The 142,595-nt window shown below is 46.0% G+C and overlaps 9 protein-coding genes across 13 annotated transcripts in view; 4 read left to right on the forward strand and 5 right to left on the reverse strand.

The window, feature by feature from the left end:
• The first annotated feature begins 2,142 nt into the window (after positions 1 to 2,142).
• Positions 2,143 to 2,616, forward strand: LOC119466615 (group XIIA secretory phospholipase A2). The gene has a single exon (XM_037727134.1). It carries the CDS (start codon positions 2,143 to 2,145, stop codon positions 2,614 to 2,616), a length of 474 nt encoding a protein of 157 aa, XP_037583062.1.
• A 12,597-nt stretch (positions 2,617 to 15,213) lies between these two features.
• LOC119431156 (uncharacterized) lies at positions 15,214 to 36,096 on the reverse strand. 3 transcript variants are annotated; one of them, XM_037698627.2, is made up of 7 exons: positions 35,756 to 36,096; positions 28,805 to 28,938; positions 27,272 to 27,587; positions 23,233 to 23,339; positions 20,580 to 22,059; positions 17,177 to 17,428; positions 15,214 to 15,427 (listed from the first exon to the last, which is right to left on the reverse strand). In XM_037698627.2, the coding sequence occupies exons 2-6, from the start codon at positions 28,912 to 28,914 to the stop codon at positions 17,201 to 17,203; spliced, it is 2,241 nt and encodes a 746-aa protein (XP_037554555.1). In that variant the 5' UTR covers positions 28,915 to 28,938; positions 35,756 to 36,096; the 3' UTR covers positions 15,214 to 15,427; positions 17,177 to 17,200. The 3 variants fall into 3 exon arrangements, with proteins under 3 accessions (XP_037554555.1, XP_049512735.1, XP_049512736.1); XM_049656778.1 differs by lacking the exon at positions 35,756 to 36,096 and adding an exon at positions 35,017 to 35,666 and having other exon boundaries at positions 17,177 to 17,432; XM_049656779.1 differs by lacking the exon at positions 35,756 to 36,096 and adding an exon at positions 30,298 to 34,936.
• A 213-nt stretch (positions 36,097 to 36,309) lies between these two features.
• LOC119431322 (uncharacterized) lies at positions 36,310 to 49,478 on the forward strand. Its single transcript, XM_037698801.2, has 3 exons — positions 36,310 to 36,550; positions 41,565 to 42,141; positions 43,850 to 49,478. Exons 2-3 carry the CDS (start codon positions 41,761 to 41,763, stop codon positions 44,690 to 44,692), a joined length of 1,224 nt encoding a protein of 407 aa, XP_037554729.1. The 5' UTR covers positions 36,310 to 36,550; positions 41,565 to 41,760; the 3' UTR covers positions 44,693 to 49,478.
• Positions 49,479 to 54,855: 5,377 nt separating this feature from the next.
• On the forward strand, positions 54,856 to 67,588 carry LOC119432023 (regucalcin). Its single transcript, XM_037699472.2, has 5 exons — positions 54,856 to 55,235; positions 59,457 to 59,645; positions 60,529 to 60,747; positions 65,485 to 65,631; positions 67,289 to 67,588. Exons 1-5 carry the CDS (start codon positions 55,082 to 55,084, stop codon positions 67,492 to 67,494), a joined length of 915 nt encoding a protein of 304 aa, XP_037555400.1. The 5' UTR covers positions 54,856 to 55,081; the 3' UTR covers positions 67,495 to 67,588.
• A 953-nt stretch (positions 67,589 to 68,541) lies between these two features.
• On the reverse strand, positions 68,542 to 74,141 carry LOC119431051 (regucalcin). Of its 2 annotated transcripts, XM_037698515.2 has the most exons (5): positions 73,801 to 74,141; positions 73,237 to 73,425; positions 72,103 to 72,315; positions 69,502 to 69,645; positions 68,547 to 68,932 (listed from the first exon to the last, which is right to left on the reverse strand). In XM_037698515.2, the coding sequence occupies exons 1-5, from the start codon at positions 73,967 to 73,969 to the stop codon at positions 68,724 to 68,726; spliced, it is 924 nt and encodes a 307-aa protein (XP_037554443.1). In that variant the 5' UTR covers positions 73,970 to 74,141; the 3' UTR covers positions 68,547 to 68,723. The 2 variants fall into 2 exon arrangements, with proteins under 2 accessions (XP_037554444.1, XP_037554443.1); XM_037698516.2 differs by lacking the exon at positions 69,502 to 69,645 and having other exon boundaries at positions 68,542 to 68,932.
• A 5,336-nt stretch (positions 74,142 to 79,477) lies between these two features.
• On the reverse strand, positions 79,478 to 100,638 carry LOC119431050 (reticulocalbin-2). 2 transcript variants are annotated; one of them, XM_049657857.1, is made up of 7 exons: positions 100,212 to 100,638; positions 99,764 to 99,911; positions 95,527 to 95,674; positions 93,293 to 93,376; positions 91,310 to 91,426; positions 88,611 to 88,819; positions 79,478 to 79,926 (listed from the first exon to the last, which is right to left on the reverse strand). In XM_049657857.1, exons 1-7 carry the CDS (start codon positions 100,417 to 100,419, stop codon positions 79,755 to 79,757), a joined length of 1,086 nt encoding a protein of 361 aa, XP_049513814.1. In that variant the 5' UTR covers positions 100,420 to 100,638; the 3' UTR covers positions 79,478 to 79,754. The 2 variants fall into 2 exon arrangements, with proteins under 2 accessions (XP_049513814.1, XP_037554442.1); XM_037698514.2 differs by lacking the exon at positions 93,293 to 93,376 and having other exon boundaries at positions 100,212 to 100,614.
• A 3,443-nt stretch (positions 100,639 to 104,081) lies between these two features.
• On the reverse strand, positions 104,082 to 105,456 carry LOC119432015 (omega-amidase NIT2). The gene has a single exon (XM_037699463.2). The coding sequence runs from the start codon at positions 105,034 to 105,036 to the stop codon at positions 104,185 to 104,187; it is 852 nt and encodes a 283-aa protein (XP_037555391.1). The 5' UTR covers positions 105,037 to 105,456; the 3' UTR covers positions 104,082 to 104,184.
• Positions 105,457 to 113,347: 7,891 nt separating this feature from the next.
• On the forward strand, positions 113,348 to 116,488 carry LOC119466616 (aminopeptidase Q). Its single transcript, XM_037727135.2, has one exon. It carries the CDS (start codon positions 113,348 to 113,350, stop codon positions 116,267 to 116,269), a length of 2,922 nt encoding a protein of 973 aa, XP_037583063.2. The 3' UTR covers positions 116,270 to 116,488.
• Positions 116,489 to 139,198: 22,710 nt separating this feature from the next.
• Positions 139,199 to 142,595, reverse strand: part of LOC119466050 (uncharacterized) — a 15,391-nt gene continuing 11,994 nt past the window's right edge. The window contains exon 3 of the mRNA XM_037726545.2: positions 139,199 to 139,332. Within this exon, the coding sequence (XP_037582473.1) occupies positions 139,297 to 139,332 (36 nt within the window). The 3' untranslated portion in view covers positions 139,199 to 139,296. The remainder of the gene's footprint in view (positions 139,333 to 142,595) is intronic.

Genomic DNA, 142,595 nt, shown 5'->3' on the forward strand with positions numbered 1-142,595 from the left:
TCCATAAGTACGGTCATTGCGACAGACGCCTCACAGTGTGAAGAAAATCTGGAATTGGCATTTTCTCTCCTGCTCTAAATTGGTCATTCGCAATCAGGATTCCGGACTTCTTTTCCGTATTTCTGGCTGAATTTCTAGCTGTAGTTCTAGCCCTACGCAAACTAAGTTCATCAATATCAGCGGTAGTAATAATAACAGATTCTTTATCTTTATGTTCCTCGCTCACAGCAAATAGTGTCACTAACCTTTTACTTACATTTCATTTTCTAGTGCCTGCCCACATAAATTTAATTAGATTGCTTTGGGTGCCTGGACATAAAGGATTAGTCATGAACGAAATGGCTGACAGTCTCGCGAGAGCGGCCCTCAGTGGCCCTGTATTACGATTACTTCTTACAATAGCTTACCTAGCGGCTACTAGATTCAGGAGATATTCAATTATTCAAGACTTCTTGAACCCGGCTGTAGCTAATTTCTCAGAATATCGACACCTCCTATTCCCTTGGCCCAAAAATTCCTTTCACACCAGAAAAACTGAAGTCATCTTTACCCGATTACGTTGTCGGGTACCAATATTAAACTTCTATCGTCACAGGGCTGGTCTGGTGCCCTCCCCTCTGTGCCCATTCTGTGGAGAAGATGAAACAATAGATCATTTTTTCATATTCTGCCGACGTTTTTCTTCCTTAAGGAAAAATATTCTAGAATCAAAATTTACACAGCTTGGTTTAAGCTTTTCTATTCTGAATATCCTTTCTTTAGGAGCCTCCTCTCTTGGAAAGTGCCACGGGGATATTTGCTCAGCCGTGGAGGAATTTATAAATGCTTCAAATAGATTTTCTTGAATTCTTAAATATTTTATTTTTGTTCATTTTCTCCATTTAGCTTTACCGATTTTAGTATTAAAAAAGATTGCCTAATCCCACCCAAATCTTGGCCAATCCCCCGCAGTGGGTATGCGCCATCAGATAAGGCATACCATACCATACCATACCAAGCGAAGGCGTGTCATCCTTTGTGACATTGTTTCTCATTTTGCATAGCAGCTTTTATTATTATCGACTCATGGCTTCTTAGATTTGTGGATTGATATCCCAACATGGTGGAATACAGTGCTTTAGATTAGATTCTGGGTATTTACGACCAAAACCACGATTTCATTTTGAGGCACGCCGTAGTGAATAAATTTTGACCTCGGTGTTTCTTTAACGTGCAGCCAATACACGGTAAACAGGCGTTTTTGCATTCCGCCTCCATCTAAATGCAGCCGCCGTGGCCGGGAACCAACCTGCGACCTTGAGTTCAACAGCGCAACGCCATAGCCACTAGGCTACCGCGGCTGGTACGCAACGCTTTGCTTCCTTAAAAAGTGAGAAATTCAATACACAACACAAGGAAGAAAATCGGAAACAGCGGCAACTAAATGAAACAAATCATGTAATAATAAAAACATGCGGTGCCTTCGTAAGCATTCTAAGCATTTATAGGCATCCTACACATTCCCTAGATTTGGTAAAGCTAACGAAGAGTTTCTAGCGTATTTGAAATATGCGAATAGTGTCTATATCTGTCTGTGTAAAAGCACTTGTAGATGAGAAAATATTGCCTCTGAAAGATACGTTAAACAAACACCGGCTCCTCAAATGGGCGGGGCCAAAACATTTACTGATAAAATGAGCCTTCAACTTTAAATGTTACTTCAGACGCTGCTGTAAGTGATAGCTTGAATGTAGGCAACGTTACTAGAAACAAGTTGTTCTAGTAACATTAATTGAAACTCGCTTTGTCGGACATGTTCGCACACCTACGTTTTCGTGTCTTGCCAGTCACAACAGTTTCGCGCAATGAGCACATTGTGAACAGACGTGGCGTAATTTAACGATCAGTGTGAAGCGGTTAAAAGTCGGTTAAAAGAATTTTAAAAAACGTTGACGATCTGACTGTGCTTGACGAACGCGAAACGCTACGCACGAAAAAGGGAACACGCTTACCAAGTAGCAATTAACGTGTCGTAATACAGATCTTTGCCATCATCATCATCATCATCCTCATCATCGTCGTCGTCATCATAACTGCGCGCGCTCCAGAGGCAAACTGCGAAGAAGAAGCGTCATCGTAAAACTATAAGGTAGTCACGCTGGCATGTCTTCTTTCCACGCCGCACTCGTCTCGGGTCTCCTGCTGCTGTGTATCGTCTTGGAGCCTTCCTCGATGGCTCGAGGTCGCGAAGACGATGCCGCCGGTGGCCTCGGCTGCAAGTTCAGCTGCCCGCGGTCCCTGAAGCCCTCGCCTCGCGCCCTGTACAAGAGCTCTTCGAACGGCTGCGGCACCGAGGCCTTCCGGCTGCCGGCGTCGGCACTGCCGCACCCGGACTTCGAGGCGTGCTGCAACGAGCACGACATTTGCTACGACACGTGCCTAGCGGACAAGGGCCAATGCGACGCGGCCTTCGACGCGTGCATGCAGCGCATCTGCGACACCAAGGTGGTGGCCGGCAAGGACTCGTGCGTCTCGACGGCCAACCTGTTCATGAGCTTGACCAAGAACCTGGGCTGCGACCCGTTCATCAAGTCTCAGAAGCAGGCGTGTGTGTGCACATCCGATGACGAACTTTAAAACGCCATCATGATCTGTGAAACCAGCCTTATGTGTTGTGGTGTACTGACTTATATCCAGTACACGGGATATCTGAAAGGCTCGCCACATGCGGACTCGATGCCGGTTTGTCTGCACACATTATGAAGCACCTCGGTATAATCTGCGTGCCGTTTTCACATTTTAAACCGAAATAAATGAGTGTGTCTGTTTTCGGTTTTTAATGCGTTAGCATTCTTAGGGTACTTCACTTACTTTCCCGGCCTATCTATCTATCTATCTATCTATCTATCTATCTATCTATCTATCTATCTATCTATCTATCTATCTATCTATCTATCTATCTATCTATCTATCTATCTATCTATCTATCTATCTATCTATCTATCTATTTTATATCTAACCGTCTTCCCGCCTACCTTGATCACTGGGCAGTCTGCGGTTGAATCGTTGGCGCATTAGGCTCCTGTGCTGAGGTAACAAGGTTCGCAACCAACCATCGCATCAACTTGGATCACTGAGTATTTGCCAAAGTGTACTGAGTATGTGCGAACGAAGCTTTTCGACGCCGACATGGGTCACTGTTGATGCGAGACTGGATAGGCACCACTGTTCAAAGAAACTCTTTAACGCCAAGTTGGAGCACTGCGTATGTGCCACTTAGTCTGTGCTGGTCTTCAATGAACCTTTTCGATGCCAAATTCGGTCACTGTGTCAATAGGTGTGGGCTGCCCTTCAATGAACAGGTTTATTGCTAATTTGGGTGACTAGGTATGTGCCACAAGGAATGTGCCACTCTACAATGTCGAAAAATATTGTGACGTAGATAGAGAGTAGGTAAGATTATATTTACAAAATATATGTAGTAAAGTCACAGCCGAGATAGCAGAATAACAACAGCTTCTTCAATCGTCATCTTGGTCGTCCTGCTGAGCTCCTTCTTCAGAATGCGGGAATGGCCTGTAACATATGACCCCCAGCGGTCGGAGCGCCCTCTCGGCGCTTACACAAGGAATAGGCTGTAGGCGAAAACGTACGGCTTGAAACGGGACACATGCGCGATGTCGGTGGGGGGCACTGAAGATGATGAGCGACCATCCAACGGGGTGACCTCGGTGAGCTGGCGTAAAATCTTGTAGGGCCCAGAGTAGCGGGAAAGAAGTTTCGAAGACAGGCCGACGTGGCGGCATGGAGTCCAAAGAAGGACCAAGGAGCCTGGTTCGAAGTTAACGGTTCTGTGGTGGCTATCGTAACGAGCCTTTTGAGTCAGCTGCGATCGAGGCAGAGAGAGGCTCCCGTGCCATGTGACGAGCCGTTTGAGCACTAGTAGCAGCGTCGCGGACATATTCTGTACACGCGTGCGTAGCTGATGGAAGTAGTCTCTCGAAGGGCAACGTGGGGTGACGGCCAAACAAGAGATAAATGGGGGGAAAGCCGGCTATGTCGTGGCGGGACAAGTTATAGGCGAATGTGACATAAGGCAAACTTTTGTCCCAGACACGGTGATTTTCCGAAACGTACATGGATAACGTGATCAGCGTGCGGTTGAGATGTTCGGAAAGTCCGTTAGTCTGCGAGTGGTAGGCAGTGGTTAGCTAGTGACGTGTGGGACACGAACGAAGAATGTCAGCGAATTTGTGAAACAAAAGAGCGACCACGATCTGTCAGCAGCGGCCGTGGAGCGCCGTAGTGGAGGATGACGTCATTAAGCAGGAAGTCTGGAACGTCAGTTGCGCAACTGGTCGGCAGGGCCCATGTGATGGCGCATCGTGTGGCGTAATCAGTAGCTACGGCGATGCACTTGTTCCGCGAAAAGGAAGTCGGGAATGGTCCAACGAGATCGAGGCCGATGCGGTGAAACGGACTAGGTGGAATGTCTATAGGCTGAAGCGGGCCGGCAGGCTGCAAGGACGAACGCTTGCGGCGTTGGCAGGGCTCACAACCAGCAACGTACCGGCGCACAGAATGGTAAAGACCTGGCCTAAAGAACCGACCCCGCACGCGGTCGTATGTGCGGGATACTCCGAGGTGGCCGGCTGTTGGGGCATCGTTGAGCTGGGGGAGAAGAGTAGAACGGAGGGTCGTAGGAACTACGAGCTACAGCTCGGGACTGTCGGAGTGAGTGCTGCGACGGTAAAGAATATTGTCACGGAGCACGAACAGGTGGAGGGACGGGTCGGAGTGATTATAGCGTAGACGATCGATGATGGACCACAAGTTAGCATCACTGAGCTGTTAATAGCGTATATCACTCAAGTCGGAGATGGCGAGAACAGAGGTGTAGGAATCGTGGGCGGTGACGTCGGGAGGGTCTACGGGATGACGTGATATAGGCAGTCCGTGATGCTGACCGGAATCGAACCCACGTCACAAAAGTTCCTCAAGGACAGCAACCCTACGCATTTGCAGGCTGTGTCACAAATGCACTGGTTAGGTGCCGCTTTTCCATGAACGCCTTTCCCAAGAACCCTTAAACGAGCTGCGCCATGAATGCACTGGGTATTTACTCTTCAATGAATGGCTTGCCAACTTGGGTGATTGAGTACGTGCCACTGAGTGTGCGGCAAGCGAGGGAACAATTCTCATAGTTCGCAGGCCTGCCAGGTTTCTCGTCTCGGATTCCACGCGCGGACTTCGCGGCAGTGCCACTAGATGGCGTAGCGTGTCCAGAAAGAAGTGCGAGAGAGGAGTCCGGTTGCCGCATGACGCGGTTCTCTGAGTTCGCACGAACCGTCACGCCATGCATTTCGGAGGTCACGCACAGGCTTCACGGCGGCGGCGGCGCTAGATGTCCCGGAGTGTTGCTAGGGAAGCGCGAAAGAGAAATCCCACTGCAGTACACGCCTCATACATAACTCGTTTGCACGGTGGCAATACGTTGTGTCCATGTATAGATTCAGTGCTAACGCACTACCATCGACAGTCATCTTGACGTGGGTTCTGACGTTTCTTTTGTTTTTGTTGTTTTTTTTTTTTCATTAGAGCTTTCTTTCCTACTATGTGCAGCTCGCTTGCGTCGACCTTGACGTGTACAGCATGCGTGCGAGTTCATTCGTCCTCTTCTCTCAGTTCTCCTCTCCACCGTCTCCGCGCCTGCCGCTCACCGTGTTCGAATCGCTAACGGCGCTCACATGTTTGTAGACGGCGCGAACACTACAGCGGATAATGCGATCGAAAGTTGACGGGAATATGACTTACCTGTCTCCTCTGTCACGAGAACAGATTCAAAAATACGTTGTACATCTAAAGCAGGAGAGTCAGGTGCTCAGAACAGAGTTATAAACGTACAGACTTCGAACGTAAGCACTGCAGGAGGAGGACCATGCGTTGCGGCAGGTCAGCGTCAACATACAAGCGAAAGCCGTGCAGAAGGAATTCATCAGCAACACACTGTCGAAGAAGAACAAACTAGGAACAAGAGAAGGGCTACCTTAATAACGATCTTTCACGTGAGCTCAGCCAGATTCGTCGGGAGACTGTTCAGCTGGTGACGTTTGGAGCAAGTACAACAGACTATTGTGAGCCTGCGCCCCCCCCCCCCCCCCCCGGCGAATTGCCGGCTTTGACAGTATGACCGCCGTTGTTGCGCACGCCGGTCCGCACGCTTTGGTAGCCAAACGGTTTTAAATCACACACACACAGCGCTCGTGCTTGTATGACTTAATGTTCGTCTATGCATCAACAACCGATAATGGCCAAACAACTAGCCCACCAATCCTCCTGAGCAAGTTCATATATGCTTTAGGTATATACGAGTATCACGAATTTTTAGGGCCCTTTAGAGTGACATCACACTTCTTCATTGTACATGTCATATTCATATCATCATGCCATCAAACAATTAAATATATTGTTGTTAAAAATCACAACAATACACTGAAAAAGATATCCGGTGATAACATTCACACAACTTTACATGACAGTCTATCGCCTGATATGCCGTTTTGCCATATTACACACGCACACTCAAACACATACACGCACGCATACTTGTACACACACGCGCGCGCGCATGCACGCACGCACGCACGCACGCACCACGTGATAACTATATATTTCCTCAACTGACACCGAATTGGATTCCCTAGTGGCACGCTGCCACATTTTCTAGAAGTGGATGAGAATTTTTATTTGCATGAAGCATCTTCTAGCGTGTGGATTTCCTCAGAACCTATCTAGGTATTTGCTTTACACACGCTTTACACAAAACAGCCAGTGCATCAAAAACATTGCCGAATGCAATGAACTGAGGAGGTTACTGTGGCAATGGTAATTATAGTGCGCAGTGCGTAGGCCACCTGCTGAATACTGATGTTGAAGCAGCAGCCGGTGAGCAGTGTGAAAAGTGGAACCCATCGGGGCGTAAGGTGACGCGAAGGCTAGTTCGGACATTGTCGGGAGCTTAAACACAAAGCTAGGACATACATAATGTCATTAGAAGGTTGCGAAAGATTTCCCAAACACAAGGAGATTTCATTTGGAGAAAGATAAAGAAAGAATTGAAGAAAGTCAAATCAGATGCATTTCTTAACTATACAGGTACATGAGCATCGAGCGTTATCAAAGTTACTGGTAAGCTAAACTAAAGCGATAATTACTATGCAAACATATTATTTTGTCTTGTGGTCTTTTAGTCTCTTTTGCAAGGCAAATGTCTGTAGAGCTTAGATACGCGCTTCTATCCCACTGCTCACACTTGCAAACAGAAGCAGAGAAACCACAGAGACAAAAGAACAGGAAGAACCAGTTCAGGCAGTGAAGACAAGAACTTGCACGCGAGTAAAATAAAAAGAAAAGCCGTGCGACAAGATTAAGGAACGGCTGAGAAAATGCGGTACAACGCACACGAGTTCGTTTCAGGGCACACAATTCAATCGTCAGCAGTATAATAAAGCTCTATCTGCTCGCATAATGTACTACTGGGTCTGGCTGGCTTCGAGGTCAGTGGACAGCCCCCTTCGGTCATAAAGCAATGTAATATCGGAGCTTCGACTCCGTGCCCCACCGCAATAAAGGGGAGCATATTTCGCCTTCAGTGTTCGGGGAGGGTCGGCTCACCGAAAAGTGGCCGCCGACCTGATTCCATTGCAATCGATGACCTCAAAGCGCACGCGGCGCGGAGCACGACGGCTGTCGAGGCAGCGCGCGCTGACGACGGCGTTTATTGAAATTGATCCTCATTGAGCCCTTCGTCAGCTGCCACACGTGAACTCTCTTTCTCCCACACGCACACACACATACTTCTAAACAGCCGCACTATTTGGGTCACGGAATTTCCTACAAAAATTACTAAAAGAAACTCCGGCGCTGTAGTGTCAACGGGAACTGCAAGTATAGCAGCTCATCCACCATAGGGATGATTGGAGGTACGTGGATTTGCCTTGACTTCGTCCTTTTTGCTTCCGACGGCTTTGCAACTCGGCGGATTGATCAGTTTCAACAATTATTGCGTTATAAGTTCAACAATTCACAATGATTAATGTAAGCAGATACTTATAGGCTTGTCGTGTCCATAAAATTATGACTTACTCGAAAATTTAGAAAAGATTGTTGAGAGTCACTTTAGCATAAGCTAAAGAGGATGAAGGCGATAGCCTGCGCGCTCACGAGACATTCATTAAATTACTTGACATTCGCATTCGAATGCGTTGTTACTTCCTGTTACTTGCTTTCGCCCACCAAAGGTCGTGGGTTCAAGTGCATTAACTCTACCTCAATTAACTGCGTCGTAATTAACTCCGCCTTAATTTACCCCGAAAGTAGTGGGTTCGACTCCCACCAAAGGTCGTGAGTTCGACCATCAATGCTGGCACCGTCAATTTTGGTGGCATCGAATTTTGCTGCCATAACGACGGGCGGTCATATTTTCGACCCATGAACCACCTAAGGCTTTCGCCTTAATAAAGCGTAAAATGTGACGCCACAGGAACTTCAGAAGCCACAAGCACCAAGATTAGACGAATCCATTCACTGTCCATTGTTCCCAGGGTACCTGGGCGATCGCAGAGCCTGTGTTTCCTGTAGTAATTTTTGTAGGGAACACCACAGTTTTGGTCACGGGTTAAAACAATCCATAGGGTGCCAACGTACGTAAGTTCTCAAAGTCATGCGAAGCCACAAACGGCCTCGCTTTTGTATGCAGTCGTCGCTTGCGATAGCGTAGTGTTATCTATGGCCCTCTTAAGGTGCGTTATACTCAAGCTTGTACGTCTCTTAATTTGCTAGTTCCTCTATTTTGCCTCGTGTTTTTCCAGCCAGTCTATCGCGTTCAATGCTTGTCAGTCACTGTCTCCGACCATGCCAGGCAGCTCCGAGCAGCGCTGGCAGAACCACGAGAGAAAATGCAGGATTTGTGTCCATTCGGGACGCTTAATTCGCTCTGGGCTCTTCTGGATTTCGAAATTCCGGTAGTTATAATTGAGTACTGTTACCCTTTCTTGGATTTGTAACCACCGAAAACACATTTGATGTGCGCGCTGCTGCAGACCACAAGTTTCCTGAAGCTTTTTTTTTTTTTTTAGTACTGAAAACAACTCAAGATCAAGAGTAGTCTCGTATAGGTTACATAGAATGTGTTATTGAAACGTTTATTTAGTACAGTTTTTCTTTTTCCATGTTTTCCTTTCTCTCGATTACCACTGTATATTTTCTTTCGAACGAATTACTAGTTGAATTCGCCGGATACCATCATCTGGGATGCCCTGTCTGTCTTCATTCTCTGTTTGCTTAATGTGGCAGCAACAGACAAAAAATCGAGTCCATTGATTGCCTTTTTTTTCTCGCTCATTACATGGCGAGGGTATTCATCATCATCAGCCAATTTTCTTTTTGTCTACTGCAGGATGAAGGCTTCTCCCTGCGATCTCCAATTACCCCTGGCGAGGAGCAGAGGTAGAACACCGGACTTCTAATCCGAACGCCGTAGATTCCAATCCTCCTACAGTCCACTGCATTTTCAGGCTTGAAATGGGCGCCTGACACCGACAAAAAAATTGCCGAGAGCCAGTGGGGTCTAGTGGATCCGCTAGTCCAGGTGCAACCAAATTAGGAAGACCCATTAAGCCTCAACTAAGGCACTCCCTCACCAGAACAGGAATTGACCTCCCTGTTGCAGTATTCGGCCACTACCTCCCTCATGACCCCTTATAATTAACCCATGGAGAGGGTTTTGAATTATATCAAAACCTTGGACTCATGAGTAAGCGTAAGGGCTTATTGGCCAGTTACCGGCTTTTACCTTCCCCTGACCTGTATTGTGTCGGAAACAATAACAATGAAACGAAACGAAATGAAAGTTCGGGAACAGTGCGGAGCTGCTGAACGTCAAAATAAATAACAATGCATGCTGCATGCTTCAATCGCATGTGAACGATGCCTGGCGTCAACAATCTGCGGCACTCAGACCAAAGCTACGGATCCAAAGCCACGCGTGCGCGTGTAAGAGCCATTATAAACTTCTAGGTATTTCTAAAGTATGCAATTTTTAAAAAAAACGTCTTTATTGATGTACGGACATGTAGACATTTAAATGCTGTTCGTCCCTGTTAATATCCTCAATGCATGGTCGCAGCTGGTCTATTTTTGCCTAGAGACCGACGCTCTTGCGTTACTTGTTTCATTTCGTCTTCCATGAACAAGTGTCACGAAGAAATTTCTTCTAATAAAACACGATCTACTTTGCGGCAACCGCCCGATTTCTGGTCAATGCCCCATAAAAAGTATGTGCCACGATTTTCGGGGAAGCTACAACAGCGTGAGTAGAACGCCGCCATCAGATGCGGTTGCGGCTGTAAATGACAGTCGTTTGCATTTCCACCACATGCACTAAGCAGGTAGCAATGCTGACTATGCTCTTGTAAGAATAGTGTGGATATACCATAAAGCACATCCTTTGCGTACGATTATCAACGTCAACCACCCACCAGTAAATCAGCAGGGTTTGTGCGTGCGTGCGTGCGTGTGTGCGTGTGTGTGCGTGTGTGTGTGTGTGTGTGTGTGTGTGTGTGTGTGTGTGTGTGTGTGTGTGTGTGGTGTGTGTGTGTGTGTGTGTGTGTGTGTGTGTGTGTGTGTGTGTGTGTGTGTGTGTGTGTGTGTGTGTGTGTGTGTGTGTGTGTGTGTGTGTGTGTGTGTGTGTGTGTGTGTGTGTTTGTGTGTGTTTACAACAACAGGCTATTGCCAACTCACCCACACCTTGCCCGGTTCTGCTGTCTCTCCTATCTTCCATGTGTGCAGGTGCGACTACTCGTCGTGGTGGCGTAGTGGCTTTGGTGTTTCGCTGCTAAGCCCAGGCGCGGATCCAGGGGGGATGTCCGGATGTCCTGACCCCCCCCCCCCCCCTCAGATTTCTGCATCGCCACCTTGCTGACAAGGGGATGGCCCTGCCGCAAAAAAAATCTGGCCACCAGCATTCTTGAAAAGTATTTTTCGCGAGTACCAGTGGTATCAGCCATGTAAAAGTAAAGCTAGCTCGTTCACAAGCTTAGTTGTATTCCGTAAGAGTGTGGTGTCGCGAAGTTGCCGTAGTTATTTTTTCTCATGAACACCTTGGACCTCCTGCCGCCTGCCGTGCCTTACTCGTCCCGTCGGTGCCGTCGAATGAACGAGGGGACGTCCCTTTTGCCAAATACGCCGAGGTCCGCTCGAGCGCCTTCGCGCCTGATTAACTTAGTTTCCCCTTGGGGTGTCAACGGTTGCCTCACTGGCTGTCATCGGTTCCGCGACCAACCTGCTTAATGAAAGAGATCTCTTGCTGAAGTGTTCATATATAAATAATAACAACTAACAGCTAAACTAAGAACTACGCATAGGCAACTTTTTTTAACTGTAGCACTCATTGTGATCATAGTTACACGTTGACAATATCCAGTACGAGCACAGTACCGTTCGTACGCTACAAGTTTTTCACTGTAACTTCGCAGTTTTATTGTCGTACATTAAGCATAGGAGGCTCAAGCCCACCCGATCCGTTTATCTGAGTTGGCGTTCTCGCGGAGCGGCGCGAAGCCTCGAGCCGCGGCTGCGAAGTGGGGGAGCGTGACGTCAGCGGCCAACGCGAGCGCGCGGGCCTAGGATGGCGTCGCGTGGTTAGAGAAACGGAAGCAGATGCGCGCCTTGTGTAAAAAGATGACGTCGCGCGGGAAACAAAACATGAAGACGCTGGCTCGCGCTCTCGCCTACTACGCCACATCGTTATTCTTGTAGGTGGCGTCGTGAGTCTTCATACGCGGTGATTCGCATATCGTAAACAACCAGCGTAGTGGTTGCTGCGTTGGAGCGGAGCGTTACGCCCGTATTCAAGAACGTTCCTCTAGTCAACACACCACCACGACTCAAGAGCGAAGATGGCATCGCCATCCCTCTACAGAAGTGGTCACTGAGCTTCATGATCATTCACGGGCATTCATGAGAATTGTCGCGTCTTTATTCTCGATTATTCGGCGCAGTACAACAATTGAAATTTGGAGTCTGATATCTCGGAGCACGGACACCCTAGAATAATTCTTCCGACTGATACTGTGTAGAAACGCGAGTGTCTCTAAGTTTTCAATACAAACATATTCACTTACTGCAGTCAACAAAAAATAATTGTTCAATTTTAGTTAATTGGGCTGCTCACAGCGATAATTATCATATCACTTTGCGCCCCCTAGCCACATAACTTATTTGCACAGGTGGTCTTCGCGTGCCTCCCAGTGCCTAACTTTAGGAAAACCCTAAAGCTTAGTTTTGAACACCCTGTATTATCAGGCGCAGCCGCCAAGCACATGGCTGTATTGGGTAACGTCCTTTTCCTACAAGCTCGGAGAAATCAATACCTGGCTTCGCTACAGGTCTTCTTCCTCTTTCTGGAGTTTTACGTGCCAAAACCAGTTCTGATTATGAGGCACGCCGTAGTGGAAGGCTCCGGATTAATTTTGACCACCTGGGGTTCTTTAACCTGCACTACAACGCAAGAACACGGGCGTTTTTGCATTTTTCCTCCATCGAAATGCGGCCGCCGCGGCCGGGATTTGATACCGCGATCTCGTGCTCAACGCCTGAGCTAACTGAGCCACCACGGAGGGCCACAGGTGTTGCTTTAGCCGTATAAAACGCGGGTTTGTCGTGAGGAAAAACGGTAAATTTCGGTAAATAAGAAAGGCTACTATCATCATCATCATCATCATCATCATCATCATTGACAGAAGCTGACCCGCCACCCTCAGAAAAAACCTGGATCCGCCCCTGGCTAAGCCCGAGGGCGCGGGCTCAAATCCCGGTCGCGGCGGATATCATTATAGGGCGAAATGCAAGCACACCCGTGTACCGTTCATTGGGTGCACGTTCAAGAAGCCCCGGCAGACAAAATTAATCCAGATTCCCCACTACGGTGTGCCTCATGATCATAGCATGGTTTTGGCACGTAAAACCCCTGAATTTAATTTTAAAGGGAAGATTTTTAAGAATTCACGCAAATAGATGTAGCTATTTGCAATTCTGCAGAGAGTGAGTACAGCAAGCAAGGCACTTAAATAGTGTCTGGTAAAATCAGGATCCGTAATTACAAAGTCGCAATAAACCTTGAAAACGCGGGCAGGCGCACTGTCCTTATGCGGTCTGCGTTGTGTGCAGAGGCATTTTTTTTTAAATCCGCACCATCGGCACATGGAAATACACAAGCTCGCTGAAGCTCTCCACAAGGTGAGTAGAGCAAGCGAGTCATTTGAACTGTGTTCTCGTAAATTCTTTAAAGTTGCGACGAACCTCAGAATCGCGTGCGGACAAACTATACCCTTTTGGTCTTCGGTGTACGCAGGGATAATTTTCAGGGTATATCCGCACATACATATGCGAATGGATATATGCAGCTGTTTGAAACTCCATATATTGAGTACAGGAGAAGTGAGTCAAAGAGTGCCCGGCAGAATTATGAGGCCCGTAATTAACACAGCGGCCCGAAGCCCTGGAAAGACGGAAGGCCGCACTATCATTTGCAGTCTTCGGTGTACGCAGCAACTATTTAGAATACGCATACATGAGCTGGCTTAAACTCAGAAAGTCGGGAGACCATATAGATCCTTTGAACTGCGGTAGAATATTGAAGATGACCATTAGCATAGTTGCAAGGAAACTTGGAAGCGCAGAATGCTGCTTGAGCGAACACAGCCTTGACGACCCATTTTATCCGTGCATAGCAATCAGTTGTGTTCGTAAATAAGTTTACAAAAAAAAACTCCCAAGTAGGAGAGTAGAGGTATATAAAGGCGAAATGTTCTATAAGGGTTAACAAATTTGCAATAAAGCGCGTCAGAGCGGGCCAATCCAATACTCGCGTTGGAGGGAGAGAGCGTGAGGCGCGCCAATTAATGGCGGTGTACGAAAAAAGTAGGTCAAGGGAGGAGTGGGGCGTGAGAGGAGTTCGCGTTTGCGTTGGTTGTATATACGGCAGCTTTGATCAAGGACCCTTGCCTGGGAACGTCGTGGAAAAGCGTGAGGAACGCGCTAGGAACGCCGTCGCCCGTGGACACCGAGCCAGTTCTTTCAGAGCCGGGCATTCTATAGTCATCGTGTAAGTGGTAAAAATACCCATTGTGCTACTCGGAGCCGGCACCGAAGCCTCTTTCCCGAATACGTAGCGAATGGATCGGTTTACCATTTTATAGCCAAATTCAACTTAACAAATCCCCAATATAGCTAAACCCCAACATAGCAAATCCCACTAGAACGCAAGCTTCGCTGGACTTCCCTCTTCACAGGGTGGAATGGCTCTGACTTTTTTACGCCTTAAGCAAATACTGCAGAATTTACTACATTTGCGTATTGCTTTTGCAAGAGAGTTTGTTTTCTTTTTTTTTTTTCATACATATGTGTTCTTGTATTTTTTTTTTTTTCAAGTTGCTCGCTTTTTTGTCGTTCTTTCATTATTTCCTATCTTGTATTTCTATGTTATGTTTCACCCTAATTACGAGAAGTATTTCTCTCTCTCCCCGATTATAAATTCCCACAGTCAGTCGACGATTTGCTTCAAGAGATTTAGGGGAAAGCAACGTCTATTGGCCGTGCCACTGACAGTACATCTGGGTAGCAATTCGGACGAGAGTGCCTGGAACAACGGTATTATGCTCGTCATCAGGCTATTGTTCTAATTTCACTGAACCTGTATGGTGTTGCCCTACCTGGAGTAGAATACCAGGCGTTTTGCTACGCTTACATCCCCCGCAGAGTGAACCTGCTGGTGACCCAACAGTTATCAGTATACAGGAGCTTGTTTGTAGGCTAGTTGGTTTTGGGTCATGATGAACATGTAGCAATGCGAAATGACGATGGATAATACAAGAAGGAAACACACACACGCGTTGATATGTGTCAGTTCATCAGTGATGACACTTGGCAGAGCTGGTATAGAGGTATGGCGGCAAAAGTGCAACTTCACACGGACGAAGAAAGGATAGAGACACGTCCGCGCAAAGTACTGCTGTTTTTCGGCCATGATGTGTGTCAGCGCCCGCATCTGTCGCCTTCTTGTCGTCCTTCGTCTTTCTGCACTGATAGACGTCCACTATAAGAAAAGTGATTTTCGTTTCGGTACAACTAATTCTTTTAAAAACAAGGAGAAGAAAACAAAACTCAAGCTCAAGTTGGATTATGAGTTCATTCTTGAAAAAAAAAAAAAAAGAGCTGCACGTCGTCCTTGTGAGCGATCTGGTCTTTCCGCAGACACTTGGAGTGCGACGAGATTCTCTAATGCCTCGAACTTCCAGCGATGGGCCGTACTACGCCGCATATTGCGCTTTAGGATCGACCTCCGCCTTCGTCGATGCAGCAAGCATATGGGCTGACTGCGGGAGCAAGCCTGCAGAAAAAAAAATATGCGCTTACTCAGCAGAAAAGCACGCACTGTCGACGGCAAAATATTACTAAACGTGATTCCCGCGAGCAACGTCCATTCCAGTAAAATTCCGGCATGCGTCCTCTAAATGGGTGGAATATTATTCATTGGTCAGCACCTGCTATAGCACACTGCAAATCTGAACTCTAGGCAACATAACCGCGGCTTCAAGAAAAATCAACTTTCTGGTAAGTCTATGGTGTGCTCCAGAGACTTGTGACGCCTATAGTAAACAATTTTAACGTAAATACCCGTGGCCTTTGAGCGACAAGAATCATTAACGCTTTCCTTGGCTTCATCGTATGCAGCCTTTGTATGGTTGCGAGTCGTAACTAACAAAAACTTGCCATTTTCTTGTTTAGTGCACAGCGAGCGTATCGACTTTGGTAGCCTCGTTGCCTTCAGGTAACATGTGAGCGCCTATTGGCCAGTTCCTCTCCTCGTCAGTTCCTAGCTCGATAGTTTTCGCTCCTCAGTTTGCGTACTACGTGACACTTGCGGTTGAGAGGTTGCTTCACATTCACCACCATGATCATGAGTGGCGCTGGCTAACACTCCCAGGAACAGATCTAGTACGCATGCACAAACGCCAAAGAAAGTGGTAGGAAGATAGAGAAAACACAGTAACCCTATAATCCAGGTCGCTCACTTTATAGAAGGTTACTTGTGTCCTTCTGTCATGGAAAGGCCAGGTGGTAGGCCCTGACAGTGGCCAATGTGTGCCACGAGGAGGATCCATAGCGTCGGGCGCAGGCCCTGGGGAGGAGTGGCCCAACTGACTCACGTGTGGAGGAAGGAAGGGGGAAGGTGATGGCGCGTGAGCATATAGGAGGATGAAAGCGCCCTGTGGCAGTCTTAGTATACGTGTGGAGGGTGTTCGGATGTTTCCCACAGACCTGGAATGTGGAATGACCTGCTCTGTGTTCGGCGTGATGAATGATAGCATCAATTGGCAATGTTTGTGTCTGAGGATCCCGTCGGATAAGAGCGTCATCTGCCCGCGAGAACGAATGCAGTGGAGAAGAATGAAGTGTAGGGACATCCATGTACCATCGCCGTACCTGAGTTAGTCATATTCACACACGTAATATGAAAGATGCGAGTTCGGCTCCCAGCGGCGGCAAATTGTATTTTGCACATTCGTTTCCCTATTCTTTACTACTTCTATATTTACTTTTCCGACATTTTTTTATACTTCATTGTCTGTAGGCTTCAGGTTCTTAATAACGCCTCTTGCGGAAGCTGAACGTTATGACCGTATTACTTGTCTCGTTGAGCTAATTAATTCCAGGGATAATCGTGTCTCGAAACAAAACGTTGTATTTAATTTTTTTTAAACACTCATAGACGCAATTCGGCGAACAAAGCGCGGGAGATGCTACCGCAACTGCCACGTAAAACCTTATCACTCTGCCTTGATGTACCCATTAAAGAGCGGCTCTAGAGCAGTCCCTGCGATCCTCATAAGTTCTACCCGGGACACAGCGAACTCCGCAGGCAAGATGAGCAGGGGCCGCATAAAAAAAAACACATTTTAAAAGCGTCCCTGTGCTTTCTCTCTGGCAGTCTGCAGCCTGCAGTTTCTTTCTGGCAGTCTGCAGCGCGCCAGGGCCTTCCGAATTCGCGGCGCCATGAGCCGCCACAGACGCAAGCCATGCTGATCCCCGAGGGGTGTCAGCAGGCCTCAGAACCGCTGATTGAAGTGAGGCTAACCTTTGGCCGATCGTCAGGGTTCCATTATACTAACGCAGCCACACTCCCGGACGAAGGTCGACGGCAACCAGAGCTCTCGTCACGGAGATTTTCGCTCAGGGAGGCTTGATGAATGAGCTGCCTGCATGCGCACGGTGCTGGTGGGCGCGCTGTTGGTCTCTTGCGCGATGGGCGTGATGATGCAGACGATCTGCAGTTGACACATCCGCTGGCCGCCACGCTGAGGAGACGACGCCAGCCGCAGGTGGGCTGCTTTCTAGCCCGGCCCCGTCGGTAGGCACACGGCGAGCACACGAGAGAGGATGAAGAGAGCAGGAGCAATGAGTTAACCCCGTATTCTCATACTGATGTCACAGCGAGCATGTTCGATCGTGACCGAGTCAACGCACAGCTGGCACTGTGACGCCTCGCTTTCAAGCCTAATTGAACGCGCCCACCTCGCTTGACAAGTTTGATGCTGAGGGCAAGTTTGCTGAAGATAGAAGCTGCTTGTGCCATAGGGGATGACCATAGCTAGGCGTTATAATAACCGTCCTGCACACTGGCATCTGCATCTGCAGTTAAGTTCACCTTTAGTTCATAACATTTTCACCCCTGAAGTTTTTAATCGCGCCCGATTCTAAGACATCCATTTTGTCGCTGTCTGGCCACATGTGCTCTTGCGCACTTGACAGCCGAACATCGTGAACATCGCCACCACCACTATATCACGAAGTAAACGGACTGTGTCAAGTTAAGGCAATGCTCAGCTGTCCACGTACATAAAATCAATTGCAGATGTATATTTGTTGATGGAATATAAAACGCTTTAAGGTGGAAACACATCAAACTACGATGCGTCCGGTACAACGTGTATGAAATATGGCTACTCCGGAAGTTGCAACCTAGTTGTAAATGTGTGGGATGCGGGCAAGTCCTACATCGGGTAGCGTGCGGAATCGTACCAAGCGTGTCTCCTGCTTAGAGTGCAGAAGGGTACAAATTAATACTCAGAGAGACGAAGTAGAGTGGACGAGCGCCGAAATGTCTACTACGTCTACGACCCACCGTGACGGCTTAGCCGCTATGGCCTTACGCTGCTAAGCAGGAGATCGCGGGGTCAAATCCCGACTGTGGGGGTCGCATTTCGATGAGGACGAAATGCAAATACGCCCGTGTACCATGCATTAGGATGTACCGTAATGATCCTCAAGTGGTCAACATTAATCCGAGGTACTCCACTACGGCGTGCCTCATAATCAGATCGCGGTTTTGGCACGTATAAAACCCCAGATTTCTTTTTACCCCTTTGTCTCATCATCGTCAGCCTATATTTATGTCCACTACAGGACGAAGGCCTCTCCCTGTGATCTCCAATTACCCCTGTCTGGCGCTAGCTGATTCCAACTTGCGCCTGCAAATTTCCTAACTTCATCACCCCACCTAGTTTTCTGCCGTCCTCGTCTACGCTTCCCTTCTCTTCGCACCCATTCTGTAACTATAATGGTCCACCGGTTATCCATCCTACGCATTACGTGGCCTGCCCCAGCTCCATTTTTTTCTCTTAATGTCAACTAGAACATCGGCTATCCCCGTTTGTTCTCTGATCCACACCGCTCTCCTCCTGTCTCTTAACGTTAGGCCTAACATTTTTCGTTCCATCGCTCTCTGTGCGGTCCTTAATTTGTTCTCGAGCTTCTTTGTTAACCTCCAAGTTTCTGCCCCATATGTTAGCACCAGTAGAGTGCAATGATTGTACACTTTTCTTTTCAACGACAGTGGGGAAGCTTCCAGTCAGGATTTGGTAATGCCTGCCCTATGCACTCCAACCTAATTTTATTCTTCTGGAAATTTCTTTCTCATGATCAGGGTCCCCTGTGAGTAATTGACCTAGATTAACGTACTCCTTTACAGACTCTAGAGGCTGACTGGCGATCCTGAATTCTTGTTCCCTTGCCAGGCTATTGAACATTATCTTTGTCTTCTGCCTATTAATCTTCAACCCCACTCTTACACTTTCTCGGTTAAGGTCCTCAATCATTTGCTGTAATTCGTCCCCATTGTTGCTGAATAGGACAATGTCATCTGCAAACCGAAGGTTGCTGAGTTATTCGCCGTTCATCCTCACTCCTAAACCTTCCCAGTCTAAGAGCTTGAATACTTTTTCTAAGCATGCAGTGAATAGCATTGGAGAGATTGTGTCTCCTTGCCTGGCCCCTTTCTTGATAAGTATATTTCTCATTTTCTTGTGGAGAACCAAGGTTGCTGCGCAATAATTGTAGATATTTGCCAAGATATTCACGTATGCCTCCTGTACTCCTTTATTACGCAACGCCTCTATGACTGCTGGTATCTCTACAGAATCAAATGCTTTTTTTCATAATCTATGAAAGCTATATAGAGAGGTTGATTGTACTCCGCAGATTTCTCTATTACCTGTTTGATGACATGGATATGATCCATCGTAGAACATCCCTTCCTGAAGCCAGCCTGTTCTCTTGGTTGGCTGAAGTCAAGTGTTGCCCTGATTCTATTGGAAATTATCTTGGTGAATATTTTATACCACACTGAAAGCAAGATAATAGGTCTATAATTCTTCAATTTTTTAACGTCTCCCTTCTTATGGATTAGTATAATGTTGGCGTTCTTCCAGCTTTCTGGTACACTTGAAGTCGTGAGGCATTGCATATGAAGAGCCACAAGTTTTTCAAGCATGATATCTCCTCCATCTTTGATTAAATCCACTGTTATTGCATCTTCTGCAGCAGCTTTTTTCCCTGGTCATGTCTTTCAAGGTCATGTCCTTCTAACTTTATCGCTAGTTATAGAAGGAGCCTCTGCATCCTGTTCATCACTACTTCGAATGAAAGTAGCTTGGCTGTTCTGGGTACTGTACAGGTCAGTATAGAATTCTTTCACTGCTTTTACTATGTCATCGAAATTGCTGATGATATTACCCTGCTTATCTTTCAGTGCATACATTTTGCCTTGTCCTATGCCAAGTTTACCTTTGTATATGTGTGTGTTAATTTTCGCCTCTCTTCTAATAGCTATATGTTTCACCCAACTAGTCCGACAAGAAGTACTCCTACCATTACGAAGGATCACTGCTTGGACTTAAAATCTGCTGCGAACTTCTCAAGTTTGATTGCTGATACGACTATCTATATGCTTCAAAAGGGCGTTACGTTGGGCACGTTGGTAATCCATACTGAAAACTATGGACAGCGCGAAACGACACGATCGACACAGAAAAGATACAATAAAGTTGTCTGTTGAAAGTCAGCGCTTGTCTGTGTATCTTTTCTGCGTCGTTCGTGTCGTTTCGCGCTGTCAATAGTTCTCAGACTATAGATAGTCGCACGACGAATTCGACGGTTTTTACACACGTGTATCGCGTTTTAAAGGCGAAATTAATCCATACCATGTGAGGCGGCTGGCCATCGATATTCCCGCCGTAAGTAGTCTTGTACAGCTCGAGCCTCCGCATGGCACTCTCGTCCATAACGCGGTCGCTGTCGCTCTTGGCCCAGCGCCAGATGTGTTGAGAAGGGTATTCCTCTCTGGCGCCCTGCTCCAGCGGTATCCCTCCGTGCGGCAAGCGGTCATCGCCACGACAACGTACAGGACGCAGGCCGCCGCCATTGTCGTCGATGTTCTCGGTGTTGAACAGCTCGGTCCCGAAACGGCCAGGATCAGACAAGCATGCACCCCTGGCGATGCCTCTGAAATCTCGTTCCTGTCCTCGATCTTGCGTCTGAAAAACCGGGAACGTCGGCTCGGAAAGAGACTCCGCGCCTCCAGAGTCCAGCTGGATTTCGCCGGGACTCAAGCGGCCGGCGTCGTCCACCTGGAGCGAAGCTGCCTCGAAGGCTCCGTGGTCACCTGGTAGCTCGTCGTCGGGAAGGAACGGCGGGTGTTGAAAGAACAGTCCCGGAGACCGCGCCTCCGCCGAGAGAAGCGGTCGCTCGTCGTCGGGAATAACCGACAATGGCCGACATAACGCCTCCGGAGAGCGATTCTCCGCGGACGCAAAGGCGACGACGCATTGACCTTCGACATCGCTCTCCACATTCTGAGGAATGGAGAGCTCGGAGTCGCTTCCGCTTCTCGAGCAACAACTAGACTCGTCGTGTGTACTGCTAGCGGAGGCGAAATCGGACGGCGCGTCGAAATTCGTCGCTGAATTGCTCCGAGTGACGACGTCCTGAACAATGGCTTTTCTGCAGACAGGCGCAGCATACGTCTCGGGTGTGAAGCGGTACTGTTGATGTCGTTGCGGCTTCGGGTCCTTCCCTTTCTTGCGACGAGACTGGTAACCCTCTTCATCCTTGGAAGGCGGGAAGAAGGCAAAGTCCCGGGAAGAGACACTTCCGGAAGGACGGCTCGCTCTCTGAACTGCCAGCGTGTCGAGAGGCGACGGACTCGCGCTCGCCGACCGTTCACGCGAGGGGTGCGCGTGGTGTCGGCTGATGCTCCGGGCCCGCGTCGAGCTCCTCATCGCCGCCGGACTCGAAGGCCTCCGACGAAGTTCCTCACCCCGAATCTCGCTCTGCACCGTGCTCACACTGATCAGCAGCGCCATCTCGCTTATAATCTTTGTTAACCTGTCCAGCGACGCATGAATTTCTTCGAGCGTCCCCGCGGCCCTCGCGCGCTCCGCGGACTCTTCGTATTCCTGTATCTCCGGCTGTTCTTCCTGCTCCTGCTCAAAATTATCATAGTGATGGTGGCGGTGGCGATGCGCTGCTTCTCCATTCGTCGCTTCAGGTTCTCGCTGTCGAGCCGGCGACTGGCTCTTCGACTCCGATTCGTAGGTAAAGGTAGGCGACTGTACCAGGCGCTTTCGCTTGACCGCTTTCACCTTTTCCTTAAAGCCGATAACGCCGACTCTGGTTTTAGGGCTGCAGAAAGGTCGGACAGGTCGACAGGGTTTCGGTTCATTTGATTAAAATGTGAATCGGCTGATTAACAGTTCGGATCAACCAATTGTGTTCTTGCCCTAAGCTATAGCGAGTAAGCTCAGATGTTTATGTGTATTCTACAACACTGCGTGTTATGGTTCTTTCGGCTCGCGATGCCCTCTGCAACTGAGTCATCTAGCATAAAACAGAATTTGTAAGGTTTCGAGAAGGGCAACGTAATATTTTGGACTGATCTATTTTTTTTATTGTCCTTTTAAGAGAGCTGCAGCAGTCAATGGGAGGTCTGCTAACTTTATTTAACTGAGCACTGAGGCTTATCAGACGCTGCGGTGAAGCACGTGAGCTCGAAAGCCCGCACAATGTTGCTTGCACATACGGTGGTGGCTTAGTGGTTACGGTAATGCTGCCGCTGAGCCCAAAGTCGCTGCTCAACCCTTAGCTGCCGTGCTTACCGTCACCGGGAATCGAACCAGCGACCCTCTCACTGTGGCGGAATTTCTCGCTAACGAAGCTTTGCGCACACGTTAAAGAACTAGAGTTGTTCGAAATGAAGCGGGAGCCATCCGCTATACCCTGCTGAGACCCGAAAACAACTATGGAACATAATCGGTCTTCAAGATGGTTTTTATTTTCTACTGTTATGTTACGAACTTGAAAAACTAATTTTAATATTTTTATGCCACGGTTAGATGCAAAAGGCTGCGTCTCTATGTACGTGAAAAAATAACTATCTCCATCACCTCCCATAGTGTTTGCTATGGTAAAAACTTATTTAATTGCTTAAACGCACAGATGAAGATGGAACTACGTATAGTAAGTACGTTGCCATGTTGCTGCCGCGTCCGGTATTTTCACGCAATCTCAGTAATTTCGAAACACACCTCAAAGTTGCTTTCGGCCGACTGGGAGGACACAGAGGTATAGATCAATTGAGTGCCAAATTTCTTGAAAGCGGATGACAAAAAAAGAATAAATCATTTCTTTACAGTTACATATGCACCGTATACTTCATACCGGGAATGAATATTTTGCGTAATCACTTGCGAGTGAACTGCGCAAAAATGTTGAAGGCAATGTCCAGTGTATTGTACAAGAGGTTTTAGGAAGATACTTCGCCTGTCAGTCGTCTTTGCGTGATATCAGTCAGCCCACCTATGGTCTGGACTCCTCCACCGTTTCACGAGGCCATAGTGAGACGACGAGGGAATAGCGCTCTGTCGCACCGCAGCGACAGACGAAGTGCCAGCTTCAGTCAAAGACTGTAAGAAGAGAGAGGCAAGGGACAGACACTCGCTTTTCGGGATGTAAATCACCTGTCAAACTTTTTTCCGCTATATATACGCGACGCAAACCGAACGAAGGCATACAATTTAAACGACAATTTACGCTTTTTGGGGCGTATCCTGTCCCTAAACAATGATCATCATCTATCCTATCTTGTTTGCTCCCGCTTCCTTCCTTGCCAACTCGCTACTTTCCTGTCAAGAATGAAATGTCACGCTGATAACGCGCATGCCGTTCGTGACCTCAAAGTATACCTGGCGCGCAGTGTTTCAGAAAGGAAAGGCATGCACGCATCATGGATGACAATTATTGTTGGGGACAAGATAAGCACCAAAGGGTGCAAACATTTCTTAAAAGTTTACCGGGTTTGCAATGACGTTGTTGCGGCAGCCATGTTGCCGTGCACAAGCCACGGTGAAAACACGCGTCCGCTAGTAAAACAGTTTTCCGAATCCCTACACTGCCAAAGAAAGTTGCGTTTTCTTATTCTGTCTTTTTTTATGCAAAAGCGTCAAATGGCGCATTGAGCGAAAAACCCTGCACCTGTCATCTGTAGCAGCGAAACGGCAGGTAAATTCCCATTGGCTACGACGCCAAGCCACGAGCGCGCCTCGACGGAGGTGAGCGGGCGAAAGTTCCCTGCTGCCGCACTAGCGCGCCAGGTGTTGCGCGAGGGGAGAGGGCATCGCCGCGACACCCTCGCTCTCGGAAGTCTGTGTTGTCCGCGCACTCTCTCGCCTGCGTTCTAACTGCGCCTCGGTAAGGGCGAATCGGAACGCGCCAAGTGTCTCAACACGCTCACTGCATTAATGCTTTCGCTTTCACAACTCATAAGAAGTGCTTTTGTGCCCTTTTTACCAATAAATTTGATTTACAAGACGACCATTGACCAAATATTACACGAAAAGCAGCCAGTGTGAGCTTGAGGGTGCTTGCGAACATCCACAATGTAGCACGCAAGTACGTGTTTTTCTTCAGTTGAGAAGGCTTCTCACCCACATCGCCACCCTTGTGAACCTTATTTCTCTGTAGCTCTTATTTCAAAGTGAACTGAAACAGTTCCCCTCTGTCACACTGTTAATCAAACTGCTGCAAGCATTGTATAAACTACCAAACAATGAAAGCATGAAGTATACAGTGTAGATGAGAAAATTGTGATGGGAGCAAAGGTGCGACTGGTGAAATAACATTGAGGCAGGAAATAGTCGAACCTCGATATAACGAAGTTGTACTTGCAGCGAAAAACTTCGTTAAATCGCGAAGTTTGTTAATTCGATGTTTTAAAGTTACAGCATTAAAAACAACTTCACAAATTCCTAGAGTATTCCTGGGGGATAGTATCTTGTTATACTCGTGGACAACTTTCTGTGGCAATGAAGGGAAAGGTACGGCGGCAAAGCGCGCACAAGTGAGAGCGCTTCTGAAAAGAATCCCTCGCTTAAATCCAGGTTTGTTTAGGCTGGGGAAGAGAAAGCAGAAACATGTTATTAGCAACAGATAAATGAGACAGAACACACCACTGAGTGTAAAAGTTTGCTTATTTTGTGGCTTTCCCTTCCGCGTCTGAGCAAACGTGAAACCGTCGCACGTGGAAGCTGCGTCGATTAAGCGTCTGTTCCTAGCAACCAAAAGCACTGTCAAACGCTGCCGGACTATTTGGCGCTGTAACACATGTACAGCAGCCACGCGCCCGCAGCTTTCCCTTCATTGCCACAGAAAGTCGTCCGCGAGTATAGTAAGCATTTATAAACAAATCGCAAGAAGGTCGGGTCATACTAGCCCGGTAATGAGCGCCAGCGCGTGCCGTGCAGATTGCGCCGAAAGCAATGCATTGACGTGGCTCACGGCGTCCGAGATTTGCATGTGTTGCTTCACGCGGCGCCGTAAATCTTCAACGCCATAGCTGACCGCGCTTAGTGCCCGCAGCGGGCGCCCACAAATTAAAAAACAAAAGTGTAAAAATATACGGATATTGATCCTGAACCCAAAAAAAGTCAGTTTTGCCAGAAAGGCGGAGCATTGATGCCGAAGCGAATAGATAACTACACGAAGTAAGGCTCGTTGTTTTATCGTTGTCACGCGCGCTCAGGCAAACATTAACAAATCTCACTCGATAACCACGAACTCGCAGTCACAACGCGAGCGAGCGCTTCGCACCGTGTCTCGGAAACTTGAAATTACCTGACCGCCAACACTAGACGCGCGGGAACAACAAAATGCACGTGAAAGCACCAACCATTTCGGCACCGGGCTTTCCACTTGCAGCGGAAAGATTACCTCCAAGATACGGCGCGTGGCCCGCGCACGAACGCGCGCTAGGAGGATAAGGCAGATAGGCATGCGTTTTCATGCAGAAGGATACTGGAAATAACTTTTGCCTCTGCCGATATAGTTTTTGAATAGATTTGTTGCCATGCAGGCTCCAAGCACATGCTTGAAATGGTCGAAAACTTCGTTAAATCGAAACCGTGTCACGAAGTTACTTTGTTAAATCGTGAAGAAAAATACACGTTTTTCAATGCAACTAAGATCGGGAAATGAAAATAGTTCGTTACATCACGAATTTCGTTAAATCGAGGTTCGTTATATCGAGGTTTGACTTATAACTGGGAAAATTGGACCGAAACGCTAAGAGAAATATGTTGCCACCACAAGCACGACCACGCACCTATGTCGACGAGAGAAAGGCGTCCGTGAGCTGTGTTTTCGAGAGTAAGCAACCGAGAGAAAAAATTAAAAACTCCCGTGATTCTCTCATTCCCTTAACCCATCGTACTACTCAGGCAGTCTGAAACTCGCAGTACGTGTGGATACTGGATAAACAGTAATCAACCGCGTACTCGAGCAAGCCCTCAACTATCAGCACTGCAAGAAATGCCCAAACACAATTCGCAACTGCCGTTTCTTTTCAAGCTTTTGCGACGGCACCATTTTCTGCCCGCAATTTTTTAAAGCATTCATCCGCTTCTGGGCTGCTCCTGGTAACCTCACGCACACCGTGCCTTAGCTGCTTCCCTCATTTGGCTACTGTACATCATTCTGCTCGGCCCAGGTAATGCCCCCCGCAGCTCCGAGCAGCGCGCCTTTGACTTCGCGGGTAGAAAACAGGGCTTGCATATAGGCTCCCTACTCGCGGGTCTCGGAGCGGCCGCAGTTGGTGTTGACTGCAGCGAATCGACAAACGAACGAAACGTTCAGTCCACTTTACCTAACGGCTGCTCGCATAGTTAAGATACAATCCTTTTTTTTTTTTTTTTAGCTTGTATTGAAGTCGGCGCTTCCTTGCTGGAATCAGTATAGGAACAAAAGTGGACGCCGACCCAGTGCAGTGCTGTTTGTGTTTACTGATTTTGCAAAGAATGGGCCAATGAGAGCTTTTCGCTCACTTGTTTAAATTTTAGAGCAGACGCCCGTTCCTGCGGCGAGCGTCGGCGTTGTCACTCGTAACCGAGCGAACGAGGGCAGCAAAGGATGAAAGAGCGAACGCGGAGTGCCGCGGGGGATAAAAGACGCGAGGAGGAAAGCGGAGGGGAATGTGCAGCGGGAATATGATGCGGAAAGCGGAGAAGGGTATGGCGAAAGCGTGAGAAGAAAAGAGTAGTGCGGCGACGATGGTTACGACAGCACGCCAGAGTAGCGCGCGTCGTCTGGGAGCTCTGTTGGCGCCGGCTGCTGTGAATCGCACCCACGCGGCACCCATGCGCTGGTTCTCGCGATCTCCATATTAGCGAGGCAATCGCGCCACACTTCGCTCCGTTTGCAACTTGCTGCACGAGACAGATTGTCCGCGGCAGCCAATATATCGCGAAATGAGAAGACGTATAGAGTCGCGCTCAAATTTCGCATTAGGGAGTATCGTAATCATCGGTGAAGTTTTTCCCCTGTGACGAACTGCAGCCGAGCTCACCTTCAGCGACTGGGGCGAACCATATCCCGAGGCGGGAGTCTTAAACCCCTCGTCGGTCTCGTCATCGGGGGGCCTCACGAGGTCCTCCGGGAACACGATACGGGCGTCACTGAAGGAGGACCGCTGGTCCACCACGCCCTGATCGGCGCTCTCTGTGAACAGCACGATCTGTCTGATCTGCTCCAGGTTAGAAAGACTGTAGGAGAATGCGCCGCCCAGCTGAGCGTCGAGGATGGTGCGCTTCAGTTGCTCCCAGTGCTTCTGCGCCCACCTGGTGTCGTACTGCTTCTTACGTCCAGAACGGTCCGCTTCGAGTCTAGGGAGCGAAATAAAACTGCTGAAGCGGCAGCCAAAGGCAGGGAAGGAATAACGTAGCTGCCTCCGACACCATGATTTCCTCGATCATCGCAATCAATGAGGCACCGCGTGTTCAACGCCACGCTTTATTTTCTTTTATTAATTTTTTTTATTACCGAGCACGTTAGAAATGGTCGAAAACGTTATACGCAATGAGTACATTTCTGGTGATCCCTCACGGCGTTCATATATCAAGAGCATGAGCGGCATGTTAGGGGTGATGTGTGAAAAAAAATGTCGACTGAGTGAATTCATTCTAGCATTTCTCATTCGCTTTATGCGGGTGAAAATGCACAGACAAAATGGTATGGATGAGGTGCACCAAATTAGGGGCTATATAAATGAAAGTTACACTCGTTTTTTTTTCCTGTTTCAATTGAATTTCAAGAGCGTCGTTCAATATAGGCTTCGCTTACAAAAGAGCCCTTGGGCAAGTGCTCGAAAGCGTTATGCGGCCGCTGTGCGCACCACGCGATGTTTCTCAGTGTCTTTGGAGAACTACATGGGACACAGAGGTTACATTTAGTTTTCGTAACTATAATATTTGGAAATAATTACTCCCTATTATAAGGCTTTATACAAAGCACATAAAAGTGTTAACACGCTTTCCCCCGAGAACTGAAAGTTGCACCCACTCCATGTTTGATGGAAAGTGGGGACACGTTGTGTCTGATGTGCGTGCAATGTTGAATGTGTACGTGCGTAAGTTAACTACGGCGTCATACAAGCGTTATACGCATGTTTTCCCGGTGCCCTAAGAGAACGAAATGTAACAATGAATTTATGTTTGCACGAACTGGAGTACAAAATTTGTCATATGCGGACAACGTGTTAAAGTGTGTGATTTATTAAAATGACATTCATAATGCGACTGCTCGAACTAAATAGCTTCGCTAGAAATTAGACTGCGATTCTGTAAGAGCATACAAATATCCTGTGTTTTTCTAACCGGAAAAAGAAGGCACTAATTATTCCAAGTAACAGGAATGAACAACATTTTATCCGTGTGTCTGTTCACTTCCCAATGAGTGGTGTTATTACATAGCTTTTCAATTTACAGGCATAAATGCAAGACTTAATTGTTACAGCAGTTACAAACATTTCAAGTACTGGAAGCATGCCACCAGGCTACCACTCAAATATAGCAGTACTGTGCCAATACACCAATAAGCTCACCTGATGGTGGGCAGAACGATTTCTCGTCGGAGCTTCTTTTCATGCTGGTCTAAGAGCGGTGTAATGTCGAAGAAGTTTCCTTTTGACTGCTCCTTGACATATGATTCCATGCCATTCGGATCAGCATCACAAGCCTGGTAGATAGCAAGCCCTTTACTATTCACGAATTCCCATGGACGCTGCTTATAGTATAAAATGCAAAGTGACCATAATAACTCCACTTTGCTAAAATAAACTTCAGTTACACTAGAATCACGCTTGCAATTGGCTAAGATGTTCGCATTAAAGAATCCTCACTGGCAATGGTTCGGTGCAGAAAGTTGGTGTGATGAAAGGTAACACGAAAATTGCGTTCGTAGAATTTCCTACTCGAACAGCCGAGGTAATAAACCCCTCATAGCTGATGATGATGCAATATTATTGCCTTCTTTGTCGTTAAGCGAAGGTGTTGGACATCAATACCCTAGAAAAAAGTTGTATGCAGATCCAATTCATATTTTATTGCGATAGCAATTATATGGACACTCCAAGCGCAGTTCTGCCATGGACATCGCTGTGAGGTTCCGTATAAAGTCCAAACACGTTAACATTGTCGCCGCGCGCCGTACGCTGTATGTGCGAGTGAAAGCTTGCGAGGGTCAGCCGACGATTGCGGCTCAATCTCGCGCTCGAGGGAAAAAGGCGGGGCGAAAGCGTGCTTCTTCTGTCGCGCGCTAGACACAGGGCAACATTACTAGACTAGCTTGTGCTTAGAGAGTTCAATAGCTCAGAATAGACCTTTATGGATAGCATTTTTATATATTAAGGGAGCCTACGCCAACATAAACAGGGAATTCTTATGGGATATTCTCAAGTATGATGGGCATAGATGGTGATTTCGTGGAGCTGCTGAGGGAGAGATATACTCGTAGAGACAATTACCAAGACATAGAGACAAAGACCCTACTCAAAAGAGCCCAGTAATAGTCTGTGCATAAACAACTGCAGGCTTGAGTGATTGATCTCTATGGAGACTCAAGCATTGACTAAGGATTGACATTGGAAATCTTTGCAGGTATTTAGGAGGTTGGTGACAGTTGATGTTGTTCTTGATATTTGCCTATTAACTCTGCCCAAATATGCTAGCTTGTATTGCGTGTGTGTTTATGTGTGTGTGACCCTGCTCAATTTCAGAGACAAAGCTTGAGAAGCATGCCATGTATTATTCATCACAATGTCTTGAACCTCGCAGCTGCTGTGGTACTGCTCATTCTTTCCCTGCGGTGACAATACACTAGTGCTCTAGACAGAAGTGTGGACATACTTGCAACAAACCCGATGAAATAATATATGCTAAAAGCTACACAAGCACTATTAAACAATATGCATTATATCAAGCCTGCACACACTAATGCTCCCTATGGGTGCCGATTAATTCCATCAGTGAAAGTATTCTAATGAAGCAGTCAGCAGCATCACAAGTGCACACCATTGGTCTCAAAAATTTTGCTCACAATTGTCCCATGACGTTTTCCTTCACTTTTTCCCAGACTGCTGAATCTGCCAGAACCATTATGAAAAAACAACCACAGATATCATCATCATCGATTAGACCTCCTCATGCAAAGCAAATGATGGTGTTAATGCTCTTACTTCCAGATAGAGTTGCTAGTCTGAATAAATTTTTCTATGTAGGCCACCTGTAAATCTGACATGAAAGGATCAGCAAATGTGACAATATAGATAAAATTACCAAATCATGGCTATTTGGATTGAAAAAAAGAAAAAGGTCACATAGAGCCAGCAAGCAAAAAAGGGCATTGCAAACAAAATAAGATTTTCACAAGCCACTACGTGAAAGCAGTGAGCCCAAATGCATTTATAATAGGCATAAAAAGTAACTGTGAATCGCAATGCAGTTGAACCTCATTATAACAAACACACTTATGTGCCAAAAAACAATTCAATACATTCAGTAACTTGCGTACAACAAAGTTAAACCTTTGTGATGTGTTTGTTATGTATAAATTAGTTATTTTTAGGGGAGAAAGAAAGCAAGGAAGGAATTAATTTATTGAAAACAAAAATAATGACACATAGTAGGCAGCAATTTTTGCCAGTGTCTTGACCGTTTCTCAACATTGTTAAGAATGCCATTCTCAATGCACAAGATTGAGTAGGCCTGCTACAGTCCACTCCCTTCAACATCGACACAGTCACGGCCCCACAATCACAGCAGAAAGGGCTTAACAAAACAAGAAACATGACAAAAAGATAAATAAATAAAAACTCCCCTGATCACTGTGTTCATGGCATCCAACTAGCTTTGGTGCACTGGTCATGGTCGTCCTCTGTATAGTATATCCAACATTCAACTCATTATGATGAACCTATTCTACACGAATATCAGTAAGTTTTGCATGCTCAGTATAAAGAATAATTCACTTTATCTGGGTTCATTATATTGGACTATATGTTTAACACTCCTCTAACATGTTCCACGTTCTTAAACTTAGCAGAACGAAAAAAGATAAGACATTAGCACCGATTTCCCTACCTTGCAATGCAATTGGTCTGTCCGAGTATACTCCATTTAACACATAACAGGCAATGACACAGAAGCTACACAAGAAGTGCGGTCATACTAGCCTCACTCCATGCATTTCTCAGTGCCATCCTTGATTGGCAGCATTATCTACGAAATAACTGTACAGCCGACATACATTAATTCAACCTTGACTGGGCAGACGAAATTAACTGAATTATTCGGCGGGTCTAATTAAACAAGATGCAGGAAAAAAAGGCAGAACACTGTTGATTCACTCGCCAGTATTCGCCCGATTGTAACACGCCTACGAATCAAACGTGCACCCCCTTTCTATGTGTCCAAAGTAGAAAACAAACAAACAAATGGCATTAAAGCTCCTAAAAATGTTGAAATCTAATGCTCACGCAATTTTTTAGCAAGAAAAATGGACAAGGGTCTAACATGTGTTGAGCAATGGCTTCGTCACACAGTTTCTTAAAGTCAGCTTCGTCGCAATAAACCATGTTATGCGGCAAAGCATACGAATGCGCAAATGCAGTTTTGGTTTTGTATTCGAGTGCACGGCGCAGGCATTCTCGGCGCAGGCCATTCTCTGCGCAATTGTTTTGGAAAGACAGGCACCATAGGGGTTAAGTGCATGCATGATGACTGGTCAAGTTCAAATTATTCAATGAAGGCCAATTTTAGGATCGAACTAAAGAGAGTTTGGGCCCATAGAAATGCATGGGCACCAGCCAGGACCTTTGGTCGAGATCTAAATGATTGAAAAATCGAATTAACCGGAGTCGAATTAACAACTGCATTACAACTTGTGGGCATAAGGGTAAGTCAAACAACATCGTATTAGTTGAGTACCTTCGCGGCTTCAGTATACAACATAATATGTTTTGGACTCGAGTACAAGTGTTGTACTGTGCCCACTGCTCACTGGCTGAAGAAACATGTCACTGCACTTATTCAATGGTTAAAAGGTACACATCTGCGACGCCTTCCAAGTTAACAATTACATCATATCTTGCAACGCAAAAATACGAGACTTGATGCTGCATCAAATTACATGATGCCGACCTATATCTTCCTTTCATTTGTGACGCACTATTTTTGGTTGTGAATTTTAGCAGTGCGAGAAATTTCTCCAGGCTTTGCAGTTCCTCTAGCCATGCATGAAATACAGTATAATGTCCCTTCGAAGTGCTGTGCCTAGTTTTCTACAGTATTCCCTTCCAACCTTCACCTCTTCTTTGTGCCCTTTGTAATGTACTCTATCCCCTTTCTCCACAAGCTGTTAGCAGTAAATGTGTCCACACCACAACAGACTAACAGTGTTCAGAACCCAGTCAGATCGTGCCAGTATATCAAAACCCGGCAGTAACCAGCATTAGCTAAATTGTGGCAGCTCATTATCTGCAGCTAAAAAAAGTGCAGGAGGCTCATTGCAGCATGAAAGCTAGGGGTGTTGTCAATGTTACAAGGGAACACAGATGCCATGCTGTTGCTACCATTAATACTAAATTTTATTGCCACCTATGTGCTGCCCCATGAATCTCGAATTGGCAGGACATTAGTTGGCAAGGCAAGTTGCATTACCAGGCAAGTTGGCACTCCTGTCTATCTTACCTGTGCTCAAAAATATGAGGAGCATAGACCCTATTAATCTCTGGAGTAATAAAAGGTAAAAGAGGACCCCAATGAAGTGCCCCAAAGGGAGGTAGTAACTGCAGGCTATTTCAAGCGAGGAAGAGATGTACTGGTTTTAATGACAACTTTGTCTGTGACAAAGTCATCTCGTCCCATAAAACAAATGCTGCAAGGTTTTCAGAAGCCTCACATGCCATTCTAGCAAGACTTCATATTTGATTTTAGTGTTCTTAAAAGCCTCAGTATCAAGAACCTTTAGCTTGTTTACCATTAAAAAGTGCAACAAAAAAGTGTGATCTTTACAGATAGGATGTGTTTTATGCATGGTAGCCCATAAGCTTTGGTTTGATGCGACAGAGCTTGGATTCAACTATTAAATTTCCCAAAGCAACACAAGGGTTATGAGAGGTGCAATAGATGAGGACTCCAGAATAATTTTGACCACCTTGAGTCCATTAGCGTGCACCTAAAGCAAGGTCTGCATACATTTTTGGATTCTGCCCCTATCAAATAGCAGCCACCCCAGCTATTATAAGAACTTCAAACCTGATACAAAGCAGCAGAATGGCTGAGCCACTGAGCCACTTTGGTAGGTCTCGTTACTGAATGTTAATTTTAGATGCAAGCACAGGGCACATGTACGATCAATCAGCCACTGCCATGTTACCATCCTTGATCAGGAAGACATGCAGCTTCGAGTTGCTAGTCCTGACAATGAGTCTAGTCTCAGTTAGTTTGGTAGGCAAACCACTTGATGCTTCAAGTGGCCAAACTTGCTGGGTGACTGTGAGTGCTGGCAGAAGCATCAGAAGTTCCTAAATGCCAAATGCAGGCTTTTAATTTGTTGAACACTGTCACTACTGACAACAAAAAATTTACAAATTACTATAAAGGACTGTGCGCATGTCATTTGCTTACAAAGTGCGCCCTCTGTAATTCTTAATTAATCCAATCACAATGTGCCCAGGCATCACATTAAAGCAAATCAGGCACAATGAATGCAGTAACAGGTCGTTTTCATCACTGGCAGTCACAGTAGTTGAACAACATTTAACTTTGTATCATTCAACAAATGTTGCTCTGCACTAAAGTTGAGAGGCTGATAAAATCTTGTCAGGTCGGGAACAATCATGAAGAAAACAAAACAGCTGCCAAACAAGACGACATGAGCACGGGAGCCTTGTGAACAAAACTCCTGTGTGGGGACTGAAAGGTCGAGTTCTTAATCATTTCTTCATCTTGGTCAGCATCTGTGTTGTGGCTCTTCATTATGCCCACTATAATTGCGACTATATGTTATAAATTACAACTGACTACTGTGACAAACAGAACTGAGTACTGTGACAAACGCATGCACCAACTTCATTGACGAGAGAAATGCACGTGTGCAACCCAGAATGCATATGTAGTTCAGTATGTCAGTCATGACTGCACCGATCAACAGTATGTAGATTCTGGATAGCACTAAAACTTGCAGGAAATGACACGCAGCAATCGAAATTCTGAAAACACACGCAACGCTACAGACAGAAACAAATATAAGAAAGAGCACGCTGATTACACGGATGACAGGAACGCTCACAGTACACATTCAACACTCAGGAGTACACCAAACAGCTATCAATCATCATATACTGAATGGGTTTTGGACGGCAACGATAACGACCAAACTATAACCATCGAAATGTACGCTGTTGTGTTTACTGTCTAGACTGTCACATCTCTCGGAACATATCTGCTCAACCAGAAAGGTGATTTGTGCGAAAAGCTTCGTGCGGCGCTATGCCCATTGCAACGTATTTACGTGTGAATATCCAGACAGCACTGACAACAAAAGCACTGTGTACAAGGCACCACGTAACAGGCAATTCTGGCATCTGCTGTTGATCACAGCAGAACGGGCATAAACGAGCGAAGCCGACGAACGTTGAGCGGCAAACGAGACGTGATGCGCTCAATGCCCAGCCTGCGGCCGCATTCCTCAAGAGCATCTCCACAGGCACACCGCGAACTTTGAGCAACAGATGAGGTAAAGAATGTGCCGCACTTCGTGTGTCACTTCGAGGCCGAACGAAGCACCAACGACAACGTGCCAGGACGATCCGTGGCGCCTATCCATTGTCTGCTTGATCCGTTTTGCGGCCTTCTCGTGACTGTCCGGGTATTTCTTGCATGCAGCTGTGCACACAGAGAGGCTGTCGCGCAGAAGCGCGCCGCTCATCTCCGTGTAATGAAGCACCAGTTCATCATCCATGTCAGCAGCCGACGCGTCCGCCGCGAATACATCGAAGGCCGAGACGTCGACGACCATTACATAGCCACGAGTTGCACAGCCGTTTTACGCTGTTCTTGTATGCATATTCGAGTGCGCCGCTACAATCGCGGATCTGGATCAACGACATCAACGACTTCAAAACAGCCAACACACCCCCACGTCAAGACCGCCGCGCCTTGAGACATAACCGACGACGTTATCCGGAACACCTGAGAGTGGGCGATGGGAGCCCCGACAACTTTTCTGCATACGTCAAAAACGAAACTCAGCGGTAGCAAGAGTTACGGACTTCCGCTGTACTGCTGTTTATGAATAGCGAAACGCGCATACAAGCATTCCGAATGATACAGCGTTTGTTAAATCAATCTGCCGAACAGATTTGCATAGAGCAGATAACGTCACCATAACTACACACGTTCACACTCAGTGCAGCATAATAAAAAAAATTCATGGTTGTGCGTCTTTGGTGTACAAGACGTTCATTAGGTTATGATTGTTAAAACGAACGTACCGAGCGTTTCAGATGTTTTCATGCTCGGGAATTAGATGCATATTGCATCCCAGTGCGCCGTCCTGCGACATCTATCTTTTACTGTTTTGAAAACATTGAACCTCTCGCGCCTGTAACACAGCATGTTATCTCTGTGTAGTGTTTCCATGGAATAGATGCCAATCACCAGCTGCTAAGTGGTTTTGCTTTGTCATTCAACAGTTAAGAACATAATCGTTTAAAATATTAGTGCACCGCGGCTTTATTTTTAATCTGTCGTCTTCGTTATACTCTGTTGAAAGAAGATGAAATCAAAGAAAATAACTAAATTACGTTGGTTCAATGGACGCAAAGAGGTAGAGGCGATGTTTAGGGCTTACATACGTCAGTTTTTACAAGCAGAGCGTGGTAAAAGATTTGTTTTAGCAAGAGGGCAACTCCCCTTTCCTGGCTTTTGAGGCACACAAGTATGTTTCGGTTTCGCTTTCGATTTTTGGCTTTACTTACAAGGCAAGATTAGACTAAATTACAGTCGCTACCTGACCGCTACTACACCGCTACTTCCGCTACTGGGTGGTTCTGGAAGCTTGTTTGTACTGCTTGTCAAGTGCTCGTACTGCTCGTACACCTGTGCTTGTACTGTGCTCGTTGCGTCTACCATAGCCTCCTATATAATTGTGGCTTGACGAACAGCTCGTCGACTCGGCTGTCATTTAATACTTGAACCGGTGTGCAAGTGAAACGCGGGAAACCGATAGCTGCTCAAAACAAGTCGGCTGTGCAAAACGTTACGTCATACTCGACATGATTTCCAGGGTAAATTGGTTTCCATACTATTGTGATCGCGTAGCTTAATGATATGTCTCAACTTGTGGCTCAACTTGTTCGTTTCTTGTGTTTTCCCGCGCTGCCCGACATGCTTAATTTTAGAGCACAGTATATCGTTTTGGCTAACATTTGTGCTAGCTGTGCGCAACAAAGCATGTAAAAAGCTCTGTCGCCCGATGTATGCAGCGCAGTTTTTTCCGACGCTGCGTGAATGGAGTGGCTGTCGGTGAAGTCGCAGAACGCATGACCGTTTTGCAGGTCGTACGTTTGTTAGCGGTACTACTTGCTTTAAGTTAATTGTAACATGTATGTGTAAGTATCAAAGGCTGGTTGCCAGGTTTAAAGTCTATCAGTATCGCACTTTTCGAATGCGATCGAAGGACGAGGCATGATTCAGCTTGGCAGGTTCGAATTCGAGCGTGTCTGTAGATGTGTAGAAGGACTGTATATGTATAGATTTAAGTGCGCTCGAAAGTGCTCGTATTATAGGGGGACTTTCGTTTTGCAGCTACAACTCCATTTTGCTCGACTTGTTCACCCAGAACCAGCCAGTACTGTTATTGGTTTAAACATTTTCATAAAAAACTAAATCTACCCCAGCCCTCTAAAAGCTGGTCTTCCATATGTATGGCTTTGACAAATGGCAGACAGCTGATGAACTCTCCTACCAGAATTTTGCTCACCAAATGCTGCCTACCAGCTAGCACGTGTATGGCCACATTTCCGCTGCCAAATGTACGGAACAAGTTCTCTACATTAAGCGGCAGTAAACTATTGACAAGTATCAAAGCTAAAAGGTGTGGACAGTCAAGCTTTAGCTGCTTCTTTACTGCTGCCAAAAGAGTATCACAGTTTTCATTGCTTTTTCCTGAGGTGCCCTGTTCTTATACATGTCCAGCGTACCCGCATATGCAGTCCATGCATTAACCAACCACTGCAGCCCAGTGACTGCGGTGTTGCGCTGCTGAGCCTGAGGTCGCAAGTTCAATCACGGCTGCAGTGGCTGCATTTTGATGGAGGCTAAATGCAAACACACTCATGTATTTGGGTGCACATTAAAAACTCCAGATGGTCAAAATTAATTCGGAGTACCCCACGACAAGGGGCCTCATAATCAGATTGTAGTTTTGCCACAAAACCCCAGAACTTTTTATTAGTCCATGTATCTTCTTTGCTGACCTATGAAACTGCACAGTGGTTGTGGTATTCTGCTGCCAACAAGTTCGTGGGTTTGATGAGCAGTAGTAGCACCTGCATTCTGACAACAGAGTAAGGTAAAAAAGTTTCCTGATGCTGAGATATTGCTGCATGTGAAATGATCCCAGGCTGTCAAAATGAACTTCAGAACCCTCCCTCCATCACAGTTGGTATTGTAGTTCAGCTGCAATGTTAGGGTGTAACCCACTGTAAGCTATTACTTAATCTGCCTCTTAAATCTGCCATTGGTTAGGTGAATCGGGTTTAACGGGGCAGTGTCAAAATAGGCCATGCTGCATCAGCCAGAAAGTGTTGGAAAGTCAATAGTAAAAGGAGCAGAAGCTGCATAGCTCAAAAGCCTACTCAAAAACCCAATTTTCTCTAGGCAGTTCAAGATTTCTGTTAGGGGCACAAGTGAACCATCTCCCAAAACTAAACTTGAGTGTAGCGCTCGCTACATGTAGTTTGTTTTATTCAATGAAGTATTTTCATCTTTGTGTTGTGATATGTGGACATGTAATTAAAATGTGCATTGCTGGTAGTGGTGCATGGCATTTATTGCATGTTGGTTGGTCTTTTATTTTAAAAAAATTGTGTGTGGGGTTAATCTGCCATTAGAAGCCACAAGCTAACTACCCACAAAACACATTAAAAAAAAAAGAATTAAAGTCGAAATGAGACAAAGTAAAGGCAGAATATTCTTAGAGAAAATGGTTAAAGTTTTCAGACAAGGCTATATTGGAAACCAACAGGAATTCATGTAAAGTGTCACATTTATCAAGTTTTCTTTTTTCCCCTAAATGTTGAGAGCTTCAACAATTATCCAGTCTCAGATTTTTGTGCTGTGCCATCGCCTCTGTTTTATCAAAGATAGGGTTCACTCGCAACATGTTAGTTAAAAGAAGTTGCATCATTGGAAATCTGAAAGCACATTGCAAGCTTTGCAGGAGAAAGGATGCCTGCAGAAATTCTGAAAGTTCAGACAGCTGTGCTTTGCCGTACAAAGTTGTAAAATATGTTCTCTGCAGTATGAAGGTATAGGTGCTGTAATGCAGTGTGCACTCTTTTGGCTAAAACCTGACATGAAACAGCTGTAGTGCACATGACAAGAGCTTGTTCTTGCATTTCGGATTAGAACAATGGATGCTCACAAAGTGCAAGTTGCCTATCTGGGTAGATAATATGGAAATCTGCACCTCAACATCTCGGAAATGTTGCCATTTGTGATTTTGGAAAACAGTGACCACGGTTTTGCTGGCACAATTTCGTCAGCCATGTCACTTTTCTATGATTGGCATTAGCCATATGAGGGACTACTATGCACACCTATCAAGTTAGACTTTAGCTCCTTTATAACATCGCCTAATGCAGTACCAATAAGAGGCACTGGTGGATCCTGAGGACAGGATCCTGTACTTTAATGCTGTACTTTAATGCTGACAAAGCTTGGCGTGCAGTGAGACCCTCAGTAAGAAACAGGACAGGTAAAATGCATGTGTGTCTCAGGAAGTGCACTTTTTCCACCGACATTTACCCCCTGATAGGCTTTACAACCTATCTAAAATCTCCCCAAAGGAATGTCAATTTCTTTTCCGATAACACAACATATGGTGAGCTGATACATCACATGCCCAGCCTGTCAGTCATTTTGGCCTCAGTAATTTCTCTTACTAGCTTGTCTTTAAACCTTTTGAAATTGTGGCTGACATCCGCACGTGCTGCAATGAGTAGCAAGAAGACCGTCCTTTGATTTGTGTATGTTAATCCTGCACTCCCTGAAGCGATCATTTGAGCATCTAGTGAACCGCCTGACGCAGTATTTGCTACAGCTCAAAAGAATATACCACGTGCCCGACACTATCAACATACCTGCATTTATGCTTCAGCAACCATTGTGACATCCTTTTCTAGGCATGCTTCTCTTGTCCAGGCTGACAAGCTTTTTAGAAGCAGAAAACATTGCTAATACTTGTGCATTACCTGCTATCGTTTGAAATTTATGGGTAATATTGTGAATGCATGGGGGGGTGCTATGGCTACATTATGTGTCTGACCGGTGTGCTCATCAGTATGGGCGGTTAGTTTTGGAAGAAAGCTTTCTGAAACAACAATCTTCACATTAATGGGATACCTCGCTTTCAACAGATGAGCTGATTTGTGCACAAGCACTTATTCCATCAAATAAAGGCGGCGTTTTAGCACAACATTTTAAAAAGTCAGGTTAACGATAATACTTTTCACTCAAGTCAGATGGAAATAATAGAATGGCAGAAAAGGCTTTCTTCCTCGAGTTTCATAACACAAAAGGTGTGGTCACTTCTAAAATGAAACGTAATGTCCAGAAATCTCCCCCCCCCCCCCCCTAAATGGGGAGCTGACACATTAATTCGAGGGGAGCAGAATACTTGCAAATAATAGTTGGAATAGCGGTGGCATGCTAGTAAATTAAGCTCATAGTTAAGAAAAATAAGGAAGTTGTCCAGGAATCTAAAAAAAAATTACGCAGATCGAATGAACATTTTGGAATATATGTGAAGCGAAGCTTTTGTCGAGTGTATAATGAAATGCTATAAATTTGCCCATTTCATTCCTACGCCTCTTGTGTAAAGAAAACTGGTGTGTGCACACGTGCTCTCCTGCATTCATGCTATGCCATGTGACAATTCTTATATTGCCTTCTATTTGTTCATTTCTTCATATTTATTTTAAATGCACCACCTGCTTCTTGGTCGACCCCCCGTTGGTATGTGCTGTAGTATGGAAACATCAACAACATGTAGTGATCATCTCAAACAGGTAGTTGGCGTTGACGCAATAGAAATACAGGGTAAACGTTTCACTTAACTTGAGCCGAACCTTAAAATTATGCAAATGATACATAGATGGACAGAACCAAGGTAATTTTCTTTGCCGTCGCTGATACTCAGATTATTTTTTGCATTCCTCCTAATTACAGAATTAGTCTTAATTAATTAATAAGCTTCTCAAATATTATAATAAGATGAAAAGTGTCAATGAGAAAATTGTAGAGCAACATGAGAAACCCCCCATACAGCTTTCTTTTGCTCGATACGTGGTACATAAAAGTGTTTTTCCGAGCGTGAAAGATGCCCACGAATACACGCAAAGTGCCTCGAACGGCCAGTTGCGCTGCTCAAGTTACGTGAAACACCCTGTATATTTGCGATTGTGGCCTAATAAGTAAGGAAAGTGGGGATAGAAAGGTCAAAACGGTTTGCGTTATTAAAGGCATTGTACTCTTGATGACACATATTAGTTGCAATGAGGACGTTTGGGTATCATTTGTTTATCACTGAGTAATTTCGTAGAAAACGAAGCTGGCAGCGTAGACACCTATAAGGGCAGTAAGGATGTCAGTGCTGTCCTGGAGGCTAGCTATTCATCAAAACAGCAGCAGCACCCACCCAGCCACAGTAGGAAAAGTCTGGGAGGGTTTGCAAAGAAAGCTTCGCTTTAAAGTTCGTAAAACATTGGTGTTTTCAAGTCGAATACGAAGTGAACTCCCTAGTTGGGCTCGAAAAAGATCATAAGATCTGGGGCAACAGGAGAACCAATACTGATTGCCTTGCTCTTGCAAATGTGGTTGACTTTTCGAATCGTTAAACGTCCATCTAAGGTATTAGTAGACCAAGGAAGTTGGTAACTTGCATGCCAGCTGCCTTCTGGAAGGTGAGAATGCAGACACGTGGTAGACACGGTGCTGTTGCACCCTGGCTGCTGCCAGGCTTCTTTATTCACGGCAACGCTGCTAAGCATGGCATAATTTTTTTTTTTTTTTTTGCAGCTCAGCGCTGTACCATATCAGTGCACAACATGCAACAAGAGCTTCACAGGACCAGCAAGCTATGCAGAGCACAGGGACAGCGACAGGCATCGCATGCTTTGTTCCACCAAAGTTATTCCAGGCAGCACAAAGGACCATTATATTAAATGTGAGGTTTGTAATACCGAGATATCTGGGGCCGTAAACCTCAGTCAACATGACAGCGGTAAGAAGCACAAAAATGCCATGGCGGCTCAGCTTAAGCGTGAGCAAGCCATTGCAAGACAACCTCTCACTAACACGTCCCCTTCCATTTCTCTCACTGTTTCCCCTGATGGGACTTCCCGGCTTAGTGTTAGCACAACCCATGGTTCGAGGCCATTACCGTATCCTGTCAAGCTCCCCAAATCTGTCCCAGTCACTAAAAGCCAGCATTGATTCCTTGGACAAGCATCAAGAAACCAGAGCCCTGGATGCACCTTCTAGTCTCAGTGACTTCGCCAGCCCTACTGCCTCCATGTCAAGCATGGCTGTGCAACTCTACAAAACTGACAACGGGCCAGATGGGAATCTTTCATACTCCGACTTCATGCTACAGGTCAGTGCAAAGTGCATGTTGATTTTGTTCTTGTTGCAGTTCCACTGCTATCAGGCTAGTGTAATTTTTCTAATAGTTAGCCTGACTTAACTAGAGGAAAATATTGTCCCGGTGAGATTTATTTACGAGGTGTGTTCAAAAAGAAACTGAACATGCTATAACACCTTTACTGCTTATGGTTCAACATTTTAAGTGCTGTCCCCTTCAAAGTAGTCCCCTCTACTGGCAATGAACTCTTCCCATCTTTTCTTCCATTTTTGGAAAGCCTCCTGGAACACACTTTCTGAAAGGGCGCGCAGGTCTCTTCTCGCATTGTCTGCGCCATGGGCTTTTCATGTGCCCGAAAGCACAATGCAGCTAAATAGCTAGCCACAGCACAACTAATGTTGTTGAAGCGCACTGAATCAATGCAGCGTGATCCAGCAGGATATGGTGATGACGATGATGCCATCATTGGCAGAACAGCCACTTGTGCCATATAGTCGCTGCTTGTCCAAATTAACACGTTCGTTGCGACGTGAGTCACAGATGGGTCACGCCAGTTATTCCCTTTGTGCAGCTGTGCGGGGCTTTCCTGCAGTGTGCAAGCAAAATCTTTGGTAGAAAACAGCTGACTGCAAAATTCTTGCTGCTTCTGATCTGACGTGTCGTGATGCCATCTCTTTGCACATTGAGGATACTTAAAAGCACAACTCCCTGGTGACTCACTGGTGGGCCACGACACACCAGAGGAATAAGACAAGTGACCCACCGGTAGGCCATCGCGCACAGGAATCGAAACTTCAAGAAATGCTGGCACAGTAACTATGTTAACAGCGTGCAAGTACACTCACGACACTCAGTGAAACATTTCTTCAAATTTACGTGCTCCAATGTATGGGCATAGGCCTTATGCAAGGGTGGGCTTTATACGAGCAAATAAGGTATTTGGCTTGAAATAAAAGAATTTCACACGTAATTGCCACGCTGCAATCCTTGATTTCTTTTGAAACACTGCATAACATCTTCAGTGTTTTTTTTTTCAGAGGACAACATTGTAACTTCTCTATTCTCAGGCTGCTGTTTAGGACAATTCTTTTTTTTTCCGCTATCTTCTACACTTCCGAAAATTTCCGGTGCACAAGACGCTGCATGGCTCTTGTGGGGCAACAGGGCAGAGCTACTGCTGTCTTGAATTAAGAGTTACAATATAGTGCAGTGAAAAATTGTGCAGATATATTTGCAAGGAAGGAATGCTTGTAGGTCTAAGAGAACAAGCTGTGAAATGGTGGTTAATCACCGTGCTACAAGAAAAGGTTTCAGTTCCCTCACTGAACCTTTTGAATTTCTTTGATAAATGTCGATGCTGCCACAGCTGTTGATCGAAAGCAACAGTGCATAGATTAATCACAGCAGTGCATGCTTGGAAAGGCATATTGTTATTTTGTTCTCACTTGGTCATGGCAAGCCTCTGCTTCAATCTCGTTTGTTTGCTTTTCATTGGATAGAATGCATGCAGATCTTCTCACCAAGTTTGTTTTAACGTAAGGCATACACAAGCCTTGCACAAAGATTTTCACAAGTACTTATTGCATTCATAAAAAAAAAGATTCTTCTTGCATAATCACTTAGAGGTACATGTGTTGAACGTCATTACAGTCTTGATAGAGTGTAGTGGTGCCCACTCACACTGGTCTTTCACATCAGTCCTATTTCATTTTCTTCGCAGCCAAACATTGGACCATACGAGTGCAGGACATGCCAAAAGAAATTCACAGGGCCAGCAAGCTATGCAAGCCATGGCGTACAATGCTTCTCTAGGACAGACTCTTCGTCTGCAGCCAACAATTACGTTTGGTGTGACATTTGCAGGACGCAGATTTCCGGTGTCATGAACATGGAGGCGCATGACAGTGGGAAAAAGCACAGAAGGGCTATGTCTATTTTTCAGCGTGCTTTAGCTACTGGGAACAAGCAGGAGACCACAAACATGTGCATCAAGAGTTCTTCCTCTACATTTGTCACAGCAATATCAGTTCCTGCAGGCAGAACTTCTTCGCTAACTATTACACAATGTGAGAATGTGCCGTCCGCTGCACCGATGTTGTGCTCTCCATCTTCTCAGCCAGCAGCAGACGATACCGATTCCTTGCATACATCGCAGCAGTTGACAGCTCTAGATTCGAGCATTCGCAACTCAGGCCAGCACAACGTGCCCCCTTGCTCCACATCATATGCTGCTGCTTCTGGAACTGCAATCACAAACCAAGCTAGTATTCAGGATCGTTCCGCTGACAATGAGAGGAAGCACGAGGAACCGGTGGAGCCTACGAAAGACGAAGACCAGGAACAAAGTGCAAGCTTCACAAGCACTGAGGCAACAGAAAAAATGTTTCTTGTCACGCACAGTGCTGTCGATGTGGCATATAGCGATGATGGAATGAAATGCAGAATGGGTGACATCGAAGGTTATGGTTGCAGGAAATGTGGCATCGTCTTGTTTCAAAACGTTGAGGCCGCACAGCGCCACTACAGAACAGACGGCCACAGGGCTGTTGCTGACCCACTGTAGCGGGGCTGCCTCAGTACAGTTTGTAGTGCAGTGCAGGGCCAAGCTCGTACAGTGTAGACCGCTTATAACATAAGTCGCCGGAGTCTCGAATAACCAAAACAACTATTTTATTGCGATAATGGACACTCCAGGTGCATTTCTGCTGTCGCTGTCACCGTGCTCTAGGTTCTGTATCCGCTTATTAAATAAATTAACAAGCCCGGTGTCAGGCGCACACAAGCAAACATGAACACATCTCGCTCGTTGACCGCAGAAACGAACTGTCAAAACGCTCGAGTGACGAAGCACGGCAAAGTGAATCGACCTTCGTGCTTTCATGCCTCTCGCTTCAACGTGACCTATAAGTGGCGAAAACACGGCGCACGGCCTGACTTTTCCCATTGCAGATTACTTTCACGATAGGGCCAAGGCGATCGTATCGCCGAAGTGGATCGTCGCAGATTATGACCTGCTTCGGTCCACTAAAATCGTTCCGCATTGCTTTGCTGGCGAAAATCCTCTCCTTCTGTTTGCGCCAGTCCCGAACGTAAGTTTCGGATTCTCCGAACGCCCGTGATGCGGACCGATTACCGTCCGTCTCCGCACACATGATCACTTTCCTTTTAAATGAGGCATGACCTCGGTACTTCATGCTGATAGAGCAGACGCAGAGAATGTGAAGACAGACGGTAAACTATTGCCTTAGCACGTGTACTGCAGCACATTGAGGAAGCTACGGTAGCTAGGCTCGAGAGTAGCTAGGCTCGACGCACGTGCGAGGCGGCCATTTTGAAATGCCGACGGCTATATGGTAACGCAGATTTAGGGTCGTACTCGATTCTAACGCGCACGCAATTTTTGGACCTGTTTTATCGGAAAAAAAAGTGCGCGTTAGATTCGAGTAAATACGGTATTTGTGGCTTGAGGGGAGTGTTTGCTGTCTAGGTTGACTGCTGAACTTCCAGGCAGCCGCACTGTAACCGGTATTTCGTGTCTTGCAACTGCACTATAAGCGATATGCATATACATAGAGTGCTATGGGAAAATTAACTGGAGTCTGAAAAGACCGTATTATATCCGGTCCTGCACCATAAGCGGTTAAGTTATAAGTGGTCTATACTGTATTTAGTTGTGAGGTACAATTTCGTGGTCATTTTATGACCTCAGCTGCTCACTTTGTTCCTTTTGCATGGCACCACAGCAATCTGCAGCAGCAACTGTTACAGGTACTATACAGACTGTACTAGTTGGTATGTCATTATTGGGACAATGAAGTAATGTGATGATGTCACACGAGAAAGAAAGTGGACACATACAAGTGCTCCCTCGCTACAGAACCTTTACTGCACACCAAAAGAAAGCGAGTAAATCAAGAAACAAGCAAAACGAAAAACAAAGCTCCCCTAAATGGCAGCTAAGCTGCAGTTCCTCAAATGCTTTCTAAACTGACAGTGGTCCTGTATTTTACATGTATGGCTTTACTACACTGAACCAACTATAAATGTTATGGTGTGATTGCTTGTTTCTTTATTTTTTTAGGTCCTTTTTAGGCACTAAATATATATTTGCATGATGCACTGTTCCTATGTTGTTAAAGTCCTTGTCCTTTACCACACTTTTATGCTGTGCTTAAGCCTTATGTGATGCTCTTTACATTATAGATTCTGTGAAAGCACATCTTAAAGTTTTCTCACATTTATAATACTTTTGATCAGCAATTAAAGTGCTGAAAGCATAAATTGCAAGATTCCATGCCCTGGAAATACCCATGTCATACTTTTTAGTGAGAGTCATTAGAATATCTTCTTTGTTGCAAGTTCAATGAAGCAAATGAGTGCAGAAATGCACAAGCTGTGGGAAGCTCTGCACAAAACAATTGGTCATCTTCTTGGGCAGTGCAGTTTTGTAAACAAAGCTGATCTTTTAATATAAATTTGTCCCTGTGCAAAAACCAAAAGCAATGCTATCAACTCACCAGGGCCTAGTTGGTGAATTGAATTAGTTTTGAATTATCGAAGTCTAAACTAACATGAGGCTAAATGTTTTCATGTTTTTGTATTTTTTCTCTTTTGGAAGGGTTTGTTGCAAGGCACATTGGGGATAAATGACCATCTCACAATGTATAAGTTTATTTGTGTTCTGTGCCAATCCTATGTTTTAACAGCGATGTGAGCAGTATAAATATATTGCAGACCATTTTCACTGCCTCGGCAGCAAGTCATGTATATGAGTTGTTCCTACTTCTGTATTGCAGCTCCTACCACAGTCAACTTGGATTCAATCTAACTCACAGGGACTAATTATGTTTCTTTAAATTATCAGAAATTTGTATGATCTGGTGTTGAATAGAATATCATTGAAGTCATTATGTCTCATGAGCACAAATTTGCAGACCTGGTCGCGTTTGAACAGTTAAAGCTGCAGCACACAAATGCGTAGATGTAAAGGAGCATACAGCACTGTCCTTCTCTTTGTGTACTGTCAGTTCAACGTGTGTTTCTAAGTAGGCAAGACCCACCCAAACCTTAACATTTGAACAGCTCTACAGCCAGACATATATATTGTGAGCACTACACTGTTCACTTCGCCAGTTAATTATCGTGTCACACCCGTTGTTACGCCTTTGGACGGCCGCTGCCGTACCACAGAGATTGTGCATGTTTCACGTTTAATGCCTTTCATACGGCGTTCGCCGCCATAGCCAGCGGCCAGGTTGGCCGCTTCCATGCGCGGGGGTAATTCTGTGAGCATTATATTACCCCTTCATCTTCTTCATCTGTATATACTCATCATCATGGCCATCAAAATTCGCTTCTGCGCATAGCCTGCACAATAAACCGTCGAGGTTGAACAGCTGTCTCGCAATATATATATATATATATGTATATATATTGTAGCGAAGAATACGAACGCCATAGCGGGTCACGCTCTCCAGCCCTTTCTAGTGGGTCGATCCCTCCAGCGATTTCCTCGAGAAACGCCGCTCGTGCTGAGAGCTCGGACCTTCAAACAACGGACGGCCCAAACAGCTAGTGTCTAATAAACACCTTTACATTATATATATATCATAAGAAGCCAACAAGGACACCAAGGACAACATAGACAAAATTACTTTTACTTACTCATTGAATTAAAGAAATGATAAATTAATAGAAATGAAAGTGGATGAAAAAACAACTTCCCGCAGTTGGGGAATGGTCCCACGTCTTTGATTTACGCGTGCGATGCTCTTACCAATTGAGCTACCGCGGCGCCGTTCTCCCATCCACTTTCTGGGGTATTTATGTTTTTCTACTTAAACTAACACCTTCGGAGTGTTAGCCAGTGCCACCACGGACAAACCTTGGCGGCGGATGTAGAACATCCTTTCTGCCGCAGGCCTCACGAATACGTGATCTTTTTAGGTGAAGGCAACTAGTCAATAAGCCCACGCATGCTAACTAAAGGCATCAGTGTTGCCCGGATTCGAGACCCTCGTTATGTAATGAATGAGAAGAAAGGGGATAAACACCCAGTATATGTATGTATGTATATACATACATACATACACTGGGTCTTTCAGCGAACACTTTCAAAAATTTGTAAAGGTTGCCTGTGGCAGATAGCCCAATTCTAGTTCATGAGCTGGTCTACTCGAGGAGGTGGACATTACTTGCACAAAAAATTGAAATGCATAATCGACTAATTCACCAAAATGCACTACTTATGTTTTAACTAATTACCTTATGGCCTATATTGCGATTTACAAATTCTAACCATAGAGTTCGCAAGGCGGATCCACTTGGAACGAATTCTCACGATGACACCAGTTTCGAAATAATAATTCCCGAACTTTGCTGAGAAATGCATTGGCGTTCCAGTTACTTTCTTAACAAAACGTAGTTTTATGCATTGAATTACAAAAGTAACTGTATTGGTGGTGCCATTTTGTGGTGTCACCCATCAACACACACAGCACCTTGAGTAGCAAAAATTTTCTTTGACTATTCATACTTTATCAGCACAATCTAACCACCTCATTCCATCAACCTGAAAAGCACAAAATTGATAGAAAAAATTTGTTTGGCTTGCCTCATTTCAGAATGCATTGAAAACATGGCAAGGAAGCAGGGTTTTGAGATCTGTTTGAATTAACCAAAATTTTTATTTGTCTGAGTTTGATGTCTACTGGTATGCTTAAGTATAATTATCGTTCAAGTTTTCTAATTGCACAATGGTTTTCGTCAATGTAAACATGTTTTTGAGCGGCAAAAGTTCATGTTATCTTAGTGCGTGTAGAGAGAGAAAAAGGTAAAGGAAAGACAGGGAGGTTAACCAGACATTATCTCCGGTTGGCTACCCTGTACTGGGGGAGGGTTAAAGGGATTCGACAGGAGAGAGAGAGAAAAAAAATAAGTATAAAAAAGGGGGAAAAAGGAAAAAGAAAATCGCACACACACACAAAACAGAACTGTTTCTGTGGGCATAGTCACGCAGTCTGAGAAGGCGTTCTAGTGTTGCACAGTGTCAACATCCCATCCTACGTCACACAGTGTAGAGTCACAATTTGTCACACAGTGTAGAGTCACACAGTGTAGAGAAATGACATACTTTTGTGGTGCCATTGGAGCAGTTGTGTGCATCAGGCTGCAGGCATACTGGCAACAGCTCAGCATTGGAACAGTTGCTTTCTAGTCCTGCCCTACGGCATGCGCTGAGACTGGACGACGGCATTACAGTGTAATTTTCACTTAAGCACGTACACTTCAGTGTTGTAACTGTTTCTAGGCCATGGATAAATAAAGACAGTACACTTCTTATGTGAGAACAGTGTACCTTGATGTCACATTTCCACAATACCATGCATTATGGTTTCATGGTACAGTAGTCGTCCGTTAATTTGATTTTTTGGTTAATTCGTTGCTGACCGAAGGTCACGGCCAGCGCCTATACATATCTATGGGCCCAAACTTTCGTTATTTTAATTCTAAGGTTGGCCTTCGCCGGATAATTCGAACTTGAACAGCCAGCACGAACGCGCCTGACTACTTTAAGGCTCATTCACACTAGGCCGACACGACACCGATTGTGGTCTGCCGACTGTTGGCGACAGCAGTTTACAGGACGGAAAAGGCTGTGGCCAACGGTTTAAAGGAAGGAAAACGCTGTTGCCAACAGTCGGCAGACCAAAATCTGTGTCGTGTCGGCCTAGTGTGAATGAGCCTTTGGTGGCAGTGTTTGTCTCGGCGGAGCTTAGGGGACAGTGAATGACGCATTGAACACGTCATCTCTCGTCGAAAACGTCTATTTTTCGCCCGCCCTAGGAAGATTGATGACCGTAGCTCACAGTGTCTGATTATGGTATTTACCCAATTTTAACGCGCGCCTTTCTTTAAAAAATAAATGGACCGAAAATTGCCTGCGTGGTGCTATCAAACACGAAAACAAAACCGCATTTGCAACGGCCGTATGCTTTACCGCATAACACGGATGTTTTTTGCAGAGCTGACTTTAAAACAACGGTGTGGCGAAGCTGACTTTAGGAAACTGGCCGCCATTGTGCAACATTTTTTGTTGCTAAAAATAGGGTGCGCCTTTGATTTCTACTTCGTTTAAGAGCTTTAATGTCATTCCTACATTATTCTTCTACATTGGACGGAAAACGGGCGCGTGTTTGATTCATGGGCGTGTTAATGCAAATACTGACAAATCAATGAACGGTTTGTTTGGGCGTTTTTCTGCATTTTATTTAATTCGGATCGCCGGATAATTCGATCAATTTCGTCGGTCCCGTCAGGGTCGAATTGACGTAAGTCTACCGCATAGCGAATTTGCATAAAGCCGACAACCTTGTGCTGCGGTCAGGCAACACTGGTTTTTGGCCGCCATTGTGAGGGATAGACGAGCGCAGCCTCTCGAAGCCAGTCGCTTGCCTCACGGCATGTTCGTAATTCGTGCTTTATCGACAGCGTTCCTTTGCTGAAATTCGACGTGCAGACTTTTTTCTATGTGCCACTATGCTAGAAGTGTACGTGGACTAGAACACTGCACGGGAGGTGCAGGGCTCGGGCTTACCCGAAAGCCTGGGCCCGGCCCGGCCCGTGGGCCGGGCCGGGCCGGGTAGAACAGTTTTTTCACGGGCTCGGGCACAGCGTGTGCTTTTTTACCCGGGCCGGGCTCGGGCTTTCTGGTGGTGTGCATGTAACGTGCAGCGAGTTATCCTCGGGCGTCTCAACTCTGAAAAACATTATTTTTCGGTCTCGGGCCGGGTTCGGGCCGGTTTCAAGTCGGGCTCGGGCCGGGCTCGGGCCTAAGGTAAAGGGGTGGCGGGCCGGGCCGGGCGGGTAACGTAGATTATTTCGAGGCCCGGGCCGGGCCCGGGTCTCACCATAAAAGTTTTGATCGGGCTCGGGCGGGCCGCCCAACGTAAAAACGGGCCCGGGCCGGGCCCGGGCTGATAAAATCGGCCCGTGCAGTGCTCTAACGTGGACTGCTCCCGCCGTAAGGTACATGACAAGTGCGCAACGCTCAATATGCGTTCACTGCACCTACATAACCTGAAAGCTTGTCTGCTGCGTAGTTATACAGACCGTTCACCCTTATTTCACATTCATTGTAACAGTTAAGTCCAGAGGCATCGACTGATCCACCAGTCATTTAGTATATTTGAAGAACTGTACAGTGCACACATGGCTGGCTGCTTGTCCATTTTTCGCACTCATATGCTACAGCACTGTCATGATGAGCTGTATCAGTTACCCCCGTATTAAAAAATGCATCTTAAGTTAAAGATCATGCTTGACTTGATCTCGTAAGTGGTCTCGTTAGTGACACCTGGCGTGAACGTGCCCACGATGCTCACTCCTCCGGTGCGTTAACGACAGGTGTCATTTAAATCAAGTCAAGCACTTGCTTCTTCTTCCTTGGCGTACCTCGCTTTTTAAGTTCACGTTTTAAGGCATCCTGATCTCGCTTCGAAAAGTAAAGAGCTTTCCTTTGAGTTGTCATAAACTGTATCTTTCCTGATTTCGTTTTTTTCCTCTTAGGTAGTTACTCATAGCAGGTTTCCTTAATTTTCATTGCCGTCATCCATGAGATTGTCTCAGCCTCTCTGACTTTGCGTTTGACGTTCTTTGTTTCCACGTTACTTACTATACCGGTCGCATTGGTAAGCTGGTAAGCTTCGTAGTTCTGCTGGTAAGCTTATTAGTTCTTTTCCTCCACTGTGAATGAATGTTTTTCCTTTACAAATATCTGTAAACTCACGCGACCCATTTACTTTCTTCCATATTTCTCAGTCGTTCTACAAAAATCAATTTTGCTCTGCCCTCACTTGAAACTTGTCCAACCCATATCACCCTGCACAGCTTAATTTGTAGTCTTCTCGTGAGCGCCCAATGCGAGGCGTCCCACTGACCTTTGGTTGACATCGAGTCCTGATTGTACCCCTGACTTCGAGCAAACAACCGCATTTCCAAATGTAAGCACCAGTAGCGCAACCAGGATCTCTGCCAGGGGGGGCTTGACAGTTTGCCAATACCATCTAAACAGCACTAATTTCAATTTCTTCACGGGAAATTGTAAAAAAAAAAAATTCGCTTTTTGCGTACTCGCAGACGATTACGTCTCTTACATATTAGTTGCAGTACTCAAAGGTGCAAGGAAAGAAAAGGGGTTATACAAAAGGGTGGGTTAACCCGGCCTCAGGGGGGGGGTCACAACCTCCGAACCTACCTCCCCCCCGTCGGTGCGCCACTGGTAAGCCCATTGCACCTTTCCACATATCCTGGAGCACCTCTTACCTATTGTATCCCAATAGCACTCTATGTTTCATTATGGCCGCATTTCTCTTCCCCTTTGCTGTTTTTTTTCCCTGTATTTTGATATATCTATTGGATGCGCGGAGGCGAGCGCCATCTGCTGGTGCTGCAATTAACCCAGCGGAGCATGCGGTGCGCGCCTCCCGCTGATTGGTTGAGATTTTGCCTACGGACACGACAGACCCATTGGGAGATAGAGCTACACAGATTCGCTGTAAAATAGTGCAGAAACCATTAACGTTGGTAGTCAATGTGAGCGAATAGATGAAAGCTTCAAGAACTATCTGGTTTATAAAAGAGGGTGTGCTTGACGACATACAGCGTGTTCCAGAAAACACTTTCAAAAATGTTTAAAGGTTGCCTGTGGCAGATAGCAAAATTCTAGTTCGTGAGCTGGTCTACTCGAAGAGGCGGACACTACTTGGACAAAAGATTGAAATGCATAATCGACTAATTAACAAAATGCACTAATAAAGTTTTCAACTAATTACCTTATGGCGCAAACTGCAATTTACAAATTCTAGCCGTGAAGTTCGCAAGGCGGATCCACTTGGAACGAATTCTCAGGATGACACCAGTTGTGAGATATTAACAATATTAATTCCCGAACTTTGCGGTAAACAAGCGCAGTCGTTCCACTTTCTTAAAACGTTGTTTTACGCATTGAATCACAAAAGTAACTGGAACGCCAATGCATTTTTCCGCAAAGTTCGGGAATTGATATCTCGAAACGTGTCATTCTGAGAATTCGTTCCAAGTGGATCCGCCTTGCGAACTCCACGGCTAGAATTTATAAATTGCAATTTGCGCCATAAGGTAATTAGTTGAAAACTTAATTAGTCCATTTTTGTTCATTAGTCGATTATGCATTTCAATTTCTTGTGCAAGTAACGTCCGCCTCTTCGAGTAGACCGGCTCATGAACTAGAATTGTGCGATCGGCCACAGGCAACCTTTAAGAATTTTTGAAAGTGTTCGCTGAAACACCCTGTATATTTGTCGCAGTGAGGATATTTAGGTAGCGTTTGGTGGTTCATTGCGTAATTGCGTTGAGAACAGCTAGAGCCGTTTACCAGCATATCTCTAGCGGTAGTACAGGTGGAAAGCACGTTCCTCCCAAAGAGCGACGGGGGGCATTCGGTAACGAATGCGCCCCGGAACGCGAGCGCCCTTTGCTTCGGCGCCTTTGCTCCAACCTTGGACCAGCAAACCCCAACCGCCAGCCTCCGACCACGAAAAAGGGCCGTAAGAGCCAAGGAAATCTATTCGCTCGAAAAAGCTGCTTTTAGGCAGCTTGATGAAATCCCCCCCCCCCCCCCCCCCCCAGTAACTTGTGCAGAGATCAGCATTATAGGTTACCGACTAATCGAGCGCGATACCACACGTGGCAAAATTCACAGAATTCGCTCGCATTGAGAAACGTGAAAGATACAATTGCATTGAAAACAGCAACGAAAAATTAAATTTATAAATAATACCTGATCATATAGTTCGCATGATTCATTCCACAGTACACAAATTACAAGATTAAGACAGTTCTCCACAACGTAAACCCTGCACACACAAATAACAAATAAGATACAGTATAAAATGTTCGACATCTAACACTCTAAGCCAGGTCAGTGTTAAATGCTCTATGTTTTCTGCGCTGCTGAGCACGAGGTCGCGGGATCGAATCCCGGCCGCGGCGGCCGCATTTCGATGGAGGCGAAATGCAAAAATGCCCGCGTGCTTACGTTGTTGTGCACGTCAAAAACCCCAGGTGCTCAAAATTAATTCGGAGCCCTCCAATACGGCGTGCCTCATAATCAGAACTGGTTTTGGCACGTAAAACCCCAAAAAGAAGATGTTGAATTACTGTTCACAGAAATTATTCAATATAGAGATGATGCGGCAGAACCGATCTGCACCGTATAGAGTTCTGGGATGCTGGCATCCTTATTATTATTATTTTTTTTTTTTTGCTTTCTAAAAATACTAAAGCTATTGTTATATGATACGCCAGTATCAATGCACTTAAGAGCCAAATCGAAAAGGCGGGCTGAAGTTTTGTTGTTTATAATAGGGACAAACAAATGGGGCGTTTTCCGCGTTTGATTTCGTCTTTGATAAGAAAGCAGCCAAGACGGCCAAGACGTGATCGAAGCATCCCCTTTCACGTCACGCTTACGTGTCATGCGCGTGGACGACGCGCGTCGCATAGGCCGTCGCAACCGTTGCCTAGCTCGCGTTAATATGCATAATGTGTAACTATAGCTATTTCATGAAGCTCTCCAGACGAAACCGTTGCCTGCACTGATAAGCGAGTATCGACGTGGACGAAAGATAAAAGCGGTGCTCTTCCGATAGCGACGTCGCTGCGTGCCCGAAGTCGCGCAGCGTTCTCGCTTGGCCCATTTATCGCGACGGCCGACCTTCCTGCTGCTGCTGTTTTCGTACTTGTTTTTGGCGCTCATCTCCACTCCCCGCATTCGGAGCGGCTCTATAGTGCATACTTGTACAACAGCTGGCGGCAGTCGCACAGAGCAGCCCGACAGGTTTTGCGCTTATACGGCCTGAAATCCGCCTGCTCCAAATCGCGCGTAGCTGCGCTTCGCCGTCGAAGAGCGAAGATGTCGGTGTCGGCAGCCTCCATCCGGCGCTCCAACCTGGGCGAGGGACCTCACTGGGACCCTGCATCCAAGACGCTCCTCCACGTTGACGCTCCCGTGGGAGACCTGTGCCGGCTGGATGTCGTCACGCGGGATACGTCGGGCATCCACTTCGGTACGTCTCTCAAGAGCGGTGATCGTATACACGCATTGCGCCAGCGCTGTCGCACTGAGCGTGGGTGCGCGCTTGTTTGTTCCACAATGCCAAGAGATCTATGAGGTAAAAAGACATGCAAACTAAGTTTGACCTAGCTTGAAACACGTACGGCATCACCGGCCTGTGCAATAAACAGTGAACGTTTGTACCACAGTTCATTCGCTGTCGGGCTTCGCGAGTGCCATTTCAAGACGGACGTTTTCGCGTTTTTCGTTTAAGTGCATGACCGGAATGCATAAGCCGCTGTTGAAGGTTAACCGTCAGTTTACTTGGTGAACGCACACGCTCGCACGCACGCAGAGAGAGAGAGAGACAACACACAGACAGACCGAGAGAGATATAGTCGGCAGACGGCAACGCCCCGTAAAGAAGGGCGGGTCGAAGCTTGAATCATAGCATGTCGCGGCAAATCCTGACCCGGGGCTAAGGAAGTTAATATACTTCAGTTTTATATAACCTCCTTGTCCGATATGCTCAGGATATAATCAACTGTCTCCAAGGCGCTAGTAAACAGTTCAGTTAATAAACTTTTGTTATACACTTCTGAAGCTCGCGTCATTAGCGGCAAAGAATAGCCACCTCGCCTATAGGAACTCCTCTGCTAAACGCCACGTTAGCTGCGCTTATAGCCATTTTATAAAAAGATCAGTGTAGTTTCCATATGTCTCCATATGGAGACATAAAGAGAGATAAGCAATTGATTCGTTTAAATAGAAGCTGGAAATAGGGTCGGCGTTTGACGTTTCACCGACACCGACGTTCGACCTTCGCGTCACGTGTTCCATGAGTGCGCGCAGCGTAGCGATATATATGTATATATACATATATGTCAATATTTACTCGATGTAAGCTGCACGCTCAATAGTCAGTGCTTGCATGTGTCGGGGGAGAGGAGGAGTAGCCCTCCTCCCTTTGGATCCACTAGTGGGAGTAGCTTAAACATTATTTGCATTGAAAAACAAAAGTCTTATCTTTGAGCAACATTGAGCACGCGTGGTCACGCACCGCACACATGAACACCCAAAATCTCTTAAGTGAAGGGACGAACACGGTTCACCGCAAAAACGGGTTGTTTGAAAAGTGCATTGATTTTGGCCTTTAATTTGCTCAAGTATTGGCCTTTTCAATTTGCACACACTTGGTCCCCTCACCGACCTATCACTCACATCTGATGCACAGAAAAAAAAAAAAAAACACAGCAGATTTGGGCTACTGTGCTGGATCACAACGCACTTTCCAGAGAAGCTGTTGCTTTAGAGCTGTTGCGATAACCGCTTCATTTGCCTGTAATTAAATGGCACACTGAAAATGTCGCTCGTATATCACTTGTCCGTTTGAAACCTTGCCAGCATATAACGCTTTCGAGCACTTGTTAAGGAATTTTTACAAAGGCAGCAATTTACGCATTTTACTTCGCCAGAACATTAACCATATGTAGCCCCCCGCCTTTCTGTTTTTCTTTCTCTCTAAATTTGATCTCGGTTGCATTCAAGGTTCTCCCAGGGCAACGCGATAAAGTATGAGTTCTTTATTTACACATAAAGCTCCGGATCGTTTACCGCAACGGCCAGATTAGTTCGCACACTTTGAACTTTTCCTACATATTGTCGAGGTATTGTTGGTCTGTTGAGTTGATCTAGTCTAATATGGGAACTATAGTAGTGCGTAAAAGGGAGAGTTCGGCGCCAATTATCCATGAAACAACTTTCTGGTACTGTTTTCGACCTCCGCAACAGGCGCTCAGAAAAAAGCGTTGTTGATGAAGCGTTGGTATGACATGCGTATGACTACATGTCATATATAATTTATACTTCACGAATAACGCGACAGCAATCGCCTCAAATTAACTCGGAGCCAAGTTTGATTTTCCTCTTCGAATTCATCCAAAATGCAGAAATTGTTTCATAAGAAAACCGGTGCACATATATTGAATGGTACTTGTGATTTCTTGGAATAAAGTTTTGATTTAGGGTCTTACCGATCTTTGGCAATTTCTTTAAAAACGTTACGTTAAGGAAATCATATCAACATGTTAGAATATTACACGAAGTGTAAGGCTTCTATTTAGTTGTAGTGGCAGTATGAATTGCAGTACGTAAGCTAACTAAGCACGCGTGGTGTGGCGCGTGTAGACACATGAACAGAGAAAGCTCCATGACCGCGAGCATCATCAGTTAGAACTACAGGGTCTTGTCGCCTTGTGTTGACCTCGCGTTTCCGCACTGCGGCATGCGCAGTACACGAAGCTTTGGCCGCAGCTTTAGAGGACATGTAAGCGCTTTCTAAGCTCATTACGCCTTGTCGAAACGCTGCGAGCAGCGTACACGGTATTTGTATACAAGGAGCGGGGATAGAAATGGATTCCAAGCTGTCCAAACTTTATAATTGAAATATGGGGTTTAACGGCCCTTTATACGCAATGCCTCACTACTTCAAGGGTACCAGAAAGCTGGAAGAACGCCAACATTATACTACTCCATAAGAAGGGATACGTTAAAGAATTGAAGACCGATTAGCTTGCTTACAGTATTGTACAAAATATTCACCAAGATTATTTCCAATAGAATCAGGGCAACACTTGACTTCAGCCAACCAAGAGAACAGGCTGGCTTCAGGAAGGGGTATTCTACGATGGATCATATCCATGTCATCAGTCAGGTAATAGAGAAATCTGCGGAGTACAATCAACCTCTCTATATGGCTTTCATTGATTATGAAAAAGCATTTGATTCAGTAGAGATACCAGCAGTCATAGAGGTATTGCGTAATCAAGGATTACAGAAAGCATACGTGAACATCTTGGTCCGGAGTATGGGACAAGCATGCAGCTACTTCCGTAGAAGAAATTGTCAGCGCGACTTATGTTCTTGTTGTGTGCACTCGCCTCTACTCAACCAGCCTCAGTTAGGCATGAAACTTGTACGTGTAAGGTGAACACAAACATAATGTTCAACAGCCTGGCAAGAGAACAGGAATTCAGGATCACCAATCAGCCTCTAGAGTTTGTACAGGAGTACGTTTGTCTTGGTCAATTACTCAGAGGACCCTGATCATGAGAGGGAAACTTACGGAAGAATAAAAATGGGTTGGAGTGCATACGGCAGGCATTGCCAAATCCTGACTGGGAGCTTACCATTCATTGAAAAGAAAAGTGTACAATCATTGCATTCTACCGGTGCTAACATTGGGGCAGAAACTTGGAGATTAACAAAGAAGCTCGAGAACAAGTTAAAGACCGCACAAAGAGCGATGGAACTAAAAATATTAGGCCTAACGTTAAGAGACAGGACGAGAGCGGTGTGGATCAGAGAGCAAATGGGGATAGCCGATATTCTAGTTGACATTAAGAGGGGAAAAATGGAACTGGGCAGGCCATGTAATGCGTAGGATGGATAACCGGTGGACCATTAGAGTTACAGAATGGATACCAAGAGAAGGGAAGCACAGTCGAGGACATTAGAAAACTAGGTGGGGTGATGAAGTTAGGAAATTTGCAGGCGCACGTTGGAATCAGCCAGCGCAAAACAGGGGTAATTGGAGGTCACAGGGAGAGGCCTTCGTCCTGCAGTGGACATAAATATAGGCTGATGATGATGACGTGCCAGAACCACGATTCGATTATGAGGCACACCGTATATAGTGGGGTTCTACGGATTAGTTTTGACCACCAGGGGATCTTTAATGTGCCCTCAATGCACGGGACACTGGCGTTTTTACATTTCGCCCCCATCGAAATGCGGCCGCCGCGGCCAGGATTTGATCCTGCGACCTCGTGCTTAGCAGCACAACACCATAGCCGCTAAGCCACCGCGACGGGTGACTGCAGCTGGCATTCTTAATAAGAATAATATTGTTATTACGTACCAAAACCACCATCTGATTATGAGGCACGCCGTAGTGGGGGACTCCGGATTAATTTGGACCACTGGGGGTTCTTTAACGTACACCTAAATCTAAAGAATCTTCTGCTGGCGGTAGGCCACGGTTGCTATCGACCGTAGCAGCCCCATTCCAATGAGGGCTGAGTACAAGGTCGCTCGTATAACGGGGATACTTGTGCTCCCTAATAAGCGCATGGTACGTAGTCAAACCCTTCACAACGCGTTCTTCATAGCTTTGTTGTGTAGGCTTGAAACGCGAAAGCCATTTAACTGGCATGTGTCTCTTGGTGTTTCTCAGACGGGCTGGTCACCATCGCTATTCCGTACAAATCCGACCCGAACCTGAACGTCATCACGCTGAACAGAGAAGTCCGCAAGTTTGACTGGACCACATCTCAGTCCGAAGTGCTCACAGAGGTGGACAGCGACAAGCCGAAAAACAAATTCAATGACGGAAAGTGTGACGTCACCGGTCGGCTCTGGGCAGGTATGGTTTCTTGCGTACAGAATTATCATCTCAATCGACGCACGCAGTAAGGTACTTTCCGACCAGTTTTCGGCTTCCACTGACTTCACAGATCTAATACGTCTCGCCGCAGAAAACCATGTTGTTGGTGATGATCTGTAATGGAAGTCCCTTTGAAACGGGACCGCGACAGATAGTGCCTGCTTTGCTAATCAATTTTTACTACATCTGTTGCAGTCTAGCATATTGTCTATCTGTACATTATTTCCCTTTATCAAAACATCTGTCTCTGTATTGTAAGGTTACCTATGCTTGTAAATATCCCGGCTTCATCTCTTCGATCCCTGCTTTTTTTCTGATATGTATCTTGCTTACGTTGACCGCTGATCAGTTCCTATCAGTTGCGAAGTTTAACGCATTTGGAAGGTGTGTAAGTAGATGTACGTGCGATGCCTAACCACCGATTGATGAGGTTCTCTTATATTTTTAAAATTTCTTATTCATCAGCAGTACAGGCCCTTATCGGGCCCATCCACGAGTGAAGATGTAAATTTGTAAATTATAATGTGAACGTATACACTCATATTATAAATTTGACTACTGACTACCGCGGAGGTAGATTTACTTCGTGCATTCGAGAACGAGTCATCAGTCTGCACATTTACCTGAGTTCCTTTGTATATAGTACTACCCTTCAATAGACTGGTCTACTTGGTGCATGGTAAACTTTTAGTCGTATCTGCATGTCGGTCATGCTCAAAGGTACACTAATATCCGTGTCACCCCATTTCAAGCTAAAGTTGCGTTGTGGTGCGTTGATCACTATTTCTTCGAAGTATAGTATACTGTATAGTTTTCCCAAAGAGTACGTGCTTGCATTTCCTGTTGCGTTTTCCTCCTCAAGGAACGATGGGTGAGCACCAGGACGAACACATGATCGACAAGGAGAACGGTTCGCTCTTCAGCATCGACCCTGCCACGCTGAATGTGACCAGCCACGTGACCAAAATGAACATATCCAACGGCATGACCTGGTCGCCGGACAATCGAAGCATGTTCTACATCGACTCGTTCACGCGTAGTGTGTACTCGTTCGGCTTCGATGCCACCAGTGGGCAGCTGTGTGAGTACTTTCCGGTGCATCGCCATTATTGCCCAATTGCCAAATGGTCACATCTATTATTTTTCAATATAAACTTTCGTGCGACATTCGAAAGCGACATTCGAAAGATGCGGGCGCATTTATTGCTGTAACTATATATACTGATGCGCGTAAGCCACGTGTTAAAAACGGCGCAGAAGACAAGGACAAAAGAAAAACAAAATAAGCAGGAAGCAGTAACAGCATGATGACCTGAGGCAGATCATACAGAGTTGATGTTTCCTTAACAAAACCTCCCTCAAGTACTGTCGACGAAACCATGGGAACCGGCAGTGTACCGTTGCACATGTTTTGGGACATATGTCTCGAAGCGCGAGGTAGAACGCAAGGCTTCTAATCTGAAGGTCGTAAGTTCGAATCCTCGTCCAGTTCACTACATTTTTCAGGCTTGGAGTGGCGCCTGACACCGGCAAAAAAAAGTCGGGGTAGCTTGCACTAGTGGCGCAAGGCTAAAGACACAGCGGAGCTGATCGGTTCCTAGCTGGTCCTGGCTATACGAAGTGAGGCTAAGTTGTACGAAGTAATGCCAAGTGATGCTAAGTTATACGAAGTGCATAAGCATTTCCTCGTGGTCCGTGGCATCGGGAAACGCCTCGCGAAGCACTTGCAGTCCGAGCACACGTAGGGGAACTGGGGCGAAAGCTATGCACAGTGTACGGGCGGCGCGCAGCAGACGACAAGCCGGGATGACGTCGCGGCGCATGTGCAGTAGCGCGCAGCTGGTGGGAGCTTGGCCGAGAGTTGCAAGCGTCGCGGACACCGCGAGCGTTCGGCGCTAATGCGAGAGAAAGTGCGCGTCGCGCCAATGCCACCTAAAAAAAAAAAAAAAAAAGTTGTCGCAGTTTCACCTGAAAGGCGAAGCATCAATTGCGATAGCAAATTTGTAGAGAGCTATACGGAGTAATGATATTAGCTTTATCAGCTGTATAAACTTGGACATGCAGCAGCACCGGCAACACGCAGAACTGTTGTCGACGCCGTCGGCGTTTTGCCCGCGTTCGCTCAAAATGCGTGCGGCGTTGGTGACTGTTGCCGGAGCCTCTGATATAAATAGGCACTTGGTGCCGCAGCTAAACCTCGCCTCCCTTCCCTCCCCCTCCCCCCCCTCCCCCACGGCCTCTCGCGCGTCGGAAGAAGGCGCGTTTGCTCTACATATATGGTGATTGTAAAGGAGGAAAGAGACGCGCCTACTTCTGCAGCCCTTAAGCACGGCGCAGAACGCGCGTTTGTTCCCCGCCGTGCGTTCACTCCCCGTGAAAGCGCACGCCCCTCGTGCCCTTTCACTCGCACATACAGCGTTCGGCGCGACGATTTCATCTCCATTGACGTCATACGGAACCTCACGGTGACGGCGACGGCGACGACGACGGCGACGCCGACGGTAGAAATCTGCTTTTCAGCGTCCATATAATTGCTATCGCAATAAAAAGTTGTTTTTTTTAGATGGCATTGTTCACGCGCACTCTCTCGCTCTCATTTTCTCTTTCTCTCACCCCAGCTACTGTACCCCAGCATAGCGCGCGACGTGCGCACTCTCTCTCGCTCTCATTTTCTCTTTCTCTCACCCCAGCTACTGTACCCCAGCATAGCGCGCGACGTGCGCACTCTCTCTCGCTCTCATTTTCTCTTTCTCTCACCCCAGCTACTGTACCCCAGCATAGCGCGCGACGTGCGCACTCTCTCTCGCTCTCATTTTCTCTTTCTCTCACCCCAGCTACTGTACCCCAGCATAGCGCGCGACGTGCGCACTCTCTCTCGCTCTCATTTTCTCTTTCTCTCACCCCAGCTACTGTACCCCAGCATAGCGCGCGACGTGCGCACTCTCTCTCGCTCTCATTTTCTCTTTCTCTCACCCCAGCTACTGTACCCCAGCATAGCGCGCGACGTGCGCACTCTCTCTCGCTCTCATTTTCTCTTTCTCTCACCCCAGCTACTGTACCCCAGCATAGCGCGCGACGTGCGCACTCTCTCTCGCTCTCATTTTCTCTTTCTCTCTCCCGAGCATAGCGCGCCACGCTCCGCGAGGTGCTTGCTAGGCAACGCAGTGGCAGGCGGCACACATTGCGTTCGGCTTAAACAGCTCAGCTGTTAAAAAGAGATAGAAAATGTCGAGAGCCAGTGGGGCTATACTAGAGATGCAACCAAACTAGGAAGGCCCACTAAGCTTGAAAAAAAGGCACTCCCTCACCAGAACAGGAATTCGCCTCCCTGGTGCATCATTCAGCCACTACCTCCCTCAATCAGCTAGTGCAATACAAGGGTTATTGATTGGAGATTGCCGAGAGACGCCTTCGTCCTGCAGTGGACATAAAAATAGGCTGACACCTGCCGCGGTGCCTTAGCGGCTATGGTGATATGCTGCTGAGCACGAGGTCGCGGGAACAAATCCCAGCTGCGGGGGCCGCATTTCGATGGGGGCGAAATGTAAAAATTCCCCTGCCCCGTGCAGTTGTAGGCACGTTAAAGATCCCCTGGTAGTCAATGTTAATCCGGAGTCCCTCACTACGCCTTGTCTCACAATCAAATCGTTTTGGCTCGTTAAATCCTAGAATTCATTCAAAAGTAGGCTGGTGATCACGATGATCTCGCAGCTGGTGCTATAGTCTCACCACCCACCACCTCCATTAGCGCGTTGCTTTATTCCCGCCATCACAACGTTTTTTTCTATGGCAATTAACGAAAATTAATAATACGAACATACTCAAGGAATTAAACACTGCGATGATGCCCACTACTTCAAGTAAACCACTCGATGAGGCGGAATCGATGTGCCACCGGTGATCTTTCTAAACGTGTTCGCTATAAGAACGAACATATACCTGGTACCTATATATTGCCAGGTGCGTTTATTCCATGCTTTGATCCTGCGCTATGGCAGTACCGATTTGTTATCGCTATTCTGGCTGTTTTTCACGCAACGACGCACTAGGAGATAACGCCTGCGTCTTGAACTCTCTCGGCCTTTCTAGAATAGCGGGACCCGTCATATCGGTTTGCATGATGCTTGCAGGCTCCGAGACGATTGTAGCGATTGTAGCACTTTCTAGAAAATATTTGGTCGCCAGCGTTGCGTCAAGAAAGTTCGCCGACGGATGTATAAATAACGAACCGGCGAGTGCGATGTCATTTGATCGACGGATGCCGACTACGCTTGCTCTCATCGCTGCCGCTGAGTTATTCTTCGCTTTGCTTTCGGGTACAGCTTCGCCCAATAAACTGTTCGTTTATCGTCGAACTTCGCCTCGCTGTGGGGGTTCCTGCCTGGGCACGGTCACCACTATACGTGGCAATATGGGTAGTCATTGGAAGTGGGCGAATATAAGCTTTTTAGAATATGAATACAAAAGTTGTCGCAGTTTCACCTGAAAGGCGAAGCATCAATTGCGATAGCAAACTTGTAGAGAGCTATACGGAGTAATGATATTAGCTTTATCAGCTGTATAAACTTGGACATGCAGCAGCATCGGCAACACGCAAAACTGTTGTCGACGCCATCGGCGTTTTGCCCGCGTTCGCTCAAAATGCGTGCGGCGTTGGTGACTGTTGCCGGAGCCTCTGATATAAATAGGCACTTGGTGCCGCAGCTAAACGTCGCCTCCCTTCCCTCCCCCTCCCCCACGGCCTCTCGCGCGTCGGAAGAAGGCGCGTTTGCTCTACATATATGGTGATTGTAAAGGAGAAAAGAGACGCCTACTTCTGCAGCCCTTAAGCGAGCACGGCGCAGAACGCGCGTTTGTTCTCCGCCGTGCGTTCAATCCCCGTGAAAGACGCGCCCCTCGCTCCCTTTCACTCGCACATACAGCGTGCGGCGCGCGGCGACGATTTCATCTCCATATGACGTCATACGGAACCTCACGGCGACGGCGACGCCGACGGCAGAAATCTGCTTTTGAGTGTCCATATAATTGCTATCGCAATAATAAGTATCGAATCGAACATAGAGTAGGCAAATGCAGACGCACATAATTAGAGCAGGAATATTTGTTTTGGTGTATAATTAGGTACCATGCTCGTACTGACCAGTGAAAAAACAGCTACCTATCAGGGAGAATTTGGATCAGTTTCATACACAAGATTACTATATTGTCATTAAACACTGCAGGAATAACTGCTCAACATTTTTAGCTTTAGATCTTTTTTGCAAACAAGCTTTCCAAGAATGAATGGCGCTGCTGTACAACTAACTTTCCAAAAACGCTAAATAACTGGTTGCCGAAAAAAGTTTTGAAGTTACGGGAAAAGAAAAGAAGCTGCTGATGAACTTGTGTGCCGTAAAGCCGTGTAGTAGGGCCCGTTGCAAGGAAAACATCACTGGCTGTAGCGTAAAAGATAAAACTGCTTCACGAGTAGACTCCCAAAAACGCTAAATGACAGACTACGAGCAAAAATCACAGGGTATCATGTAGGCTTCTCCGCGAAACCGAAATCAAAGCTTTCGTTACCCATTTTGTTTCTGCGTTGCTTCGAAAACTTTTGTCGTTGTTTCACATCTGATAATTTGCGATGCTTTGTTTAGCCGACGGAGAACAGTTTAACAGTCGGGTTTCGAGAAATATTTGGTTAGTTTAGATATTCGAAAATACTGAATAGCTCATTTCAATACGAAGTTCGTGTGTATTATTCGATTTGTATTCGAAACTTCGAATATTCTTTTCGAAGTTGTCATATTATCTTTGCTTTTATCTCTTACGTACGCAGCAAACAGGCAAGTCCTGGTGGACTTCAACGTTAAGGAAGAGTACAAAGACTGTGGATACCCCGATGGAATGACAGTGGACACCAACGGCAAGTTGTGGGTTGCATGTTACGCTGCGGGCAGAGTAATCAACATCGATCCCGAAACAGGTGAGTGAGTATGGGATCTGGAGATAAAGCACGTGCACCTTGTGATAAAAAGCAACAGCTCTGTCTGTCTTCAGTCTACGCGGTGTGACCCTGAAATACACTCCCTGTCTATCTTATTTCATATCCCTTCCATGATCGCTCAATTCGATCGGCACCCCCTTCGGCAGACACCCACGGATGGATTCTAGACTACGATACCATAAAGAACAAATCTCCCATCTGTAGATACTCAGCTTTACGCGCAATCTCGCTCGCCACCGTTATAGCATGAGGGCCGTGATAAGAAACGGGGTCAAGAGGTTGCGCCGCAAGAAGGCGCATTGGAACAATACATAAAAATTGAATAAAGGATACAGAGGTGTGGAAAAAGATTACGCCAGAGATACCGCGTGGTGAGGTCGTAAGTAACGCTTCAGCTTAGTGGAGTCAAACTTCGAGATGAGCTGCCACTATACGTATTGGTATAGGCAGCTTTGGGAAAGTTTTGTCTTATATAATGAACTTTGAACTGGCTTTGCTTGGAGACTGGTGAAGGCGACAACGATGATCCTAAAGTAAGTGGCGCATATATATCCGCTCTGGCCAGGAATCGAACGGCGCAGACAAAATGCATTGCTGTAATAGAAGCTTAGTGGAGCGGCGTCCTTGAGGTATTTATTCCCTATGGCGTCAAGTGGGAAGCCAACGAGATCGCTCGTCCGAGTGACGTCACTTGTCCATTGCACGTAGAATGGGCAAAGGCAGTGTGAAAACGCGCAGAGTGGCGCCGCTGCGATCTGTAGCGATGGAGATGTTTAAGGCCGAATAATAGTTAAATTACACAACCTACGTAGTGAGCGAGAATAATATAATAGAGCTTGAGGTTAGGGGGCGCAACCCGCACCCAAGCGTTGGGGGGCGCACCTCCACTGTGGGCGCTTCGCTTTCACAGTGGTCGTTTTGGGTTCTTTTGTACGCCCGGTGGTTTGCGTCCCCCAACGCTTGGGTGCGGCTTGCTTCCCCTAACCTAAAACTCTCTAATAAGGGAATCCGAGGGTCTCGATTTTTTGCCAGTCGCAACCATATGACGAAACAGAGCGAAGCCAGAGAAAGCGTAAGGGAAATAATTTGTTGTATGTAATAGAAATGTACAAATAGTGGGGTGAATGGAAATAAAACTGGACGAAAAGGTAACTTGCCGCAAGTGGGAGCCGAACCCACGTCTTCCGCATTACGCATGCTGTGGGTTACCAATTGGGCTTCCGCGGCGGCCACCCTCCTACACTTTCTTGGGTATTTATGTATGTCGACTAGCCCCGTGAGCATCAGCCAGTGCTGCATCGGCCAAGGCGACTGATGGGGGACATCCTTTTAACAGACGTCACGTAGGACGTGAGCTTAGGAGCAAGCAATTGGCAAACCACTGTATGCTACCTCATCACATCAAGACTGAGAAATTCGAGGCCTTCTCTATGCAGTTAGCGAGAAGATTACGGAGACCTGATGAGTTCGATTTTTCGTCTGTATAAGGAAGAGCGACGACAGGCCAATCGGTCAACTGAAGGTGTGTGGTACATCCACGTTTTACAAATTCGCTGATCTTTGTCACTCTGTTCCCTCTTCACCGTGCTTATATACTTCCGGTTTCCTCTCACCATACTACCCTGTTCGTCCACAGGCAAGCTGCTCCGGAGCGTTCTGCTGCCGGCGTCAAAGACCACGTCGTGCTGCTTTGGGGGCGATAACTACGACGAGTTGTACGTCACCTCTGCCTGGAAGGGGCTGACGCCGGACCAGCTTCGCGCCGAACCCCTGGCGGGATCGGTCTTCAAAGTCACCTGTTTGGGAGCCAAGGGTTTCGAGGCGCACGCCTTCAACCGCTAAACGAACATGTGCACAAGTTTTGAAATACTAGGTAGATACATAATCTTAGGACAATGGCTGAGTGATCAGCCTAAATAAATGCTTTCTTGCCATACTTCGCCATCTGGTAAGCGAAAGAGAGCAAGTTAAAGAAAAAGAAGGTTGGTGAAGATAAAGGTGGCCATGCGCCATCAACAGAGGACAAACAGAACAAATCAAGTATAACCGTGGAGGGATCTCGAGTTCGATACTCAGTCGCACTCTCAGGGTGGGCGGAATGCGGAAATACTCTTGTAACAGGTTATTTTTCGGCTACAATAGATGTCTTGTGCCGGAATATTTTTTTTAAACAAAGGTTGTCAAAAATAACCTGGAGCGCTCCACTGCGGCGTATCTCATAGCCTGTGTGTTGCTCCAGGACGTCAGCCAGCCCTCCAGTGCAGTCCAGTTCAGTTCAGTCAGTCAAACGTATCTAATTGGAGCCGCACTGAAAATTAGCGACTGTTTCGTAAAAATACGCAATGGCCCCGCCCCTATCGCACGGCGATCACATCGTTCTCTGGTCGTGGAGTTTGCGGTGACAACTTCCCATTCTACTGTCGCCTGCAAGGTACAGCTATGACCCGTACTTCCGAGAAAAAAAAAAAAAAAAAAGCTTGTCTTTCGCTGCTCTTACGCAAGGTCCTATGTCGCTTTTAAATTTTTATTTTAATACCCTAGGCTGGGGCCTTACTATGGGGCAAATTATCATTGCACGGAAGTGGTATATTGTGGAGCGGTCCGTGATGGAATGGCCGGTATGGCGCGGCATTACGGTGAAACGCAAGTAGGTTTCATGGCGGCCCAGAGTATACGACGCCTCCATTATCGTATATATAGAGTACGCTGTAACCAGCTACAACGCCCTAAACAGCATATATATATCACGACGCAGGTTCTAAGCTGTTAAACAAGTTCGGGATGTTCGTAGAACCCGGCGCCGCTTCGATTGAATTGTGCCACTTCCTCGAAGGCATGCAGTTAGAGTTGTTCGGATGGGAAAAGCCGACGAAGTCGCAGCGGTAAGCAGGTCTATATGTAGAGTGAACTGCAAATGGTCGTTTCAGCTGTGCCGTCGCTCCACCGCGAGCACTTAGCACCTTGCTCATTGCTCTTCTCAGTTTTCGCTGCACCAGACGAAGTGCCGTACAACTTTTATTCCCGTCGTCGTTAACGTTCACTGTGGAATTCCACAAGAGCATCGCGGAGCGTTACATTGCGAAGCAATTGGGCGGCAGGCCCTTGGTGCCCGGTATGCCGGATATCTTGAAGATTGCGCCCGCGTCAGGCTGACTCTGTAGCTGGTCGCGGCTGAGTCCGATAAAGCCAGAAGTTACGAAGAGGTCCTCGTAACGCGGGCCGCCGAAGCACAGCGAAGTCACGAGCTGCGTGGGTATCTTCACCTTCTGCACCAAGGTGCCTGGTATAGAGAGAGAGACGGGCCACCTTTAAGGTTGACTCACGAAGGCAACAGGCGTGTAGACGAGACTTCACACCGCCAAAAATATTGCGCTCAGAGTGCAAGTTGTGACATAGCGTCATTGTTGTGGGAGTCTCCCTCTCTTCAACATTGTGTGCGTGGCGCCTTATTAATATACCAGAACCCGCTTGACGCGCGTTATTTCGTAAATATGCAAACGAGTATGGGGTACAATCACAAAACGTATAGTTTATCACTAGATGCGGCGCCTATCTTGCCCAATGCAAGTTAATTAGCGTATAGTGGATAATTATCTAAGAAATCCGCCGGTATACAAAATCCATCGGTATTTTTTTCTCCGTAACGCGGCTGAATTTATCCTGACATTATTCGCTGAACTGTCTTGCCTGCCTATATTTAAGTTACTGTCCAACACCTCATCTGAAGCACATTGTTATTAACTTAACCAAAAATTAACGTCGTGTGTCACCGCTTCGTGTCACAGGTAGCCTGAATGTCCCTGTGCTGCCCGTTCAAACTCGATCGCGTGATGAACATCAGCGTGTTACCGGTGACGGGGTCTATCTTGACCACGTGACCGCCGTTGTAGCAGGCGACCCAGAGCTTGTCCGTCTGGTCGATCGTGATGCCGTCCGGGTAGGCCAGCTCGGCGAAATTTGGATTGTTGAAGTCCGCAACCACCTTCTGGTTGCCTGCGTTCAGAACAATATGTTTCCAGAACGTGTTTCCGGCGAGTGTGTCTTTCCAACGGTATATATGTGCGTGTGCCTTTCCTATGGCAGCATCAACTGCGGCTGTCTACTGAGACTATAGCAAGACGAACTCCTTTATATCTCAACTGTCTCCCTCCAGCTCAGTCTAAGAATAAAAGGTGTGCTGGCAAATTATTTTACAGGAGTTAACTGTTTGCCTCCATATTTTCCTACCCTCTTACTCCAGCCTCTGCTTGGGCTTAAGCAGCGTATTGAACTCTATGGGAGCAGAGTAACACTCGAAAATATGTATAGGGCAAGCATGCATTTACTTCCGTAGAAAAAATTGCCAGCGCGACTTTTGTTCTTGCAGTGTGCGCTCGCCTCTACTCAACCAGCCTCAGTTAGGCATTAAACTCTGTGAAAGGTAAACACAAACATAATGTTCAACAGCCTGGCAAGAGAACAGGAATTCAGGATCACCAATCAGCCTCTAGAGTCTGTACAGGAGTACGTTTATCTAGGTCAATTACTCACATTGGACCCAGTCCCTGATCATGAGGGGGAAACTTACAGAAGAATAAAAATTGGTTGGAGTGCATACGGTAGGCACTGCCAAATCCTGACTGGGAGCTTACCACTGTTGTTGAAAATATATGTAATTGTACAATCATTGCATTCTACCGGTGCTAAAATATGCAGAAACTTGGAGGTTAACAAAAGTTCGAGAACAAGTTAAGAACAGCACAAAGAGCGACGGAACGAAAAATGTTAGGCGTAATGTTAAGAGACAAAAAGAGCGGTGTGGATCAGAGAGCAAACGGGCATAGCGGATATTCTAGTTGACATTAAAAGAAAAAAAATGGAGCTGGGCAGGCCATGTAATGCGTAGGATGGATAACCGGTAGACTATTAGAGTTACAGAATGGGTGCCACGAGAAGGGAAGCACAGTCGAGGACGGCAGAAAACTAGATGGGTTGATGGATGGATGGATGGATGTAAAACTTTAATGAACGTCCTGAGGTACGCGACTCAGCGCGCAGCGGGCCGCTCCCACGTTGGGACAGTCAGGCCATGCCCGACCGCCGCATCGTGGGCCCTCTGGACAGCCCATAGTTGCGCCCCGGCATCGGGGCTCTTGATAGCGGAGTTGATGGGTTGATGAAATAAGGAAATTTGCCGGTAGAAATTGGAATCAGCTAGCGCACGACAGGGTTAACTGGAGATCGCAGTGAGAGGCCTTCGTCCTGCAGCGGGCCTAAAAATAGGCTGACGATGACGAATAAGGTGAACACGAAGGAACCTTGCAAATATCTACGTCTCACCGACGTTTAAAATGGCAGGACTGCACTGAGCCTAGGGGTAATAATACAGCTATAGAGGCATCCGACGCGCTTCCCTCAATACCCGATGAAATCAAGCGTTCGATGGAATATCTTGCGATCGGGTATAAAAGCACGCGTGCTGCTATCCTCTACGTTCCAGGCACCAGCGAAGCACTTGCTCTTCGGGAAATGCGGTCTACAAAAAATGCACGTACCCACAAGCATGCTTCGCGCCCACCATATGTGGATGTGAAGGACTCTCTGCATCGGAACAAAATTTCCCGGTGCTGTGTGCCGAGTGCGACTGCTTGTACTTCGGCGAGTCAGGGAATTGGTGAAAAAAGCCTCCAACAGCGCCAGAATTACGTAAAGGACACGCGCAATCTAACGCGCTTGCTGAACACGTGCACGTACAAGACTGGACAGAAGTTAAGCTTGGACGGGACTGAAATTGTGGCCACCGAGCGTTACCTTCAAGACTTCATCTGGAATCGCTGGTAATTCAGGCCACGTCCCATTACCCACCGTTAGAAATTTTTTTTATCGTGATCCTTTAAAATGAGTTTCATTTTGTCGATAAAACTCTATTGTGTTTCTTTCCTTAGTCTATTCAATTTGCCTATTCAGTTTCAAAAGATAATTGACCGGATAATTGACGAATGAGACCAAATCTATAGAAATGTTCTATACGGTTACTTTTCACTCTAAAGAGAGGTTCAGTAGAATGGCTTTTGAGTTTTTCTGTGGAGCCCTTTTTGAATCTTGAAAGAAATTAGGTCTAGAATATCTTTGGATTTATCCTTAGATGTGCAAAAAAATATTTTTGAAATTTCCTCGCTCAAATAGATAATGTTGATAACGAGCTCCCAGTCACTCACTTATATAGCCATCGAAATAAATAATTAGAAATTAACGTAGCTGCGTTCACTACAGACATAAATGTGAAAAAAATATCTTATCTCGAGGCTGTCAATCTGGACACTGGACTGGTAACAATAACGTCACCGGAAATTATATTGCTCTAAATTAAAAATATGCCTTCAGCTCATAAGAAAAAACAGAACCCCGTTATATATCCACAGAACTCGCCGACTGCAGTGTGAAATAACCGAATCATTCGCACAAACTCACTGATGTCTCCCTTGGCGAGGTCGAAGTCGTAGACGTACAGCTTGCCGGGCACCGAGTCGACGAAGAACATCTTTTTGTTGTCGGCCGTCCAGGCGATGCCGTTGGGCAGCGTGATGCGCTCGATATGTTTACGAATGTGCTTCTTCTCGATGCTGTACATGGAACCTTGTTCCGGTTCCACGTTCATCGGTTTCTTGTCGATGGCCATGGTGCCTGCACATTGAAAGGCGCCTCAGATAACTGACAAGTCACTGCGCATTTTAGTAGTATATAGTCTAAAAATAGCGTGGCGACTGAGAGCAGCAGCTTAATTTTTTTGTCGCTTTGTTATTGAGCCCAAGCAGTTCACTGAACGTACTCCATCGAGGAGCACGAGAGCTTTCGAAAAGGGAGTTAAATATGGGGCATAGCAGTTACTCCCATAAAAGGAGTCAACAATACTCCATTTGTTTTTAGAGTGATAGGTGTCGTACATCACTGCCAAAGAGCGCAACTATAGGGGTGCTACGGATCCCGAGCAGTGAAATTTCTGTGGCCTACTTGGGCACCCTGAAGCTTGACATACCTTCCAATTCTTAATAATTATGATCTTTGTGAAACTAACGTGAACCCTACATTCTAAAAACATTTTTACACCCTTTGGGGCGTAACTTGTCCAAGCGATAAGCGTAATCTGTGTTGCTCGCGTTTCCTTTCTTTAAAACTCCGCGCTCGGAACTTTTCTGTCAGAGCGCTTTGTCACGCAGGTACACACGTGTCGTTAGTGCTCTGAAAGTACCGGGCGCGAAAAGGCATCCAAGTTGGACGACGATTATGGTTTAGGGACAAGATAAGCCCCAAATGATGCAAACTTTTGTTCGAGTGTACTCCTTCGAGGAACACGAGAGCTTTCGAAAAATCAGTTAAATATGGGACAAAGCATTTACTCTCACAAAAGAAGTCAAGAATGCTCCTTTTGTCATTGGAGGGGTGCTGCTGAGCCGTGTAGTGAGTTTCTGTGGCCCACGTACAAGCTTTGTGCCCCGAAGCATTGGCACGCCTTCCATATCTCGACAATTATTAAAGGTGAGGAACTGACGTGAACTACTGTAGCAAACGCGCAGTGTAAACTGTGCACAGGCCATGTTTTTTTACCCGTCCAGAGTCGCCCGGCGGCGTCACACTTGGCGTCGTTGAGCCGGGTGCCCGCGTTTTCGGTCTCCACCATGGCGATCAGCTCCTCGTGACGCTTCTTCATGTCCGTCAATTTGACATAGTGGTTGTGTCCGATGACAATCTTGTGGTGGTGGTTCGCCAGCGGGATCGCGAACGGGATCGTGCCCTCTGAGGAAAGATGCTATCGTTACCAAAGAGGCAGTGTTGCCTACATGCGTTGGCGTAGCCGTGAGCAGACATCTACAATCGTCCGCTATCGCTTTAAAATATAGCTTGTCATACTGACAATAGAGAGTTTTAGAGGTAGCGTCCCCAAGCGGTTTTGCGTACCATACTTAAACTCAACTTTGAACGCCAGCGTAGGGTAGCCAACTGGACTCTGACTGGTTAACACCCCTGCTTTCCTCTTATTTCTCTTTATCTGTACGCCTTTTGAATTATTTTACATCCTGGCTGCTAGCATCCCCTAACTTTTTGTCCCCTATTTCGAAATGCACCACAATGCGACACCGGCAGTTAGTTCAAAGGCACCGTGCGACTTACCGAAGTGTATGGTGTCGATGTCTTCGTGGGTCTCCGGGTCAAGCCGGCTCACGCAGCCGGCGTAGCAGTCCACGTACAGCAGCGCCTGAGCCTTCTCGTCCCAGTGTGGGCCCTCGCCGATCTGGCAGCGCCGCTTGGACGCCACACGAACCCGTAAGCCCGGCATCATGGGGCGACGCTCGGCCGGTTCTCGCTACACACGACCACGGCTCGGCTCGAGCGCCCGCTCGGACCCTTGGCTGGGTCTGCGACCCTTACCGCTGGCGCCGCCTGCAGGGCGCCCGGCTTCAGCGGCGAGCGCTCATCCCGTAGGGCTGGCACCGCAGGCTGGCATGACGGCGCGAGCGCGGAGCGCGAAACGACGCATCATCTTCTTCCTATAGTGCTTCTTTCGACTTCGCCTTGATTTCTTACCGTTCTTGTTCTTGGGAACAGCGACAGGAGTGTTTGCTAAGCAATGCAAGATTTCCACGAAGGTTCCATATGCGGTTTCCCTTATTAATCTAGTCATTTTGGTTTTATTGTGCTTTATTTAAATAGCCTCATTAATATTCTTCTATTCCTTTTCGGTGATAAAGATGATGATCCAAGACAATGGCACATACCCACAATGGGGGATTGGTCAGGAAGCGGGCAGCCTGCGTATTTAACTATTGCGCTTTACCTGCTTATTTATGTCATCAGGACAAAAAGTATTTTGTACTACAGTGGCGCAAGGGACAGTTTTGGTCAAAGAGTATGAAGGCAATAACATTCACGTGTACACAGTAGTAATACACGTTTAAATACAATAACTAATTATTATTCACCACACAATTCGCATTGGCCCAACTTCAATATTTCAACTTAAACAACAGGAAAAGATGCTGGATGAAGAAAGGCTAGTGTCTAGCTAGTATTGAAAGATTAGTCTGCAACTGCATGATAAAATGTCACTGTTATGAGCGCACTGTTATTTATTTATTTATTTAGCATACCCCCAACGCCCAAGGTCATTACAGGAAGGAGTGGTAAATAACAAATGTTTGCAATCATTCCATTCTACCGGTACTTAGATGCGAGCTGTCGAGCACCTGGCAACACGTCAAATTGCCTCGGCCAAAGTAGAGTGACTAGCCAAAGGAGCGTGTCGCTTGCAGTACAAATGTACATATGGTGCGTGTAGCGCTGTCTAAGCAGGGTCGCAATAATCTGCTGCGCACGCGCAGCCAAGTACAATGAGCTGCACATCACTTGAAAACGATCCATTAAATTTTCCATTGTTCTTGCCCATCGTCATTGGCTTTAACAAAACCGTTCCGCCCGTATTGTTGGAATCGGGCATATCATTGCAACAAATTAAATGATAAGAATAAAAAATTCACCGACGATTACGATACTCTGTAATGCGAAATTTGAGCGCAGCTCTATACGTGTCTTCATTTCGCGATATATTGTCTGGCGCGGACAATCTGTCTCGTGCGGCACGTTGCAAACAGAGCGAAGTATGGCGCGACCGCCTCGCTAATCGGAAGATCGCGAGAGGTAGCGCGATTCACAGTGGCCGCCGTAGACAAGCCTCCGCTCATGCAGTGCTTTGTTTCCATATATGGTATCGTTTGACGCGCTCGCCACATGCCACCGGTGAAGAAACGAGGGCGCGCTACTCTGGCGCCATCTCGTAGCGGTCGTCGCCCGTCTTGCGCGGCACTACGCTTTTCTTCTCCCGCTTACGCCATACTCTCCTCCAATTTCTTCTTCGGGCTCTCTTCACTATCGCCGTCTTTCATCGCCCGCTGCGCTCCGTGTTTGCTTTTTCGTTCTTCGTCGTGCTCGCTCGCTCGGTTACGCCGAGGGACAATGCCGACGCTCAACGCAGGAAAGGGCAGCTAAGAGCAGGGCCGGTATTTTGTAGCGATGCCTTTCCGGTAATAATGACTTTTCGCGCTTATCGCGCTTTGTCAGTGGTCAAAGTGACGGTCCGCTCGCGTTATCAACGGGATCAGCCGGCCGTGAGCGGTGGATGGTAAGACTAGTATAAAATAAGTCATAAGGCATCGCTACAAAATCGCGGCCCTGTGCTCTAAAATAAAAAGGATCGTTACAAATTTGTAACGATCCTGCGAACCATGATCTGTGGTCGCAAATAAGTGCGACCACAGACATGTTCTCGGCGATCACTCAGCCTATCAGTGCTTCTTTAAAGTGCCGGCAGGTCGTTGCTAGCCCTTGGTTCAGTGCAACGCGCTTCTCTGGATGTCATCAAAGTTATCCTTTTCAGCATTTATAAGATTTCACTTACGTACAGCAGCGAATGCTACACAAAATCAGAGGCTTGCATTGCTCTGCCAGTATGCTTACGAAACATTGCAATACATGTGACGCCACTGCTTGAGTGTGCAAGACGACGACGAAAATGGATTCGTGTTGATAGTTGCAGCAAGAAAATATTTGCTGTCCTTAATGGCGTTGGCGCAGCCATCTGCACACTCCCGCTTTCCCTGGTCGCCAATATCGGCCTCACATGAGCGCGGACAACCGTTATAACGAAGTAACGGATATAACGAAGTGAAGCTTCCACTTCATTATTATCGAAGTTGTAGTGAATGTACGTGTGACACGCAATCTAGTCTGAAACTCATCAAAACCCGTTGATCATGAATCACTTGACCAAAATAGGCATAAAAAATTATTGAAAGACATACTAGATAAATAGTTTTTGACGATAAGCAGGCTCCGAGAGGTTAAAAATTAGATTGCATCGACAACAGTGCGTAGACTACAGTTGTCATTCGCGATGTGTGCCCCTATATGGTTCTGGCTCACTGCAAGTTCCGCTGTGCGCTCCCTCATCGACTACCTTGTGTACAGCTAAAAACAATGTTCCTGCATCTTTTTCATTGTTTTTAATGAACTGCATGCAGGACATGCTCTTAAAGGTCCAATATCAAGAGCAAGCACTCCAAGCCATGTGACAATGCTCAACCATTCTATCACTACGCACATGCATAGATTTTGCAATTCATGTCCATGAACCTGCAGAGTGTTATCACCCACAAATTTTCTATTTTGTCAACCCTCACTTTCCGAACCATCCTGGAGCATTTTCGTGTTGCAAAAGGAAAGCAGCTGCAACCATGAGCACGCGAAAACCTCGTATGTAGCAGCGGCGGTATCGTTTATTCGGTCATACGTCTCACTTTGTAATTACGAAACCAAAGAAATTATGCGACATGCATTTCCAGATTACATTAGTTTAATCAACAGACTTAATTTGGAAATTTAAAAAATAGAGGATGGCCTCTGTTAAAAAGGAATTTTAAAATACTGCTAATTGAGCAAGGGGCCTTAACTTGAGCCCTTCACGTGATTTTTGGTGGCACCTAGGGCAAAGATATTTGCTTCAAATTTCAATGCCTTTCATGGAAACAGGCTGACAAAATTTGAAAAAGTCTGGACTTCAACCAATATTGTGCAATGTTCAGTTTTCACAATACTTTTTTCTCCCCATCATAACGATGATATTGACATGTAATAATTCTGTAATAATTAATTAGAATTGATGCTACTGACCCGTACACTAGCACTAAACATTTTTAGACTAGAGCCGTAGCCATGACACTTTTTCTTTGGAAGCTAACCAAAATGTGCATTCCGTAAAGTTCACAAAAAGCACTTCCATATTTTTTTTCGCGAGAACTGACTTTTCCCCCGCAAAACTAAGAAACTCGGGCAGCGAAATATATATTCTTCTTCAAAATTAGAAATGGCCATCGAACATGGCCGACCGGCAGTTATCTGAACACACCCCCTGAAAGGAATCATGAAAGAGACATTAAGGGGAAGCTATAGCTTACATTTGCACAATGTTTGGCAGAACATTGGCACAAAAATTGGCAGAAAAAGATGTGGTTGATCCCTCTTATATAGGAATCGGTATAGAACACGAAAGTGAAACGTGTCTTCACAGAAGTAGTGTAATGTTTATTGCACATTGATATATAATGTCTATTGGTGTTTTGTGGCTAAAGCGCCCTTAGGCGTTGATGCACCCACGCTGACGCCTGGTGGCACGTCTCCTCCATCACGACTACCAACGTCGATGACCATGAGCAACCGTCGTGCATATGGAAGCTGCACTACGCTGCAGACGCTAGCACAACGCGAAAGACGAAGCACGTAACTGACACACTAATACAACGCGCAAGACAAAGCACGTAACTGAATCGTCACCGAGTCAAATCAGCGCGTACAGCGCGTCGTAATTGCAGCCTCCGCGATCAACTTCAGAAACATTTTCAGAGCTAATTGCGGAGGCCACGCTCCGCTGCGCTGAGTACGGTGAACGCCACCTAGGTGGCGTTGGTAGTGCTTCTTGATGCCAGCGTCCCTTCGAATGCTGGCATCGAGGCGTCGTAGTGCTGAGACCACCGAAGCGTTCACTGTCGGTGCGCGTTAGTGTCATAATGCAGTACTTCTCTTTTCTGCTCGTAGGCGGCGGCACCGCCCCGAGCAAGAGCGCGGGTACACGGAGGAGTGTTAGATATATAAGGCGCGTCTGTGTAGCTCTCTGCAAATGCGTTTGTGGCGCAATGGGTTAAACGCTCGGCGATCTATCGTCGCGGACCGAGAGGTCGTGGGTTCGATTTCCAAATTTTGCATGTTTGTGGAACTTTTTCTTCTGGTTTCTTTCTTTGTATTATGTTCTATGACGTATTTCCGTGACGGAAATACGTCAGTGAAGTCTTGGTGGACCCCGGCATAAAACACTTTCGTGTTAAAAAATAAAAGCCAATATCTCCCCCCTTCCCTTTTCAAACTTCACAACCAAATTGTAACCCCCATAACAACAGGGTGAACTCACAAGTTTCAATATTTCTGGCTCAGTGAAACTTTATTTTTTAAAGGACTGCAGGAAAAATTCAATAATTAGTAGGGAGCACTTAGTAAAGTACTAGGTCAGATACATTAGGCTAGGTTTCATCTCTGAGAGATTCAGCAGTTAATAAAGGTGTGAAGCTCGATAGGTATTTACATTCCTTTCACTGCTCCACAGATGCATGGTTTGTGCAATTGGTTGATATGTGCCAGCTTAGGCTTTATTTTTCCTTCTTGTTTACACAGGGTGCTTCATACTTTTTTGTTGATCTGCTCTAAGTTTGCTCTGGGTTGTGCGAGAATGTTGAGGCATGTTGTATCCGGGAAGGTCATAATAATGGTTATCGAGAAGGGTAGCAATACATGGAGGTCTAGCAACATTTTAGCAGGAGCTGGCTTCATTGATACAACCGCTTATAAAACATATAGACGCGAAGCATATCAATGGGATTCCATTTTACTAGTGCAGGAAAACGTCCACAAATATTGCCAGGTTACATTACAATGCAACATAAACCTTTCCAGAACTTTACTTAAATCACTTAATTCTTGTCGGAGAAGTTTAGCCTTAGTTTATTACTCCAATTACGAAAAAATATAACATATTCTGGCCGAGTGAACTGCATGCTTGTGTATGCAGTTAACTGCGTGCCGTTACAATATAGTGGCCCATATCGACCAGACTTTCAAGAATGGATATGTTTTTTGTAGTTTGTGTTGCTCAAGAACACAAACATAACCTTAGTAAAAGTCACGCGCAAAGTTGGTATTGAAGATACATGCACCAGTTTACTGTTGTTTAAAAGAGTGTATGAACAAACAGAAGGCATAGAGATTCTTTATTGTATCCTTGGCCTTGAATGGTCTATAAAGTCAGTCACTCTGCAGAAGCACCCACAAATAGATAAATAACTGCCTGACACACAAACATGACAAGGTGCAGACATCCATGAGCAAAAATAAAGTTTATAAAACAAAACAAAACAAAACACCCCACGCGGGGCAGCCATGCCTCGAGTTGCTTCAGTTTGTATCCACTAACTCACAGGAAGATGTAGGCACACACACACAATACACACAAAAGGGATGATGTGACCCTAAAGTTCATCACTGAATCGGCTGGTGTTGTGTAGATGTTCGCCATAGTCGGTTGCTTCGCTTCCAACAAAGAGTTCATGGTGGTCAACAATCTCTTGTATGGAAAGCTTGCCATCATTGTCAGCGTCGCCATTGGCTATGAGATGCTCTGCCTCTTGTTCTGCAACTTCACTGAAACGAAGCAGAGGAATGGAAAGGAAAACAAGAGAACATTAGGGTTCAGATGCACAATTTCTCTAGTCCATCAGAAAATATGAAACCTGAAAGGAGGAGAGTTTTGGCATTGACCAATATGCAGTATGTCGCACAACCGGACAATGCGATGGAAATTCAGGCAGCAGGAAATGCAGATAAGTTTGGGCAGAAGAAACAGTAAACTTACATCACAAAAAATGTTGAAAGCTAAGTGAAATAGTTCTGTAATATTGTTAAAAGCAAGGACAACAGAGCTACATTCTTATTTAGCCAATCAGGAGAGCTGGTCCCTAAACACATCTTCACCTCAATACTTAATGAACCTTTAACGTTTTGTTTAATGGTTCAATAATTTCCAATCCTCAATTTTACCCGGGTGCACAGTACTTTCCAATGGATCCCATCATTGTGGACCCCGTTGATATAGGTAAAATTATCGATAACGTAAAGCAATCATGTTTGTCTGGCACCAATGGCAATATTTTGAAGTCTTTCCAAAACACTAAACATGTATTTTCTATTTCTCTGAGTTGCATTTCTATTTGATCACTTCGTGATGGGCAACTGCCATAAGACTAGAAAACAGACAAGGTTGTTCCACTTCTCTGGTGACACACTTAACCCATATACATGACTAGAGGCCGGATCCTTAGGCATTAAAAAAGCGCGTTTTAGGCGCCAAAAATAGGCAGGCAAAACAACATTTTAGGCCTTCAACGTCGTAAATATAGGCACAATAAATTTTTACATAAATGCAAATAATTTCAAACGAAGACGTGCGTGGCCTATATCTATGATAGGAAAACAAGAAATGTTATTGTCTATGATGGCACAAAGGTGCCAGCAGTTGAACGTAGCCGTGCAATTGTCCCATAATACTGCTGGACTGATGACGATCGATTGGCTTCATTCAATAAGCATAGTGCTCATATTCATGTTCAATGGCCACTGTACTCGAGCGTCGTATATAGTGAAACAGGCATGAAAAAGAATACTTGAAAGCTGGGAATACTGATTAATAAAAAAAACCCGATACTTTATGCCTGCCTGATGCAATTAAATTAAGACACAACAAAAACAAACAAATAACAAATGCAAGAGAGACTACGATTTATTAAGAAATTAGCATGTTCTTACATGAGGACTGTTATATGTACAACTCTTCGTAATTTTCTCATATACAATGACATTATCCAAATTGTACAGGCCAGACGTCCCAACACTGCCAAATACACTTCCGCCCATTTGAAGTGCACGTGTTTGAAGAAATATATTTGGAGAGCACGCAGAACGTAGTCGAAGAATCACTGTGAAGATTGTGGAAACAATAGCAAACTACCACCATCTCCAGATTTTAGAATTCAAAATTGTGCCTCTTGTCCCTGAGAATGACCTTGTACACTGAGAAGGAACGCCTGACGGCGGTGAACACCTTAAAAAGTAAATTACAAGCAAAAGAAAAGCCGCGTGCACATCCCATTTTTGTTCTTTTGCTCTTCACTCTCCTTTCCCCTGACGGTTCTCTGCGGTTTCGCATTCGCCAACCGCTCGCGCAATGTCAGCGTGTCGGCGTATGCTGGCCGGCGCGTCTCATTTCAATGCTGCTAGCAGTTGTTTTCCGGGAGTTGGTTGAACTAAAGGACTAGGTTGAACCCCATAGAGTTCCAAACAGTCAATGTTGCCCGATAACATGTATAACGGTCCCTAACTGCACTCGAAAGTGAAACTTGAGGCTAAATAGTGTTCATGTATCTAGGTGCCGATATTGAAAATAGGCATTTATAGGCATTTAGGCACAAACGCCAAAATAGGCATTTATAGGCACTACTAAAACGCTATAAAAGCCTTTGGTAACCTCTAATTCATGCTCATATATCAAAGTGGGGCGATAGGAGTGCAAGGAACAAAAAAGGCATTTGCCTAAAATCCGGTCTCTATACACGACTATCAGCCTATTTCGCTTATTATCTGTTCCATGTAAATTATTTGAGCACATTATTTTCACACATTTAACAAGCTCGCTCGGTTCAAATTAGTTGAATCACCACACTCAACACAACTCTTGGACACATTTTTCATGCAACATGCAAGTGATTACATTTACTAACGACTTACGACTTGCATGCATTTGGTATTCTGGGCTTCTAATCGATTGCATATCTTTTAATTCTTGAAAGTTTTCGGTAATGTTAACCGTAACTACTAATGCTTAAATTAAGCAAGCCATCTGAATATTGGCCCATTAGTGCTTCACAAGACTACAAACATTCCTTACTAGCAAAACTTGGTATGTCACCGTTAATGAAGATAACTCACCTGAGGCACCTGTATGATCAAGTGCGCCTCAGGGATCAGTTTTAGGAGATTTGTTATTCTTATTTACCTAATGATATATCTTCTTCTCTTTGCCCTTTTGCTGATGACTGCATGATTTACCAGAAAATTTCTTATTTCAATACGGCTAATTTCCAAGCTTACATAATACCATTACTGCCTAGTGTAAAATATCTAATATGAAAATTAACATTACCAAATGCAAATTAATGAGAGTTTCCCACAAATGACCACCATGTTCAACTTATTCTCTTAAAGGCATTTCACTAGATTCTTTAACTGCCTATGAGTATATCGCTGTACAGATTATACCAATAATATCTCTTCCAAACTGCACATTGACTCACATCATATCTAAAGCCAGTCACCATGCTTGCTTTTCTAAAATGAAACTTCTTACTGGCTACTGTGCAGAGCTCAAAGGACAGCTACATCACTTATGTTTGCCCCAGACTGGAATATGCTTCATCAATCTGAGATCCCAGTCATGTCATGCTAATCAGTAAGCCTGAAACTGTGCAGAATTGCTCAGCTCTTTTCACTATGATTTAGTGGTCTTGCCACACACGCAGGTAGTTTAATTCCTAGCCCCCTTCCAGATTTAGTGCTTTCCTGTGCTTATTTCAGGCTGACTACCTAGTCCCCACAGCTGGTGGTGATATCAACGCAGGTGTGCTGGAGGGTATAGGCCTTATCTGGCAAAACATCATGAAAGATGCCGCAGAATACAGAGCAGACCTCCCTAGGTGCCGCACTCACCATCACTCATTCCATGCCTTGGGAGCCTTCATAACACAACTCTGATTTCTGTGTTACCGTATATACTCCTGTATAAACCACCCCTGTGTATAGCCCGTACCGCCCAACTTTCGGGCGCAAGAATTGAAAAAACTAGAACGTGCCAAAAATGCGGCTAGTCTCACAAGTGCTACAAGATGGCACTAGTTAGTTTTTGCTACTTGCCGCACACAATTATCATCATCGTTGCGCGACACGACATTTTCACTGCTTTCTGTTTTCTAGTTTTCACGGCTCCATGCCCAGCGCCATTTGGCCAGTGCATTTTTGGGAAGTGTGTGCACTGCTTGCGGAGTCTGTTGTGTTGCGTGCACCGCGTCACTCTAGTGTCGTGTGGCAGGCTGCGTGCTTTTGAACACGAAGAAACAGAACCAACGGGCAAGCACAGACGGTCCTACATTGCGGGCTTCAAACTTCTAGTGGCAAATTAGGCTGAGGAACACGGTAAATGGGAGGCTGGGCGTAAGTTCGATGTCGACGAAATATGCGTTTGCTGCTGATGTATGCAAATGCAAGACCTCGCCGAGACTACCCGAACCCGGAAGGCTTTTCGTGGAAAACAATGCAAGTTCCCGAAATTTGAAGAGGACCTCGTCAAGTTTGTTTGCACTACTAGGAGAAACAGTTTTGCGGTGTCTACAGAAAGGATTCGGATGAAAGCAATCGCTTTTGCTCAACACGTGAACATTCAATCTGCGGATTTCAAAGCGTCGGTGATGGCTTCAACATTTCGAATCATATGACTGTCTTGAATGTACCTCTTTACTCATGTAAGGCCCCCACCTTGGAGTGTGAAAATGTGTCACTAAGCGTCATGCGCATACCTGTGTGCTAGTTAATTTCCACAAGCAACAACGAGATGGCACTAGTTACTGTCTCGTTCACAATGACATTGTTATTATCACCATATCTCGCAAGATCACGATTTCGCCATCACACGGCATAGAGCATAGATCCAGCGTGCTTTGATAATATCGGCCGTGCTCAGATGCAATGTTCAAAAGGTTTAGCTGGTGGAGGCGGAACTCATGCTGGCTTGCGTGGCATACCCATACCGTCAAGTAGAGAAATCGTGCCTCGTGGAGCCAGTGAAACAATCGAAACAATCTCCAAAGCTGTTGTGAGAGAGGCCATCTGATACAAAAGGCGGTACCCGCACATAGCCAACAAATTCCGGCGATTTGCGGCAGTCCATGTGGAAGGAGCGCCAGAGGCCATGAAAAAGTGGAGAGTGCTTGTGGCTGGCCCAGCTTCCTCCTTGGGAATAGCAGGTGTGTCTGAGCTGGGGCGACGACTCACAGGCTGAAGGGAGATTGGAGGCTTGGGCTGATGCATGATGACGAGCTGCACGGATGCACACTGACAGTGTGCATAGCGAAGATGCAGGATGAGGTGGCTGTTCATGTGGCAAAGGTGGTCCTGACGCCACGCCAAGAGGACAACATCATGGGCATGAAGCTGCATAGTAGCTGATGACAATGTGCTGCAGGTCCTCAAAGATGCTTGACCCAGGAGGTGGCAGTCGCAATTCTGAGAGCAGGCCTTCTGGAAGCTTCTGCTGTGCATGGTGGTAGTGCAGCAGTGGGTCTGCCATGTTAACCCTTTGAAGGTTTTTGCCGTATCTGTACGGCGGCGGTTTTCTGTCCCGCAAGGTCTTTGCCGTACGGGTACAGTTTCGATCCTCTGTTTGAAATTTCGCGCCATAATGACGATGCATGCTCACTGGGAGGTGCTGCCATCTTTTAGGACTTACAAGAAGCGTTTGACATTTGTGCTACCTTCTTGCAGAGATAAACAGAACTGATTTCTAGTTTCAGCGCGTGCGTCGCGCAGACTGCGGCAACACCCCTTTCGCGGTTTCGGTTTCGCTGCGTGATCGCAACGGAGGCGTGCGAAACATGATTTTTCTCTTTGTCGGCACTCCCTTGAAGGGGCGGCGGAAGTTGATTTCTGCCTTTATTGGCGCTGCTCTTAGCTTGTTTATCACTGTCGCTCACAAGGTATTCTTGCTCTCTGCGGCAACGCACTTTCGGTTCCACCGCATGATCGCAACGGAGGCGCGCGAAACGTGAGTTTTCTCTCTGTCGGCACTGTCTTGCAGTAGCGCTGAAGTTGATTTCTATCTTGATTGGGCTTGTCTTAGCTTGTTTATCAGTGCCGCTCACGAGGTATTCTCGCTCTCTGCGGCAACGCGCTTACACGGTTTCAGTTGCGCCGCGTGATCGCAACGGAGGCGCGCGAAACGTGAGTTTTCTCTTTGTCGGCACTCTCTTGCAGATGCGGCGGAAGCCGATTTCTACCTTGATTGGCGGTGCTCTTAGCTTGTTTATCACCACCGCTCACAAGGTATTCTCGCTCAGAGGGTGCCTCAGACCTCTGCCCAAGGCAGCTGCACGCAGAGATGTCATGTGTGTGCCAACACAACTCGTCGCCCCAAGAGGAGAACAGACACGCGTTTTTGGTGTGCAGACTGCGATAAGGCGCTGTGCGTAGAACCGTGTTTCAAAGAATACCACACTCTGAAATATTACTGAACATTTGGAGTTCTGAGTGATGCCGACCATCAAAATACTGATTCTAAATTTTTTCACTATTCCCGACTTTATACATATTGTACATTCAATATCCGCAACAAAGTAATTTGACCATCTGGGAAAGTTTTTTTCAAAATAATTCGACCTTCAAAGGGTTAATGAAGAAGTGGCTGTCCAACTGCATAAACCATAGGGCTGGTTGGGCAATATAGAACTCCTGGAGGTTGTAGTGTAGTGGGCATCTGTAGTTGCCATCGTGCTCGCTGTGTCCCAGTTGCTGTGCTGACGCTGACACGGCTGGCTCGGTTCTCCTGGTCACCAGTTAAGTGGAGGCGTTGCACCGTGGCAGCCTTTGTGTCCTATTGGATCAGGCCAGCCATGGTGCCAACAGTTTCTAGGAGCAGTAGTGACATGTGGCTGCTCTAGACGGGTGCACCAGCGTGTTCTATTCACATGTGAATCTGCACATTGTGTTCTTCTCCGCAGCAACACTGCAGCTAACCGTTGCACTGCTACAAGTTGCATTAGTATACAGTGGAATCTCGATGATACGAATCTCACGGGGTCATGAAAAATATTCGTATTAGCCGAAATTCGTATCATCGAAACACAAAACTAAATTATGGGGGGATGAGGGGATCAGATCACGAAAATTGCCAGAAAAATTGATTTTTGAAAACCATGCGTTTCGGTATCTGCAACGCCTAATCTGCGCTGTATCAAAATGGTTTGGCTGAAAACGCACTAAAAGTGGCCGAAAAAGATTTATTCGACAGTGCGCAGGGCGAGAAAACAGCTTTAAATCGCGCCAGATCACCGCAATTCACGGAGACATATCTCGTATTTCCCGCCACCGAGCGCCGCCATCTTGGTATCGTTCGAAAGCTCAAAAATTCGCCGTTCCGCTTCTCAATTTGTCCGTCGTCGCCATCTTGTAACAAACGCGCAAACTCAAAAGAAGCGCGGGTCTGCGATACGTAGTCACACGGGCCCTCCAATGAAAGCGGGCTTCCGATTGGCTGCCGTGCTGAAAGGAGTCTCTCCAGTGGTTGCTGTGGCAGGGGCAAGATGGCAACCGCAGTTGTCTGCTTTGTAAACCACGCCGGCGTCTTCACTTGACACGCAGAATTCGGATTACTGAGAGCTCCCAGGTTAGTGATGGATCGTCGCTTGTTGGAGAAGAAAGTTTGAACGAAGCACGCCTTCGGAATACGGAAGTGCAAGCCTCCCACGGCAAGAAAAATACGGCGATTAGCAGGAGAAGCGGAGGAACACCCGACTGAACGTGCCGCGCTACCTTGCACCGTGGATTACGTGCTGCGCTATCTTGCACCGTGTGACTCCAGCAGCAAAACCGACAATCGCCCTGTGCCACCGGCACCGATAACGCAGTCGACGGAAGACGCGCCAACAGAGGCTCCCGCGCCTCGGCGTACCGCCACGCGAATCAGCCGAGATCGTATCTCGGTCAACATAGCTCGCTGCGACTAGGCAAAATGGCGCAAACGCAAAGAACGCGGCCCGAAGCACAGCAGCCACTCCGTCCGATGGGCAGCCGCCGAAAAGGAGGAAAAGCACAAAAGCGCCACCACTTCAAAATCTTCGCGCCCAGTCGCAGCCTCTGCGCTGTCTGGCATCGCGTCCGCGCCTCCGAACCAAAAGAGAAAGGAAGAAAGCGCGCGACCGTCGTTCTCTTTCGCGGCCGTCGGTGGGGCGGAGTTTATTCGTATCAACTAACGCGGGTCGAAAATCGATTCATAACAACCGTACTCTAGCACGCTGCAAAGTAATGGGGCTCGGCCGGGACCACGGGAAAATTCGTATCACCTGGAAATTCGTATTAGCCGTGATCGTATCACCGAGATTCCACTGTATGCTTTCAGGTGCATTAAGAGGGCATCGCTGCAAGAATTGTGTGCATGAAATTTGAATGCGTGGCATGCAGTTTCATTCAAGACTGTCATCGAGAACCTCAAGGTGACGAGAATCTCAAACAGTAATGCAGAACATGGAGGAAGAGCAGCTTTGGGACCCATATGTCAAACGATGAGGGCAATGGTAACAATGAAGACGAATAAATAAAAGTTAATACATGACTAATTTTTCTGACATGCCCAATAATTCAGATGCTTTTGCGGCACCGCCACGTACCAAATATAGGCAGCATGTAAGAATGTCTGAAAATTCAGACGCTGAAACCCTTCTCCATCCGATTTTCTGGACTTCTTGCCGTGACCATAGGTCCAAAAACGTGAGTAAAGCCAATACTGGCACCATTTTGATCATCTCGCAGGCAATCTATCAGAATGTCTGACAATTCAGACACTGAAACCATCCGCCGTCCGATTTTATGGACTTCTTGCTGTAACCATGAGTCCGAAATTGCATTAACTCTTTCCTTACCAGGCTCATTGGGCGTCGTTAGCCCTCTATTGATGGTTCGAAACGCCGCTTTCGAGAGCTTCACGGACATACTGCACTATCGGACGTGAAGGAGGAGAACCATATTTTAGTTTTCTAAGCAGTTCGCTTTATTCCCCCCGAGGCGTCGATTTTTGCTCTGCAGCAGCTGCTCTGCGACCTCATGCTCTGCAGCAGCTGAAAACCATTGTTATAGAGTTGTTGCAACCAGTAAAACAGCTTGTAACCACCCTAAGATACGTTGAGTGCAAGTTCGTTCATGAAAATTGTTGGTTGCACAACTTCCTTGAGTTGCACATGTCGTTTTTGACAGGAAACAAGTGACAAACAATTTGAGAGATGCGCTTGTCCCCTGCCCATTTCTTATTATTTGTGGTGTGTGCATGAGTGCTGGCTTACTATGTTAAATATGAAAATGAGGATTCAGCCTGATGACGATGCAATAACAACACACAAATGGCGGCGGCGGCATGACAAGGACTGCATTACCGAAAGAGCAGACAGACACAGTAAATCCAGTTTTCACAGCTGCGGCACTAACAAGAAAAGAGAGAGAACGATGATAATGCTTACTCATTTCCTGGTAGCAGCCAGTTGAGAGTTTCTTCTTTGTCGAGCTTTCTGTCACCATTCTTGTCATAGTCCACCTCAAACCGCTCCTTTTCTGCAATATACTGCTCATTGCTGAGTGGCTTGTCTGGGTCTTCTGTCGTGAACTCTTCAAGGCTCAGGTAGCCGTCTTTGTCCACATCCTTGCGTTTCATTGTCTCCTCATACAATGTCTGGAGAAAGAGAAACATGCTGTCAATGTGATTCAACCAGAAGAATTGAAAGAACATGAAATCCAGCAGCTAGTCTGCAAGCTGTCTTTACAAGGCTTTTTGTACACATTCTCTTGGGTAGTGCAACACAATTTTAGAGTGCAGCTCTTAGGCGCCCGTTCCTGCGGCAAGCGTTGGCGTCAGCAACCTCTGCGTAACAAAGCGAACGAGCACGGCGAAGGATGAAAGACGGCGATAGCGAAAAGAGCGCGAGGAGGAAAGCGGAGAAGGAGGAGGGTATGGTGAAAGCGTGAGACGAAAAGTGTAGTGCCGTGCAAGACGGGCTCTGCGGCGATGATGGCTACGAGATGCCGCCAGAGTTGCGTGCGTCGTCTGTATTGAAAAAAAGCGCTGCATGAGCGGAGGTCTGTCTGCGGTGGCTGCTGTGAATCGCGCGCATGCATGACCAATGCAGTACCTTTTGCCATCTCCCAATTAGCGAAGCAGTCACGCCACACTTCGCTCCGTTTGCAGCCAATACATCACGAAATGGAAACACGTATAAAGCTGCGCTCAAATTTCACATGAGGGAGTATCGTAATTGTCAGTGGATTTTTTTTAATGGATGCTCTATAAAAGTACAAACAGGTTGGGACCACACTTGGCATCCCCAAATGTCAGCATTGGTTTCGGTGTTTCCGGTGCCTTACTATGCATATTGTTGCCTTGGTGTGCAAATTTTACTGGGTGTTTCTTGGTTTGCTCGCCACTAGCAATAAATTTATTGCATCAGAACAAACTCTGTTATTGCAACGTGTTTCAACTCGTCAACAACATGTTTCACTTCTTTGATGCCAAGCAGTGATGACTGCGATACACGAAACCATGGCCTCCGACATTTGGTTGCGCTATGCATTAGGGAGACAACAGTGCAATGATATAGCAGAGGCCACAGAAAACTAGAGCACTTGCAGTTAACGGAGTACTACTACAAATTGAAAAGCACTTTATAAAAGCAAATGCCTGTGCATAACTTCCCAACGCACTTTACTACAATGAGCATGCCAAGCCACAGCTGCCAAACACTCGCACATTTATTTTTCATTGTTTTCATTCTATGTGCCATGGGTCTGCACTGTATGAGAGAGATCAATGGCTTTGCTTTGTGCACTTGTGTTCTGCGTGATCTCTTGGCTTGTGGCCTCTCAGATTGGGTAGCACATGCATGCTTGAGGCTATGCTCTGCTTTTCTGTGTTTGTTGAGCGTGCCAGCAGACCCCTGCGAGCCTGTGTTTTCTTACAACAATTATTTTTCGACACCAGTGTAAAGAAGCTGATACTGTTTAGAAGTGTCTGCCCATGTACAGCGACAGGTATTTCATGACACCAGAAGACTGCAGTGCTCCATTAGCATGCTCACAAAACCACTGATAATTCGAGTGACTGATTTATGCCAGAAGAGTAAAACCATGGTGGGCTGTTGCACTGGTGTTGCCTTACCTGGTGGAAACTACTCCCTTCTACACGAGTAATGTTGGCCATAAGGGTGGGTAACAGATAACAAAGTAATGATTATAATGAAATAATTTCAGTTCCCCTCCAACTTCATTACGATGCGGGTCTATTATTATAGTTCATGTGTCATCATCATCAACCTAATTAATGTGCACTGCACAACGAAGCTCTCTGCCATAGATCTCCAATTACACCTGTCTTAGACCAGCTAACTCCATCTTATGCCTGAAAATTTCAGAATCAGAATCATGATTTATTGAGGTATTAAAGTGTAATACATAAATGAAGATATAGAAGGAGGTCCCAGAGCACAAGGCTGTAAGGAACTAGGTGTAATCACATGTAATTCTGTTTCTGTCCTCGACTGTGCTTTCCTTTCCCTACACATTATATATGGTCTACCCAACCTCTTTCTTCCTCTTCCTATTGGCTATCCCCTTTTGCATCCACATAGGGGTCCTTATTGGAGGGCCTCTTCGTGCTATATGCAGCTGATGTCAGACTAAAGAAATAAAAGGGCAGAGAGAGAGAGAAAGAGACCCTCCCCCCCTCCGCCCGAACATAGCGAACAACGCATTGCAACAATTTTTCAGCAGTTATAAAATTTAAGGGTTTTCAAAGTCTTGAACATTGCACTTCCAAGGTTTAAAGAATTCAGCAATTGCTGTGAACCTTTGTAACAAACAATGTTTTAGAATCAACACACTGATAGATCCTTTGGCGCATTTCTTCATGTCGCATTTCTGACCAGCAAACGACAGAGCTGAGGTCAAGATTCGAACAATGTCGAAGTGCGAACTGTGCATGCTAGTGCTTTGCTGCTGCATGTGATTTTATTGAGGAAGCCATGGAAACACGTTCCACTCCACAAAAGACTCTGCCTGCACACATTCGAGAATTTGCTGTGCTAGCTACAGCCTGGCAGACTGTGTTGCTGGAAAGCTGGGCAAACATTAGCATGAAGTTATAAGAAAAGCACACAAGTGCTTCGGTTACCTCCTGCATTTCCGGGAACTCAGATGGATGGGAGAACTTGGGAAATTCATTCTTGTCCAGCACGCCATCTCCATTTGCATCTGCTGCTTTGAAATAACGGTCATCTTCTTCGAGCAGCTGAAACAGAAGATGTGTTTTGCATAAAAGACCTCTTCACGTTGGCATGCCTTAAAACGACACTACCAAGTAATATCAAGTTAACCTGTATTAGTAAATTATGCGACTGCAATGACAAAGCAGCTACCTGTACCATAAGAGCAAGCTTGACAAGTCAGGAAAGATGTAAAAAATGAAAGACAGGTGGCGACGCCTCACTGAATTTCCAACACCATCTTTCCGTAACATGGACAATTTAGACAGTGTCTACCCAGATCTAGCCAAGTGCAAAAAAATTTCACTATGGCTAAATTGGTCATAAATGAGTACAGACCACTGAAGCAATCTTGGCAAAGCCGCAGGGCTGGTAATAGTATACCTTTTTTTTTTTATTAGCAGCCTCTAAGCAGACGACGCGGGCACCTGGCAGTTAGCAGCTACGACGCAAGTCCCAGCACGCTGCCTCAAGAGATTTTACAGTCACCATAGGCGGCCACCACCTAACTTCGGGGGTCATGCTGAGGAGCCGCATGTTTGTGAACTTTTTGTGATGTATCCAATTGTATTTCAAATGTAAAATTTTGCACAGAGGCTCACTATATCTACAATACCTTGAACTAGAATATTATACAGCCAAAACTTCACTGCAGTTGGCCATTAACCCTTTAAATGTTAAGCCTGAGCTTCGCCCCTCCTGCCATTTTGTACCAATATTACCAAGGATGAATTCTGCTCGTTTAATGCACACTTTGCTTTGTAGCAATGAGTCGTGCGTGTTAGCACGTTTTACTATTAACTGCTAGCTTTGAGCATTTGCATATAATCTTGCAGTTTTCCAATGACATCACATAGTGTTACTCTAAATAGTACATAGAGCTGGGAGCTTCACCTGTAGGCTGCACAGAATTCTCGACATCTTTCTGTTTTATACAGCGCCAATGCTGAAATTGAGCCCAAGAAGTTTTGCAGCTGCCAATTCTGTCATGCCAGATATTTTTCTGTGGGCAACATGAAAGAATGGCTTAAGAGAGCAACATAGAAGCTGGCAGCATTTTAGGTGTTAAGCTAACATAAAAGAATGTATTTCATCTCAATACATTAAGCAAAAGAGAAAATAGTGCAGTAAGACTTATATAAACAAGGAAAAAGGGGTGTAGGAAAAGGGGGGAGAAAGGTTAGGCAGCCAATTTGCTTATTCTGTCTCATCTTCCCACCTCAGTAGTGCCCAGACTGGCAGACACAAAGATGACTAAAATTCATACACCCTGAAATTACTGTCATTTGTCATTACTGTCATTCAAGAGTCATTTGTCTTTTTGTCCATACTGAACAAAAAATAGCAAAGGTCGAAGGAATCTCGTCACTGCGTAAAATCAGAAGCAAATCAAAGAATGCTGCCATCCAGGGCCTCTTGAACATGCTGCCCTGGCTCTTAAATCTGTGCACACGTGTCCTACAGGCCTAACAATGCTTGTAGGGGAAATATGAACACAAAGGAATATGGGTACAAAGGGGCAGGAATTGACAGATTACTCAGCCTTGAATTGCAGTAGTACAAAGGCTTGGTTGGTACATAGTTATAACATAAGTTGGCGAGTACATTTTCTGCCTTTTCATGATCTTGTTTTACTCGCACCATTGCATCTAGTATAGCTTGACTGGCTCGTGCCTCTCTTTACGGATAGCACACACAACTTTCACTTGGGCTCCGTTCCCAAGTTGGTTTCTGCTCTGCCCGGAGGCCTTGCCTTTGCGCTACTGTGAAATCTGCCAGGTGTGGGTGTTCACATTCACATATGCTGATGTTTGAACTGTCGTTACTGAGCACAAAATCATTTGGCGTTATTTGTTATGAAATCCCCTGGCAGCAGCACAAAGAATACACACTTGCTTCCGGCTTCTTCTTACAGAATCGACAAGACTTGACAGAGATTGGCTTGGGTTTTGTAATACTGTTACATGCTCTAAGTTCTGAAATTAAAGAGCCGCCACATCAGCGCAATTAGACTTTTGCAGTTGCTTCAGATGCTGGTCAAAGCGACAATTCAATATAAAAAGCATTCACGCAGCTGCTATACATAAAAGAAGGTGAAAAAACAACAAAAAACAAGGCTGTGCTATGAAAAAAAAAAAGCAATGTATTGTTTGCAGCTCAAAGTGCGAAATGTGCTTTGAAGCTCAGATAGCATAAAGCAATGCGATGCGCTCGAAAACTCGAAATAGCACAGAGCTGACATACACAGGGCTACGTGGCTCATTGTCAGCTGAAAAGGTGGCTTGAATGACAAGCACTTCACAACTGCTTCTTCCTGCCCTACCTTTGTCTGTTTCGCCTAACACCTCGAGCAACACGTAAGCAATGCTGAAAAGATAGAAATACTTGCAGGTAGAGGTGTTCCAATAGTGAAATTTCCTAACTGAATTGAATACTATACAAACATTTCAGAAAAATTACCTTCTAATAACGAATTGATTACCGAATACTTTATAATTTCTAAACAAAGTGAAATATAAATTTGAATGGAACCTGTTTCGTAAAAAGAACCTTGTATTTATATTACTTAAAATACATTCATGTAATTCCATTCAGAACGGGACGTCTGGTCAATCGAGGAGCTTGTAAATGACAACTTCTATCTGTTTACGTCACCAATAAGTGTTGGTATCCCTTGTTTTCGAACAAAAAGGAATAGTATTTGACAATTTCAAATGGTGAACTCTCGAATCAAGCAGCAAGGGCTATTCAATTTTTGTTCGAAGTATTAAATATTCCCACATCCCTACCAACTGGTGAAAACAAGCAGTCATTTCCTTCTCACCACCAGCATAGAGAAAACAAAGTAACGAGCATGTCAAATAAAAAAAGCATGTCCAGATTTCAGGAGAATTCACTGACAGCTTAATACCCAATGTTTAAAAAAATTCCTTGCTTTCTGCACAAATGAGTAAATTGCAAAAAAATTCTAAGATCAACAACAGTCATCCTCCTCAACAGTCATCACCACATCAGTTGCTCGCATCCTTTTGCGCGAGTTGGCAATGCTGTCTCTGAAGACAAAAATACAAGTGCACATGTGATTAATGGAATGCTGTGATCATGAAATCAGCAGTCTCATTCAACGTGCAGTGCTACAATGCTTCAAGAAAAAAATAAAAGCAGTTGCTGTGTACATGGAGTTAATGTAAACTAAGCTACCAAGCTACCACCACTTTTCTTTCGTATTCAACCTCATTATAACGAGCAGTTTTTCGACACAGTGCAGTAGGTGCTATTAGTATTGTAGAATGCCACACACGTGAAGCAATGCTATGCGTGTAAACTAAAGATGTGACTCAGTTTCAGTTAGAGTCACACACCCTTAATGACAAAACAACATTATGCAGCAAAAGGCTAAAGTCATCTGCTACTTCTGTTTGTTCAAGAGGCAACGGTGGCTACATTTTTTAAAACTAAAACACGACAAAAAAAAAAAAAAAAAGAAAGAGGAAAGTACAACCGTCCAAAACAAGTTCAATGCAATTGATTTGTTAGCCCCCCCCCCCCTCCATAACTAGAGAAATTTTCATTACTTCACCTGGAGTAGTAATCTCAGTCAATCACTTTCACTTATACTAGTATCACTTTCGCGAGATTTCATGCGACTATTAACGGACGGGTCGACCTCTATGGGTGACAGCGGTTCCCGACACTGCTTAGTGGGATGACAGCGTACTGACAGCGTGCTTGGCATTTTACCAGGAACACTGGTGCCCGTAGCAACTGGTGCTAGTCATGCCAAATCTGATGAAAGTGACAGTATTCAAAAAAGTGGTCACTTGTGAATACCACCCCTGGTCTCACACTATGAGATCATTCCCTCTATGGGAATGTACAGCAGAACAAGCTAGCACATGGCAGCCTAAGTTGCTCAACCACATTTCATATGTTTGATTTTTACTACGCATAAGCCAGTAAGAGTATCAAATTTGAGCAGCATGATGTGTCTACTTGTCTACTGCCAACTTTACTGAACTAGCACAAGATGTGCAACTGCAAACGCATAATATTGCAGAGGCTGTATCAACAGGGACCTATCCACAGCTGCTTTCAAAGGCAAAAAGGGCAGAAGTAGGTCACATACCCTCAAGTCGTTATCTTCACTGTCGCTGTCTGAAATCTTCTGTGGCGATCCAAAGGCCTCACTGACATGCTCGTCCCATGTAACCTTTCCATCACCATTCTTGTCTTCATCTTCAAACCGCTCAGCTGCCTCCTCTTGTGTAAGCAACCTTTTGAGAGCAACAGAAACCGTATGGATACAACGCACGTGTAAGGTCACCAAAAAGAAGCTAGGAAGGAATACCAGGCATTCACACAATACATAGCTGCAGATTATACCCAAGGTGACACAAATAATAAGAATAAAAGAAAAATACCTAAGGGAATTATAGGTGCCTGCTACACTGTTCTACACAGAATTCTCAGAGCAAGGGATTAAAAACAATTCAAGCCAGTGTACTGTATGCAAATAGCACTCGTAACAATTGGCTATAAATAGTAGCCAGATGAGGTGGAAACCAACTTGAAGTTGTTCAGTTTAAAACTCATTACGGAAAAAAAGAGAGATGAACAAGTATTTTTATTGCGATAGCAATTATATGGACACTCCAAAGCAGATTTCTGCCGTCGCCGTGAGGTTCCGTATGACGTCAATGGAGATGAAATCGTCGCCGCGCGCCACCGAACGCTGTATCTGTGAGTGAAAGGGCGCAAGGAACGCGCGCTTCCACGGGGAGTGAACCCACGGCGGAGAACAAACGCGCGTTCTGCCCCGTGCTCCCTTAAGGGCTGCAGAAGTAGGCGTCTCTTTCCTCCTTTACAATCACCATATATGTAGAGCAAACGCGCCTTCTTCCGCCACGCGAAAGGCCTTGGGGGGGGGGGGAAGGGAGGCGAGGTGTAGCTGCGGCACCAAGTGCCTATTTATATCAGAGGCTCTGGCAAAAGTCACCAACGCCGCACGCATTTTGTGCGAACGCGAGCAAAATGCCGACGGCGTCGACAACAGTTCTGCGCGTTGCTGGTGCTGCTGCATGTCCAAGTTTATACAGCTGATAAAGCTACCATCATTACTCCGTATAGCTCTCTACAAATTTGCTATCGCAACTGATGCTTCACCTTTCAGGTGAAACTGCGACAATTATTTTTTTTTAATTCAACAAGTGACCGTGTTTGCATCCCAAAGTCGCACAAAGGGATTGAAGGGTGCCATAGTGGAAGGCTATGTATGGACTAATTTCGATTAAGCACCATCGTTGCCAAATGAAATGCGAGCAGCAGAATGCGCGGCTGAAGCATAACTGAAGGTACAGTGCGCGCCGTTCAGTCATCACCTCTGACAGCACATCTGGTTTGACCGCACTTCACGGTGATGCTCCCCCTAAACTAATATTTTCATTTGTGTTCTGATTCTCTGTTAGTTGAAGTGAGAAAAGAAAAATCTAGGAATACAGAAGGTAAAATATTGTAGTACTGTACAGGGCGAGTATTATAAGCACAGTGCCGCGAAACCGTGTGCGCCATTGGCGTCAAATGAAATGCGAACAGCGGTGTGCGCGTGTTTACGCCGTCATCTCTTCTCGCTCACAAATAAAATAGAACCAGAACAGAAACAAAAATATTTCAGTACAGGGGGAGCATCATCATGCAGTGCAGTCAAACCAGATGTTCGCCGTGCCTGTCAATGGTGATGACTGGAGCACTATACCTTCAGATATGCTTCGGCGATGCACTCTGCTATTCACGTTGCATTTGACACCGATAGCACATAAGCATTCTTAGATTCCACTTCAATAGAATGTGGCTGTCATGTGTAGGAGCCTAACCTTTGACTTCTATTTCCCGTAGCAGAATGGTATAGCCGATGCGGCACGCCTTTGCATATTAAAAATTTACTCAACGGTGTCTTTATGTGATCTGTGAGGGTACCAACAGGTCTGCAATAGTCTAAAGCTTCCGAACTTCTAATCTATGATGTAGATTTTGGATTAAAACATACTGCTATTTTTATTTAGCGCAACCTTAAACAAATGCAAGGTTTTCTGCCACTGCAGGAATTAATTTCGGTTTCTTTTGTAGCTTTTGTTTGTTGGTACTTTTGAATGGATTACATTTTTTCACTTTTGTGAAACTTCCGACACCTTACAGATTCCTGCAGAATTGATTTGCTTATTCAACCTTGAAAACATGGGAAAATATAGCCACATGAACAAAAAATAACTAAATAAAAAAAAGATGAAAACGTGTTGACAAAGCTACAAACACCACATGAGAGGAAGTGAAAGTTAAGTAATGGAAGTACTGAGAGTTTCCTGGAGAAAAGGGATTTTGACATGGATTCTTGAAGTCAAGGTGTCCCAATGATTCAATTTCCATGTATGTCCTCATGCTTTCCATCCTGTCTCAAAAACAGGGTCTGCCTGAAGTACATGCAACAAGATACATTTTGCAGGTAGCTGGCTGTCCAGCATCATTTAGAATTCATAAAAGAGCTACCAGATGGACCAATGTGTTTGTGTAAAGCAAGCAATTGCGTGTTTAACCTGAGAAGGTGTGTGGTGATAGAAGCATGACGACGACGATAGTATGACAGCGACAACATGACGACAGTTTTGTTTTTACTCCAAAGAAGAAACATTACTTGTTCTGTTATCACCTGGGCCGATCCCAAATGCTGTACAATGCAACACAGCATATTCGTAGAGTTATCTGCTGCGAGGACAGGACTGGGGAATGTGGGTCAATTCAGAAGGCAGTACAGAACACAGTGCCTCAAAGTATTCACTGCCACGAGGCAAGAATGGGAGAAACTGGCACGCTTACGCTCTGGTACTCGAGAAGCAAAGTGGCAAGTCTATAGGTGAACAGAAATTGGCGTGTGCACACAAGCTCTTGCTATGTGATGCACACGCCAGTTGTCTCAAAGAGCTAGTTGGCACCGGCACAAGAAAAACATGCGTGTGACTGTGGCCAAACGATTAGAGCATTGAGTTGCTTTGCTGGGAGTCACAGGTTCGATCTCACCATCGCACACTTGAATTTTTTTTGTATTAAAGAGGCCCAAAACAACGCGAGGCAGGAACCTACCCATCTACCACAAAGCGTCTGGGATGAGCCAAAGAATGCTTTGCATTAGAATAAAGCGGATGAGAAGACAGCAAGCAACTGGTGGGAGTCGAAATCTGCAACATGCATGCAAGGCACTACTAGTGAGCTACTGCGGTAGCCATCCTCCCATCCACCTGCTTAGGTATTTGGGTGTACTAGATCTAGCCCTGGGAATGCTAGCCAATGCCACTCAAGGCTATGGTGGAGGATATGGTGTATTCTTTAAACCACAGGAGTCGTGCAGTATGTGAAGTTAGGAGCAGGTAGCTGGCCAATAAATCCTCGTATGCTACCTCATGGCACTAAGGTTGTGAAAGTCAGGATCCTAGCTATGCAGTGAAAAAGAAGAATAAAGGGAACCCGAACTTTAATGCTCAATTTATGTTAGAACTATACGAAGCCAACAGACTGAAGCCAAAAAAGGTCAAGGAGACAGCCATGTAATGTAACATGTGGTTCTGTTTTCAAAAACAATCTTTCCACTAAATAATCCCAGAATCAATTATTCTTAATGTAAAGTTTTTGCAGTAAACAGAGGCTGTGGAACGAATACCAGGCTAACAAAAGGGACTTATCAAGTTAATTTGTGGGTCCCTACAAGAGAACCCTTAAATTCATGGTATGATTGTTGCAGCGCAAAGCACTGAAGTGTGGATAGAAAAGAAAAAGAACAAAGGGTTAGCAAAAGAAGGGCAAACATGAGTTTTTTTTTTTGTTTTGATAACTTTTTGGTCTTTCTTTTCTTTCCCCACTTCAGTGCTTTGCACTGCAAAACTCTCTTTGAACTTAGACCAACTTGCCCGAATTACTATTCTTACCCTAAATTCATATGTATAAAAGTGCATGTGTCCATCCATTTTTCTTTTTTTAATCTTGTCTGAGGTGCTGTTCTTCAAAAACACGGAAGACTAATGCGTTATGTTAACTTCCATGGAGTTTCCTCAGCAAGCACAGCAATTCTATCATGACAGCACAGCGCACTGCACATAACAACCTGACTCAATAAAGTAGCTGGTGTTGAACTGCGAATATGATGCCATATTTCCCATCTAGCTAGATGAGAAAGAAGTATGTGAAAGCTGCAATTCTTTATGGTCTGATGATGCAGTCTCATCAGTGGGCGCTGTTTTGGTGCCCATTTCTTCCAATGCTTATGAAAAGCCCATTGTGCAATTCTGCAGCCTAGCTTCAGTACGGTAGTTGATACTTACTTGAAGGAACGCAGTATCCAGTCAATGAGCTCAAGCCTGTCAACAAATCCATCTTTATCCTTGTCCATTTTAATCGCCAGCTCTTTTAACCTGGCCTTAGCTTCCTCCGGGGGCAGCTGGTCAAACTCCTCAGCCGCATCTTTACTACCTGCAAAGACAACCGATGAAAAGAATACGAAGCGGGTAATTTTGAATACTCGTTTAGCGTAAGAAAGCAAGAAATCAAATTATCGCACGTTTTGGGAGAATTACGGAAAGCGATTACGAACAAAATATACTTCGACTCTCAAATCCTGTTATTAACCATTGCGGCCTACGCACCACATGACAGCGATGCAAAGCCCCGCAATCGGTCCAGCAATCGAATAATGTGCATACGTAGACGAACGTCAGCACGTCATCTTATGTTCTTTTGAAGACAAAATCTCGCCGAACCCGTGAAGCTTACCCAGGATTGCTTCGTGATCAAAGCTCGTGTCGTGCTGCTCGGCTTCGAAGTGCTTTTGGCCCCTGGATCCGACTGCACCGTCCTGTACCCGCTCTTTGTTGAGTTCGTTGTGATGACTGTGACCGTGACACGAAACGTCGAACACAATCAACAAAACTTGGAACAGTGCCACCCATACTAAACCACTCGGTACCTCACGCGAAAACATCGCAGTTCTTCGTCCACAGACACTTTCACACACCGACAATCAGCTTCCCGTGCTGCTTCTGCCCAGCTTCAGCTGCTTCTTTCACCACCCTATTTTTCTTTTGCTACAGCAGCTGCAAGCCACAACGAGGCGCTGCCACAACACAATACGTGACAATCACAGCTCCAGACAATAAAATAGAGCCGGCGTTTCCATGAAACGACTGACGCGCCCCGCTTCGTCTGTGAAACATCTTTAGTTTTTTGTGTTGCCTCCGAGACTAAGGTGCAAAGCACTGTATCTCGAAGGTCATTAACATGTTCCGCATTTTACGTTTTCGTTGCAGTCGATTTTCGGTTGCATGCCGATGGTTTTGTGGCACTTGCTATTTTGTTGCCGTTGTGTGATACGGTGACGGTCCCACTCCCGATTTTTGTGACATTTACGAGTTTTTTTTTTTTGTTTTTTTCCTACTTGCAGGCCACTCGCTTACTCACGGTACATTAGGGAGAGGGCCGTTCTCTTCCTGCATGACTGAGTGAACCCCATGAACTATATCTTGGAGCGTGCAGGCACATGGGGCACGTGCAATGCGATTTTGTGGGCGTAGCTCGTACACCAAGTGTAAGAGCGCAGCGACAATTACAGTACTCCAAGGGGTTGTTTGCTATATATATATATATATATATATATATATATATATATATATATATATATAGCATATGCGTGTGTGTCTGTATGCAGTACATATATCTGCCGCAAGTTTAAAAGTTAAATGGCTCGCCAGCTCTGAAGAAATAAGTTGTAAATCAGATATATTGCCTCCAGTAATAGAGCTTGAAAGTGGCAAACAAACAATGCAATTTTAGGAATGGAAAGTAGGGCCTTACCTTACCCATCTTACTGAAGTAACCCCCAATTACATGAAACAAACAAAGCAGGGGCACAAGACGAACAGGAGCAGGAACACGCCATTATTGCTGACCAGTTTATTGGAAAAAGTGTGCAGCATATATACATTCACTGTGACCAGCATACAACCATGGTGCACGACAACTTAACAATGATACGAGGTGATGGTGCATTTCTTTCTGTCCATCTCATGGCAGTGTGCTGTACGTCTAATGAAATTCTGGACTGCCTTAGTCAGATAAATTCAGTAAGAGCAGGACATGTCGTATACATATAATGGCTGATGCAAGCAGAATGCAGTGTTAGGAACAATAATATAGCCTATGTCTCAGAGCATCAGCAACGCTTTAAGGTCTGAAAAAAATAAATAAAGCATGCTAGAAGGAAGAAATAATATGAAAAGGATGGTCACACCATATATAACGAACAATTTATAGCAGTGCCAGAAGAACAGCTGCAGGCGTTCAGCAAGAGGTCTTTTTTTTTCTGCCACAGATGTTTGCGACTTGTCGCAACCATTTTACTGCTCTACACGAGATGGACAAACGACAGCCAATAAACACTTGCTGCTGCATCTCGCAGCATCATTGCTAGGCTTTTGCTAGGCTTCTTCAGTGCCTCCTAAAGCCAGTATATTAAAAGAAACTTGCACAAACCTTACTATGCAGAAATGTGGCAATGAGATATTCATTTAAAAAAGAATAAAAGGTGAAAAAGTTACTACTGCAAATACCTTCCTGCATAATAGATTGTGGTTGGTTGTATAATGTACAGCGAGTATATGAGTAGCACACGATAACTCTGCACTACCTCCAATATGGAGCTGGGAAGTGTGCACAGACATGGGTCACAATTTTGTAGCAATGCCTTTTCCCGATAAAAGTGCCTTTCGGCGCTTGTCGTGTTTGCTAGTGGTGAAGCGATACTCCGCCCAGGGTGCAGCCTCAAGTATAAACCGCATTCACGTGATCTTGTGCGCGACAGCGACAAGCGACGCTATGGAGATGGCTGTCGCGGTCGCTCGTCGCCTACAAGTCGTACCGCATGCGAGCGACGAGACGAGCGACGACTTTGAGCGAAATCTCCCCGGTGTTGCCGGTATGAGGGCAGTGAATACTTGCCGAAACTGGCGTGACGCTTGCTTTATTAATTTAAGTTGATGTGTTTTAGTGTAAAGAGCACCACAAATATTTCTAAAGGTCTTGCACTACGTTATTATCCTTGCACGTATCAAAATCTAGTCGTTCGCTCGTTCCGTGCAACAACCGGTAGTACTTGACTGTATTGGCTAGTCGCTCATAGCACTTCCGTGCGACGAGCGACGGATTCTAGATTTCTAGAACCGAGCAATTGAGCGAAAAGACTGAGCAATCTGTTCGCGCGATGGCCCGTTTCGTCGCTCGAAGCCGTCGCTCGTCGCTGTCGCGCACAAAATCGCGTGAATGCGGTTTGGGCTTCAAATGAATGGGAAAAGAGTTGAAAGGCATTAGCATTGATAAAGGCAAGGTTACAAAATACCGGCCATAGTTTGAAGTGCCTTTCATCTGCCCCCATGATTTCATAGCATGCAGATGGCACTGCAGCTGCAACTTTCATAGCGGAGCATACGTTACAACTGAATTTGTATCATATGGAACTAATTGTTTAGTCGTGAGTGATACAGAGCATAAATGCTTTGTTGTTCCTTCTGGCCAAGACTGATTGATCGCAGAAATGTTTTATTTGGCTTTATGGATTAATACGAGGAAGCGGAAGTGACTTGGAAGGGCAAGGGGCGCCATGAGGAGCACGATCCTTAACTGATGCAAGAAGCCTGGATTCCCTGGCTAAAGCCGGGAAAGGCTCCCAGGTGGCGTCAGGGTCCTCTGGCTGCCCAAAGGTCAGGACCACTTCTCATAACTTTGCAACTCATACTTATCAGGTTCTCAGGTTCATGTCATTTCATGAACCTGAGAAGCTGACATTAGATGTTTGGCCTTAAGTCTTGCGGCTGCCTGCAGACAGGGTAGTTGTGGCTGTGGCTTTGTGGTCCTTCTAAGCTGCAGTCAGCATGCATGTTTTGCTGATTTGCCTTGACCCTACATGTTGCTTGTAGACGTGTGCCATTTTTCAAGCACGTTTGGCATAATGGTGAACCCAGACTGAAGCTGAAGTAGAGTAGTTGTCCAGGTGCGAAGAAGGCCAGGCAGTGGGTGGTTTTTCAGAAGTAAAATAAAATGTGGCTTCTGAAAACAGCAGTATTTTAATGAAATTCATCATAAAATAGGTTTAATTAGCATGTCAATGCCAGTCTGATATTGCATTATTACCAAGCATTCTTTACATGTTTAAAAATCTGAAAACAAAGGGGCTATCCTTGCGCCGATAACATTTTGAATACTTCTTGTCTTCCTTTCCTGTATGTGTTGTCTTTTTGTTACGCTTATTTTCCTCATCAGCGATGAATACTTCTTATCAGTGTTATGCAAGTTGTCAGTCGTAATCCTTCATGCATCATGTAAACTTGTAAATAGCAAGTGCTGTGGGTACAATAACAGTGGCGCCCCACTGCTGGCTCGGATCCCTATCCTCCCTCAAAAATCCCAGTCCCCTCTATTCAACTTGTTGAGACTGCTGGAAAATTGAAACACTGGGTCTGTTCCCTTATAGCGTCCCTTAACACTATCACAGTCATGATTCACCTAACACAAGTAAACATCACAGAAACTGGTGAGGTGACGATAACACCAATAAAGGTCCAGCACAGACTGCACCATCTGCTTCAATATATATATATATTTTTTTCCAGCAAAAGAGATTTATTTGCTACTGACAAGACATTGTGTACTAAGCCGTGGCTCATCAAGAGTTTCTATCTGCAAAGTTGAATTGATCTTATATGGCGTGGTTACCGTCACCTATACTCACAACATCGTAAAGATCGTCCCTTTTCTGCTTCGTAATCGGTATTTGGTTTCTGACGGCCTCTAGGTGCTCCAGGTCAACCTCGCCGATGACCAGCTCTTCCTCGGCACCCGCTGAGGTGACCACTTTGCCCAAGGGATCAACCAGCATGCTGTGACCCCACGCAACGTAAGAGGCACTTTCATCTCTAGCCGGAGACGCAGTGGCCACGTACACCTGATTGTCGACTGCCCTACCGCGCTGCAGCAACTCCCAGTGGAGTGGCCCGGTCGTCATGTTGAAAGCGCCCGGGTAGAAGAGCAGCTTGCAACCCTGCTTAGCGTAGAGCTGCGCCATTTGGGCAAAGCGCAGGTCGTAGCAGATGCCGAGGCCCACTCTGCAGTAAGGGGTGTCGAACGTCGTCAGGCTGTTGCCGGCCGTGAAGCTGTCGGACTCCTTGAACGTTATCTTTCCGGGAATGTCGATGTCGAAGAGGTGAACCTTGCGGTGCTTAGCGAGCATCTTGCCGTCGGGACCGTAGACGAGACAAGTGTTGTAGAGTTTGCCGTTCTCCGTTTCAGCCATGGAACCACCGATGAGATAGACGCCGTTTTCTTGCGCCGCTTTAGACAGCATTTCACTCGTTTCGCCGGGGATCGACTCGGCGTACTTGGGGAAGTACTGAGCGCCGTATGGGAACCCGAAGCATTCCGGCAGACACACGAGCTTGGCGCCGCTGGTTGCAGCCTTCTTGATTTCATCCCCGGCACGTGCTAGATTTTCTGCTTTGCTCGCTTTCACTGCGAGCTGGACGAGCGCGACACGAAAGCTGGTGCTGGCCATTGTCAATCTTTCCTGGCAAGCGGGCAAACTTACAAGTAGGCGGTGATGCACGGGGGTGTAGTAGAAAATCACCTGACTCGCTGCAGAGGCCGGCTTTTGCAGCAGCGTATCATGCCAAAGCTTAAAAGCAAAACTCGAAAACAGCTGCGCGTGAAAGAACAGGGCAACAGATAACACCTACACAAGCAGCTATAAACGTTGGGCACAGGAACAGACGCCTTCCGAGAGCAAGGACTTCATGTAGCCCCTCGTCGAGAGCTCAAGCACAGACCGATATTACGGCGGCTAGCTATTCAACAGGTATCAAGCGCCCAATGTTATTTCGACGGCCGAGAGAGGAGGTGAAGGAATCAATACCTGAAAATGCCACCAATCTCTAATATATTACCGTAGAGATCGCTGGGAAAAGCCATGGAGCACAACAAAAAGCCATAAAATAAAACGTGTGTGACTTAACCGGAAGTTGCGTAATCTCAAGTGGAAACGTCACATAACGCGGGTGTTTTGAAAACGCGCAGATGCGGTCGGAACAACGCCATGTGTTGTGGCTCGAATGAACAAAACTACTTATATAACATAAATGGCTGTACGTGTTTCCGGACTGTTGCGGTGTGATGTGCCTTTGAAGTGTTCGAATTCCTTCAGAGCGGTCGCACAATAGTGCGCGTCAGTTTTTTTTTTTTTTTTTTTTTTTTTTTTTTTTTTTTTTCTTCCGAGACGGCTGAGTTCTGGCACGGAACAAGCAGGCAGGGAGCAGAGGTAATCACCTGCTTGAAGCCGACGTAAACGTAAAGAACAATGCCAAACATGCTTTACATAATATTCTGTACTAAAGGTAGCTTAGCCCATACGTATAAAGGTTCCAAAGCAAGTACACATCATAAAGAATTGCAATATATTTAGTTATGCAAATCGTCCGGCATTCATGGCTGTACAGTGCAATATAGACGAACGAATAAATAAATAAATAAATAAATAAATAAATAAATAAATAAATAAATAAATACTAATAACAAATAACAGCATTCAGCTGTTAGTAATTGAGACCGGGGTAAATTTTTTTAAATACATAATAATACAATTGAACTGCACCAATTGTAATTTTGCACTAGTCCGGCCTAGCAAAGGGTCACAATTTCGCGTTCAAATACAGGGACGTGACATATCCCGAATAATGTTGCCCGATTTTTCACAAATTTTTATCGCGATGGCGGTCGGTAGCGTTCTCCCAGGAGAACGAGTTGAACTGTGCGTCGTTTGCAATCACACTTTTAACGCTGCGGAGGTCTTGCATACCTAATTTACTGCGAAAGCCGCAATTATTCCACGCATTTTGAACTTCACATAGAGACCACCCATAAGCTGTCTTTTATTTTCACTAAATATGAACAAGGTGACTCGATTGGTTCACCAAGGACACCGGGGAAACCTACGTGCCTCATGGAACGTATGAAAGCAGGCAGAAGAGAAGTATTCAGTGATTATTTACAACGATCACATTTAAGCCAGACACTTTCGCCATACATCGCTCCTGAACCCTACCACGGCCACCATTTCTACCGAATTTCTACAGAACGTACAGTTCTACTAGAGAGAGGATAATTTAGTAGAGGATACGCAGAGAGGTCGGCCTTAGGTAATACACCTCTATAGACTGCTACTAGATCTGTTCAGAGGGAAAGGGGGAAATAGAAAACAGAGTTATTGTATTGTTGTATTAAACGGACAAACGACAAACATGGTCTGCAGTAGTCACGCAAACGAACAAAACGGTCTCTAGAGATGTAAGTTGTTATATTAGCGATATCACAAATTATATCTACGATATGTGATATTCGAAGCGTGATCCTTGCTATATAACGACCAAGTTGGCGTGTAAACTGACGTGTTCAATTAAACTGCTATTTTATTTTTGACTATTCATTTCTTTTGCATTAAAGGAATGCGGACACAAAATCTGAAAATTTTACGAAAATGCTGAAAATGAATCCTCAGTGAGTGATTACACCTAAAAGATGTAGTCACTTAGCTCATTTTTGAGCCGATGGCTTTATTTTTGGCGTTTTTGTGAGCGCGCGCCTCGCCACCCGACCCGCGGGAGTTGGAAGGCGTGACGTCACGACACCCTCGTCGGATAGCCAGCCGGCCGGCCGCGGTCATTCGAAGCGCACCGACGCCGCCATCGCGAGCATGGATTCGAGTTCTGGTGCGTCTACCAGCAATGAGTACACGTCTGAAGATGAGGACCATTCCAACTTGGCAAGAAATATTACTGCTTACGGTTGCGAGCCTTCCGTGTCAAGCGACGAAGAACAGGCAGCCGTGGAAGTGCCGGTCAGGTTTTCGCGAACCGTAGCGGGAATATTTCGCTCTGCACTAGACACACAATCGCTGATGGGCACCTAGCTAGTTCTGGCTTTTGGGCTAGGCTAAGCACTACCAAGTCATCCCCAGCAATTTCCGGAATTTATTGATTATTGATTGATTATTGATTAGCTATTGATTGGCTATCGATTGGCTATCGCATGGTGAAGCGAGGCGCAGCTGTGCGCAGTGACGTCATTGCTAGGTGAGTTTTTGCGAACGCTACGCGGGGAAACGAAAAGCTTAAACAGCTCCGCTGTTAAAATTGCGGTCTGTCACACCCATAACACACCCCACCACACGGCAATGGGAGGCAGCGCTGTCCAGCTCCTACTCGACGGACCAGCCCAACCTGGTCAACCGAGCGAGAAGGGCAGCTAAGGCCGCTGGACTGAGGGGACCACCCACTGCAGAGTGGAGGAGCTACCTACGCTCGCGTGCTGTTTTGCATAAAGTTTATTCTCTCTCTCTCTCTCGATGCAGTCTTTTTTTTAACACGAAAGTGTTTTATGCCGGGGTCCACCAAGACTTCACTGACGTATTTCCGTCACGGAAATACGTCATAGAATGTAATACAAAGAAAGAAACCAGAAGAAAAAGTTCCACAAACATGCAAAATTTGGAAATCGAACCCACGACCTCTCGGTCCGCGACGATAGATCGCCGAGCGTTTAACCCATTGCGCCACAAACGCATTTGCAGAGAGTTACACAGACGCGCCTTATATATCTAACACTCCTCCGTGTACCCGCGCTCTTGCTCGGGGCGGTGCCGCCGCCTACGAGCAGAAAAGAGAAGTACTGCATTATGACACTAACGCGCACCGACAGTGAACGCTTCGGTGGTCTCAGCACTACGACGCCTCGATGCCAGCATTCGAAGGGACGCTGGCATCAAGAAGCACTCCAACGCCACCTAGGTGGCGTTCACCGTACTCAGCACAGCGGAGCGTGGCCTCCGCAATTAGCTCTGAAAATGTTTCTGAAGTTGATCGCGGAGGCTGCAATTACGACGCGCTGTACGCGCTGATTTGACTCGGTGACGATTCAGTTACGTGCTTTGTCTTGCGCGTTGTATTAGTGTGTCAGTTACGTGCTTCGTCTTTCGCGTTGTGCTAGCGTGTGCAGCGTAGTGCAGCTTCCATATGCACGACGGTTGCTCATGGTCATCGGCGTTTGTAGTCGTGATGGAGGAGACGTGCCACCAGGCGTCAGCGTGGGTGCATCAACGCCTAAGGGCGCTTTAGCCACAAAACACCAATAGACATTATATATCAATGTGCAATAAACATTACACTACTTCTGTGAAGACACGTTTCACTTTCGTGTTCTATACCGATTCCTATATAAGAGGGATCAACCACATTTTTTTGTATTGCAAACGAAATCGGACATGACAAGGCAAACACTTCTGGGGCTGAAGCCAAGAACTGAGGCCCCGAGAGAAAACAAAATTGACGAACTTGAGAAAGTACAAATAAGCAAAACGGATCTCCGAGGACTCTTTTTCATTGCATCTAGAATTGACTGCAAAATAAAAAGAAATTACAAGTTGTGTTAGACTCACTATAATCCTCAGAGCAGCCCTATGCAAATGAAAATTTAACAGTGGAATGCGGCATCGAAATCTTGTAAATATCGTGCCTTGGGTTTTATAGGTGCTATACTAAAGTGTAGGTGGGACAGTGTTTACTTTTCGTGATCGCTTCGTTACTGCCGCAAACCGAATTTTGTTAAGGCCCTTTGCCTAAAAAATGTCGATAGAAATTCGATTCAATCCATACTCAGCATCGTTACGACAGAACGAACGAAACTGATATGAGTAGATGTACTATCGACCAAAAAGTTTATGAACCAAATAAGGGATCTGAGAAAAAGCTCAATATCTGGTCTTTTGGGTCACGTCAAGCTACGTATGTAGCTTTTAGCCCAAAATGACCGTCCAGCATGTAAACTGGAGAATAAAATTGATTTGATTTGATTGATCTCAGCAGCCTGAAAACGCCCAGCCTGGTATTCCCATTTCCAGCCTCTGCAGTTATATGCGGACAACATTGCGATGTACGGTTTTACTGGCTACTTTTAAAGGCTGCTCGGATATTTAGCGTTTTCTGAGATTCCGTGGTCCGTAAACTTTTTTGGTTGATAGTACATCCAGAGTCATGTTGAAATTTAATTAAGCATTGGATTCGTCTTAACCAGAGGTCTTGTTATAATAGCAATTCTGAAATTAAATTTTTCATTATAGCTTGGAATAAGCCACCCATTCTTTATATTTATATTTATGTCCTGCAGTGGACATAAATGTAGGCTGACGATGATGATGATGATGAAGCCACCGATTTCTTGGCTAGTCCCCCATAGTGGGTAGGGGCCGTATGTTCGATAGGCAACAACAACGAGCAAAGGCGCAAGAATGGGCAGTCCCGGACTGCGTAGCTTGCGCCCAGTTCTGTCTACAACTGTGGTCTAAATGGCGCAAAATGGCGGCCATCTCAAGTACAGCCTGCATTCTCTTCCTACGGTTCCTGCACAGCTTCCAAGACAGGCCGTGTAGCCCGACAATGGTTCCAGGAAACTCCAGGTGCGCCTGCCGCGTCAGTTCTTCACTTACTGCTGAGTCTTTCCATACAAGCAGTGTCGTTATGTACAGCGCGTAGAGAAAGGTCACTGGTAAGGAAAATTCGAAGACGGTCATGCAGGCTGAGTAAAATTGTAAACGAATATGTGTCAAGGCGTCGAGAAGAGTGCGCCTGGGAAAGGCACGTCCAAACAAAAATCAGTGAAGTCGAAGAGCGAAACAGCGGATGACCATACGAACAAAGAAAATGAAGAAACTACAGGGTCACTTCGGCCAAGGAACGTGATGAAGACAAATGCAGGCAGGGATGGAAAAACCACTGTCGCGAAGGCAACGTCCAGAGGTCGGATAGAACAAGTCTCGTCAACAGATGTGATAGCTGAAAAGAAGACTGCGAAGCGTGGAAGGCGGGCAGCCGAGAGCTCAGTGACAACAGAAATCATTTCGACAGTGTCATACACGGTAAAGACAGGGCGTACGTGCCCTCGCCGAGCCGGACGGGGGCAATCTTCTAGCCGAAGCACATCAAGGACATGTCGAAGCAAGACGCCGAAGACGTCAAAAGCCAATCGCAGCGGTAAGAAGCTCCACCAAAGGAAAAGCCGACGCTCAAGGAGCCGGTCTGCGAGCAGTTTTAGGAAAAGCGGGCACCCATACAAAAAGGGTCAACGTCGTAAGAGCAGCTCGACTGAGCAAAACCAGCGTTGAAGCATCGACGCGCAAGCTGAAACATCGCCCAAGGAATGCGTCTGGGAGTACCAAGTACAGTAGCGAAAGTAAGAGCTGCCATCGCTCGAGATCTACATCATCGAGTGTTAGCGGCGAGAAAAAATACGGAACCGAGAAGGCTAGGTCAAAGGGCACATCTTCGAGCTGTTACAGCGGAAAGAAGCACGTGACCGGAAGGCAACGACGGTTGAGTTCATCATCACAAAGCAGCGGCAAAGCAAGCTCGAGTAATAGAAAAAGGAAAAAGAAATCAAGAAGTGGCTCCTTTAGCAGAAACGCCGGAAGGAAGCCTGTGAGTAGAAGGTATCGTCTGTCGAGTAGTGAGACATCAAGCAGCGACAAGGGGAGGAAGCGCGCAGTTCAAAAGCCACACTTATCAACCAGTAGACAATCGACCATTGGCGGCAGCAGGAAAAAGCACAAGGTGGGAGGTGAACATGCGTCACCCAAAAGTAGGTCCTCCGGCAGAGGCACGTGCTATATCAAACGCACGACTCGCATGCAACAATCGCCAAGGAGCCAGTCACTGCGCTGCAGGGTTGGTGAAAAATCCAGTGCTAAAAAGCGACTTGGTTCGACGTCGAAACGAGATCCCACGAGGTTACGCAGATCGACGAGCAGCTCTTCACGATCGAGAGCAGTCAGGTGTAAGCCAACCAGGAGGCATGGATCGCAAGGAAGTGAGTCATCGCTTAGTAGCAGCGAGGTCAAACGAAGGGCGAAGATGCGGCGCCGGTCACTTCACAGCCAACAAACGAAAGGTAGAAAGAAGTCCAACGTCACTAGCCAGTACAAATCGTCAAGAAGCACGTCCTCGAGTCTAAGAACCATGAAGAGGCATAAGACTAGGAGGAAGCGGCTGCCAAGCAGTGGTTCATCAGTCGTGAGTGATGGTGATAAACGCAGGGCTAAAAGGTTACGTCTGTCAAAAAGCAAAACCTCGACAAACGGCAAACGGCATTCACGAGCAGCCACAAACGCAAGCCGCTCAAGAAGATGGTCCTCGACCGTAAGTGTACGAAGCAAGCACAGTAACGAAAGCAAGCGTGATCCTATGTGTCGAAGGTCGACTGTTGGTAGTAAAAGTAAGCGTGAAGCTACGCGTGCACGGCGGTCAAAAAGCAGACATTCGGGAAGGAGTGCATTGCACAAACCAACGACCAAGAAGATTCGTCGGTTATCAGGCAGTCATTCAAGAAGGCGTGGGCGCTCAAGTAGAAGTTCGTCGACCAGCAGTGCTAGGGGCAAGCCCAAGAGGCAGCGCCGGACCAGATCAAGTTCATCGAGCAACATCAGTGGCAGCAAGTACCTCTGCAGAAAAAAACGACGTTTCCCAAGCAGGAGTTCCAGCCGATGGAGTGCTAGCCGGAAAAGCAGCAAACGAAGTACTTGGGCATCGCATGCAGACACGCGAAAGCGCACTAAGAAGGCTGCTAACGTTAAGGAGAGACGAGAAAGCGCGAAAATGAGCTCGAGATCGGCAAATATGAAAAGACTAACTATGGCTGAGATTTTTTGTATGTTACCACGGCAGCAGCGAAAGTAGAGCTTCCATCCAAAGGAACTGTGACGACGCTATCGACAAGCCACGCTTCAAGACTGGATGAATAAGCGCCGTGCTCCAATCGCAAAAACGATGACATTTTTCAATGCAATTAACTATTCGTAAATTTTGCTATGGCTTTGGGCTGAGTTACGCCTGAATTATAAATTTTATGCTCCAGTCACATGAACGATGACGCCTTTCAATGCAATGAACTATTCGTAAAGTTTACTATGGCTTTGGACCTGTTACGCCTGAATTATAAATTTTGTGTTGCGTATCATGTAATATTTCTCAGGATGTCACTTTAGTGGAGAAACAAATCTCATGAATTCGTACTGTGTGGACACATATCTGGCTATTAATGGGTGCAGTTGAAAGCTCTAGCTTGGAAGTACAAAAATCGGTAGTGTTACTGTATGACTATGCCGGTATGGAATGGTAGATCTGACTTGCTTTGGGACGGCTGTGACAAACGAGTGTTGCCCATGAGCCGGGAATTCAGGTGAGGAGTGAAGCTGTTCCAAAATGTCTATCAGCGACCCTAACACATTAAGCTTCATCATTTAGCCTGTTAGTACTCCAGTGTCTTGCCGAGTGCGACATGGTCGTAAGGCAACAAAGCGTCCAGTCATCTTAGATATTGTCGCATTGATCTCAGCCTTGCGAAAATGAGACAGTATATTTGAAATGGGCGCACTTTATTGATTTAATAACCTACGTATTGTACTATTTTCTCGGAGACCTTGAGAATTCGTAAGCAGAACTTAAAGCTAACACGCCCTTGAGGTTCCCTAACGAAAGTATACCGAAACTCTAACTAACTAATTAATATAGATAAAAGAAGAATTTAGACAACTTCGTGTTCCACCAGATGGGGGCGTGGAACATCATTCTCGGGGACATTCAACTGCGGCACTTCGAGCTCGCAACACTTTTACGGGCTTGACGTCACCAACCTTTATCCCGTTAAACAATTCACGCTTTGAAATTTTGTAACAACGTTTCAAAACAAATCACTTCGTGGTTAAGATAACAGAAACTCGGGAAAGAACAGCCGCAGGATGAGAGAAGAGAAAGACGACATGAAATGCAATGCAAGGGCAGAGCCACAGCCAGACGCTGCTTGAAGGCCTCCTACAGGAGCCGCCGCGACCACCCGAAACACCACGCCGCCGATTTCTCGACTGGCTCCCCTTCGGATTATCGAGCGCTACGCAGTCTTCTACCAACAGTGCCGACCATGAGGTGCGGAACTTTGTGTTGTTCGCCTGCCTGGTCAGCTTCGTCTTGCTCATGTCTTTCTTCGCCGTGCCGAACCGATCTAAAGCCAAGAATGCCACTCAAGCGGCGAGGCAGCTGTCGGCGCCTGGTGTTGACCCCAGAGTAGCGCAGGGCAGCGTATCTTCGCAAACCGAACAACGTGCCGCGCTCCCAGGAAACGTCATACCCGTGCACTATGATTTAGACCTCAACGTCAGCAATATCGAGGTGGGAGGCACGTACCGGGGTAGAGTGAACGTGGTTATTGACTGCGTCGAGAAAGGCTCCACAACAATCACAGCCCATGCCGTCAACGTCACCGTTCAAGAAGCCAACATCAGCACGTACTCCGGCAATCAGAAGATTAGCAATGTGGTTATCAATCAGCGCTCATCGCAGCCCGATCTCGTCGACACGGTTGTGTTTGATCTGGGTTTCGAACTGGTCCAAGGCACTGTATACAACCTCACAGCCTCTTTCACCGGGACTTATCGTGCCGAGAACGCGGGTCTTTTAGTGAAAAGCTACACGGGACAAGGTGGGAAGATGACCAAGATATTGACAGCCCATCTATGGAACGGAAACGCCAGGTACGCCTTTCCTTGCTTCGATGACCCGGCGCTGAAGGCCACTTTCAACTTGACTCTCGTGCGCGACAAGGACTTCGAGGCCTTGTCTACTTGGGACTTGAAGAACACCACAATATTGGCGGGAAACGAACGTATGGATTGCTTTGAAATGTCGGTGCCCATCACGCCGTCCCAGCTTGTCTTCGCTGTGTTCACAGGGCTTGAAATGATAAATGACGGTTACTCGAAGTTGTTCGCCATTCGTTATGACTTGCCTTACCTTGACATGGCTCTCAAGTCCTTCGTCAAGATGTTTGGCTACATGGGTCAGTTGCTGAATGTGCCTTTGCCGTTTCGAAAGGTGAACATTATCGCCATTCCCGATGCAAAGGAAAGCGTCTCTCCAAACTGGGGACTGGTAATTCTCGGCGCGTCCACCGTAGCCTACGACGAAGAGTCCCTGAACACGCAGAGGCGAGAGTCTATCCTCACGAAGCTCGCCCATGTCGTTGCGCACCAGTGGTTTGGAAATCTCGTCTCATCGCGGCAATGGGACGACGTCTGGCTTTTCGAAGGACTCGCTTTCGTCTTCCAACGAATGCTGCTTCGTGACATCTTTCAGGCTAAAGTGTCCGACAGTCATTTCGCCAGAAGGGTCGCCGATGTGTTGCGCGCAGAGGACATGAAAAAGAGACTATCGAGGCCTCGCAGGTGGCTGCCTGGAATTTGCGATCATCCGCTCTTGTCGAGGTCAGAAATGATCATGGACGTCGTTTTCCAAAGCTTAACTACTGTGGACTTCGTCAAATCAGTTGCCGCCTTTCTCAATAGAACTCGCTACAGAGCAGCAAGTGTGAAGGACCTGCTGCTCGCCTTCCGGCTGCAAAATGGTTCGTCGGATGTCGCTGACAAGATGGAGACGTGGATTAACAACATCGGATATCCCCTAGTCACAGTTAAGAAGTATACTCACCGACCTGGTTTCAAGAGACTGTCACAAGTGTCAGTGTGCTACGGCGGCGTCAAGTGTTTCAACCAGTCATGGCAGCTGCCGCTGCACTACGTCGTTTACAAACGCACGGGTGAAGTCATCGAAGGTAGGCTGTGGTTGCTCCAGTCAGAACTAAACTTCTTCTTGAATGCTATAGATGACGACATTGTCCTCTTTAACAAAAAAGGCCTCGGATACTACAGGGTCAATTACGAACAAGCTGAGTGGACTTCGATCATCAAGGCGCTTCATAACGCTACACTGTTCGATTCTGGCACAAAACTCCGCCTTCTAGACGACATCTTCAAGCTAGCTGATGCGGGAGTGACGCCATATGCCAACTTCTTCGCTGCCGCTTTGCACGTGAAAAACGAGAAGGACCAAAACGTGTGGGCAGCATATGGGGACATTGCTTCATACCTGGACACAATGCTTCTTCAAAGCGAGTTCGAGGATTCGTGGCGCTCTTACAACCACAGACTGCTCGAAGACGTGGTTGGTGACATTATGAAGGGCAAGAACAGTGTATATTCTAAAGCATTTCAGAGGCAGATCATGGAACGAGCCTGCTGGTACGCGGAACCACAATGTCTTCTGCTGGCGCGAGATGTACTCAATGGTTATATGACCGGCCAGAGGAAGACGGTCATTGGAGCTCCGTTGCCAGATGGGAAGCTTCTGTGTGCCGCGATATTGCATGGCTCTGTGGAACTGTGGGACATGCTGTGGTCCAAGCTGTTCTCCGCGGCCAGCCTGGAACACTCGGCCGTTCCGCTGGACGCCGTGCTTCACGGGCTTAGTTGCACACCGGATCGCCACCGATTATGGAAGCTTCTCAATGAGACAACGGTATCATCCCTGCTCAAGGACCACCGTACCTTCGTGATGCACAATGTCGCGGCTTCCAAGACGTCCAGCGAGGTGATGATGGAGTTCCTTCTTTCCAAGTGGCAAGAGACAGGGAAGAACAACACTGCTAGCATCGATAAAAACGTTCGCGACGCGCTGTTCGGAATGGTGTCCCGAAATGCCAAAACAACGCACGAAGTCAGCCTGCTCACTGCCGCCCTGGCGACTACGACAAACAACCGGCTCTTGTCGGAAGCGTTCACGCTTGCCGTTGAACAGCGAAAGCATTATACATCGTGGCACAGAGACCATGATTCAGAGCTTGTGAAAGCCTTCGCTGCCTAAGACACTGGTTACGAGCGTGGCTTTAAGTGCGCGTGCGCTGACCTGTTTGTATGTGTGTGCGTTTTGTTGAGTTGCCTGCAGAGAAAACTTACATCGCACTTCCGGACCAAAGGTCGTTTATCTAACCTCTGTAGCTTACCAAAAAGAACAAAACATTGACTCATAAACCAAACTTTCACCTGTGTATGAGCAGTCAATGACTCTTTCCTAACTGTCTTGAAAGTTTTGTGGTGTTCCAGGCAAACTGCGCTGGAAGAAAGAAAACACTATTTGTGAAGTTGCGGTTTGTCTGCGTGAATTTTCACTACATTTGAAAAAAAGTTTGTTAAAGCTTTTTACCGCGGTAAGCAGTTATGAGTTTGATGGGCGGGGGGGTCTCCCTGCGAGCATGTAACTGTTGATAAAAATTACTAGAAGGAACTCGTACGTTAGTGTCTATGAAAGCGACAAGCATGGCGGTTCCGTCAGCTTGGGAATGATGGTAAAAATAACCTTTGCTGGAACGCACACGCTTCCAACATAAGTCGCCTCACGGCAAACGTTGCTTGCTCAGATATAAATTAAAACAGGCTCCCCCTGACACTTGGTTAACAGTTCATTATTGACATCAGCCAACCTAAACTGCAATATTCATCGATTGTAGGGACTCTTACGCTAATACCAACACCAACGCCTTGAAAAAGATACAGCGTAAAGGGGTAAGATAAACGTTCGCTAAATTTCTCACATCTAATTCCGCAACCAGCCGAATGCACAAAAAAAAAAAAAAAAACAACTTTCAGGCACTGCAGTTTTGAAGGAAAATTCAGTCTACAATTAATTTTATCGCTTAAAAACAATAATTTCTTTCTGAGTGCACATCTTTATCTAAATTCACTTGTAGCACGCAGGAGAAGGCATCGTCGCGTTGAATCTTTAGCGCCTTGTATCGCCAGAACCAACTTAATTTTAGAACTTTCTTTACGTGTACAGGGACAGGTTGGAGCAATTTATCTGCATTGCATTTAAGCATCATCGAACAACATTGTGGCTAAATTTGTTTTGTGTTTTTTCCTAGTTGTTATGTGTTTAGTTATATGATGTTGCTTCGCATTAGCCCAGTTTTTTCTTCGTTTTAGATCTTTATTTGCTTGATTGTTTCTTATCCTATTTATTGAAAATTTTCATTGTTCAAAGTTGTTTGAGTGATCAGTGGTGATTGCGTATATTGGAGAACCTACGACACTATTCGCGTCGCGTGCGCAATTCGATTATACAGTTATACAAGACTGTTTCAGTGTAGAATCGGCGGGCAACATTCAGGAACCTTCGATTACGGTAAGCGCATCTTGCTCCCAGTGATATCTTGATAACAGTGAAAGCCCGGTGGAAAACAGTCACCGACAAAAAGCAATACAATGTAGAGGGCGGTTCACTGTTTAAGGGGATACCTAAGTGTTGAGCATGTGCAAGTTCTTTCCTGTGGCAAGTGCACAATCGCCCGGCTATGCAACTGACGACTTGCGGTTGGTGTCGCCGGCATTGACATAGCTTCAACCGGCACGAACTGCAAGAACTGCAGTCAAGTGAGAGCCGTACATTTGAGGGTTCCCTTTAAGAGTGGACCACACGCGACAACATAATCCTAGAAATTTTGTAGTATTGAAGATTTTTCAGGTGATAACATGAAAAGTCCATGGAATTTTCTCTTCCTTTTCTTACTGTGTACTGCAATTATGGGGGTTGTTGGTTTTACGCGCTCTACGTGTACGTTCTACGGGAATCCCCGAGTTCACGCTGCTGCTGGCTATAGACTATATTGACCCTTTTCGCGGAGCAGTTTGCTCTAGAGGAACGAGATGGCGCTTTCGGCGGCGCGCCATACGTTGCCTCAGCGAATGCGCACGAATACGAAACCATTACTGCTTCTGCCGCCCTGCTACTGTGCGATCAGCTGTTGGACATGCAACTGGATGTTCGCTAATGCACGGTGGCCAATTCATACCGCAAAATCTGTAACGGTAAAGGGAAGACGTGCAGTACTTAGCTGCAAAAGTAGTGATTCGCATATTAAGGAATGGAATCAAACTGTGTCGCCGCTGATACATAAGGACCTGCCTGTGTTGTCGGCCCTTCGCGATTCACTGCTTTCCTCGAGGATAAAAAAAAAAGATAATACATCCGCCAGCGCTGTATAGCTAACCTCCAAAGAAAGGACTTCAACTCCGGAACGTCGGCACTTAAGAGGGAGTACCGCTCGTTAAAAAAGGAAGTAGCGCCACTTACCAGAATAGTAAGTTTCGGCCACGTTATCTACACACGTCCACCTCTACTCGCGCGCAAGCGTACGCCCACCCTATCGCCAACGTAACAATAATAAGTGAATGGGCGCTCATCTGAGTCAATGTGCCGAAGCATGAGTGACGGCGACTACACCGACAAGACACGAATGTTGGAAGCTGAACGTTTCGTCACGCTCCACAGAGTAAGCAAGCGACTAGCGATAATACGTCTTTGCTACAAGCTACCACAAAATGCTCAACATTTACATTCCGAGCTTTGTGCGCAGCAAGAACAAATCTATCGCAGCAGAGCACACCCGCGAGTGATTAGGCAGAAAATAAACAATCAGATTGTGGCCGCACCGATGAACTTAACTGAGTCAGCAACATGACAAGCCGCTGCTTCAAAATGTTTGCCAAATAAAGGAGCGCACTAACCCTTATTTAATTAATATGCGGGAAGTTTGGACAGCTTGTAATACATTTCTAGCCCCGCTTTTAGTACAAGCACCGTATACGCCGCTCGCGCCGTTTGGAAAAGGCGCAATGAGCTCTGAAAGCACTTACATGTCATCTAAAGCAGTGGCCAAAGCTTCGTGTCGTGCACACAGTCACCGTCTACGATATGCGTCGAAGCGGAGGTTTGCTGCGCCGCACCGGCATCACGCACTTGCGTTGTAAACACGGAGGCAACGGAGGCTGCTGAGGCAAGCAATGGACGCGTCACCACGTGATCAAACATGGCAGCGCCCACGGGAGCGCCGGGAAAAGGGTCGAATTCGGAGCCGTTCCCCGGAGCCGCCATTTTCTCGCGACGGTGGCGCCGCGGTGCGAGCATTGGCTGTGGACTGCGGACACCGCGAATCGCTGCACTGGCGGAAGCAGTAGCGGTGGCAATGAATTGTTCTTCAAGCGGACCGTGACGCTTAAAATTGGTAAGTGCATGGTCATTTCACTTCTGTTTTGCCATGACGAACTCAGTAGAACACGCGTCGGATCGAGGGCATGCTTGACTTTAGTTCTAAAGTTCGCGGTATCATGGTCGCAATGAGGGCGACGCATTTTCGTTTGCGGAAGACGTATGCATTGGCTTCCGCGTGTCGTAAAGCGAGATATTTTGTTAGATTAAGTGTTCTGGCAAGTGCCAGCCATGGTGCAAGATAATTAATGCCAATAAGCATGCTACAGCTACATGTAACGTCGCTGTGCGCTATCACCGAGCCTTTGCAGTGACATGACACTGTGTTGTGGCGAAGCTTTATAGTTGTTGACAAAAGTAAAACTCACAAGGTATAAAACTAGATTTCATTCGTACCTCGACAAACTCATCCAAGCAGGGCAGCGGTTTTCAAAATGCGTTTCACATCGTGTGAGGTTACTGAGTGAAGGATGCGATGAAAGCAACAATATTGCCGCGAAGCACTGTTTTTCTTTTGAACCGCCTTTGAAAGCTTCTCTAAAGCCCGTTTCACATGGTGCGATGTTGCAGTGCGTTTTTCGCAGCTGCGATTTCCGCAGATGCGAAATTCGCAATCTCGTTTCACATGAATCTACGGCAGCTGCGTTTTTCGCATACTCGTTAAGCATTCTGATTGGCGATGACGTATGAGCGAGCCGCCTCCTATTGGTCGTCTGTTTCCACCGCCACCGCATCTGCGTTTTTCGCAGATAAGTTCAGCACGCCGCACATCGAAAAAACGCACGCACGAAGGGTCCAGCGGCCTATTTTCCGCAGCTGCGAATTCGCACGTGCGAATTCGCAGACAAAATCGCACCATGTGAAACGGGCTTTATAGCGTCGTTGGCTACGCGATACGTGACCAAAGCGCGCTTGCTTGAACACTCTAATAATAATAATAATAATAAAAAAAACATACTTGGGGAGCCCTGCTGACACGCAACAATAATCATTATCTGCTTTCCTAGCGTTTCATTTCTTGAACACTCATCGCTCGGCGCCGCCGCGTTGGCGCAGTCGTTACGGTGTTCGGCTGCTGACGCGAATGACGCTGATTCGATCCCGGCCGCGGCAGTCAACGGAGGCGGAATGCTAGAAGCCGGTGTAATGTGCGATGTCAGTGCACGTTAAGGAACCACTGCTGGTCGAAATTTCCGGAACCGTCCACTACGGCGTGCATCATAATCACATCGTGGTTTTGGCACGTAAAACCCCAGCAGTTTTTAAGACGAAACCTTTGTGCGTCTCATGCTGAGGTGTCCTTTAGAGTTGGCAATGGCCTTGTCGAAAACCCGGCGTCGCCGCGGATGGCAAAAAAAAAAAAAAAATGTCACGTGGCCCTATGCATATACCCGATCACGTGGGGCGCATACCTCGCTCCATACCCAAGTCCGGGATATGCAGGTATGCGCCATATAGAGGGTGTAGCGGCAGAGGAGAGGTTCCCTGGTCGAGCGCTTTCTTTTTTTTTAATTTTTTTATTGTGCGCTCACGAGCCGCGCTGCCTCCCGGATCGCCTTCTTTCTCCTTTTCTCGTGCCATGCATGGCTTTTCCGCCACTGCTTTTCCCGCGCAGACTCAACATCGGGTTTTACATGTAGCTAAAGACTATCATTTGATAATGTATAATCTAATGTGCAACTTAATGTGTAACTCAATGCATGACAAAATTTGCACCAGGCTTCCGCCTTCAAATGTTACGAAGAGTGTAACGCCGAGCGGGATTTTTAAATATTCGCGCTTGCCACATTCCTATCATGAATGCCGACGACGGCCCAATGCCGCCCTGACGAGTAGCTTTTGTACATCGTTGCTACTCACTCAAACCGTGAGTAGCAACTACACAAACAAGCGCCGCGCACAAATAAACAGACGCTTGTCCGCCGATTCCCGCAGTTAGTACCGCAGTATACGCCAGAAGGTGGCGCCTGGTGTCGAGAGTACTGACCCTTTTCGCGGCGATCCCGTGGGCGCTGCCATGTTTGATCACGTGCTGACGCATCCATTGCTTGCCTCAACTGCATTCGTTGCCTCCTTGTTTACAATGGAAGTGTATGACGCCGGCGCGGCTTAGAAAACCTCTTTTTTCGGATATATCGTAGACGGGGACTAGGTGGACGACACGAAGCTTTGATCACAGCTTCAGAGAACATGCAAAAGCGCTTTCGGAGCTGATTAAGCTATGTCCAAACGGCGCAAGCAGCGTATATGGTGCTTGTTCTAAAAGCGGGGCTAAATATGTATTCCAAGCTATCCAAACGTTCCGCTCATGAATTGAATCAGGATTAGTGTGTTTTGCTCTTTGTACTTTATTTGGCAAATAGTTTGAAGCAGCGGCTTGTCAGTTTCTGACTCGGTGAATTTCCTCGGTGCGACCACTATCTGATTATTTTCTGCCTAATCGCTCGCGGCTGTGCTCAGTTCCGATAGATTTGTTCTTGCTGCGCACATAGGCTTGAAACGTAGCTGTTTTGTACACTGTAATACCTTGTAGCAAATATATATTACAGCTACTAACTAGCTTACTCTTGTGGGCCGTCACGAAACATTCAGCTTCGACCATTCGTGCGCCATCGATGTAGTCCGTCATTTGTTGTGCGTATACAGTGTGCACATATTCAAGTGTGCGCTCACTCACTTATTCTTGATACGTCGGCGATAGAGTGGGCGTAAGTTTTCCTGCCATTTGAGACAGATGTGTATAGATAACGTGCGCGAAACTTACTATGACACGAAGCGACGCTACTCCCTTTGTTATTGTTTAACGAGTGGTACTTACGTCTTGCCGACGTTCTGGGGATGAAGCCCTTTCTTTGAAGGTTAGCGATACAAAGCTGGCGGATGAGCAAATTTCTGTATCCTCGAGGAAAGCCGTACGTACATCACGAAGTGCCGGTAACACGTTCGGACAGTTGCAGCAGCGGTCCGCGAACTTGGCCACGCAGATTCATTCTATTCCTTAACATGCCAGTCACTATTTTTGCAGCCAACGATTGCGCACGTCTTCAATCCACATGATTCAATCTAGCATGATTGGAGCACAGTGTGTTAGCGAAAACTCAGTTGCATTTCCGACAGCTGATCGCACAGAAGCAAGGTAGAAGCGGTAATGGTTTCGTATTCGTGCGCGGTCGCTGAGGAGGGGTATGGCACGCTGCCGTGAGCGCCATCTCGTTTCTCTAAAACAAACTGCTCCGCGAAAAAGGGTGAATAGGAGCGCGCCTACAGCCTGCTTGCGAGGGTACAATAATCTGGTCTTACGCATTGACGTCATCAAGGCCACCATATTCTTGTATGCAGCCAGCACGGTGAAAAACTGCGCTATGTCTGGATTGCCTTATCTTAGCGGCGCAGTGCACGGAAGCTGGTACAAGAAATGGCGTAGGTGACATCACGTGAATACTGCGTTTGTTCGCTGTGCGCTTCACGCGTGCGCGAGAACGGCGACGTTGTCTCCGCTGGTGGGGAATTAATTTTTTTATTCGGAAAGAAGGTCACGTGGGCTCTCGCTGAAGTCTGTAGGCGTTTCGCGGCGTACAGCTACAGCGGAAAAAAGATTTGCACAAGCGACCAATCACCCGAGCAGATAAATTGCGCTACGCGACTGCTGTTCCCTAGCTCGTCTAAAACGAGAGTGCCAGGCACTCACTCTTCGAGACATGAATCATCTGGCACTTTAGATAGCAGTGTGCAAGGGAACAAGAGCGCCGCGTACCGCAATTTCCCTGCTCCGGTCATCCGTCACTTGTGCTAATCTTTTTCCGCTGCAGCTCTACGTTGGTTTAATACTTTGCAGACTACGATTGTGACCACTCGATCTGTGCATCGCGGTTGTCCGTTCACAATGCTAGACCCTGGTGAGATGTGCTATAGACGTGCTATAGTCTTTTCATGTAAATCTACTTGATGCAAATAAAGTTCAAAGTTCTTAAACATTGCCTCCATTTCGCAGTGCAGACCACCTTTTTGTGATCGGTGTGTTTGTGTAATAGTAATGAACGGTGACGTACATAATTTCTCAATAATTACGCGAAGCTTCAGAAAGTCTGCGAAGGGCGTGAGGGAATACTAGGACCGGACTACCCCTTATGCAAATTGAACTCTACAGAACAAACGATAGAATTGACATAGCATTACCGGTGTATGCAGTTTATTTAGCCGATACTGGCGCTTGGCTTTTGGCGTCATAGGCAGGAGGTGGTACATAACTCAAACAGCATGCGCATATTGCACTACAGCGGAAGGCGCGCTTTTAGAACGTTTTCAGCAAGATGAACAATTTGCCGTTATGAAGGTATTATTGCATAAGGAACAGCAACGAAGAACAAGAACAAGCAAAAGTAATATTCATGCCCGAGCGCGCCTCGGCAAAGCAATGAAGTTAAAGAAAAACTGATATTTGTGAAGAAAATCGTGTATATCGGCGTAAGACATACACGCATGCTACCCATGTTCGCGTTGACCCTCTGTCCACGGCTCCCTCCGAACTTTATTTGAAGTTACGAGTCCCAACAAACGGAGATGGCGACAGCCAGTGTTTCAAGGTTTCGTACACGTGCAACGACACTTCCCTTTGAACTCGTATGGGTCGACGGAGCCTGAAATTGAAAACAGAGGTATTCATTTGAGTAAGGCAGCGCTTATGAAAAGAAAAAAAAAAGCACCTGAAGTAGATATGCGTGGAGGACCGAGCTCACATTTTGTTTGATCACTGTTCACACATGCATGTATATTTCTCACCACCTCCTCGTAGACACAGTGCAGGGGAGCGCTGTTCACGCCGTGTCAACAGCAAAAAGGTTGGTATAATAACGCGCTAACCGTGTATTAAGGCGAATGTCGATAATACGAATACATCATTTGCCATCTCTGCTTCAATCAGTATGGCAGTACGCTAATCGGATTGAACAATAATGACGAACGCTGGGTGTATCCGTCATTTTTTTACCGGCTGCTTGTCTTGAAGATCACTCAGAAGTTACGCCAATGACTCTCACTGAGAGCTCATAAAAATATACTCATGCACCGTGAATACTTTACAATAGCGAAAAGAAAGCACTACATTAATTTTGTTTCCGAAAACACTATTCTTACCATTTTCATCCAAAATACTCACCAGTATTGATTCGCCGGGCATAGACACCTACCCTACCAACCGATGCTATTCAGCACCACATTGAGAACAGTCCGAGCGAAACGATGCATCAGGTATGTGGCCAATACAGGAACATACATCATATTGAGGATGCCGCGAAGCACTCTCTTCTCCACATATCTTAAATTTCGCAAACATTCCATCCTGCCTGCCTTACACATGGGAGAGCTGGAGCACTCCGTATATCAAGAGTTGCGCTGTAGACTGTCGGCACTGCTACTGGTCCACCTAAAGTGCGTTAACTGGTCCAGACGACTGGACTGAGAGCCACGAACCAGGACTCATCTGGAACATCCTTATAGATGATTCGGAATGTGTCATTTAGAAATAAAGCTTTCCTGTCCTTTTAAAACAAATTATTTGCATTGCAATACACCTAAATTGTAAATATTATATACACGCATAAGAATTAATGGGAACTACGAAACTGAACACTCGCTTCCGGTGATGTTTTCTGAAAAAGTTTGAGCCTATGGTTAAGCGGCCAATTATATCCCTTGTGCGCGGTGCAAGGGTACGATCCTTTAGTACACGATCCGTTACATCACAAGTAATAATGCTTATGGTAGCCAGCCATTCCAGGTTTCGCTGGCTGTCTCACACTTTGTCCAAGTGTCTCGAGTTACCCTCATTGGGACAGCAAGTATTCTTGTACTCAAAGTTGGACCTTTCCTCACAGTGGCAGCGTGTTGCTGCAACAACGTGTTACTTGCAACCGCAATAAGGTAGACGCTTGGTCCGGTTGTCTCAGCATAGTTCAGATATTGTGGGGCCCGATGTAGTGAATTAGAGGCTTTGGCGTTGCGCTGCTGTGCACGAGGTCACGGGATCAAATCCCGGCCGCGCAGGCCGCATTTCGATGGAGGCAAATTGTAAGAACGCCGGTGTACCGTGCATTGGGTGGACGTTAAAAAAAACATCAGGTGGTCAAAATGAATCCGGAGTCTCCCACTACGGCGTGCCTCATAATCAGATCGTGGTTATCGCGAACCCCCATTTTTTTCTTTTTAGGATCAGCGCTTTAACGAAGCGCACGGAACGAAGACACACAAGTTGCGCTGTGTGCGATTTTTGTCGAAGCGTAGCTTAAAATGAATACACACGAATCAAAGACATGCCGTCATTCGCGTCTCGACAATTTCTAAGGGGAGGTTATTGATCTATTGATGGCACTGGACGTCCAATTGAGAGTTAGGAGGCTCCGGAACGATTGTGACCACTTATGTTTTATTAACCTGCACCTAAGTGAAAGCAGCAGCAGGTATTTGCACTCCGGCCCCTTGGAAGTTGGGTTGAGGCGCTTGGTTAAACCTCGTATCGAATGGCACTGACCTTCGAAGAGCACTTGACAGACGACGTCCCTGCTACCGTCAGCGCGCTTTCCGTTGGCACAGTTGATCCTGACGCCCGTGTCGTACTCGCAGAGGTAGTAGAATGACGTCACGTTCGCCACGGCGTGCCAGTGGATGAACGAGTGGCCCGGTTGCAGCATCCGCGAACTGCAGTCCGCGTTGGCCTCTTGCTGCAATTGTTCGAGGGTCGCAGCTCCCGCTGCTGATGCACGAATGCGGCAGGCCACGCCGACGGCACCGCAAGGCATGCGCAGTATACCGCCAGTTTTATTGGACGGTAATTGATATCGAAGTCTTATTAATCAATGGCTTCAAAAATACATTCATCAAAAAATTTAGGGCGTCTATCACAGGCCATGTTCCAGGTCGTGCAGTGCTTGTCGGCACTCTCTTTATAACTAAGCCAGACTCGCAAGAAAACAAAAAACAAAAACAAACAAAAGCAACTTTGTAACCAGAGATAATCCTGAACGTATATGAATGAAGCTTGTTGCATTTAGGAGAGAAAGCTGAATTCTATACCGGCTGCAAGAATCAGAATTTTGATTAGGAGCCTCATAGTTTATTAAAGAAAGTGTTGAAAATTGGAAAGCTTGAAGAAAATTGCAGCACAAAGCAGACAAATGTATAACTCTGCGCCGAAGACTGATGTCGAAATTTTGTAAACTGCATTTGCTTGAGCATTTGGAGTGGGCAAATTTGATGTATGAGTTCACAGCTTATGGGAAATTATTTCAATGTTTACGAGGGTTTTGCAAAAGTCCTATCCGAAAGTTAGAGGCATACTTTGAAGTGGTGCATAATGAATCAATTTCGTACGCTTTAAATGTCTCAGCAGGTGCAGTTTTACATAACTGTTATGTCGTTCTCATTTCAATTGCTGGTTTACAGTCATAGACTTGATGCATACGTTTTGATTTCTAAATGTCGGCAATTTTTTCAAAATATTGATATTCTAAAAAAAATCTGCTCCTACAGTGGGTAGATTTTAATCTTTCCTTTTAAGTGCAGAAACCTCGTGGAATTGTGCGCTGTGGATGCCGGGCAAAAAGGTTTCTCCGTTCTCATGAATAGATAGGAGCTCCAGAGGTAAAGCTTTCCCTTAGGGGTGGCACCAAGGTTCTATTTCGGCTGCAAAGGGGATATGCACAATTCTGCGTGTGTTCTTCCCCGCACACCTTCTCTCACCTAACCAAGATGGTGGACGTCACGCTAGAACCGTAAATAAGGAGTCAACGTGCTGGTTTGGTGGCACCATTCCTGACGCCCTGCGTCCCCGCACCATCCAAGCTTTCAAAAAACGCCGTCTCACCCTTTAACCGTGCTACTTCGCGGGAACGCAGCCATCTTGGTGAGGGCAGTTTAGACGTTTGGGGAAGCCTGCTTACGAAATTTCGCATATCGTCTATTGTATTATGCTTATGCCTGCGCTGTCCGCTGCAGGCGCGAAGGTTGTGCGCACAAACGTCAGTGTTCTTGCTTTGTACGTATATGCACACCACAGTGTGGTGCATAGCATAAAGTTTCATACAATTACTAGAAGGAACTTTGGCGCTTGTATCTACGCGAGCTGCAAACAGCGCAATTCAGCCTGCAAGGGAATGGATGGTTAGTACATGGATTTGTCTAAACTTCGTCATTCTGGCTTTAAATGGCTTCGTGGCTTTGCAAAGTGATCATTTTTAAGAAAGTACCGCGTTGTAAATGATTAAGTAAACATTATTAAAATTGTCCGACCTCTAGCACAGACGCCCGATAATGAAACCGTTACGCCACAGACGTGTGGACAAGCGGAACCACTGCATTAGCAGCGATTGTGCATGCTTGCAGAGTCTTATTACATGTTGCATTACAAAAAAGTGTAACCTGCTTTGAAATTTAGGCCAATTTAGGCCCAGATGAAGTGTGATAAACGAAGCCACAAGAACGTCCGAATCCCCAAGCGCGAAGATTAGCCAAATCCTTGTACTACGTACCCATCATTCCTATGGTGGCTGAACGCCCGCAATTCCCTCTAGTAATTGTAGGAAACTCTATGGTGCATAAAAGTCTGAGCGGACAGTAAATTTGAAGCCACGAACGCCAACGATTTTCCGTCGAATGCATCTCGATCGTGCGTCATCGATGCCCGTCGCTTCCAACGGCGCTGGCGACATTCCTCATCACGTCAGCGTTGTGAGATGCCTGGCTGAGATGCCAGGGGGCTGTTACTCTGCTGCAGAGCAGCAGTTGCCTCGCATGCTGCTTCACCCCGCATTTGGTTAGAACACCGGCCTATGGACTCGAGCGCGTCGTTAAACATTACCATCGCTGTTAATGCTTCGCCCTTTGGGCAATACTGCGAATTTTTGCGAGAGGATGATCTTCATAAAACCGTTGACTATCTTAATATTCGGCCCTTCATTTTAGAGATCTGAAGAATGGACTTTAAGAATATTTGAAACGAACTCTTGTTTTAGCAAACCAGGCAATTTGTGCTCTTCACAGCGTATATATCTGCTCCCCATCTGTCACAGCTCGAAAAACGCCGAATTTCTGAGATGTCGATTAGATCAGACCGTAACGGTTTTGAAAAGGAAAATATATGCCGATAACTTATTATAAGGAACACGTGCATTTGATGATTTACTGTCTGCTAGTAGCGCTCGGGAACTTTAATCGGCGACGGGACGTCCAGGATACATTTTTTACCGTTTCAGGCCACAGGGACGTGACATTTATAGGTTTCGGTCGATTCGGTGAGCCGAGGGGCTGCTATTCGACGCTGTTACGCACGCAAGAGGAGTCCGGAACTGCCATTTCCTGTTTCCCAGCGTCACGCAACCCGCTCATCGGCTGCGAATCGCTGAGCACGTCAGAAGCAACCTACTTATTTTTTTCTCCCCGTTTTGGCATACAGCGTTGCCGCCTCCCCAACTGTCTTTCCTCGAATGCAATCATCAACTCCAGGTCTCCTTTCTAAGCACTTACTTTTACCTCTCCATTTTCAGTACCTTCTCTCTTCCTTGACACAATATAGAAGAAAGATATAGAAGGGCCATCTAAAAAAGGTCACGCGGAGAGACCGTAGCTGCTGCGCATGACACTGTGCACATCGTTAGGCAATGCCTACTGTATAGCTCGGTCTCACGCCTTGCAGCATGACGACGTCTACAAAGACGCCACGACTATTCGCTAAAATGACGACCACGATGACAGCACAGCGAAGAAGACACCGTCGGCGAGGCCTCGGTTTTTACACGTTACTGGCCCGCTATTGAATCTTGCATGGGCGCAGATGGAGTGTTGCAGCAACTTTTTATTTCGATCGTGATGAACTGGAGAATGCTATAAGCGTCACAAAGGCGGCTCAAAGTACTCTGAACAACTGTCGCTTAAAAAAAAAAGAGAAGAGACTTCGCACGGGCACTCATTCTGGTCGCAGAGACATTAGCACGGGCACTCACTCTGGTCTCAAAAAAAAATTCACTTGACTAATATCTCATTGAAATAACCTGAAAGTAATTAAGTTTGTCATTAAGAAGCCACCGCGAGCAAACTCGCCCAGCCTGTGTTTCAGTTGTGTGTGGAGCACTCAACACCCGTACTTAGGCTATTATATCAAAAATATCTTATCGACCTGCTGATGCCTTTTTTGTTGTTTTGAATGACGCTTGTTCTGCGTTTTTGTAACCATAGTCACTCCTTACCCAATGCTTTCCTAATGTCCTGTAAGATATTCCTAGATAATTCAAACAAAAATATCTTCCTGCTCTATTCTTGTCTGATTTGAACTTTTTAAATTTTTTTCAACTACTAGAATAGTTAAAGGGAAAATGAGACATCCACCCAAATGCAGCAATTGGGTGGATGTCTCATTTTCCCTTTAATTACTTCTCTCCACCTAGCGGGTTTCCGCTGAACTATTACGTCAAACTACTAGAATAGTATACAGAACCTGTTTGATGAAATATTGTTTTTGCGCATCGAATTTTTGCGAATGTCGTATTGTATTGCTCCCCACACTAAATCCCCGTATATATCTTGCAGTGTAGGGGCCAGGTCCCCTCTACTCTTATAAACAGCTTTTTCCTTTTCTGGTTACCTGCAGCACCGATTTTGTTGCTATTTGCCAAATAAAGTTCATATTGAAACAAACTTTTCCACAAACATGCTGAGGTTGTGAGTTCGTCTCCTACCGGCAGCAAGATGTTTTTCGCCCGCTTTCATTCCCCTTTAGCTTATTGTTTGTACACTTCAAGGAGCCTCCTCGCGCATGGACTATATTCTGCGATTCCAACCCAGCTCTGTGTCCTCAGGCGGGGCCCGTATTATTCAATGGCTATAGAAATCGTAGAGCTTCTCGACCATGCAAATAGAAATGGCCATATTATCACCTTTCAGCGGATACCTTCACACTGTGGTGTGATAGGGAACGAACCGGCAGACGCTGAAGCGAAAGCTGCTTTAAATAATGCGACTGAAGTATGCATTCTATTCTCACGAACAGTCACAAATGCCCTACTTCGTTGCGTAATACGCAATTGTACGTTGGAGCACTGGACCCAACCATATCGTCAACACAAGCGAGTGCATAAATGGGGCCCAGAAATGAAATACCACATTTCTCACAAGCTCAAAAGAAGCCAAACAAGCATGGTGCACCGGATTCGCCTTGGTGTCGCATTCACGAATCGTTATAGACATATGATTGGTTGCAGTCACACTAGCCCCAATTTTGAATGCTGCCAGTACCAGAAACACTTCATCATATATTTTGCGTTTGTCCCGCGTACGCGCAAGAACGACAGAAACTGGTTTATTCAATTGCAAAAATCGATAAGCCCCTATCAGACGAATTTCTTTTAGGTCCTTGGCCCAATGCAAACAGCGCAGCCCTGATAATCAATGCCGCTATATTCTTTCTACAAGCTACTGGGCTGGACGCACGGCTTTAGAGATGCCACAACGTTGTAAACTTGTGTATACACACCTCCTCCTCTCATCATCATCATCATCATCATCATCATCATCATTCATTAACCCTTTTCCTCCGCGTCCCTTTTCCCCAGTGTAGAGTAGCAGGCCAGAGCAAATTACAGCTCAGGCCGACCTCTCTGCCTTTCTGTAAATAAATTTTTCTCTCCCTTTTTTTCATTGGTTTCATCATCTGTTGGCTTGATACCGGCTGTGGTTAACGAAAATTAAACCTGTTAGTTCCCATTCTTCTCGTACATCCCACGTTTTAAACTGCGTAATAATTTTATCCCTTAAAAAATAAAAAAAAAAAACCTGGGCAGCTTGCACTAAAGCCCCTCCATCCACGCGCGACCGCCGCTTTTGCTAAGTAGCGCCAACCTTTCATGTGTGCCGCTATTCCCTGATTCGTCGCTCAAACCAGTTCCGCTTCCGCAGTTTCCGCTTCCGGGGTTTCCGTTTCCGGGTTTTCTACTTCCGGGATTTCCGGCTCCTGAATTTTCGCTTGTTGCACGCTCGCACCTCTACGCAGCAGTGACGTCGCTTCCGTTAGAAACGGAAGCTGGGACTACGTAAGTTCCGCTTGACGCCGGAAACTGAGGGGGTGAGCGAGGGAGGAGCGTGGATGAGGAGGGTAGGTTGGCGGTACTTAACGTGGTCGGCGAAAACACGTATGGAGGGGTTTTAGCTTGCACTAGTGGTGCAAGCTGGAGTAAACAGCAGAGCTGGTGATCGACCTAGCTTCTTCCAGGTTTTACTAGGCTTGGCTAAGTTTTGCTAGGAAATGCTAAGTGCTGCTAGCACGGTATTCCGAATTGGCTCGCCGCCGACGCGCAGATTATCGCTTGGCCACGCGATGCGCTTCAAGATGAGCGGCTTCTTCGGGCATCCGGATGTTCTTTGGTCGTCCCATGTCAAGGCTACATGTACTCGCCACAGAGTCAACGAAAGTTCGGCCGCCGTCACGGCGGCTCCGAGCTTTATCTCCCCGGTGACGTCACGGCCAAGCTGCGCCTCCATACTTGTCGGGGCATGGCTGGTCGAAACCTGCCGAGCCGCCGCCAGAGGCGCCTGCTGCAGTCACGGACACCGCGCGCGTTCGGCGCGAACGCGGGGAAACGGGGTAACGCGGACGGCGTCAGCAGCAGCTCTGCGCGTTGCCTCGTTGGTGCTGCTACAATTTCTCTATCTCGCTCTAATTTTATCTTTCCCTCTCCCGAGCATTGCGCGCGCCACGCGCATGCCCTCCTTCCCCCTCCTTATCGTCCCATGTCAAGGCAAGATGTGCACGGCACGGAGAGGAGGCGAAGCGCACGCCGCTCCGCGAGGTGGTTGCTAGGCAACGAGCGGTGACGTCATCGTTTAACGAGGTTTTTAGGGGCGAAGCTCCTTAGGGCGTGGGTCTGTCCTTCCTCCGATGTAGTATGTAGCCACCTGTAGTTTTATGAAGTGTTCACTAGATGGTGTAAGTGTCGATCTTTCTATATATAAGTGTATATAATGTCACTAGATGGCGCTAGTTTTTCGTATAGTTGATGAGAAAACCTGCAATGTAGTGCGACGGGTTACCGCTAGGGTTGTTATAATAAAAGGTGCTCGCTCTTGGCGCGCTTTCTCTTTCGCTCGGAGTCGCCGGATGGAAGACAAGGCTGCGGAGCGGAGAGCACGGAAGGCGGCGGCGGCGGCGCACGCTCGCAGGCGGAATCCCGCGGTGAGAGCCCGCGCGAGGCCGCGGCTTCACGGCAGCGCGGCGGTGGCGCGAAGACTCAGGCGTTCGCGAACGCGAAGCAGCGGCGCTACGGCGGCGGCGCGAAGACCCATGGTCTTCTATATACACGCACTATATACACACTGTATATACTATATACACGCACATGGTCTACGAGGCCAGACGAAGCGTGTGTCTCCTTAGACTATAAGAAACTCACGACAATTAGGGGGACTTGCATAGATCTTGTCTTCTCTAACTTCCCATTGAGACCTATAGAAGAACCGTTATCCCTTCATTTCACGGACCACAAAGCCGTGGTAATGAAGGGACTCCGCAAACCAAGCATCTAAGAAGAAGCGTCTAAGAAAATAAAACGTATTGTATATATACACACACAGTTTCTCACGTGTTTACTTGATCATATACTGGGCGAATTACTCGGAGTATTCACGGTTTACCGATGATCCCTCCGGAGCTTCGCCCCATCATCATCATTCACCTCGTGGATATGCTGTGATTTTTTTGTACACGCTCCACGGACTGACGGTCGGCTTAAACATCCGCTGTTAAAATCCACCGACGATTACGACACTCTCTAATGCGAAATTTTAGCGCAGCTGTGTGCGTTTTTTTTCACTTCGTGATATATTGGCCGACGCGCACAATCTATCTTGTGCGGCACGTTGCAAACTGAGCGAAGTGTGGCGCGACTGCCCCGCTAATCGGGAGATCGCGAGAAACGGCGCGTGGGTGACACGTGGGCGCGATTCACAGCAGCCGCCGCAGACAGACCTCCGCTCATGCAGCGCTTTGTATCCATACAGACGACGCGCGCTACTCTGGCGCCATCTCGTAGCCATCGTCGCCGCAAAGCCCTTATTGCGTGGCCCCACACTGTTCGTCTCACGCTTTCGCTTACCCTCCTCCTCCGCTTTCCGCCCTCATGGTTCCGCTGCACACTCCTCCTCCACTTTCCTCCACGCGCTCGCTTCGCTATCGCCGTCTTTCATCTCCCGCTGCGCTCCGAGTTCGCTTTCATCTCTCGCTATGCTCGTTCACTTGGTTACCAGGTACAACGGCGACACTCTCAGCAGGGACGGGCGCCTGAGAGCTGCGCTCTAAAACAGATGCAGAACTGTTTTCAAGGACATTCTATCTTAAACAGAGGTTTTACAGACTCATTGAATGGATCTTTCAAATCTGGTGCTAGTCTTGGGATACCTACTAAGCATTAACGCTTAACCTTGAAGCGCTAACGCTTACGAGCGTTATTTGATTTTAGGAACTACTTAAAATCTTAGAGCTCGTCGTGTACTGGGCGCCACAGTGTTCCACGGGCAAAAGCGACTGCTGAATGTGTTTTGCCTCTTCCCTCTGTCGTCATCGTCGTCCATCTTGTTTATCTTTGTTGCCCTCTTCCCTTGTGGAACCGCATCGAGATTATTCCTGAAAATATTGTGTCGCCTGTGAAACTCAAGGTTTTCTAATAATTCTCTTCAATATATAACGAAGGAATGGAACGAGCTGCCATAACTTGTCAGCATACCTGAGGATGATGCCCCACCGATCATCGTCCCAGAAGGCAGTGAAGGCGCTTTTGAGAACGACTGTATTTTGCGAGCGCCTTTGACTATGTAGTGCTGTTCGCACCGTGCGTACATTCACCGCATTCCTTTCTCTCTCCCTTCTTTATGTTTCCCTTTTATCAGTGTAGGGTAGCCAACCGGATACGCTTCTGGTTAACATCCCTGTCTTCTCTCTTTCATTTCTGTCTCTCTTCTAGCCAATTTTGTTTTCACCAAGAAACGCTGCTGCTATCGTAATGAATTTGAGGAGTCACATTGCATTCTGTATAAAAATGTTTCGAGGTTATACGGTTTTACGCTGGAGTAGCTCTCGACAATTATGCATTTAGCGCATCATTGCGTTCTGTATTAAAATTATGCTCCATATGTTCTTTTAGTATGGCCTGCCTTTATCACCCCGTTTCTATAGCTTGCAAATAATTTTTATACGCTAAGCTATCGCTATCATAGCGTCCACTTTATACGTTACGAATGACAGCGAGCTTGTCAACCCTCACTGATTATTAATTTGCTTTCAGTTCTTTTTTGTTGTTATACAGTAGCTGCTGTGAAGAGATTGAGGTAAAGAGTAGCTGGACTATTCTATTTCACTATGTTAAGCAGCAAGAAAACAAAGGAATAATTAATAATGCTAAACAAATAAACGAATGCAAAGCGAAATGAAACCAATAAGGATAATATCACTACAGATAGTTCACTGACGTCTGTCCATGTTGCTACCCGAATGAGATATACACTTGTAATCCGTGGGCAATATCAGAGCGGCGTACTTATTCAGCTTCCTTGTTTAGGTCGTTCCTTTTCAGAGCTGCTTAGGTTGTGTAGGAGATTGCTGAATTCGCTGAGCTACCTAGAACGTGGGCAATTGCTAATACATAAGCTATGAGGCATTGCCCAATGGGCCGCACCAACATTGCTTCCAAACAAGAACAAACAAACAAACAAGGAAATTAAATAAGACCGCGGAAAAACAGTGAGAATTGCCCAGATTAGCGGCGCACTGAGATGTACCCGGATAACGGTGGCTTAGCTAACGCAAGCCGTGTCCACATATTCTTACCGATTTCCGCGGTCCTTTGCGAACCTTGCTAATCCTGATTCGCGGTCGCGAAGATTATGGCGAGGCCTCGCAGATTATCTTGAAGTTCATGTGATTCGGGAAGAAAGAAGGAAATTCTTCCGGTAAAACATCGCCAGCGTTGTAGGTCGTGGCGTGCACGTGTGGCGAATGGGGTAATAGGGCAAAAGGTGCTTTGGGAATGTGCATTGGAGCTTACAAACCAGTCTAAAGTTACCGTTATTTAAGCTAAGCCTTCCAAGTTATGGCATTTATCAAGCGTCACATCTGTTGGGCCTTTCGCAACTATAGAACAACCCGGAGTAGACCGGAGGCTTGTGCTGTGCGATTGCAGTGGACACATGTGCTTTAATGAGTGTCACAATAAAATGTTAATGCGAACTCTTCGACTGTTACTTATCGCGCGGCATGGTAGCTGTGCACCTATGGCGTTACACTGCTCCGCATGAGGTCGAGGGTTCAATTCCCGACCGTGGCGCAACATTGCAAATTCTGAAAGAGTCGAAATGCACGAGTGCCCATTTCCTACTACACGCTGGAACGCAGGAAAGCCAGGTAGTCAAAAGGAACAGCTGCACATTTCCTATGACTATATAGTCCAAAGAAAGCACCAGGAATGCGGGAGATGGAAATTCAAGACGATGAACAACACGAGGACAAGGAAGAGCAGGAGCCAACGTTTCGACAAGTGGACTTGTCTTTTTCAATGGTCGAAAGTACTTTACATCCAATTAGCAACTTGCGCAAGTGTGCTTTCGAGACATTCGCTATAAGAAGGGGTTAATTGTATTCTGTCCTCACTTTAATTTCGTCGCGGCTAGCTATCGATGGACTTAAGAACGGCTTGGTGCTGTGTATGGCTTCAAAGTTTGCAATCGCAAATGCAGCAGGCTTACTTTCATTTTCAAGGCACTTTTGGAGAATTACAGTGTATCGACTGAAATGAACATGCCGATTCAGCTGTGTGTTAATGATGGAACTATCGGCTGCAACCTTGCACTAGAAACTGACAGAAAATCACGACAAAAAATTATTTGCGTTGGTTAATTATACCTAGCAGCAGCCTATATTTAAATAGCCGACGAGATGATAATATTAAGCGGAGGCAGGACATGTCACTATATGTTGCTGGGATAGCTGATTCATACTTGTAATCGGACGCGAAACAAAGTGAAGACCAGGACAGAAAAGAATGTTCCTCTTTGACGCTCTTTCCTGTCCTAGTATTATTTTACATTGCGTCTTGTTACACCACAAAATGCAGAACAGTGCAGGATATGTAATGTCATAATTTGCTTAGTGTTTCTGAAGACTTACTAACTCACATACGCTTAAAAACATTTATAGATGTACGTTCTTTTTATGATGCTTTCCGTCTCGTCCCACTGTGTGCTGGCGATGTACTACGGCTTTTGAGTTGAGGCTAATATAAACTAGTGCAATACGCGCTCGTGCGGTATTGGGTTACAAGGTGTCCCATTACATAACAATTAAGCTGCATGACATGATTTATGGCCTTTACTGTAGCGCCCACCCTACACCATAAACCTCTCAGTGAGCATTGAAGGCGGCGACATCATGATCGTTCAGACGTACCTTGGTCGACAGGCTTCAATACGAAAATGGAGAGTAGAGCAGCAATTTCAATTGTAGTTCTCATAGTGCTTTTCATCGCACTCTAATTAGGCTTATGTTTCGCGATATAATTTTGATAGCAAGGAAAAAAAAACTTTCAGAAGCTGTTCACCTCGTGAATAATATGTATATAGCTGTATATATGAGCAGCAAGTTGCGCCATTTGGCGCGGCTGCTGATGCTGATCAGCTAGGGCTCTGGTGAGCTTTACAATTCTTATTTCAGCCTGGATGTGGAAATAAACGTCATTTCCTCAACTATTGATTGAACGTTGAAAGGTGCGGTTTAGCCGCTCTCTTACGAAAATGGAAGTCCAGGTGTTCAATGGAAATGAAAGACACGATGCAGGTTTCTGCGATAGGTTGAGTGCCTTTGAGCCAATCTATAGCGTCGTGAAATAAAAACGTGGAAGACAACGAGGTTCAGTTTCCAAACTCGCGATGTTTCATATAGCGTTCTTTTCGAGCACGCATAGAAAATGCAGGACGTTTCTCTATCGTACGTATCATAGCTCTGCTCCTCGTAACACCTGTGCTTGTATGCTGCAGCTGTAAGCTTTGGGGATATCACAAATAACTATTTCACGTGCTCTGCCACCGTTTGAGTGCAGCCCAGCAAACTTCAGCAAGTTTCTCCTTCCACTGAGCTTGCGGCTACAGTGTTTGCATGATTTCAATCGTCATCATTTGCACCGACTCTTTCTATGAAGCGGCTCCAGTTACTTGGTCTCTCTCAATGTGAATCAGTATTAAGCTGTCGCTTGTGCATGGATGCTGAGTTCACCAACGCATAATCTTTATTGATTCATACGGCTGGTAGCGCTGATTGCAACGCGAACTGTTACGAAGAAACTGTACAAAAAAATTGCTTCTTGTGTTACCATTACCCTTCAGTTGGCAACGAAATGGTTGTTGTCCGCACCACCTTAAGCCGGACAGATGCAAGACCTTTCCCGGAGAGCTAAGTATTGGAACACTGACGGCACACGTTGGTGCCCCAGTCCACTACAAAAGTGTCTCTGCGGCTTTTGAAGTTTATGACACACCGCTGTGCACTGATGCTTCTCCTGCGACTCCTGTGTGATGAACTCTATGTCCTGTGGCTTTTATTTCTGTTTTCTTTCCTCCGTTTTGATCTCCTTCATAACATGACAGCTAGTCGGGATCAGCATTGCATGACGGGAAGTTTCAAGTCGACGCCCAATGAATATTTATATGTTTAAATAGGTGTGTGATGAAGAAATTGTTTTAATAGCAAATGCTGGTCCAATTTAGATGAAATTTCATGCATTGAAAATAAGAAGTAAAATTACCATAAAATTTGAGTTTACGTGGTTGTTTTCTGTACTTAGTTTTTTCTTTTTGGTTTCTGCTTCTTTATTATTGGAGCAAATGCTGAAAAATCAAATAATCTAAGAAACAATTGAAGCACCCACCTTGCAACTCGCCTTAGTACCGGAAGAAAATATACATATTCTAATTCTCTGGATTGCATTTACTAGATTGTATATTGTTGGCAAATCGGTTCAGTTAGTTTGTAAATTTTGTGAAATCATTATATCCTACGTGAATATGTGTCTATGTGAAATATATAGACTAATAACCTCGTTAAAATGGCAATTTCAACATAATTTCACGAACAGCAAGTAAGGAAAAGTAGATGTTATTGAAGAATACAGAAAGTTGTACAAATTTTTTTCTGCAGAAGACACGTTTCGAATGTTTGAGATCTTTTTAGTCAAACGAAAACTACAGGCATTACAGCGATGCGATGCGATACCAGGGGTAGATGACAGGGATACGAGGTGAAGGCGACATAAACGGCGTTGAACTAACAACGGGACCTTATTTTGATACACATTTGAATATTGACAATGGTATAGAGAGTTAACATAACAGTAACGAAAAAAAAATAATAAGCACGAGGCGAGAAAAACAGGCATGCAGTAGATTAAACGTGTGCAACACTTGTGCAAGCTCGCACATTTTAACACTCCGCGTCCTTTTTTTTAAAAAAATTGCTTTGATACTGATCTGAACATTTACTCAGAATAAAGGCCCACCTGTCAGTTCAGCGCTCGTCGTCGTCTATAGTTTCACAGTACATTAGCGTAAGTATCGCATCATGCCAAACCAAGAAGCTTATCACAACGTGTTGACAGCGATGTACTCCAATACACGGCAGTGTGAGATGTGTAGTTAAAATTAGGGCCAGACTGATAGGTAATAACTCAGACGTAGGGAGTTGTCGCGAGGCTTTTATTCTATGACGCAGTTTTAAGGTTCCATGGCAAAGAGACCTTCAAGAAGAGCCCGCAGGATCCAAATTCCTTATTTCAGAAGGATTCTTCAATTCTCTTTTCTGCGAGCTTCTGCAAGTAAACAAAACGAAAAACACATTTATTTTCGGAAAGATTCTCGCAGCATCGCTTTTCACCTACTGGGTTCAGGAATCTCCCGCATTAAGGCAGGAGGGCTTACAGGGAAGATGCATTAAGCTGCACGCTCGTGGTTTGGTTTAAGTACCTTTCTCGTCGAATAGACGACTTATATATAGCTCTGAATGTTGACCGGCAGAGTAGTGTCGGTGGGCGCACCTGTGTTCCGTGTAATAAAACAATCAATCAGAACGCAAATCCTGCACATATAACGTCGGTTCATAAGTTTCTCTAAAGCACACAGATCTCGTATTGAAATAGCGCATGCTATTTAACGGCTCATTTATATTTTTCATATATTGATCTTGGTCTGCCCCGTTCTTGGGTCACTAGATATTTGCGTATTCATGACTAATCTCACAGTAAATATGTGTCATTGTGACACAAGCCGTAAAGAAGCCGTCAATGTATTTACAGATATGTATCGTACTTCTCTGTGCATGGAACACAGAGCTAACAACTTTACATGCGCCAAGGCCGTGTGCGTGTTATCCGTTACTGCTATCTGGATAGCGCAGCAAGACACGGACACGAGAAGAGAAGATGAAGACAAGCGCTACGTTTCCGTTTCTTCTCGTGTCCGTGTTCTGCTGCGCTATCCACATATCATTGCATGATGACCGACCAACAAGCCCAGATCGCCACCCGCTACTGCTGTTCGTAGAACGTGCTTATTTCTTTTTCGCAGTCGCAAAACCTTTTAGCGATCGCAGAGGCTACCTTGTTCTTATTATGACAAGAAAAGAGATGTTGCTACACGCACAATATCGTCTTAGTAACCTATTTTGATACAGGTATACCGTTCTTGCTTATACTCTGTGCGACAAAGCACTTGCTTCACATGTAAGCTTTCGTGCCTCAACCGGACACTTAACCTGGTTAACCTCTCTGCCTTTCACCTATTATTTTCCTTCCTTGTTCCTTCCTTCGTGTCTCAAATGTATTCGCGGTCCGTATTCGCTATTGCCGTGGTTATATTCAACGGTCATGGTTATCGGTTGTCAGAACGAAGTGCCGGGGTTTTCTTCACCGCAGCAGCGGCTGCGATAACTAATAAGGGAGTAAGAATTTGAAAGCCCTAGTGACCGAATATTAAGCAGGGCAAGTTAAAAAAAAACGCCACGTGGTCCGAATTATTCGAGAACATTGCAATAAGGCGTCTACTATAACACCTATGTACCATTAACTATGGTGGGACACAAAAGTCCCACAAATCGATCAGTGCTATTCAACCTGCATTCCAGTCCCATCAGGTCTAGGACTTCTTTTTTTTTGTGACCTTTGCGCGTTCTGTCTTGAGTGTATCTGTGAGAGCTGACATTACGTTCTAGTCTGTTCTATGTGACCTATTTCGTGAGTTCTCTTTTGGTGTGTCATTATTAGCTGAGATTATTATCCATATTAAATGCCATTGGCATAGCGCATCTAAGACAGGACGAAAGGACACAAAAACACACGTACAGCGCTGTGTGTACATGTTTCTGCGTACCTTCGTCCCGTCTTAAATGCGCTACGCCAATGACATTTAAGATGACGCACCAAGACGCCCAACGTCCAACCTTATAATCCGGTGTGATTTGGGTGATCTTTTTTGTGGGCTGTCATTCGTGAATGTACGAAGCTGACTTTTTGTTCCAGTGAAGTTTATGTGATTTCCATTGTTTGTTATTGCACTTATGTCAGATTAAAGGAGTGCACTGGTCTGGGCTGGTTGGCACATCATTAGGACGGGAACAAACAGCGCTAGGACCGGACCAAGTGAGCATGACAGACAAGGCGCTGATCTCAGCGCCTTGTCTGTCTCAGCGCCTTGTCTGTTGTGCTCACTTGGTCCGGTCCTAGCGTTGTTTGTTCCCGTCTTACTGTCATATTACTTCGTGTGATCTTTATTTTAATTCAGATGGTTTGCTGCATGACATATGTACTAAAAAATGACATTCGCTATTAGTATGCTTCTTTTGCACAGTACTGTCTTCTACTTTCACATTTAGTATGTATTCGTTTTATGTGACAAAGAATTGCTCGCATCACCTAAAGACGTAAACATATTATAAATATTGCGAGAAAAAAACATTGCCTGGCGCCCTAACTACGCGGCTTGCGTAGGAACTCGTAGAATGTTATTCCGGGCCACGGCATTTTAAATACTATTGGAACAAGAGAGCAGTGAAAGGACTTGGCAGCACTCTTGTGCTGAAAACGTGAGTTTTCAGCACAAGAGTGCTGAAAGCTCACGAGTGCACAAGAGTGCAAGAGTGCAGCACTGTACGTCAAAACGCGGCAAAGCTGATTTAGGGAGTTGGCTGGCCCTTTAGCAAGCCGGCAATGATGAAAGCCATTCAGGTTAGGTTAAGGTTAAGGGTAAAGTTAAGGTAACGCGCTTCAGCTTAAATGTATTTTTTGGGGTCAATTCTCTAAGTCGCCGACCGGCTGTGGGCAGCGTCGAATCGCGTAACGCTGTTATGTTTGAAAGATTTCCAGTTAATGGAGAAGGCGTATGCTTCATCACGTAATGGAAATTTGTAATTTACAGTGCTGTTTCGGTGCTGCCCTGAGAGAAAACTTTTACTCGATGTGGAAAACTAACTTGCGACAGCGGGCGTATAGGGGTTGTGGGAAGTAGGAGCTCTTTGTGGGTTCTCGTGCTCGGCATCTCGAATTCCGGTTTTCGCAATTGCGCTGTGGGTATGCAGACGACGTGTGTTGCTCAAGTTTCTATTTATCGATTTGTTTATACATAATTAAGACGAGAACATCGTTAATGTTGAACATTTTGGGGCATTCTTTAAGACAGGATGCACACCCGTGAGCAAAAGTATACGGACCAGGGGTTGCGCGATAAAGCAGATTATTTCCCCTGCCTGTGAACGCAACTTGAAATTGAGGACTGCGGTCCAAACACATTGCGAACTTTTCAGTGTTCTCGTCAATTCCAGTTTATGCTTGTTAATTACGAAGAAATTTACTATTTTCGGCGACCCTGTGTCCGTATACTTTTGCTCACGGGTGTACATTTTGTTTTTGCGAAATGTATAAGCGTTAATCTGTAGTATTTCTTCAAACAACCAGTTTGGGAGTGAGTAGACTAGTATAAACTGTATAAGACAGGCTTGGTCAGCGACATTTGGTTTAGAAATACTCTGTGCACTCCCCATATTTAAAAGGATCAATCTGAAAGAAACCAAAGCGGTTTACTT

The sequence above is a fragment of the Dermacentor silvarum genome, chromosome 10 (genome assembly GCF_013339745.2).
Source record: "Dermacentor silvarum isolate Dsil-2018 chromosome 10, BIME_Dsil_1.4, whole genome shotgun sequence".
Taxonomy (NCBI): domain Eukaryota; kingdom Metazoa; phylum Arthropoda; class Arachnida; order Ixodida; family Ixodidae; genus Dermacentor; species Dermacentor silvarum.

What these genes read in the sequence shown, in the direction of transcription:
- LOC119466615 (XM_037727134.1), top strand. Translation starts at nt 2,143, where the DNA reads ATGTCTTCTTTCCACGCCGCACTCGTCTCGGGTCTCCTGCTGCTGTGT.
- LOC119431156 (XM_049656778.1), bottom strand. Translation starts at nt 35,280, where the DNA reads ATGGTCGTCGACGTCTCGGCCTTCGATGTATTCGCGGCGGACGCGTCG. An exon ending in GCCTCGAAGTGACACACGAA is followed by an intron (nt 28,939 to 35,016) that starts GTGCGGCACATT and finishes GCTATCTACCAG; the next exon opens with GCTTGTGATGCTGATCCGAA. An exon ending in ATCGTTCTGCCCACCATCAG is followed by an intron (nt 27,588 to 28,804) that starts GTGAGCTTATTG and finishes TTCGCTCCCTAG; the next exon opens with ACTCGAAGCGGACCGTTCTG.
- LOC119431322 (XM_037698801.2), top strand. Translation starts at nt 41,761, where the DNA reads ATGACAGCGGTAAGAAGCACAAAAATGCCATGGCGGCTCAGCTTAAGC. An exon ending in ACTCCGACTTCATGCTACAG is followed by an intron (nt 42,142 to 43,849) that starts GTCAGTGCAAAG and finishes TTTTCTTCGCAG; the next exon opens with CCAAACATTGGACCATACGA.
- LOC119432023 (XM_037699472.2), top strand. Translation starts at nt 55,082, where the DNA reads ATGTCGGTGTCGGCAGCCTCCATCCGGCGCTCCAACCTGGGCGAGGGA. An exon ending in CACCGGTCGGCTCTGGGCAG is followed by an intron (nt 59,646 to 60,528) that starts GTATGGTTTCTT and finishes TTCCTCCTCAAG; the next exon opens with GAACGATGGGTGAGCACCAG. An exon ending in CAACATCGATCCCGAAACAG is followed by an intron (nt 65,632 to 67,288) that starts GTGAGTGAGTAT and finishes GTTCGTCCACAG; the next exon opens with GCAAGCTGCTCCGGAGCGTT.
- LOC119431051 (XM_037698515.2), bottom strand. Translation starts at nt 73,969, where the DNA reads ATGATGCCGGGCTTACGGGTTCGTGTGGCGTCCAAGCGGCGCTGCCAG. An exon ending in CATCGACACCATACACTTCG is followed by an intron (nt 73,426 to 73,800) that starts GTAAGTCGCACG and finishes ATCTTTCCTCAG; the next exon opens with AGGGCACGATCCCGTTCGCG. An exon ending in CCTCGCCAAGGGAGACATCA is followed by an intron (nt 69,646 to 72,102) that starts GTGAGTTTGTGC and finishes TTCTGAACGCAG; the next exon opens with GCAACCAGAAGGTGGTTGCG.
- LOC119431050 (XM_049657857.1), bottom strand. Translation starts at nt 100,419, where the DNA reads ATGTTTTCGCGTGAGGTACCGAGTGGTTTAGTATGGGTGGCACTGTTC. An exon ending in TGATCACGAAGCAATCCTGG is followed by an intron (nt 99,912 to 100,211) that starts GTAAGCTTCACG and finishes TTGTCTTTGCAG; the next exon opens with GTAGTAAAGATGCGGCTGAG. An exon ending in TGGATACTGCGTTCCTTCAA is followed by an intron (nt 95,675 to 99,763) that starts GTAAGTATCAAC and finishes TGCTCTCAAAAG; the next exon opens with GTTGCTTACACAAGAGGAGG.
- LOC119432015 (XM_037699463.2), bottom strand. Translation starts at nt 105,036, where the DNA reads ATGGCCAGCACCAGCTTTCGTGTCGCGCTCGTCCAGCTCGCAGTGAAA.
- LOC119466616 (XM_037727135.2), top strand. Translation starts at nt 113,348, where the DNA reads ATGCAAGGGCAGAGCCACAGCCAGACGCTGCTTGAAGGCCTCCTACAG.